Here is a 144,179-nt window from a genome sequence, read left to right as displayed (position 1 = left end):
TTTATAATAGCATAAAGACATATTGTCTTTATCCTACTTCTGACTAGACTACACATTTATTGATTATGATGTTATGCATTCTAATCACTTCCATAGAATTATATGTTTCAGGGCGGAATATTCTAATCATTCAATTAACCTGATAATTTTCACCTGACAATCCACCCTAAATTACTAAATAATACACACTGATACATCAATTGTATACAAGAATAATCCAGACCAATACATTGCTAATCATATCCTGCTATATGTTACCCCGTCTATTGCAAGCCCAGCGGTTTCTCCCCTCTCTGGGTGGGGAGACCTCCTTCCCTGCTATCAGATTCACAGTGGTCATAAGTTATCTGCCACAGTTCCTTGTCTGCTTTGATTCAAACACATTTCCATATGTTTTACAGTGACAGGGTGGAATCCTTTTAATTATTGCCTAAACATTTACTACATCTATTTTTATTAATATTGTCAATGTCACTCAAAATCAATCTCACAAAACCAATACATGTATTTTCATCAATGACAGTTATAGGCCTACATTAGGTATCCTAACACTTCCTGTTTAGGTTTTTATTACAATCTTCATAAAAAAACAGTCTTAACCCTCAAAAATAGTCTCATCCAACATTGGCTCCTTGTAGTTAAAAGAAACGGAGCCATCTCCTAGGCCTGTAGGCCCGTATTCGTCATCACACAGGCCGGAGCTCGAAATCGGTTCGTACCTCACCATCTGTTGCGTCATTGACCTCTCCAGAGTCCTGATAAGCAAAACTTTCACACAGGGGACCAAACAACACCCACACAGAACCAAAACATTCATACAGGTGAAAGGTTGCCCATAACACAGTGATTATTACATTTTCCATTTCCCAAACATACTATCAAACCAATTTGTTAGAGCATTATCTACCCCAGAGTTCTCTGCCAATTCGTGAGCTAATGTTGTTAAACCAGCCAGGGCCTTGCTCACTGATCCGTCTGGAGCTGTGTTATCGGGGATTAAAGTACAACATTCTACTTCCGAATATCACACACCCCACCACCCTTTTCAGCCAGTAACATATCCAATACTATCCTATGTAAATTCTATTGTCAAAAGATCCTGACGGAGCACTCTTTACTCTTCTACCTGGCCCTAGGTCTTTGTGTCGAATAAAGGTGAAGGGCATGCCTAACTGCACCAGTGTACATATACCGGTCCAATTTTTTGGCAGGTTAGGCCACAGCTTCATACCTCCACATAACCACCAGACATCCTCTCTGGGCCTTTTTACCTTACTAAAATCCTCGGAACTCCTTGTCTTGTCCGTTATAACATTCTCTGTCCTATGGCATGTTCTATGTTCTTACTTCCCCTACATCTTACGGATCCTGGATCCGCCCGTGCGCGGTTCTCAGCAGTTCCTTGGGACGACAGAGGCAGGTATTGAGATCCGGCTCGAAGGACCAATTGATAAGATAATTTTGTTCTCCATGTACGTAGCTCAATTTAATTATATTACTCAGTCTGCAAACCAGAATTTGTAAGATCCTGGTCGAATGAAACAGACGGCGGCCCAGCTACAATAGATAGTCAAAAAGGTTTATTCACGGGAACGTCCTAAAGTCAGGAATACAAAACAATTAATTTTATACTGACTTCTCACGCCCACACATTCCCACAGCCATACACACACACACATACACACACACACGCATACAAACAGACGCACACACATGTCCTGCTACCCAGCCGCCAGAGATTAGTGACCTTGTCCTTGAGACATACTCCCTGTTCTTCTCCCAAATCTCTTTTGTGAGAAGACCGATTTTCGGGATGTGTAGAAAGACGCACCTAGAATACTAAATCGACTCTACTGGGTTATTTAGTATTCTAGGGCAACAAGTAATTATAGAAAAGCAGCATGTCTCTTTAGACAAGTTGACTAACAGTCTACAAACATATAGGAAATTATAAGCAAAAATATAGGTCTACACTCTTAGAAAATGGTGCTATCTAGAACCTAAAAGTGTTCTTTGGCTGTCCCCAAAGGATAACCCTTTGTAGAACCCTTTTGGTTCCAGGTAGAACCCTTTTGGATTCCATGTAGAACCCTTTCCAGAGAGGGTTCTACTTGGAACATTAAAAGGGTGACTACCTGGAACCAAAAATAATTCTACCTGGAACCAAAAAGGGTTCTCCTATGCAGACAGCCGAAGAACCTTTTTGGAACCCTCTAAAAAAAAAAGCTCTGACATCTCTGATTGTACACCGCATTTTCTATATTTTGCAGGTTGATTAATGTTAAGATTGGAATTTCCGGTGGAGACAGTGAGGGAAGGTTTTGTTACGTAATGGTCACATTTAATGGTACCCAATTCTGCCTGTCCTCAATATGTACACCTAATGTGTTCAACCCCTCCTTTTTTATGGTCTAAAGCTAAAATTGTAGGATTTCTCAGACTATGTTCTCATCCTGGGAGATTATTTGAATTTACTAGTTGACCACTCTATTAATTCTACCCTGACATCTCTGCAGGAAGGGCTTCATTGAACATTTTTGATGTCTGACGTCTGAGAAACCCAACTACCAAGGACTACACCTTCTATTCCTCTCGCCAGCATTAATTTTCTCAAATGTATTATATATATGTTTTTAAATGGATTACCCATGCAACTATTATATTCTCTTGTCAGATCATGTGCCTGCCCTGATTTATTTTGAACACCCCTGGACCTTCTGGGATTAAGAGGTGGCATTTCAATGTTTCTCTCCCACAGAATATCGACTTCTTTAACCAAATTAAGAAAGGCGGTCAAGATTTTTTTGAGGGTCATTCTCAATCAGATGTCAATTCACACTTTCCTTATGGAGAGTAACAAAGTGTTTCATAAAGGGAGCTTGTACATAATTTTCTTCACATCGGAATAGAGAACCTAACTGTAAGTCATTTTCACTTGAGAATAAAATATCTCGCTTTGAATCTTTACAAAGATCCAACTATACAGATGACAGACAGAGGGAACTGTCTACTGTCAAATCTGAATGCAAGTCTCTGTCCTCCAAGGCAGAATTTCTCCATTTCTCCAACCTGTCAAAACAACTATGAAAATACAGGCTGAGCAGACTTTTGGCATTGAGACTGAGGCAATCAGACCAATTAGCATCCATTGATATAATAAAAAATGAATATGGTGACTTATGTACCTCTCTAATCAATCGAGCCTTCACTTCCTTCTACTCAAAACTGTATTCATTAGAGGCTTCAAAGGATAACAGCAATTATTTGGAGCTCCCTACACTCCCTACAATTATGCAATCAAATGACATTCTTCCATCACCTTGGGTGAATTGAAAGATTATTTAGACTCAAAGTATACACTGAGTATACAAAACATTAGGAACACCTTCCTAATATTGAGTTGCACCCTCCCCCTTTTACACTCGGAACAGCCTCAATTCCTCAGGGCATAAACTCTACAAGTTGTCGAAAAGCATTCCATAGGGATGCTGGCCAATGTTGACTCCAATGCTACACACAGTTGTTTAAAGTTGGCTGGATGTTCTTTGGGTGTTGGACAATTCTTGATACACACCGGAAACTGCTCAGCGTGAAAAACCCAGCAGCATTGCAGTTCTTGACACAAACTGATGCTCCTGGCACCTAGTACCACTTAAATCTTCACCCTCTGAATGGCACACATATACAATTCATGTCTCAAAGCTTAAAAATCCTGATTTAATCCATCTAGCAAAGGGTGGCTACTTTGAAGAATCTCAAATATAAAATATATTTTGACTTTTTTTGATTACTACATGATTCCAAATGTGTTATTTCATAGTTTTGATGTCTTCACTATTATTCTACAATGTAGAAAATAGTAAAAATAAAGAAAACCCCTTGAATGAGTAGGTGTGTCCAAACTTTTGACTGGTCCTGTATATTGGGGAGACAGCTCTGACATCTCTGAATTTTCCCCCAACTTGGCAAATAAATTTAATGGGAAAACACTGGAAAAGTGTAACCACTGTCAGGTTCATAGGCAGAGCTATGGATGTAAGGGACTGACCATCCATACAGTGTGTGTGTGTGCTTATACAGTGGCTTGCGAATGTATTCACCCCTCTTGGCATTTTTCCTATTTTGTTGCCTTACAACCTGGAATTAAAATATATTTTCTTTGGGGGGGGGGTGTATCATTTGATTTCTACAACATGCCTACCACTTTGAAGATGCTAAATATTTTTTATTGTGAAACAAACAAGAAATAAGACAAAAACTGAACATTTGAGCGTTCATAACTATTCACCCCCCCAAGTCAATACTTTGTAGAGCCACCTTTTTGCAGCAATTACAGCTGCAAGTCTCTTGGGGTATGTCTCTATAAGCTTGGCACATCTAGCCACTGGGATTTTTGTCCATTCTTCAAGGCAATACTGCTCCAGCTCCTTCAAGTTGGAAGGGTTCCGCTGGTGTACAGCAATCTTTAAGTCATACCACATATTCTCAGTTGGATTGAGGTCTGGGCTTTGACTAGTCATTCCAAGACATTTAAATGTTTCCCCTTAAACCACTCAAGTGTTGTTTTAGCAGTATGCTTAGCGTCATTTTCCTGCTGGAAGGTGAACCTCCGTCCCAGTCTCAAATCTCTGGAAGACTGAAACAGGTTTCCCTCAAGAACTTCTCTGTATTTAGCACCATCCATCGTTCCTTTCATTCTGACCAGTTTCCCAGTCCCTGCCGATGAAAAACATCCCCACAGCATGATGCTGCCACCACCATGCTTCACTGTGATGGTATTCTCGGGGTGATGGGAGGTGTTGGGTTTGCGCTCAATTTTAGTCTCAGCTGACCAGAGTACCTTCTTCCATATGTTTGGGTAGTCTCCCACATGCCTTTTGGTGAACACCAAACGTGTTTGCTTATTTTTTTCTTTAAGCAATTGTTCTGGCCGCTCTGCGTATAGCCCAGCTCTGTGGAGTATGCGGCTTAAAGGGATCCTATGGACAGATACTCCAATCTCCGCTGTAGAGCTTTGCAGCTCCCTCAGGGTTATCTTTGGTCTCTTTGTTGCCTCTGATTAATGCCCTCCTTGCCTGGTCCGTGAGTTTTGGTGGGCGGCCCTCTCTTTTTAATGGTGGATTTAATGGTGGGATGCTAAAAGTTTCTGATATTTGTTTTATAACCCAACCCTGATCTGTACTTCTCCATAATTTTGTCCCTGACCTGTTTGGAGAGCTCCTTGGTCTTCATAGTGTTGCTTGCTTGGTGAAGCCCCTGGCTTAGTGGTGTTGCAGACTCTGGGTTTCACGACTTCTACCGAAGGTAACTCCTCTCTCCTCTCCCTCTCCCTACTAGCCACTACCGATCCCTTTTTCTTTTTCTGGTTGTTTTGTCTGTGTTCCTTTTCACACCTGGTTTTCAATTGCTTTGATTTCTGTGGGTATATAGGGCACCTGTTAACTGCCGTAATTCGTGCAGGATTAGACTTGTGTGTATTGCGCTCGATTGTATTTGATGTTTGTTGTTTTTTCGCTATTACGCACGTGTATGCAAAGTGTCGGAACTGTGTTTGTTCCTCCGTGTGTTGAGTTTCTGATTATTCGAGAGCGTAGTTTTGGGATTTTTTCCTGTGCCGTTTTGTATTGGTGGACTATATTATTAAACACGCTTCTCAGACATCCCTGCTTTCCTGCGCCTGACTCCTACACCTCTCACCAAGACGCATGTTATCACAGAATCCTGCACCAATATAATTATGGAGTCAGCAGGAGCGGACGCACTCCCAGGGTCCGTGGAGGAGCGAGTTCAACACCACACGGCAGTGTTACACCGACTGGGGACCGCCATGGATCAGGTGATGGCGACGATGGAGAGGGGTGGCCTTCCCACACCGTTATCAGCTACACCCCAACCAGTACCACTACCCTCTCCTTCATTGCCTGAGCACAGTGGAATTCGACTCGCCCTCCCGAGGGAGTATGATGGGACGGCAGCCGGGTGCCAGGGCTTCTTACTCCAGATGGACCTATACCTGGCGACCGTTCGTCCGGCTCCTTCGGGGGGTGAGAGCGTGAACGCCCTCGTCTCCTGCCTCGCAGGTAAAGCCCTGGAGTGGGCCCACGCGGTATGGAACGATCCTGACTCGGCGAGGGACCACTACCCAGAGTTCACCCGCCACTTTCGGGCCGTGTTTGATCACCCACCTGAGGGTCGAGCAGCGGGTGAACGGCTGTTCCATCTGAGGCATGAGAGGAGGAGTGCTCAGGACTTTGCTCTAGAGTTCCGGACCTTGGCCACTGGCGCGGGATGGAACGACAGGGCCTTGATCGATTACTATAGGTGTAGTTTGCGTGAGGACGTCTGTAGGGAGCTGGCCTGTAGAGACACCACCCTGTCCTTGGACCAATTGATCGACATGTCCATTCGGTTGGACAACTTGCTGGCGACCCGCGGACGTCCAGATCGGGCTCTGTCAGTTCCAGCTCCACCACTCCAACACCCATGGAGCTAGGAGGTGCTTCAGCGAGGGCGACCGGAGGAGGGGGCCTTTCCTGTGCTAGCTGTGGTCGCAGAGGGCACACTGCTGACCGGTGCTGGGGGGGTCCCCCCGAGAGTCGAGACGCCAGGCCGAGCACTGCCCGGACACCTCAGGTGAGTCGGCACCAGGCTCACCTAGAGCCCCTGTTGGTCACATGTATGTATGGATTGTTTTTCCTGAATTTCCCCCTCTTTCCCGGCATAAGGCGCTAGTAGATTCAGGCGCGGCGGGGAATTTTATTGACCGCGGTTTAGCGAACAGGTTAGGGATTCCCCTTGTTCAGCTGGACAAACCCTTCCCAGTGCACGCCTTAGATAGCCGACCATTAGGGTCAGGGCTAGTCAGGGAGGCCACGGCTCCACTGGGTATGGTTACGCAGGAGGGTCATGAGGAGAGAATTAGTCTCTTCCTCATTGATTCTCCTGCGTTTCCGGTGGTGTTGGGGATCCCCTGGTTGGCCCGTCACAACCCCAGGATTTCGTGGCCACAGAGGGCTCTACAGGGGTGGTCGTAGGAGTGCTCAGGCAGGTGTGTAGGAGTTTCCATCGGTGCTACAGCGGTGGAGAGTCCAGACCAAGTCTTCACCGTGCACATTCCCTCAGAATATGCCGATTTGGCTATCGCCTTCTGTAAAAAGAAGGCGACCCAATTACCACCTCATCGAGGAGGGGATTGTGCGATAAATCTCCTGGTAGGCGCTGCACTTCCCAGGAGTCACGTGTATCCCCTGTCACAGGAGGAGACGGTGGCTATGGAGACATACATATCGGAATCTCTGGGGCAGGGGTTCATTCAGCCCTCCATCTCACCTGCCTCCTCGAGTTTCTTTTTTGTGAAGAAGAAGGAGGGTGGTCTGCGTCCGTGCATTGACTATAGAGGTCTAAATTCCATCACGGTGGGGTATAGTTACCCGCTACCTCTCATTGCCACGGCGATTGAGTCATTTCACGGAGCACGGTTTTTCACAAAACTGGATCTCAGGAGTGCATATAACTTGGTGCGTATCCGGAAGGGAGATGAGTGGAAGACTGCGTTTAGTACCACATCCGGCCATTATGAGTACCTCATCATGCCGTACGGGTTGAAGAATGCTCCAGCAGTCTTCCAATATTTTGTGGATGAGATTCTCAGGGATCTGCACGGTCAGGGTGTGGTGGTTTACATCGATGATATTCTGGTCTATTCCGCTACACGGGCCGCGCATGTGTCTCTGGTGCGCAGGGTACTTGGGCGACTGTTGGAGCATGACCTGTATGTCAAGGCTGAGAAATGCTCGTTCTTCCAACAGGCCGTCTCCTTCCTTGGATATCGCATTTCCACATCGGGGCTGGTGATGGAGGATGACCGCATTGCAGCCGTGAGTAATTGGCCGACTCCAACCACGGTAAAGGAGGTGCAGCGGTTCTTAGGGTTTGCCAACTACTACCGGAGGTTTATCCGGGGTTTTGGGCAGGTGGCTGCGCCCATTACGTCACTGCTGAAGGGGGGGCCGACGCGTCTGGGGTGGTCGGCTGAGGCGGACAGGGCTTTTGGTCGCCTGAAGGCTCTTTTTACCTCGGCTCCCGTGCTGGCGCATCCGGACCCCTCTTTGGCATTTATAGTGGAGGTGGACGCATCCGAGGCTGGGGTTGGAGCCGTGCTCTCCCAGCGCTCGGGTGCGCCACCGAAGGTTTGTGGGGCCATTCAAATAAAAATCCATTTAAATTACAGGTTGTAATGTAACAAAATAGGAAACACGCCAAGGGGGTGAATACTTTTGCAAGGCACTGTACATGTGAATTGTGTCTGTTTGTATTGTGTCTATGTATTTGTATGTATTCAATGAAAAATAAAATGATTTTTGGACTACAGTATGTTTATTGCCATGGTGCTTTTTTCCATGCAACCTCCCAAAATTTGCTGACTGACTGAAGTAAAGGTCAAACCCAAACATTTGCCTTTCATTCTGCTATGTCTCCCCTAGTCTCTTCCCACAGCCGATATATCTCTGACAACTCTATGGGTGGAATATCATTAAAACTATTCCCCCCCTACTAGGTGTGAGCTTCTAAAGACACACAGTTGCACACTGTGGTTTCCTTCGTTCTCAGGGTGTTTTCACACATGTAGTGGAAGACTGAGAGAAGGTGATACTCGCGACTTGCGACTGGCTGGTGTGGCAGCAGAGTGTGATGACTTAATCACGATTTATGACATTGTTTGAGTGAAAGACCAATCTGTGGGTTATCACGGGTCAAACACACCTGATCTGTGGCAATCTCGATGAAGATACATTCTCACGGAAGCCCTCGGGTCACTGACTAAATGAATGATATTCTGTGAGTTCAATTGTCATGTTTGGATTGTTTCAAGAGTTCATGAAGAGCAATGAATGTTGATATGTTTCACTGTACTGTAAGTGCTATGGATGTATTGTTACAGAGAAACTGTGTTATTCTGTACGGCACATAGTTCAAAGAGGAGCGACACTTATTATACAGTGTTGACGTGTGTGAATGCGTGTGAAGTTTCATGCCTTTGTTTCAATGTTTAAGGACAACCAAGTCAAGGTATTGGAGTGGCCATCACAAAGCCCTGACCTCAATCCTATAGAACATTTGTGGGCAGAACTGAAAAGGCATGTGCAAGCAAGGAGGCCTACAAACCTGATTCTGTTACACCAGCTCTGTCAGGAGGAATGGGCAAAAATTGACCCAACTTATTTTGGGAAGCTTGTGGAAGGCTACCTGAAACATTTGACCCAAGTTAAACATGTTAAAGGCAATGCTACCAAATACTAATTGAGTGTATGTAAACTTCTGACCCACTGGGAATGTGATGAAAGAAATAAAAGCTGAAATAAATAATTCTCTCTCCTATCATTCTGACATTTTACATTCTTAAAATAAAGTGGTGATCCTAACTGACCTAAGACAGGGAATTTTTATTAGGATTAAATGTCAGGAATTGTGAAAAACTGTGTTTAAATGTATTTGGTTAAGGTGTATGTAAACTTCCGACTACAACTGTGGCTTTATATAGCAATAGGAAGTGGCTCAGTAGGCTGCTTTGCAGGTGTTTCTGAAATACTGTACAGACAGTGCCTTTCAAAAGTATTCATCATGTCTCTTGGATTTCTTCAAATTTTATTGTGCTACAAAGTGTCAACAATCTACACAAAATGCTCTAATGTCAAAGTGGAAGAAAGATGATTATTATTATTTTCTGATTAAGCTAGAGATATCAGTATTTTTTTGCATGGGCTGCGTCTCAATCTACCGCATCCGCCAATGGCGACCTAACTCATTGACCATCTGTTTTTCCATGTATGATCCTATTATTCAATGCGTTTCTATGGGCTAATAGCAGTAAGGCCAAATTCAAGTTTCATCAAAAAAATGTTTTTATACTTAATGGGGACCTAAAATTCAAAATGAAATAACTAAATTATTTTTGGTATGACCATCTTAAAACAATTTCACATAGCTTAGTGGAATCTAATAGATTTTAAAGCAGATTTAAGTCAAAACTGTAACTTGGCCATTCAGGAACATTCAACGTCTTCTTGGTAAGCAACACACGTTTAGATTTGTCCCTGTGTTGTAGGTTATTGTCTTGCTGAAAGGGGAATTTCTCTCCCAGTGTCTGGTATAAAGCAGACTGAACCAGATTTTCTTCTAGGATTTTGCCTGTGCTTAGCTTCATCACATTTATTTATCCTGAAAAGCTCCACCAGTATTTGCCAATGTCAAGCCTACCTATACCATGATGCAGTCACCACCATGCTTGAAAATAAGGAGCCAGTTTCTCAGTGATGTGTTGTGTTGGATTTACCCATAAGGCTTTGCATTTAGGCCAGAAAGTGCATTTCTTTGCCATGTTTTTTTCTTCAGTATTACTTTAGTGCCTTGTTGAATACAATATGCATGTTTTGGAATATTTTTATTCTGTATATTTGTATTCTTCTTTTCACTCTATCATTTAAGTAATTATTGTGGAGTCACTACTATGTTGTTGGCCCATCCTGAGTTTCCTCCCATCACAGCCATTTTAAAGTCACCCCTGAGCAGTTTCATTCATGTCCAGCAGCTTAGTTCAGAAGGACGACCGTATCTTTGATGTGTCCGGGTGGTTTAATACATAATCCACAGCATAACTATTAACAGTGAATGTCTGATTTGTTATTGTTACCCATCTACCAATCGCTACCCTTCTTTGTGAGGCTTTTGAAAAGCTCCCTGGTCTTTGTAGTTGTATCTGTGCTTGAAATTCAATACTTCTCTGAGCGACCTTACAGATGTTGAATGTAAGTGGGACAGAAGAAGGGTTAGTCATTCAAAAATCATGTCAACCTCTACTTTTTCCACACAGAGTGAGTCAATGTAACTTATGTGATTTGTTAAGCCATTTTTTTTTTAAATGCCTGAACAAAGGGGCTAAACACTTTTGTAACGACTATATTTTAGTTGTCACATTTTGAGTAGATTGTTGAAAAAAAATAATCACAATGTAATCCCATTTTGTAGCACAATAAAATATGAAGAAATCCAAGGGGTATCTGTAATTGACAAATGAAAATGAAGATAAGACAGTGGAGATGAAAAAGAGATGAAAGGTCGTCGTGGGTGGGGGTTGTACAGGGGGGATGTGGGTAGACAGGCCTCGGTGTATAAAGGGGCTTGTCTGAATCATAAGTCACTTTACCAAAACCCCACCACAACTTTACTCTTCACATCTCTTACCACCACAAATCATGAAGACATCTCTGGTCCTCCTTACCCTCAGCCTACTGGCTTGTTCAGGTGAGCTTTCATTTGTTAACTCAAGTAGTAACTGCTGTAAATGGAGCAGATCCATTCGATTGGGTCACGGTGTACGATAATCTGTAAAGGGGGGGACCTAAAATCCACTCCAAGTTCACCTTTCGTTTCAGTACAATATAATGGAATGTTGTACCATTTTTACTTCACAGTTTGGGACGTCTGTGGACAATGCCAAGAGGTTAACCTTGATGACCAGGAAGTAGTAGAAGCACAGCCAGAAAAGCACATGGTAACAGTATACTATATGGTCAAAATTGTATGAACTAGCAGTAGACATTTCTGCAATGTTCTATTGCAATACTCAACTAACTTGCTACTGTGTAACAGCACCTAACCAAGACATTGATGAAACTCTTGTCCAACCTGACTTTCATTCTTACATCACGCATTCAAATGTACTTAAACCATAATACTGAATACATCACACCATGTACATTATTGTCTGTTTATGCTTTCCCAAGGTGCAACAGTTAAAGGGAACATGCTGGGCGTGTATGTGGGCACTGAACAAAGTGAAGAAACACATCTCCTCTTCCTCTAGCGAGGTAACTACCCAATAGGATTACAATTCATGTGTGTCCCTTCAAGACATTTGACTATTTACTATTTACTGAAATATTTCTCAGAAAATTTCAATTTCAACTGGTGTTGATGATTTCTCTTCAATAGGTGCAGATAAAGCAGAAGCTATTGTCTGTTTGCGATAAATTGGGCCTCCTTAAATCTCTGTGTAAAGGCATGGTGAAAAAGCACTTGTGGGTGTTGGTTGAGGAGCTTAGCACCAGCGATGACGTGAGGACCATCTGCGTTAACATTAAGGCCTGCAAGTGAGTCGAAGAAACTGCTCTGGATACTCTTTAGTGACTGTTCAGATGACCTAATAGTATAGAGATTATCACCTGAGCTTGTTAATTGAAACACTATTGAATAGAATGTATTCATTAATACATAATATGGGGTTATGTCTTTTGATCTTCCACTCATGTCATCTTTTTGTGTATCTTTTAGACCAAAATACATTTTGGATCTGAGCTACTGACCAAGCAGCCAGTATCCAGATTCCAAAGTGAGAAGATGGATGTTCAGGTGTCAAGACAATGCTATGCTATGCTGCCAGCCTCTTGCCTTTTCTCAAATTCGTCACGACACAAGAATGATATGTTATTGGAATGATTATATGTTCTCAAATAATGTTTTTGGAACATTATTATAATAGTGTATAGTCATTCTTAAATTGCAGAACATTTTTTATCATGTAATTTTGGTTCACTTTTTGCTATTTTAGTATAAAATGTTATTCTCTGAATTTTTTATGTTTGTGTGAATTTTTTGGCCAGCAAAAAATAAACTTAATTTAATATAGAGTACAACTGCTAACCTTCTTTAACACCAACTTCTTTATCCAAAAGAAAACCTTTGGCATCTGAACCCATTTTTACTCATCCGAAGTAAAAAAAATTCAATGATAACACAATGATAAAACATTTCATGACAATGTCTAAACTTATGTTGACATTTTTATTTAGAATCTCAGCTTTCTGTAAAGAATCTTGATCGCTTAGTAGGAAATTACATCCCGCAAGGGCTGTCGTCTGCAAAATGTATAGAAATATGAATTATTAAAAGATTGTGATTAAAAGCTATTTTCACACCTTTCAACTTTTTCACAAAGATTTGAGGAAGCAAATTTCACCACAGACTGCCACCAGCTTCTGTTTGATCTCTTCATGTAGAGTATAAACACATGACATACATTGCATTCGGAAAGGATTCAGACCCCTTCACTTTTTCCACATTTTGTTACGTTACATCCTTATTCTAAAATGGATTCAATTCTTTTTTCCCCTCATCAATCTACACACAATACCCGATATTGACAAAGCAAAAACAGTTTATAATTTTTTTTTTTTGCAAATGCATTGAAAATTAAAAAAAATGGGAAATATTACATTTCCATAAGTATTCAGATCCTTTACTCAGTACTTTGTTGGCAGCGATTACAGCCTAGAGTCTTCTTGGATATGATGCTACAAGCTTGGCACACCTATATTTTAGGGAGTTTATCCCTTTCTTCTCTGCAGATCCTCTCAAGCTCTGTCAGATTGGATGGGGAGCGTCGCTTCACAGCAATTTTCGGTCCCTCCAGAGACTTATCCCAAAGCTGCGTTGTCTTGGCTGTGTGCTTAGAGTCGTTGTCCTGTTGGAAGGTTAACCTTTGCCCCAGACTGAGCAGGTTTTCATCAAAGATCTTTCTGTACTTTGCTCAGTTCATCTTTCCCTCAATCCTGACTAGTCTTCCAGTCCCTGCCGCTGAAAAACATCCCCACAGCATGATGCTGCCACCACAATGCTTCACTGTAGGGATGGTGCCAGGTTTCCTCCAGACGTGACGCTTATGGCATTCAGGCCAAGGAGTTCAATCTTGGTTTCATCAGACTAGAGAATGTTGTTTCTCATGGTCCGAGAGTCCTTTAGGTGCCTTTTATTGAGGAGTGGCTTCCGTCTGGTCACTCTATCATAAAGGCCTGATTGGTGGAGTGCTGCAGAAATGATTGTCCTTCTGGAAGGTTCTCCATCTCCACATAGGAACTCTAGAGCTCTGTGAGAGTGACCATCGGGTTCTTGGTCACCTCCCTGACCAAGGCCCTTCTCCCCCGATTGCTCAGTTTGGCCGGGAGGCCAGCTCCAGGAAGAGTCTTGGTGGTTCCAAACTTCAATGCTCTAGACATTTTTTTGTACCCTTCCCCAGTTCGACACAATCCTATTTCTGCACTCTACGAACAATTCCTTCGACCTCATGGCTTGGTTTTTGCTCTGACATGCACTGTCAACTGTGGGACCTTATATAGACAGGTGTGTGCCTTTCCAAATCATGTCCAATCAATTGAATTTACCACAGGTGGACTCCAAGTTGTAGAAACATCTCAAGGATGATCAATGGAAACAGGAAGCACATGAGCTCAATTTTGAGTCTCATAGCAAAGGGTCTGAATATATCTGAACATAAGGTATGTTTTTTATTTGCAAAAATGTCTAAAAACCTGTTTTCGCTTTGTGTGTTGATTGTTTAAAAAAAAAGTATCATTTTAGAATAAGGCTGTAACATAACAAAATGTGGAAAATGTGAAGGGGTCTGAATACCTTCAGAATGCACAGTATTATAAGCCAAATAAGACATTATGAAGGCTCACACATTCTTATAACAAGCATTAAAGGGAAACTGCATTTCCTGATTTAGCCTTGTTTTTCATCAATGCTCATTAAGAAATGCTCGCCGCCATCGCTGAAGGCAAACTGTTACGATGAGCGAAGGGGGGGAACCCAAGAGCCGACTCAGCAGAAGAAACCGGGATGAATGTACAATATGTTTATTGAACACAGCCAATGGGGAGTGCAGAACAGCTGCAGGACAGCTCAGGACAGCTCAGATGAGTAGCAATAACCAGGAGTGTAGAGTGAGGTTGGAGTTGGCAGCATGGAACAGGGGGACAGATCCTGGGAGGAATCCAAGGTAATGGTGGTGAGTAATATCCAGAGCAAGGTGGTTGGTGGTGAGATGGGAAACAGGAGACAGAGCGGTACTGCAAGGAGAGGACAAAAATGATGTACGTGAAAGAGACAAGCACAGTAGTGCAAACAGGATCTAGAGCAAAGACAACAGGCTAGAAACATAACTGACTGGTAGAGATTACAATCTGGCACTGTGAAGATGGCAGGCTTGAGTATATGTAGAGGTCTTGATTATGGGACGATATGCAGCTGGTAGGGATTGCTCTGACTCCAGCACACCTGTCTCCAACCACACAATCACACCATGAGAGAGAGTATACCGGGAGAGAACTGAAGGTTAGGACAACACCAGATGGACACCAGAGTGTGTAGTGGGAGCAGATGTGACACAAACGAGAGTCATCTTGGGTTATAGATACATTTGATCTATAATTTCTATCGGAGCTCATCAGCTGTTGGACATAAACATTACACAACAAGTTGGAAATCACAAATTCAACAATGAGTTATTTGGAAGGAATAAGTGGCTAACTGCAAGCATTGCAATGCAATCCCTAGCCTGTAGTTCGGGGGAGTGGATGTGTGGTCCAACTCTGGGTTTAAGGGTCTCTTTTCCAAGCTTAAAAGGATAAACATTCAACATTGTCCATGCTGTCAATGCAATGCTCTGACTGGGAAAACATGTTTTGAATGGTCATCCAACACAGAATTCGAATATCACTCATGTCACGATTCAACCTTGCTTTTTTTCGGAGTTCCCAGTTGTTTTGAAAGACAATATTCCAGAGAATGGCAGACTTTGATGACAAAGTTAGAAAATTTGCCCACAAAGGACCGCTGTGCCACCTTCCTGTTCAAGTGAATAGCCTAAAGCCTGTTTTAGTGCAATGTCATAATCGAATACTGTAAGAGCTTTCATTGTCTGCTTATAAGCCCCCTTTATTTATCCTACGGTTCTGACTCGGTGTACAGGGAGAATAATGTAAGAATGGCCTATGTTCTGAATTCTGTCGCTGTACATTTCAAAAGTGCTGAACAAATAGTTATATTGACTACGTCCTGTCCTAGCTCGCTCATTAATGTCTTAATCGAAATTAAAGATTGCCTCTTCTCCGCTCGTCGTCCTCTTATGCCATAGTTTGTCAGTAGAAACCACATTTGTTCAGCAAGTTAGCCATATCAGCTATTTTTTTTAAAGGCAGTAAATGAGGCTCAATGAACTGTTTCACTGCCAGACAAGGCTCCACCATGTGTAGCGGCAGTAAGGTGTTGGGACTGCTGTAGGGACTCTGCTGTTGGGACAGCTTTAAATAGTCCAATTCATGTATTGTTTGGTGTTGTGTTGTGACTTTGCTTGCGTGCATCTACATATTTTTTTGTTTGTTTGCCTCACCAACATTTACATGCTAAAATCACCCACTGGTTAATACTATATATAGCAAATTGTTTCCTCAAGCTAATGTTAGCTCATCTAATGTTGTAACACCAGCTAGCTGGCTGTCTGACTTCGTTAGCCAGGACATTTTCACACCATAAACTCAATTTGATCAGCTAAGTTTCCCTGGCAAGCTAATGGAGAAGCTAGCAAGATACTTAACAATGCTAACAATTCTTGTTCCACCACACTAGTTCCCTCACCTCAAACTTTCCAAATGGCAGATATTTTTCAGTTACAGCTCATGAAGTACGCTTCATCACCTTCTCACACCCGGGGGAGAGAGAAAGCCTGCCTGCTGGGCTGTCGGGGGGAGCTTTAGCTGCGTGGACTAAGGCTGTGTTGGATACCAAGTTGTGAGGCTGGGAGAGAAGCCAGATCTGTAGCTGGTTTGGGGACCTCGGTCAAAGTCTTTTAGGCCTGATCTGAGGCTTGGCTGAATGAATATGCAGCAGTGGAGGCTGCAGGATGTCGTCATGTTGGCCCTCGAGTGCATGGTGTCATCATGCGGTAGGCAACATGGGTGGAGGTGGATATTGTTGTGGTCCCGGCAGAAGGGTTAGCCATAATCATCCGACTAAAGAGAGGGAGAAGTAGTTAGTGGAAGAAAAGGGGCACGAGGGAACGAGCAAAATAACAAAAAAAATAACAATGGATGGGATGGACGCCATGCAAAGACATGAAAATGGCATGCGTCTCTAGAGTGAGAAGGAAGATAGTATGAGAAGGATGATAGTATGTGGCCAATATGGTGAATTTGCAACAAATTGATGCAATCTGATACTATGTGTGGCCTGCCATCACATGGACCGTGGCACACTTGACCCTGGACAAGCTTTAATCGGGTCCACCGAAGAGCGGGGCATGCGGCTTTCATCTGGCCGGGAGATGCGCTGGTGTGTTTGGTGAAGCAAGGCCGTGGATAGTTGGGAAATTCGCTTGGGAGAGCACACTGTGAATGGGCTGTGGAGCTGGCCATCTTGGCGGAGAGGAAATGTTGTGAAAGCTGGTTTGGTCTGTGATATGAGAAGAATGAGGGATATAAAGAGCCTGAAGATGGCAATGAAAAAACTAAAGAAAACTCTATAGCATGAGGTTGAGAGATGAACGAAGTAGAGGTTAGTAGTGATGAGATGATTGCTACCGGAGCTCCGACGCAGTTTTTAAAGCACTATTGATCCGACAATGTACCAATGCTTGTTTCAAAGTAACATTATCATGTGATCAATGACATCCAAAGCTTTGTATGATCATGGGCTACACAATGGGCCTTGGGATCTCTTCACAATATTTCTGTGCATTCAAATTGCCATCGATATCCTTAGCTTATGCCTGTCCATACCATAACCCCACCCCCACCTTGGGGCACTCTGTTCACAACGTTGACATCAGCAAATTGCTTGCCCACACAACACCATACACGTGTTCTGCGGTTGTGAGGCCAGTTAGATGTACTAGCAAATTCTCTAAAACAATGGTGGAAGTGGCTTATGGTAGAGAAATTAACATTCAAATATCTGGCAACAGCTCTGGTGGACATTCTTGCAGTCAGTATGCCAATTGCCCACTCACTTAAAACTTGAGACCAATGTGCCATTGTGTTGTGTGACAAAACTGCACATTTTAGAGTGGACTTTTATTGTTCACAGCACAAGGTGCACCTGTGTCATGATCATGCTGTTTAATCTGCTTCTGTTATGATATGCCACACCTGTCAGATGGATTATCTTGGCAAAGGAGAAATGCTCATTAACAGTGATGTAAAGACATTTGTGCACAACATTTTAGAGAAATAAGCTTTTTGTGCATCTGGAAAATTTATGGGATCTTTTATTTCAGCTCATGAAACATGGGACCAACACTTTACATGTAGGAGAGGAGAGGGGCTGTAATACTCGGTTACTGCAGATGTGTCAGCGTATGCGCTACTGGTGTTGAAATCAGGTGCAGGAGAGTAGAGAGTTGTGATCAGGCGCACTCTTTATTTGGGCAGAAGCACAACAAATGGACGCACCTGCATCAAACCTCCAGCCAAAATGCAAAAGAGAAATGCGCAAAATACAGTCACAAAACTAACGTTAATTAAAAAACCTCCTATGGGTTCCACAAGAATACCCATGGGGGGAAACAACTAGCCTGGCGCATCACACTGAACATGAAACAAACAATTCCACACAAAGACATGGGGGAAACAGAGAAATATATATGCAGTGTGATTAGGGAATGTAAACCAGGTGTGCGGGGAACAAGACGAAACAAATAGAAAAATGAAAAATGGAGCGGCAATGGCTAGAAGGGAAGCCGACTTCGGCGGAAGTTGTGACATTTTGTTTCCCATTTCAAAAGTTCTGTGTTAATGCAGACAAGGATTTCACTGAAGCTGGGTATTCCATTGATAGTACCTATTTATTTATTTTTATTTTACTAGGCAAGTCAGTTAAGAACAAATTCTTATTTTCAATGACAGCCTAGGAACAGTGGGTTAACTGCCTGTTCAGGGGCAGAACGACAGATTTTGTACCTTGTCAGCTCGGGGATTTGAACTTGCAGCCTTTCGGCTGCAATGCTCTAACCACTAGGCTACCCTGCCGCCCCGCTGACAAGGTCGAATTGATGGAAGCTGAGTCTGGTGCTTGCCAGTTTTTTCAGACTGAAATTGTCCGCTCCGGCTCCAATGAGGACAAATGGACCCCACTTGACATCCCGCAGCAATTCTCTACGCCTCTCTCAGCTATGTTGCCTCCCGAGTGGTGCAGCGGTCTAAGGCACTGCATCACACAGCTGGGGTTTGATCCTAGGCTGTGTCACAGCCTGCTGTGACCTGGAGCCCCGTAGGGCGGTGCACAATTGGACCAGTGCAGTCTGGTTTAGGGAACGGTTTGGCCGGGGGTCATTCCTTGGCTCATTGCGCTCTAGTGACTCCTTGTGGCGGGCTGGGTGCCTACAAGCTGACTCAGTTGTTAGTCGAACTGTGTTTCCTCTGACACATTTGTGCGGCTGGCATCTGGGTAAAGTGAGCAATGTGTTAAGAAGCAGCGCAGCTTGGCGGCCTTGCCTGATCCCTTTGGGGAAAAATGGGGTTAAAAAATGTTGAATAATATTCATTTTCTTAAGTGTTGGAACTGAAATGATTTTACAATCGTTTCGTTCTGAACAGAACCATTATTTTAAGTCATTCTGTTCCACTGTTCTGACCAGCAAAATTAAGTTATGAACAGGTCAAAACACAAAAAATACAATTTTATATAGCTCCTTTCTCTTCCTTTTTAAACCTCTGAAATATTTGGGGTAGCAGGGTAGCCTAGTGGTTAGAGCGTTGGGCTAGTAACCAAATGGTTGCAAATTCAAATCCCTGAGCTGACAAGGTCGAATCCCTGAGCTGACATCTGTCGTTCTGCCCCTGAACAAGGCAGTTAACCCACTGTTCCTAAGCTGTCATTGAAAATAAGAATTTGTTCTTAACTGACTTGCCTAGTTAAATAATGGTAAACAATAATATTATATTTGTTCATTTAGGGCAACATTACATTACTTCACCAGCAGTAGTAGAAAAAGTACCCAAATCTCATACTTGAGTAAAAGTAAAAAATATACCTTAATGGAAAATGACTCAAGTAAAAGTGAGTCACCCAGTAAAAAGTCTAAAAGTATTTGGTTATAAATATACTTAAGTATCAAAAGTACTTGCTAAAATATACTTAAGTATCAAAAGTAAAAGTACAAATAATTTTGAATTCCTTATATTAAGCAAACTAGACGGCATATTTTTCTTGTTTTATTTATTTACAGATAGCCGGTGTCAGACACCAACACTCAGATATAATTTACAAACAAAGCATTTGTGTTTAGTGAGTCCGCCAGATCAGTGGCAGTAGGGATGACCGGGGATGTTCTCTTGATAAGTGTGCGAATTGGACAATTTTCTGTCCTGCTAAGCATTCAAAATGTAACGAGTTCCTTTGGGTATCAGGGAAAATGTATGGAGTAAAAAGTACATCATTTTCTTTAGGAATGTATTGAAGTAAAAGTTGTCAAAAATATAAATAGTAAAGTAAAGTACCCAAAAACACTACTTAAGTGGTACTTTAAAGTACTACTTAAAGCGGCTTCTATGGAGGAACTTTGAATGTCTTTGAACTTCGGAGTTGGTTTTAACATTTGACCAGAGAAAACGTTAGCTAGTTAGAACAAAATAATAGCCCTCGCCAGTTAGTAGGTGGAAAAGCCAGGCAAAATCAGTGAAGTTAGCACCAGCAACAACAGATAACATTAGCTAGCTATATAAGTTAGAAAGCTAGTTTTCTAGCTACACTGACAGTTGTCAGTGTTGTTGTTTCTCCATGTAGAATTCACCACATTTCATGTGTATGTATTAGTAGCCTACTTCATTCTTTGGAGGTGGAACCTAAACAAGCATTTCCTCTCTAGGACAGGATTATGTCGAAATAGGGGCGGCATTTAAAACCTGTTCAGCTAGCCCTGCAAACAAAAATGAGTCGTTAAGGGTGTCCCCGGAACTTCACAAAATTGTTGCCCAAAGTTGTAAAGACATTGTGTAATGGTCCTTTGGAGATTTTGTCTAGTTCGTTCCCGGGACGTCCCCCAAGGATGATTTTAGGATGTTCTTGGGATGTACCTTGACCCTGTGGAGGTTTTGTCTAGTAGTAGGGGAGAGTGGGTAAGCTAAGCCAAACGGTTAGTTTTGCCACCCCTTGTTTCTAGGAAACCATACACATAATTAATAATGTGACCAGATTTTTAGGAAGAGGACATCCTTTCATGGAGTCTGTGAAGGAAGAAACCAGATGGAAAAAGTGGTAAGCAAGTTGCGTCCCAAAAATAATATGTATTGTGTTATAGGTTTCATGATGCGTGTACCTTAACCGAAGTAAATAATTTTAAGATTGTTTTATACATCAGTTATACATAAGCTACAATATGAGGTCCTAAACCTAGCATGAATGTCACGCGGAGCGGAACAGGTGAACCCAAGAGCAGACTCAGACGAGAAGATTAGGATGAGGTAACCAAGGTATTTATTGAAACACAGGGGGAAGATAGGGTGCAGGCCAGGGGAAGCTCGGATGGGTTGCAGAAAGCCAGGTGCTGAGGCTGAGGCTGGAGCAAGGGGAGTTGGACTGGGTAAGCAGGTCCGGAGAGGAATCCAAGGATACCGTGGAGTGGGGGTCCAGGACAGAGTAGCAGGACTGACGAGATGTGGGACTGGAGAGGGCATAACTGTAGCGGAGAGGAAAACCGCATCAGGCAAGGGTAAACAGGCATAACATGAAAACAGGATCTAAGCAGGAACAAACGGCTAAAAAACACAGACTGATTGAGCAGAGGTTACGATCTGGCAGCGTGGAAGTGGCAGGGCTGAGTATTTGTAGAGGTCTTGATTATAGAACAGGTTGCAGCTGGTGAGGATCTGCTCTGCCTCCAGTACACCTGTCTTCGCCCACACAATCACACACACACACATAAAGAGGAAGAGAGAGAGAGAGCACTGGGGGAGTGGCAGCACGTTAGGGAGACACAGGATGAGAAGTAGATTGTGTGACAGGAGCAGATGTAACAATGAAAGTCCATCCTTGTAGCTATCTGGGATAATAAACTCATCAAAAAAAGAAGCGTCCTCTCACTGTCAACTGCGTTTATTTTCAGCAAACTTAAAATGTGTATATATTTGTATGAATATAACAAGATTCATCAACTGAGACATAAACTGAACAATTTCCACAGACATGTGACTAACAGAAATGGAATAATGTGTCCCTGAACAAAGGGGGATCAAAATCAAAAGTAACAGTCAGTATCTGGCGTGGCCACCAGCTGCATTAAGTACTGCGGTGCATCTCCTCCTCATGGACTGCACCAGATTTGCCAATTCTTGCTGTGAGATGTTACCCCACTCTGCCGCCAAGGCACCTGCACCATCCTGGACATTTCTGGGGGGAATGGCCCTAGTCCTCACCCTCCGATCCAAAAGGTCCACTTGCTCAATGGGATTGAGATCCGGCCTCTTCGCTGGCCATGGCAGAACACTGACATTCCTGTATTGCAGAAAATCAAGCACAGAATGAACAGTTTGGCTGGTGGCATTGTCATGCTGGAGGGTCATGTCAAGATGAGCTTGCAGGAAGGGTAACACATGAGGGAGGAGGATGTCTTCCCTGCAACGCACAGCGTTGAGATTGCCTGCAATGACAACAAACTCTGTCCGATGATGCTGTGACACACCGCCCCAGACCATGACGAACCCTCCACCTCCAAATCGATCCCGCTCCAGAGTACAGGCCTCAGTGTAACGCTCATTCCTTCGACGATAAACGCGAATCCGACCATCACCCCATGTGAGACAAAACCGCGGGCAGTTGTTGTTGCCATCCTGTACCTGTCCCGCAGGTGTGATGTTCAGATGTACCGATCCTGTGCAGGTGTTGTTACATGTGGTCTACCACTGCTAGGACGATCAGCTGTCAGTCCTGTCTCCCTGTTTACGCTGTCTTAGGCGTCTCACAGTACGGACATTGCAATTTATTGCCCTGGCCACATCTGCAGACCTCATGCCTCCTTGCAGCATGCCTAAGGCACGTTCACACAGTAGAGTCAGTAGAAAGGCCTCTTTATTAGGGTCCTAAGTTTTCATAACAGTGACCTTAATTGCCTACCGTCTGTAAGCTGTTAATGGCTTAACGACCGTGCATGTTCATGAATTGTTTATGGTTCATTGAACAGGCATGTGTTTAAACCCTTTACAATGAAGATCTGTGAAGTTATTTGGATTTTTACAAATTATCTTTGAAAGACAGGGTCCTGAAAAAGGGACGTTTCTTTTCTTGCTGAGTTTATTTAGTCAACATGTTTGACTTGGGGTAAGTTGATCCAATGGCCACCATACCCCATACAAATGAATTACAAATTATGATTTTATGCACAATATGCATAGTATCTTTGCAATTTGTCATGCATATTAACTCATTTGTATTTTTACAGAGCAGACATCATCAATGTTACATTACCAGAATAAATATTGTAATCAGAATACAGATACTTTTGAAAAATTAGATTACTTCTTGGATTGCTTTTAAATGCAATAACACACAACATGATACATTTCTGTTTTCCCAACGACATTCTCAACGGCATTGAAAAAATATGCAAGTTTAAGTTTGTTCCATGTGATCGAGTCTAACCACAAGTCAGAGATCACTATGATGACACAACAAATGCGTTTGATGGATCCTTTTTGTCTTCTTCTATTGACTCTTAAGTAGCAAAAAATTGTAACTTAAAGTCATCAGATTACATTACTGAATTTGGGTAACTGTAACAGATTACATTTAGAAAGTAACCTAATAAACCCTGCTGAAGAGGTACATTGACAAAAAAGAAAACAAACATATCTGTGCGAAAGAGAGGCTATGAAATAGTAGCAGAGGCACACAAGGTCTGATAACTGTCACATGGAGTCGGAGCTTGCGGACCAGTTTAATGGGCTTAGTTGCCTCAAATGCAGAGAACTTGCCTACGAATTGCTACATCAAAACAAAATCCCAGTCCCAGACAACTGGTCAAGAAATGGAAGGGTAAGTGATATTGAACAGAGAGCTCTATATCTGAATGTTGGCATACATTTAAGATATACAATATACCACACCCCATTCCATAAATTAAACTTTGACCTACCAGCACCATCACCCACTGTCACAGTACACCATTACCCACGTACCCCAAGGCGGCTCAACTTACGCTGCCCCTATATTCAACTTACCCCATGTCAAGAGACCGCTTTTTTTGGACAAGATATGTTTTCAAAACATATGTTTACATGAATTCTGATTACTACCAGGGATACACAACATCCAGAAATATATGTAGATATCTTTGTTAGAAATAATACCATATTTCCCTTGACGTAGTGATGCTGAATGTAAAAATTGCTGAACATACCCCACTCACCCCTACCCGGTTTGTTCTGGGGATGTCCCCAAGGATGTTTATAGGATGCACTTAGAACCTTCTGTCATGGTCACCTGAAGGTTTTTGTCTCGTTCCCGGCTTGTTCCGGAGATGTCAGCTGAACAAAACAAAAACTCTACCCACGGCACATGAACCCTAGTTTTATTACACGTGGTTAAATGATCCGCCCAGATACTAGAAGGTTGAGTCATAGACTCTTATATTATTGACCAAGTGGATAGAATGGACGAGGGCATTGTAAGACAAACAGGCATCATGTTGAGCTACAGGAGAGTTATGATTGTTTGAGGGGCCAGCTGTTGAAGGGTACCAGCCAGGAGGCCAATGCCAGTTTTCACAACGGGCACTGACACACAGCTCATTGGCATGACAACTGGGAGAGTGTGAGTTATTAACGTCAGCCTCATGTTCATTCAACAACTTAAACGACTCTATGGGGAACCTCAGTTAAGCTACAACCTGCAACTCTTAATATAATCCTCAACACACTTTTGAGGCAACTTCCACTACTCATTTCATAGGTCATTGATTTATTAATAGTTGTATATAAATCCGGGGGATGAATCAAATGATTGTTTTGACAAACTGTGGCACCTGGCATGCTATATACCTGTGAGGAGTCTTTTGTTGATTAAAGTATTTCTGTAACTTCGGTAGAAGGTCGTGTTGAGATGGCATACCTCAAGCATACCTGAAGCAGCCTCTTTTCTTCTTAATTTCACCGGCAATCTCACTGAGTATCTGGAGATAGTCCAGGCATTCCTAGCTGAGGCGAAGCAATGAAGCGGCCAAGTGGGTTTAGCTGTGTCACAGCTCATTTTTGCTACAGTTTCCCTTTTGTTTTTCTGTCAGTGGCTTCCTTTTTTCGTTTTAATTTTGCCTTCCAAAACGAGCCACGTGACAAACTACTACCACAGTCTATTATGGCTTTGAGCTAGACACATTTTTTTTTTTTAGCACCTCTTTCTTTCCCACGACACGCACGCACGTGCGCAAGCACACACACCCACCGACTCACACCCACCCACACCATTGTGCGACAAAGTGTACATTGTGTGATATATGTCAAATAAACACCCGTTGGATTCACCAAGCTGGGTAGCACTTTTGTTCATGCTGCAACACTCTAAATGCTAAATGTTGCCAGTGCAATACAGGCTAATGTCAGGCCAACACCAATGTAGGATGTCATGACAAAGACAGGGAACAGGGGAGCAAGACAAGGGCACATCTTTAGAAAGGTCTCTGCCTCCTGCCAAAATAATAATCCAGCAGTCACAGCCACCACACTTCTGAACAGCTGCCTAATGGGGCAACTGAACCTGAGAGCTGCAGTAAAACCATCTCCTAATAATGGACCTCGTGGTTTATCCTCTGCTGCAGTCAAGGTCGAGGGGACTGAACATGAGCAGAGTGGTTTCCTAACGTGTGCACCGGATTGCAAAGTGGACCGATCACGATAAGGTTCAGTCAGAAAAGAGTTAATACCACTTCACCCTGAAGTAACATTCTTCAGATTGACTGTCACAGTTATTTTTTGGAATTACTGCCACACAACTCGGACACCCATGCATACCCCACAAGACATGCCATCAGAGGTCTCTTCACAGTCCCCAAGTCCAAAACAGACTATGTGAGGCGCACAGTACTACATAGAGACATGACTACAGTACATGGAACTCTATTTCACATCAAGTAAATAATGGCAGCAGTAAAATTAGATTTAAAAAACAGATAACAATACACCTTATGGAACAGCGGGGACTGTGAAGCAACATAAACACATGCATTCAAATTCACGGTAACATACGCACTGTACACACATGTACACATGGATTTTGTGTTATAGATATGTGGTAGTAGAGTAGAGTCCTGAGGGCACACCCTTAATATGTTGTGAAATTTGTTATGAATGTATTGTAATGTTTTTAAAACGTATAACTGCCTTAATTTTGCTGTACCCCAGGAAGTGTCACAGATTCCCCCGGTAGTGCTGCTCATTCTGTTCACCAGCTCTGGAGGTCTACCTCACGTCACTGAACTTGATTCATTATCACCAACCCCAGACTGTCTTGTCTCATTACGCACACCTGGTTCCCATTCCCCCTGATTAGTAAGTGTGTATATGTGCCCTCTGTTCCCCATTGTCCTTGTTGATTATTGTTCCATGTCTGTTGGTCTTGTGAGCACCTGTGCTCTGTTGTATCGGCTTGCATGTTAGTGTGCACTTGTTATTAGAGGGGCCTCGTCCCTTGTATTTATTAGAGGTACACCTCGCTCTTTGTTTGGGTTATAGCCCTGTGTTATATATACACACACACACACACACACACACACACACACACACACACACACACACACACACACACACACACACACACACACACACACACACACACACACACACACACACACACACACACACACACACACACACGTGTTTGGTTTGGGTTTCGTCCCCGTCATGTTCATGACGTACACTATTTTGGGTAGAGAATTTTTTAAAACTATTTTTGCATTCTTGCGCCTGTCTCCTATTCATTGTACGTGACAGGAAGAGTAGCTGCTGCCTTGGCATCAGCTAATGGGGATCCATAATAAATACAATTTTGTTTTGTATTTTAACTAGGTTAGTCAAGAACAAATTCTTATTTACCATGACGGCCTACCCCTACCCCTGATAGACATCATGAAAATACTTATAGAATCCTGCTGCATTATGTGTGGGAGCCACAATACAGCGGTTTTCATTAGCATACAAATCATAACAGCTTGATGGGGCGAAGATCATTTAAGTGGTCCAGTTGAGCAAATGATGAGCCAATTAGCATAAGCTAATTCACGTGTGGGTGCAAAAATTGGAGGCCCGGCTATCTGTGTGGGACTTTTATGAATAATTTGTGACAGATGTATAAAGAGGAATGAAAAACTGTATGAGTCAGTGACTTGGTGAACATATTGCTTATTGATGCTATGTATAATCATGAGAACCCAATGTTCACTATGCTGTCTGTAGATGGTGCTCTTCTGCATAAAATATGTGATCAATTTCGATTGCCATATTGCATGTAGTTAACAGTTCCAATGTGTGAGCTAATGAAAATGTCAATTATTGCATTACCAGAGATTTCAAAGGGAAATAAAGGGATTCCAATTCCCTCATAAGAAACCAGAAGAATATGGGCATCACGTTGATCTTTTCTGGTAATATTCATGCTCTACCTTTTACATACCATTGGATATACTGTCTTGTTTCTCATGTGGAAAATCTGTATGGTGCACGAGAAGGAGATGAGGGGGATAGCAGCCTCTTTGTCACAGAGAATTTTTACCAAACATTAAGAACACCTTTCTAACACTGCGTTGAGTGTTCAAAGAGAAAGCTATCGAGACCGAGTCAAGGTCAATGTGCTTTATATATTATGTGAATACTTTCACAAAATGCTGATACTAAATTGATCAGAAATACATGTTTGATTCTATGCACACAATACAGTGGCCTTTGACATCCAATAAAGCCATGTTTCAGTACAGATTAGATTAGTTTAGAGACAGATTTACTAAAATACCTTTCCTTTAACAGTTCATTTATAACAATATTTTAAAACAGAAAACAAATATGCATGTGGATGAACAGGAAATCTTAAAAGAACATCTCAGCGAAGAGAAAGGAATAGCCCTTTCGTTGACATTAAAAGGGATACATAGATTTAAGTTACATCTCAACAAGCATGTCTTGATCTGACATAAAATGTTCTTCAGCATTTGCTAGAAAGTTTACATTGGAATAAGGCTATAGCCATATCTGAGTGACAATTTAATGCAATTGGAGTAAGCATACATGAATGTAAATCAAAACCAAAGGTCATGCTCTGAAGATACTGCATCATTTCTATACTCTAGATGTCCTATACTCCAATTAACTTGAGTTTCACTGAAAGGATTGTGATCAAATACCTTGAAATAACAGGTATGCAGATTTGATGACATACATTCAAATACAATGTATCTAACCACTTATGAAAGGTTGCCCACTTTACTATAGTAAATTCACATCCCATCCTCTCTTATCAAATCCATTATCCCTTACAAATAAAAACAAGAAACTATATATCATGACAAGCTACCTGAAGAGAACATTATCATCAGACTTCAACTAGCAAATTAGGTATTCGTTGTTTTCAAACATTCAAAGAATCTCTTTGACAGGTTTTTAGAAAGGTGTTTTCATGAGTCTGAATTTTTCATGCAAAGCTCTGTTTGTCTTTCGATGGGTAAGCAGATAGACTAGATGCATCACTAGCTAGATTTGTGCAAAAGACTACAGCATTTCTTTGAAAGAAAAAGGACTCCTTTGAATAACACTCCCCTCAGAATCGACACATTTCTACTTTGTCCAATTCTTTTTGTTGTTCCTCTCCAGTGACAAAACCATTGCATTCTTTGTGTCAAGAGGGTCTGATAAAATAACTCTGTCTCAGGAGAATGAGCTTTTAATTGTGAGCTAGAGCCTATCAAGGCTCAGTGGAGCCATTGTACAAGCATAGAAGAAAAAGGGATTTATGCTGTTTTGGTACCTCAACCGCTTTCATCAAAGTAATGTAAATTATTATCTAGGCCTATAGGCAACTATTTGATGAAGAGAACAAGTGTTTGAACATTTGGGCATATAGGATAAACAGGTCATTGAAACATACTGCAGCTGACGCTAAAAAAGCAAGCATGAATTCAGTAAATTCATGCATGATGTGTCAGCTGTATTCTCCAATGGGAAGTCACACAAAGAACAAACGATGTACGGCAGTTCTTTAAATCGAACAAAATCAAACCAAAAATCCAAATGAAAGCAAATTCAGTGATACAAGGAGGGAGAGTGGGGTCATTGTGACCAGAAATTCAGGTTATTTGATCCGTCTCAACATGTTCCCATTCAGACTTAAAGGAAATGGGGAAGGTTGGCTTTGACTTCTGACAAAGCCATTCCCTTAATGCCAACAGCAACATTTTGGAGTTTAGAGTCCTAGCTCAACAGAGGGCTTCCTCCATAGTCTCAGATGGCCATTTTGTAATTACAATCGTCCTCCTCGCGCTAGGGAGGTTGGCAGCTGATCAAAACTACTGTCAGAGCCATCCCTGTACACCAATGGAGTATGCGACTGTGCCTCTCCTCCCTCCACTCTCTCCTTCTCTTCCTCTCGTCATCTCTCTCCGGCTCTTTCTATTTCTCTCTCTCTCTCTCTCTCTCTCTCTCTCAGATGTTCTCCAGGACATCACAGGGCACGTAGCCTCTCTTCTTTCCACTGGCCACTCGGATGAAGCCGCTGTGTTCATCCTCACCGCTTACACAAATCTGGTGGAACAGAGACGAATACTCTAGTGATTTGGTTGCTCTCGTGTACAAGCAAAATACATATTAACACATTCAATAAACAATGCACATTGACCCTAAGGGGCAAAGTAGCTTTAGGACCACTGTAATAAATATATAATTTCCCCCACCATATATCAATGACACCTGACTGTAATTGGCCTGATAGTCTTCAATACAGCTGCAGAGAGGTAGTGTGAATGGCTATGTGACTGGAGAGAGCAGATGTTGCTACTCATTGGGGATCGAGGCAGAGCTAGGAGGTCACTGACTCATCTTCAAAGTGTTTGGAATGAATGCATCTCCATTTGGCGTTACTAGCCTGAACTCTCCTCTGAATCCCAAAATGCCCCTGCAAAGCATTGTGGGAAAAGGATTTGAGACAGCAAAGCCATTTGCCATGCCAAAATGGTAATGCCATGGAAACTGCTGAGAGACGGGTGACTCCCAATTGGCCAGCTCAGGTCAATCCTTTGAAGTGAATGTTCTGGGAGTGAATCTGTGGACTGAGTGCTCAGGATTCCCATTTGCCTATGAGAATTGGTGGGAGGAGGAACTATGTCCGATGCCCACTTTTAGCTGGGGCTTGATCATGAACTGCGCCAAATAAAGTAGTACATGGAAACAATTAAGGGACTAACAAACATTCTTTAACAATGGATAATAACAATCATGTTTGCTTGTGTATCATTTCAAATGGGCATAAGTGGGTCCTTTTTTATTTTTTTCTCTGTTATTTTACCAGGTAAATTGACTGAGAACACATTCTCATTTGCAGCAACGACCTGGGGAATAGTTACAGGGGAGAGATGAATGAGCCAATTGAAAACTGGGGATTATTAGGTGACCGTGATGGTTCGAGGGCCAGATTGGGAATTTAGCCAGGACACCGGGGTTACCACCCCTACTCTTACAATAAGTGCCATGGGATCTTTAATGACCTCAGAGAGTGAGGACACCTGTTTAACGTCCCATCTGAAAGACGGCACCCTACACAGGGCACTGCCCTGGGGTATTGGGATACTTTTTTTTTTTTTTTTTTTTTAGACCAGAGGAAAGAGTGCCTCCTACTGGCCCTCCAACACCACTTCCAGCAGCATCTGGTCTCCCATTCAGGGACTGACCAGGACCAACCCTGCTTAGCTTCAGAAGCAAACCAGCAGTGGTACGCAGGGTGGTATGCTGCTGGCACAAAGTCGTTTTGTTGCAAAGTAGTTTGCCATATTGTTTTTTATATAACAGTGGGATCACGTACCTGTCCCTCCTTCAGGGTGATCTGGCCTTGCTCCTTGCAGCCGATGAACGTCCGGTGACACCTGAACACTCTGTCCCCGGCCTTCACCTGGTGAGCAAAGGCTGCTGGGAAGAAACCAATCCTGTCCTCGATTACGCCCTGGAACCATCATCCAGATGAAATGTTATACACCATGACAGCTACTACTTATACTATCATGGCAGCAGACTTGTGCGGTGTAGTGGTTTAAGTGTAAGTACTAGGTTCACTGTAAAAATAGGACTCAAAACACCATGATTGTGTAATGAAAGTAGTGCACCTAACCTAAGATCTGGTGTTTGGAGGGGGTAAACCCGATGTAAGTGCTTTGATACACAGAACGTGTTTTAAAACATATACACTACCGTTCAAAAGTTTGGGGTCACATAGAAATGTCCTTGTTTTTGAAAGAAAAGCAATTTTTTTGCCCATTAAAATAACATCAAATTGATCAGAAATACAGTCCTGATTAAAGAAGCAATCAAATTCACCTTCTTTAGACTAGTTGAGTATCTGGAGCATCAGCATTTGTGGGTTGGATTACAGGCTCAAAAGGGCCAGAAACAAAGAACTTTCTTCTGAAACTCGTCAGTCTATCCTTGTTCTGAGAAATGAAGGCTATTCCATGCGAGAAATTGCCAATAAACTGAAGATCTCGTACAGCGCTGTTTTCTACTCCCTTCACAGAACAAACTGGCTCTAACCAGAAAAGAAAGAGGAGTGGGAGGCCCCGGTGCACAACTGAGCAATGGCAATGATTACAAGAGCAGCTGCTCACTGATTTGACGGGTCCAACGCAGCTCCACCTTCGACACCGCTATGCGGGTGTCTGCCATCGCCGGTTAACGCTTGATCTGATTGAATTTAACCCTTCATAAAAATCAATGCCAGTCATTTCTATGATTTGTTCATTTCATTTTACCAAAGAAATTCGGAATAAATCCCACTTTAATATGTTGCTCAAAATGTAAGTATATTTTATGAGGATTACCAAAGATATACAAAATTGCGTGATTGAACTCATTTGTAAGTCTGGATTTAATCTCCTTGCTCTTCCTATCTTGCCACATGGCTCTGTTTTTAGAGGATTGTGAGTCACTCCAAATGTTTTGACTTTATGATTCTTATACACAATGTTGTATGCATGTTTGAAGAAAGAAAAGTATACTTCTGTATTAGTATTAATCAGCTTGTTGTGCTGTGAGGTGTAATTGGTCATGATGAACAGATATTAAAACAGTCAGGAAAAATTACATTCAAAGATGAGACGACCCATTCCCACATTTACAACTTTTAATTGTAGAGACAAATACAGCATCCTGCAATGTCTGCTGTAAATCCTGTAGTTATTGCTGGTGGATTGAGCACTGTGCTCAACAATGCCTACCATAATGGGTTAAACTGGCAAATGATCAGATTCATAAATCAATGTTAAACATAAAAATACTGTAATAATACTGTCATTCTGCATTAGGCAGGATTTGAAACACCATTATAGTGTTTAGAAGCTATAGAGAGAGGGAACGACACCAAAGGAGAAGGCATCTAATTCTGCACTAAATTCAACAAAAAGTGTTTTAACCGTTCCTGTCAAGGTGTTGCACAATACTTGATTTAGGGGTGTTACAACACACCATGTAATGTTTCAAAACATCTCGGGATGATATGTTTCAATACTACAGCAAAGTTAAGGTTTTGTCTCCTTCGTGTTGGTGGCAGCTCAGTTGCCACTAGTGTTCTGGTGTTACAAAGCACTTAATTTAAACACTGTGTCTTCCAAAAGTGACACACTTTCATACATACCTTCCACCAATCATCATTGGAGTCGTCCGCCAGTACGATTCTGTCTCCGGGTCTAAATTGGAAATAAATTGCGTATTAAAAATCAATGTCACAGGAACAGCCACATACATACATTGAATGTACAAAACATTTAAGGACACCTGCTCTTTCCATGACATAGACTGACCAGGTGAAAGCTATGATCCCTTATTTATGTCACTTCTTAAATCCAATTCAATCAGTGTCGATGAAGGGGAGCAGACAGGTTAAAGAATGATTTTTAAGCCTTGAGACAATTGAGACATGGATTGTGTATGTGTGCCATTCAGAGAGTGTAAGTGCCTTTGAACAGGGTATGGTAGTAGGTGCCAGGAGCACCGGTTTGTGCCAAGAATTGCAACGCTGCTGGGTTTTTCATGCTCAACAGTTTTCCGTGTGTATGAAGAATGGTCCAGCACCCAAAGGATATCCAGCCAACTTGATACAACTGTGGGAAGCATTGGAGTTAAGATGGGCCAGCATCCCTGTGGAACGCTTTTGACACCTTGTAGAGTCCATGCCCTGATGAATTGAGGCTGTTCTGAGGGCAAAATGTAGGGGGAGGGTGCAACTCAATATTAGGAAGCTGTTCCTAATGTTTGGTATACTCAGTGTACAATCTAAAATATATTGCTGTTATGTCAGTATAAATATTGGAGGACAAAGGACTGTTGGATATTCTGGAGTACAGAATATGGTGATTCAGACACATGCTACTGCTGTTCCCTACAGGGTAGCTGAAGTCAGTGAAAACAGCCTCTGCTGCCTCCTCACACTGTTCAATGACACTCCATTATTGTCAGTTGTCAATGGCCATACGAACGATACCTCAGTTTTCACCTATTGTTTTTTCTTCCTTAGGTGTCCTCATTGTTATCCATTCAAAGCCTATGTAAAGCCTTGACAAATATTTTTCAACCAATGAGAAACAACAGACAGTTGTTTCCTGCTTGTCATTCATCTCTTGTGGTCTAATTAGAGGACTGGTACTGAAAATGCTCTCTGTTACTATGCTCTCTGTCAACTATACTTGGTGCTCTAAATGAGATCTCATCTGACAATAAGAAAGACAAACATGAAATAATGTTGTTTCAATTACCACTTGTTGCTTCCTGAAGTCATATGCCTCTTTTAAACATGCTGTCTATTGAATTATGACTAGGGTTGCTTTTCATATAAATTGTCCATATATCCTGGTTAAAAGATTCCTGGAATTATGAGGGAATAAGCAGGAAATCCGTGAATCCTCCTACCAGGATTTTGGGAAAACATCGGAATTATAGGAATTTTTGCTACCCTAAACAGGACTGTTTAGTTTGAACATGATACAAATTAATTAATTTTAGATGGTTTCCCTATTGAATTCTATCAATCCTTTTTACCCAAACTAATTGAGCCTCTGCAGTATGTTTAATTATGCCATAGAGACAGAAAAGCTCCCAGACACACTTGAACAGGCACTGATCACAGTTTTGTTAAAACCTGGCAAAGATCCTCTGCTTTGTGGGTCGAGATAGACCAATATCTCTATTGAACACTTCATATAAGATTCTTGCGAAACTCATAGCTCTTAGACTGGACAAGGTTCTTCTGGACTTGGTTGATATGGACCAATCAAGCTTTGTAAGAAACCGCTCATCTCCTGATAATATCAGAAGATTATTTAATGTTATGCATTATGTAGAGAATGACCAAGAATCTGTAGTGGCGGCTTCATTAGATGTGGAAAAAGCTTTTGACCGCATAGAATGGAACTACCTGTTTGAAGTTTTCCAGAGGATGAATATTGAACCTAAATATGTTGGTCTGATTAGAATACTGTACAAATGTCCGGTAGCTCAGATCCTGACTAATGGAAACATTTTCTCACAGTTCTCTCTATCACGTGGCACAAGACAGAGTTGTCCCGCTAGTCCTCTCCTTTTTTTCTTTGGCTATAGAGCCACTGGCAGAAGCTTTCAGATCTCATCCATCCATCCATGGTGTTCGTATAGGTGGGTGTGAACATCTGGTCTCGCTATATGCCGATGACATTTTGCCTTACCTCCCTAAACCAGAAATTTCACTCCGAGCATTAGTTGACATCCTGAAAGAACATGGGACCTTTTCAGGATATAAAATAAACCTATCGAAGAGTATAATTATGCCTTTTAACAGGGCAGCTATGCAGAACCCAATCTTAGACCAGCTGTTTCCTTGGAAACCACAGAAAATGACATAACTTGGATTGCAAATTCCTTCTGAAATTATTAAGACATATCAACTCAACTATACTCCACTTCTCAAAAAGGTTGGGGAAGAATTGGATAGATTTACCAATTTCTCTTATATGGGGCGGGTCAATTATGTAAAGATGTGATATTACCAAAATGTTTCTACCTTTTTCAAACCTTGCCCTTTCCTAATCCCAAAGCTTTTTTCAAACAACTTAATAGGAAGGTTTCTTCATTTCTGTGGAAAGGGAAACCCCCCAGAGTGAAACTCACAACTTTATGCAAACCATACTCAGAAGGGGGACTCACTCTACCTGACTTCCAGTTGTATTACTGGCCATCTCAGTTAAAGGCTGTGTGGGTATGACAAGATACAACAACAAGTTCACCCTCTTGGAGACAGATAGAGGAGGAGTGTCTGACCCCTGCTACATTGGCATCTATACCTTATATTAGCCCACCTAAAGCTTTGCTAGGTCTCATAAACAACACTTTAATTAAAAACACTTTAAATATATGGATAGAAGTCTGTAAACAAACAGAAGAGCTTAGATCTATATATGAACAAACACCTTTCTATAATAACCCCATCTTACCCAAAGTCCTGAGAGATGGTATTACATTTTCTTGGTTCAACAAAGGAATTAAAACATTTGGTAATCTCTATAGAGAAGGTGAACTACTATCCTTTCAACAACTGGCATCTCATTTTCAGTTACCTCAAACTAATTTCTTCAAGTACCTACAGGTTAGGCATTACATTGCCACTCAGCAGGGAGGTAGGATTCAGCTCATGAGTAAACCTAAAACTGATAAACTGTGGCTGGAGAGGAAAGGGGTAAAATGTTTCATTTCCTACATGTACTCTGGTCTTCAAGCTCTGCTGGGGAATGATGAACCTTGGAAAGCTTGCATGAAGTGGCATGATGACCTTGGTCTCATTGTTGAGGATGACACAAGGCACAAGTTGATGCAATTCAATATTTTACATAGGGTCTACTTTACACCAGAGATACTGTATAAGATGAATTCTGAATATTCAAAATTTTGCTCTAGGTGTAAAACAGGAGTGGGCACATTTATGTATATGTTTTTGTCCTGCCCTGAAGCTATTATTGGAAAGACATTATTCAGATCTTATCACAGGTCACTAATATGATGGTACCACTAGATCCTTCCCTTATACTTCTTGTAGATTATTCTGTTCTACCAGTTAATATTTGCATCAAAACCAGATTCATTACATTTGCAGTCATTGCAGCCAATAAATAAACAGCTATTATATGGAAGTGACACTCCGCCAAGCAAGCAGACGTGGCTAAAATATCTTCCTATATTCCATCTGAAAAAAAATAATAATACAATTAACGCAATAAACCCTTATTACTTTCTTCATGAATGTATTATTATTATTTGTTTTTGTGTTGAATTATTTATTTTCTAGCATGGAATGTGGAGGTAATTCTGTTTCTTTTTTTTGTTGATAATCAGTGAAGCTAATACCGGTAGAGTGGAGGGAGGGGGGTGTTCCTGTGTTGGGGGGGGGGGGGGGGGGGTTTGCACGATGTGCCCCCATGTAGCATGGTGTTTTGTGTAGGTGGAAGGGGCATTATCTGTGTCATATTTTGATGATTGTTAAATTGTAAAAAAAAATACAAATAAATGCCAATAAATATATTGTACAATTTAAAAAATATATATATATTTTTTAAAATACAGTTGATTTTGAACAATTAAGTATATAGCCAATCCGAATATGTTTGGAAACATGCTTTTAGTATTCATAATCACCATCATAATCATGTAGCAATAGGCTAATCAAAAAATGCCAAAGAAAGTTATCACAAGCCAGGTGTAAAAAGTTCACAACATGTAATGTAAAAGAGATTGAAATGTTCCCGCTTTTGATGAGGGTGCCTACATTGTGAACTTTTTGTGTCCGTCTGTTGTATTGATTAAGGTCTGTATTAGAATCCTGAGACCTTGATCATGTCTAGTTTGGCTTTCATTGGAAAACATTTAAAACAACACTTGGAGCAGCGGGCAACTGTACAGCAGCTAATTGTGGGCTAGGAGTCATGCTGTTCTGTGGGTATCAATTAGAGGTCGACCGATTATGATTTTTCAACGCCGATACCGATACCGATTATTGGAGGACCAAAAACCCCGATACCGATTAATCGGCCAATTTAAAACACTTTTAAAAATTTACAACAATACTGAGAACACTTATTTTAACTTAATATAATACATAAATAAAATCAATTTAGCTTCAAGTAAATAATGAAACATGTTCAATTTGGTTTAAATAATGCAAAAACAAAGTGTTGGAGAAGAAAGTAAAAGTGCAATATGTGCTATGTAAGAAGGCTAACGTTTCAGTTCCTTGCTCAGAACATGAGAACATATGAAAGCTGGTGGTTCCTTTTAACATGAGTCTTCAATATTCCAAGGTAAGAAGTTTTAGGTTGTAGTTATTATAGGAATTATAGGACTATTTCCCTCTATACCATTTGTATTTCATTAACCTTTGACTATTAGATGTTCTTATAGGCACTTTAGTATTGACAGTGTAACAGTATAGCTTCCGTCCCTCTCCTCGCTCCTCCCTGGGCTCGAACCAGCAACACAACGACAACAGCCACCATCGAAGCATCGTTACCCATGCAGAGCAAGGGGAACAACTACTAGAAGGCTCAGAGCGAGTGACGTTTGAAACGCTATTAGCGTGCGCTAACTAGCTAGCCATTTCACTTCGGTTACACCAGCCTCATCTCGGCAGTTGATAGGCTTGAAGTCATAAACAGCGCAATGCTTGACGCACAACGAAGAGCTGCTGGCAAAACGCAAGAAAGTGCTGTTTGAATTCATGTTTACGTGCCTGCTTCTGCCTACCACCGCTCAGTCAGATACTTAGATGCTTGTATGCTCAGTCAGATTATATGCAACGCAGGACATGCTAGATAAACTAGTAATATCATCAACCATGTGTAGTTAACTAGTGATTATGATTGATTGTTTTTTATAAGATAAATTTAATGCTAGCTAGCAACTTACCTTGGCTTACTGCATTCGCGTAACAGTCTCCTTGTGGAGTGCAAACAGAGAGATGCAGGTGGTTATAGCGTTGGACTAGTTAACTGTAAGGTTGCAAGATTGGATCCCCCGAGCTGACAAGGTAAAAATGTGTTGTTCTGCCCGTGAACGAGGCAGTTAACCCACCGTTCCTAGGCAGTCATTGAAAATAAGAATGTGTTCTTAACTGACTTGCCTAGTTAAATAAAGGTATGAAAACAACATTGGCAAATCGGTGCCCAAAAATACCGATTTCCGATTGTTATGAAAACATTAAATCGGCCCTAATTAATCGGCCATTCTGATTAATCGGTCAACCTTTAGTGTCAATACATTTCAAATTAAGTGTGGGATGATTGAAATCTTTCTGGGGATCTCATATTGGAGCGCCAAAGAGTAGACTATCAGGATTACTGAGGGAATGATGTAGTAAAATGGATACTAGGGCCAAGGGCTGTTGAGAGAGAAACCCTTATTTTGTAACAGCGAATCAAAAAGTACATAAAAAAAAGGTTTACGTTATGGTAGTCTAGACAATTGTCAGTTTACAAAAGGTTTTAGAAAATCTCAGAGACACAGAGACGTTGTCTCATAACCATCATATTGTCATCGGGTAAAATTATATCTTTATAATCTTTTTTCAGTTAATGTTTGGTTTACACTCCGTGAAAAAAAGGGTACAGTTAGGGAACAGTATTGTTCCCTGGGGTACAAAAATATAAATACACATAATGTACCTTCAGAGTAATCTCACATCAAAAGTGTCTTTTCCCAAGAACACTAAGGTAACCTAGCTAAATGACTACCAATCCGTAGCACTCACGTCTGTAGCCATGAAGTGCTTTGAAAGGCTGGTCATGGCTCACATCAACACCATCATCCCGGAATCTCTAGACCCACTCCAATTTGCATACCGCTCCAATAGATCCACAGACGACGCAATCTGAATCACACTCCACACTGCCCTTTCCTGCCTGGACAAAAGGAACAACTATGTGAGAATGCTGTTCATTGACTACAGCTCAGCGTTCAACATCATAGTGCCCACAAAGCTCGTCACTAAGCTAGGGGCCCTGGGACAAAACACCTCCCTCTGAAACTGGATCCTGGACTTCCTGACGAGCCACCCCCAGGTGGTAAGGGTAGGCAACAACACATCTGCCACGCTGATCCTCAACACTGGGGCCCCTCAGGGGTGAGTGCTTAGTCCCCTCCTGTACTCCCGGTTCACCCACGACTGCATGGCCAAACACCATCATTAAGTTTGCTGACGACACAACAGTGGTAGGCCTGATCACCGACAACGATGAGACGGCCTATAGGGAGGAGGTCAGAGACCTGGCAGTGTGGTGCGATGACAATGTAAGCAAGACAAAGGAGCTGATCGTGGACTACAGGAAAAAGCGGTCCGTACAGACCCCCATTAACATCGACGGGGCTGTAGTGGAGCGGGTCGAGAGTTTCAAGTTCCTTGGTGTCCACATCACCAACAAACTATCATGGTCCAAACACACCAAGACAGTAGTGAAGAGGGCACAACAACACCTTTTCCCCCTCAAGAGACTGAAAATATTTGGCTGGGGTCCCCAGATCCTCAAAAAATTATACAGCTGCACCATCGAGAGCATCCTGACCGGTTGCATCACCGCCTGGTATGGCAACTGCTTGGCATCTGACCTTAAGGAGCTACATAGGGTGGTGCATTCAGCACAGTACATCATTAGGACCAAGTTTCCTGACATCCAGGACGTACAGTTGAAGTCGGAAGTTTACATACACTTAGGTTGGAGTCATTAAAACTCCTTTTTCAACCACTCCACAAATTTCTTGTTAATAAACTATAGTTTTTGCTTGTCGGTTAGGGCCTCTACTTTGCGCACGACACAAGTCATTTTTCCAACAATTGTTTGCAGACAGATTATTACACTTATAATTCACTGTATCACAATTCCAGTGGGTCAGAAGTTTACATACACTAAGTTGACTGTGCCTTTAAACAGCTTGGCATATTCCAAAAAATGGTGTCATGGCTTCAGAAGCTTTTGATAGGCTAATTGACATAACTTGAGTCAATTGGAAGTGTACCTGTGGATGTATTTCAAGGCCTACCTTCAAACTCAGTGCCTATTTGCTTGAGATTATGGGAAAATCAAAAAAATCAGCCAGGACCTCAGAAAAAAATGTGTAGACCTCCACAAGTCTTGTTAATTCTTGGGAGCAATTTCAAAATGCCTGACGGTACCACGTTCATCTGTACAAACAATAGTACAATAGTACGCAAGTATAAACACCATGGGACCACGCAGCCATCATACCGCCCAGGAAGGAGACGCGTTCTGTCTCCTAGAGATGAACATACTTTGGTGCGAAAAGTGCAAATCTATCCCAGAACAACAGCAAAGGACCTTGTGAAGATGCTGGAGGAAACAGGTACAAAAGTATCTACAGTGGGGCAAAAAAGTATTTAGTCAGCCACCAATTGTGCAAGTTCTCCCACTTAAAAAGATGAGAGGCCTGTAATTTTCATCATAGGTACACTTCAACTATGACAGACAAAATGAGAAAAAAATCCAGAAAAACACATTGTAGGATTTTTAATGAATTTATTTGCAAATTATGGTGGAAAATAAGTAAGTAAAATAAGTCAATAACAAAAGTTTATCTCAATACTTTGTTATATACCCTTTTTTGGCAATGACAGGGGTCAAATGTTTTCTGTAAGTCTTCACAAGGTTTTCACACACTGTTGCTGGTATTTTGGCCCATTCCTCCATGCAGATCTCCTCTAGAGCAGTGATGTTTTGGGGCTGTTGCTGGGCAACACGGACTTTCAACTCCCTCCAAAGATTTTCTATGGGGTTGAGTTCTTTGGATGCAACTCAGCATTCTTTGTCCTCCAAACACGACGAGTTGAGTTTTTACCAAAAAGTTATATTTTGGTTTCATCTGACCATATGACATTCTCCCAATCTTATTCTGGATCATTCAAATGCTCTCTAGCAAACTTCAGACGGGCCTGGACTTGTACTGGCTTAGGCAGGGGGACACGTCTGGCACTGCAGGATTTGAGTCCCTGGCGGCGTAGTGTGTTATTGATGGTAGGCTTTGTTACTTTGGTCCCAGCTCTCTGCAGGTCATTCACTAGGTCCCCCCGTGTGGTTCTGGGATTTTTGTTCACCGTTCTTGTGATCAATTTGACCCCACGGGGTGAGATCTTGCGTGGAGCCCCAGATCGAGGGAGATTATCAGTGGTCTTGTATGTCTTCCATTTCCTAATAATTGCTCCCACAGTTGATTTCTTCAAACCAAGCTGCTTACCTATTGCAGATTCAGTCTTCCCAGCCTGGTGCAGGTCTACAATTTTGTTTCTGGTGTCCTTTGACAGCTTTGGTCTTGGCCATAGTGGAGTTTGGAGTGTGACTGTTTGAGGTTGTGGACAGGTGTCTTTTATACTGATAAGTTCAAACAGGTGCCATTAATACAGGTAATGAGTGGAGGACAGAGGAGCCTCTTAAAGACGAAGTTACAGGTCTGTGAGAGCCAGAAATCTTGCTTGTTTGTAGGTGACCAACTTACTTATTTTCCACCAAATAAATTCATTAAAAAATCCTACAATGTGATTTTCTGGATTTTTTTCTCATTTTGTGTGTCATAGTTGAAGTGTACCTATGATGAAAATGACAGGCCTCTCTCATCTTTTTAAGTGGGAGAACTTGCACAATTGGTGGCTGACTAAATACGTTTTTGCCCCACTGTATGCATTAAATACACCTTTAGAATGTTGCATTCAGAGTAACTGTTCATTAGCTCGAAGGGGGGTCCCTCAAGGCCCAGGGTTTTAAGTGTTAATGCTGAAACTGCCAAGTCTGTTTGTGATATTATAACAACAAAGAAGTTACTGCAAACAACAAACACTGTTTTTTGCACGCTTGATTGAACAGAAGAATATGTACTTCAACACTGCTCACCTCCGTTTGGACGCACCTCACCTCCATTTAGTCAACAAAAACAATAACAAATGTGCCTGGGGAGACCAGTGGCGCTGTTTCAACTTTCGCCGATCTCAGCTTTACAGTTTTTCTTATTTGCGTACAAGCAATTTTTGGATCTGTGTTAAAATGAATCTATAGCAGAATAGCAATGATCAAATGTTTAAATACATTTACAAAACTTCTGATACTTTTCCTGGCTTTGTACCTGACTTGCATATCTTAGACCCCCTTTTGCTAAAATTTAAATTCAAATGTCACCAAAATGCACTGGTAAAGGGGCAATCTTCACTTGCTACATCCATTTTGTTTTACTTAGAAATTAATCATATGTACCCACTGATTCTTGCAGAATATACAGTGCCTTGCGAAAGTATTCGGCCCCCTCGAACTTTGCGACCTTTTGCTACATTTCAGGCTTCAAACATAAAGATATAAAACTGTATTTTTTTGTGAAGAATCAACAACAAGTGGGACACAATCATGAAGTGGAAAGACATTTATTGGATATTTCAAACTTTTTTAACAAACAAAAACTGAAAAATTGGGCGTGCAAAATTTATTTTTACAATATTGCGGACATGCAGGAGATGCAGAGAATGAAGTTGGGTTACTTCTAAGTAAGTTTGGGTTACTCCTAAGTCATTGTCTCTTAACATTGTGACCTTTCATTTTAGAGCTTTGCTTTGGTGTGGATTGAGGCCTATACATTCATACCAGTTGTGTTCCTCCATTGTATTCACCCTTCCTTATTTCTATTGTAGATTGTGTTCCTGTGTACCAATGGAAAGTCTACAAAACTATGAGCAAACCAGTCTATTGAATACATGGATTTGGATTGTGATGATACCGAAGAATGAATCCTTTACAAATTGTGCTTTTTGCTTCTTCTTTAAAAAAAAAAATCTGTAATAATATTTGATGTGTATGAAATAGTTTGGTGAAATATCCATAAAAGGAGTGTAATTGCCCATAATTCTGCACCTTTGGATAGTTGTACTTCCAATTTTGATCCTCATGATTTAGTGACCTCCACGAAAATGTATCTACTTGTATTTTTAACAATCTTTTTGTTTTGTCTGCTTGGACTCAAGAGATAAGTACGGTTGCGTTAATCTTTTTGATTGATCTTTTTGCAATTTTGACGGTGTAATATTGTTTTGATGGATGTATTTATGTTTTGAGAAGGCAACTACATTTTGAAAACACATGTACTGTTTCGCAAAAGGCCACAGAGTTCTGTGTCAACAACATTGTTCCAAAAAATGCTTGTACACGATTGAGAAAAAGTACAAGTACAATTCTATACCTTTTTTTTCCCTGAGAGTGTATGATTAGGAGACGGTTTAATGGTCGTTTAACTGAGCAGGTATAAACGGAAAATCACACACATATCAGAGACAATTCAATTATAATGTGTAACAAAAAATACAATGTTTGTACATGTTGTATTAGAGAAGAACTCTGACAAATATCTATTGAGCAGTGATTAGAACATGCATTCAGTGACGCCTGCCTGCTTATCTAGGTAAACACAGTATATGTTAGTCATTCAAAAGGAGCATAGGTAATTGTTAACACAATGGGATTACAAAGAGAATGCAGGAAAGGTTCAGGCAAAGCCAAGTGTCACGCCTTGGTCTTAGTATTTTGTGTTTTCTTTAATTATTTGTTCAGGCCAGGGTGTGACATGGGTTTATTGTGTTGTCGTATTGGGGTTTTTGTAGGCATTGGGGATTGTGGCTGAGTAGGGGTGTATAGCATAGGCTTGGCTGCCTGAGGCGGTTCTCAATCAGAGTCAGGTGATTCTCGTTGTCTCTGATTGGGAACCATATTTAGGTAGCCTGGGTTTCACTGTGTGTTTTGTGGGTGATTGTTCCTGTCTCTGTGTTTGTTTTCACAAGATAGGCTGTATAGGTTTTCGCGTTCCGTTTGTTGTTTTGTATATTTATTTAGTTATTTCATGTATCGTTCTATTTCATTAAAGAACATGAGTAACCACCACGCTGCATTTTGGTCCGACTCTCTTTCAACAGACGAATGCCGTTACAGAATCACCCACCACACCCGGACCGAGTGGCGTGGTAACAGGCAACAGCGAAAGGAGGAACGGACATGGGAGGATGAATTGTTCGGAGAAGGACCCTGGGATCAGCCTGGAGAATATCGCCGCCCCAAAGAAGAACTGGAGGCGGCGAGAGATGAGAGGCGCTGGTATGAGGAGAAGCAACAGCGGCAGCAGGATCAACAATATCGGGACTACACTACTTGGGAGGATATAGACAGGTGGGCGGTCGACCCAGAGAGAGTGCCGGAACCCGCCTGGGATTCGCTGGAGCAGTGCGAAGAGGGCTATAGGAGAATAGAGTCGAAGAGAAAAACACGGCGGCGCAGAAGAAAGCCCGAGAGTCAGCCCCAAAAATGTATTGGGGGGGGGCTCAGGGAGAGTGTGGCAGAGTCAGGAGTCAGACCTGAGCCAACTCTCCCTGTTTATCGTGAGGAGCCAAGGAGGAGACCAGAACCAGAGCCGGTGTTAGAGGGGAGCGAAGCAGAGACTGTGAAGGAGTTAATGGGGAAAGTAGAGGAGAGAGTAATGAGGGAGTTGCTAGTTTGGTGCTTTAGGTACGATATTCGTCCGACGGAGCGTGTCGGGGATTTGATGGCACCTGGGTCAGCGCTCCATACTCGTCCTGAGGTGCGTGTTAGTCGGCTGGTGAAAATTGTGCCAGCCTCACGCACTAGGCCTCCTGTGTACCTACCTAGCCTTGCACGTCCTGTGCCAGCCCTGCTCTCAGGCTCTCCAGTACACCATCACGGTCCGGTCCATCCTGTGCCACCTTCACACACCAGTCCTCCGGTGGCAGCTTCCCGCACCAGGCTTCCTGTGCGTGTCCTCGGTTCAGTACCACCAGTTCCAGCACCACGCCTTCAGTGCGCCTCGCCTGTTCAGCGCAGCCAGCGCTTTCCTCCTCTCCTGCGCTGCCGGAGTCTCCCGCCTGTTCAGCGCTGCCAGAGCCTTCCTCCTCTACAGTGCTGCTGGAGTCTCCCGCCTGTTCAGCGCAGCCAGGGCTTTCCTCCTCTCCTGCGCTGCCGGAGTCTCCCGCCTGTTCAGTGCTGCCAGAGCCTTCCTCCTCTACAGTGCTGCTGGAGTCTCCCGCCTGTTTAGCGCAGCCAGAGCCTTTCTCCTCTCCTGCGCTGCCGGAGCCTCCCGCCTGTTCAGCGCTGCCAGAGCCTCCCTCCTCTACAGCGCTGCCGGAGCCTCCCGCCTGTTCAGCGCAGCCAGAGCCTTTCTCCTCTCCTGCGCTGCCGGAGCCTCCCGCCTGTTCAGCGCTGCCAGAGCCTCCCTCCTCTCCTGCGCTGCCGGAGCCTCCTGCCTGTTCAGCGCAGCCAGAGCCTTCCTCCTCTACAGCGCTGCTGGAGTCTTCCTCCTCTACAGCGCTGCCGGAGCCTCCCGCCTGTTCAGCGCAGCCAGAGCCTTCCTCCTCTACAGCGCTGCCGGAGTCTCCCGCCTGTTCAGCGCAGCCAGAGCCTGTCTCCTCTCCTGCGCTGCCGGAGCCTCCTGCCTGTTCAGCGCAGCCAGAGCTGTCAGCCTGCATGGAGCAGCCAGAGCTGTCAGCCTGCATGGAGCAGCCAGAGCTGTCAGCCTGCATGGAGCAGCCAGAGCTGTCAGCCTGCATGGAGCAGCCAGAGCTGTCAGCCTGCATGGAGCAGCCAGAGCTGTCAGTTTGCATGGAGCAGCCAGAGCTGCCAGTCTGCATGGAGCAGCCAGAGCTGCCAGTCTGCATAGAGCTGCCAGTCTGCATGGAGCTGCCAGTCTGCATGGAGCAGCCAGAGCTGCCAGTCTGCATGGAGCAGCCAGAGCTGTCAGCCTGCATGGAGCAGCCAGAGCTGTCAGTTTGCATGGAGCAGCCAGAGCTGCCAGTCTGCATAGAGCTGCCAGTCTGCATGGAGCAGCCAGAGCTGCCAGTCTGCATAGAGCTGCCAGTCTGCATAGAGCTGCCAGTCTGCATGGAGCTGCCAGTCTGCATGGAGCAGCCAGAGCAGCTAGATCCGCCAGTCAGCCAGACTCTTCCAGATCTGCCAGTCAACCAGAATCTTCTAGATCTGCCAGTCAACCAGACTCTTCCAGATCTGCCAGTCAACCAGACTCTTCCAGATCTGCCAGTCAACCAGACTCTTCCAGATCTGCCAGTCAACCAGACTCTTCCAGATCCGCCAGCCAGCCAGGATCTGCCGGAGCCAACTACCTGCCTGAGCTTCCTCTCAGTGCTGAGCTTCCTCTCAGTGCTGAGCTTCCTCTCAGTGCTGGGCTTCCCCTTAGAGTTGAGCTTCCCCTCAGTGCTGAGCTGCCCCTCAGTCCCGAGCTGCCCCTCAGTCCCGAGCTTCCCCTCAGTCCCGAGCTTCCCCTCAGTCCCGAGCTTCCCCTCAGTCCCGAGCTTCCCCTCAGTCCCGAGCTGTCCCTCAGTCCCGAGCTGTTCCTCAGTCCCGAGCTGCCCCTCAGTCCAGTGGGGTTCTGGGTGAGGACTACTAGGACATGGTCGGCGGCGAGAGTGGATTATCCTAGGACGCGAGGGGGAGGAACTATGACATTAATGGAGTGGGGTCCACGTCCCGAGCCGCCACCATGGACAGACGCCCACCCGGACCCTCCCTATGGTTTTGAGGTGCGTCCGGGAGTCCGCACCTTAGGGGGGGTTCTGTCACGCCTTGGTCTTATTATTTTGTGTTTTCTTTAATTATTTGTTCAGGCCAGGGTGTGACATGGGTTTATTGTGTTGTCGTATTGGGGTTTTTGTAGGCATTGGGGATTGTGGCTGAGTAGGGGTGTATAGCATAGGCTTGGCTGCCTGACGCGGTTCTCAATCAGAGTCAGGTGATTCTCGTTGTCTCTGATTGGGAACCATATTTAGGTAGCCTGGGTTTCACTGTGTGTTTTGTGGGTGATTGTTCCTGTCTCTGTGTTTGTTTTCACAAGATAGGCTGTATAGGTTTTCGCGTTCCGTTTGTTGTTTTGTAATCTTTATTTAGTTATTTCATGTATCGTTCTATTTCATTAAAGAACATGAGTAACCACCACACTGCATTTTGGTCCGACTCTCTTTCAACAGACGAATGCCGTTACACCAAGGCCCTTTAGAAACCAATCAAACATCCATCCAGTTCTGACAGTGAGCTGCTAGGAGCTTTTGGCCTCTGCAGATAAGAGACTTTTAACTAAGCAATCCCACGAATTAGTCTGACCATTGATTAGTCTGTTTTTTTGTTAGTGTGTGTGTGTGTGTGTGTGGATCCCACTGACCTCATCTCCAGGTCTTCACTTTCCTGGGGTGTGAATGTGAACAAAGCCACATAGGTGTTGAGCTGCAGTATGTCCTTCTGCAGCAGTCTCCTCTCCTACAAAACACACACACACACACACACACACAGACATGCGCACACACACAGAAGCTGTCAGCACAATCCACCAAACAGGTTGTCTGAGCATAGACATGCAAAAAACGACAACAGATTTTTGTTATTCATTAATCGAATCAAAGAGGAAATACATTATTTATTTATTAGGGGTTCACAGCGACATGGTCAAATAACTAAAGCATACATTCGTACCTTTTTTTGTAATTTGGCACACAGAAACTTTGGACACATGGTGTAAAAAATAAAACCATCACTATCTATCACTGGTATTTTAGATACTAATGCTCGGTCATAAGTGACTATCCTTTTTTCTCTCTTTCCTTTATTGTATGCTAAGCTATTTTGGAACACAAATCAGTAAACTATTTATGTTGAAATTGTACATTGTTTATACAGTACCGGTGAAAAGTTTGGACACACCTACTCATTCAAGGGTTTTTCTTTATTTTTACTATTTTCTAAATTGTAGAATAATAGTGAAGACATCAACACTATGAAATAACACACATGGAATCATGTAGTAACCAAAAAAGTGTTCAACAAATGTAAATATATTTGATATTTGAGATTCTTCAAAGTAGCCTCCCTTTCCCTTGATGACAGCTTTGCACACTCTTGGCATTCTCTCAACCAGCTTCACCTGGAATGCTTTTCCAACAGTCTTGAATGAGTTCCCACATATGCTGAGCACTAGTTGACTGCTTTTCCTTCCCTCTGCGGTGCAACTCCTCCCTTCTGATCTGAGGGCCTGACTACACCAGACCAGTAGGCAGCACTATAGATGTCATTGGCACCAGTGGCACCATAGGATAGTGGACTTTGTCTCATGGAAATTCATGTTAGATTTCAATTATGCAGATGAACAATGTGAAATATCGTGATTAGTATATCATGATTAGTATAATCAAATATTGTTGCCATATTATGTGGTCTGAACATAGTGAAAAGTGGATATGTATACTGTAAAATGAGAATGAGTCCTGCCGCTAGCGCAGTCAGCATATTACTGCTATGAGAGTCCATTTGGGAATGCTAATGTTGAGAGTACCAACTGTGATTTAAATCAACATAGTAATGTTTTCAATGATTGCACATAAAGTAAGATAGTTCCTACATGATAGAGTGCTTGCTTTGTTATCTAACTAATCTTGTGTCCTTTCTGCCATCCTGTGAACCCCAATCATTGCTGTTCGGAGCTATGTTTCCTTTTGATTATTCCAAGATTATAATGAGCTGTTGTTCCAATCGAAGGAAGGAGAATTGCTCAAGTCGTTCTGCCACCTGCTACTGTAAAGTTTCCACAACATTATATCATCAATATGAGTGGGAGGAAGCATTCCCTTGTTTAGTTGTTCTGTTTTCATAAGCGCCCAGGAAATTAAAAGACAACAAAAGCGGGGGCGGGGCAGAGAGGATGTTGTTAGAGAAGAGCTAACCCAATTATTGCAGACACATTTTGTTAATGTAATTGCACACACCCACACCGAAAGGCATTTTTCTACTTTTGTCACAATTAGTCGCGAGTTCACAATGACCTAAAATATTGCTGCAACCAGTCAACAAACTTGTTCTCATTGTAGTTCTCATACAGGAGAAAATACTTTGGCTATATGAATTGAGGGAGAATCATAGCAAAGTAGAGACCGCAATGTACTGTACATTTGCTAAACGGTCTTATTCCATTCCAACAGAAATAACAACATCTCAAGGTCCCTCTCCTCCCAGACTACAGTTATGGTACTGCATAGCTATGATGTGTCGTGTCTTGGGATGACGTGTTCCAAAATGGTCAGCATGGGCAACTGATATTAGTGATGGATGAGCTGAGTTACTCTCTAGCAATGCTCTGTTGGCTCTGGGTTAAAATGCAGTAAGGCACAGAATAGGCGATCCATTATGGCAAACCAACAGCTCTCTGGGGGCCTTTCGACTCTGATGGCTAGCGCTAGGTGATAATATATGTACTGTATGTGTCTGTATGGTGGTCATTACATTGGGAAAGCGGAGATCACGGAAGAAAGACCAATAAGAAATAGTGAAGCATTAGAGGTTATATGAGGAGCAGCAAATAAAATCTACAAGCTCACATTTTAGTGTGAGAAGTACAAGCCATTTGATTAGTTCTCAATCGTTCAATACATGGGGACATTACATTTCCAGGGAACAGGTGTGTTCAGAATATGGGAAAATAAATAGGCTGCAAATTTGAAAAGGCCAGCCGGTTGTTTGAGGCTCTTATTTCAGATAGGACAGGAGGCACCATGGGGCAATCTGCTCCTGCAGTGTGTGGTTAATTCAAAGTCAGAGCCTGTGTCTCTGTGCCAGGCTTTTATAGACCTGCCTTCAGACAGACAAATGACCTCCACCCAGCTGTGCTAAGCTCAGCCAGATAAGAGTGGAAAATACCACTTTACATGTTTCAGCGAGCTGGCCAGGAGAGATTGCATAGTGTATGCGTGTGCAGCGTGTGTGTTTCAAGTTTTATTTCAAGATTCAAGTTTTATTAGTCATTTTTAGAGGATACACATGGTAAACACCGTCCAATAAAATGCTTACTTGCAGGTTCCTTCTCAACAACGCAACAACAATAAGAAATAATAAAAGATAAGAATACGAACATAAAGTTATAGGAGTATTGTGAGAGGGTAAAGAAAATTATTTTTATTTGGGTTCCAGGCAGGTATTAACTCTGCCTAAAGGAAAATAGTAGGATAGATAGAGACCCACTACCAGATGCACGCATATCAGAAGAGACTGCCTAGAGGGTAGCCTGTTTTCCAGATAGCCAATGGAGAGAAAGGATAAGACACACCATATAAAACACGTCACAGCACGGCATGAACCCAAAACAATAATACCTCATAAATGAATAATGCCAACAATTGACAAGAATAAACCCAGTCATAACCCTTAGAGAATTTGCAATATTCTGTATTACCTCCCAGTGGAGGAGTGATGGGGGAATTAATGGGTGTGTAGGGATGTGTTCATAGACAAAAAAAGGCCTTAAAATGTCCAAAATCGTCTCGGCCAAATGTTAATAGTACCACACCAAATCAATACAGTTCAAAGAACAATAAACAAACTTGCATGCAACCTCCCTTTAACTAAAATGTCAACCCAAATGTCAAATACATTTAAATTGTATTTGTCACATCCCCCGAATACAACAGTTGTAGACCTTACCGTGAAATGCTTACTTACAAGCCCTTAACCAACAAGCAAAAAAAGTTACACAATGAAATAACAATAATGAGGCTATATACTGCCTCTGCAATTGTTCTAATTCTGTGAAGGGAGGTCTTTACCAGATACAGGACTCCAGACCAAATTCTCTCTGACCAAGGTCCGCAGTTCATCTCAGAATTTACAAAGAGCTCTGTACCTATTTGGGTGTAGTTGCCAAGCTGACCACGGCCTACCTGACCGAGAGGGTACACCTGAAGGGGATGATTGCTTCATTTGTGGGGGATAAGCACACAAGGTGGGATCAGCATCTTCCTTAATTTCGCTTTACACTGAACTCTGCGGTCCAGGAGTCTTCTGGGGTCACTCCCTCCGAACTCTACCTGGGAAGGCCACTAAAAGGTCCGATGGACAGAGTCTTGCAAAGTTCCAACGTTTCACCTGACTGCTCAGCGTTTGATGCAGTCCAACACCACCATACCTTGCTAGCCAGAGCGGAGGCCAGCAGAATCATAGCCAACACAACGACAACTCAGAAACTATGACAAACATGGACGAGACATGTGTTTCCCAAACCAGTCTTGTGTCTGGATCCGTTCTAATCATCTGTCAAAGGCGCCCAAGCAGTTCACTGCCAAGCTAGCTTCGAGATTGAAAAGGTCCCTGCTGTGTGATGCAGCAGTTGGGGTCGTTGAACTACCTGGTCTGTTTGGAAGACACTGGGAAGATGTCAGGACGGTGCATGTTGTTGACCTAAAGCCTTGCTACCCTATGGCAGAAGAGCTGGATCGCAGGCAAAAGCAACATCTGCAGGAACTCTTCTTGGAGGACTCCGATGATGAGAACGTCCCTGATATTGTGTAGTGGGAACATGAACATGAACCTGCCAAAGCCTGAATCCTCTCTGTTTCTGGGGGGAGGAGAGTGTGACGAAATCCTGCACGGCGCCTTCACTGTGCGCTGCCACTTTAAGAGCGCATCAGCAGTCAGGAAGGAGAAAATAAAGATAGCTCTTCCGGCTCTGTGTGGGAGCTCTCGGTTGGCGCGGCAGTTTGATACTGTGTGCAAATCTGCAGAAGTCTATTTTGAGCGTGCTTAGTTTGTAAAGTGTTTAAGTCGATCGGCGGTGTTACCGCTCTAGGTCGTAGTTGTAATCTTTCGGGACCGCTCCTGTTATTGATCACATGGATTAGTAGCAACATTGTTGTAAAACTTTAACATACAAACCAAAAAACCATCAGATGGACAGACCCCCCTCTCTCGCTTAGTTTAATTTTCTTTCTATCATTCCAGTGCTTTATACTGCAGCAGACTTTCTTTTTTTCAATATGCTCCCTTCGATGTTCAGTGTCGCTGGAGTATTATTGCCATTCCAGATGTATTTGGGTTGACATTTTAGTTAAAGGGAGCTTGTGTGTGAGTTGATTGTTTATTGTTGTTTGAACTGTATTGATTTGGTGTGTTACTACTGACATTTTCCCGAGAAGATTTTGGACATTTTAAGGCCTTTCATTCCCCCCTCACTCCTCTACTGGGAGGTAATAGAGAATATTAAAAATTCTCTAAGGGTTATGAGTGGGTTCATTCTTGTCAATTGTTGGCATTATTTTTTTATGAGGTATTATTGGTTTGGGTTACCGCTGGGAGGTAATACAGAATATTGCATATACTGGTACCGAGTCAATGTCAATGTATGGGGGTACAGGTTAGTCAAGGTAATTTGTACATGTAGGTAGGGGTAAAGTGTCTATGCATAGATAATAAACAGTAAGTAGCAGCAGTGTAAAGACAAATGGGGGGTGTCATTGCAAATAGACCAGGTTGCCATTTGATTAATTGTGGCTTGGAGGCAGAAGCTGCTAAGGAGCCTTTTGGACCTAGACGTGGCGCTCTGGTCCGCTTGCCTTGTGGTAGCAGAGAGAAGAGTCTATGACTTGGGTGACTGGAGTCTTTGACAATTTTTTGGGCCTTCCTCTGACACCGCCTAGCATATAGTTCCTGGATGGCAGGAAGCTTGGCCCCAGTGATGTACTAGGCCGTACGCACTACTCTCTGTAGTGCCTTACGGTTGGATGCTGAGCAGTTGCCATACCAGGCGGTGATGCTCTCGATGGTGCAGCCATATAACTTTTTGAGGATCTGGGGACCCATAACAAATATTTTCAGTCTCCTGAGGGGGGAAAGGTATTGTCGTGCCCTCTTCACGGCTGTCTTGGTGTGTTTGGACCATGATGTGGACGCAAAGGAACTTGAAAGTCCACTACAGCCCTGTCGATGCTCCACTACAGCCCCGTCGATGCGAATGGGGGCGTGTTCGGCCCTACTTTTCCTGTAGTCCACGATCATCTCCTTTGTCTTGCTCACGTCGAGGGAGAGGTTGTTGACCTGGTACCACACAGCCAGGTCTCTGACCTCCCTATAGGCTGTCTCATCGTTGTCGGTAATCAGGCCTACTACAACTGAGTCGTCAGCAAACTTAATGATGGTGTTGGAATCGTGCTTGGCCACGCAGTTGTGGGTGAACAGGGAGTATAGGAGGGGACTCAACACACACCTCTGAGGAACCCCCGTGTTGAGTATCAGCGTGGCAGATGAGTTGTTGCCTACCCTTACCACCTTGGGCGGCCCGTCAGGAAGTCCAGGATCCAGGTCCTTAGTGATGAGCTTTGTGGACACTATGGTGTTGAATGCTGAACTTTAGTCAATGAACAGCATTCTCACATAGGTCTTCCTTTTGTCCAGGTGGGAAAGGGCAGTGTGAAGTGTGATTGAGATTGCGTCACCTGTGGATCTGTTGGGGCGGTATGCAAATTGGAGTGGGTCTAGGGTTTCTGGGATGATGGTGTTGATGTGCACCATGACCAGCATTTCAAAGCACTACATGGCTACCAATGTGAGTGCTACAGGGCGGTAGTCATTTAGGCAGGATAACTTCGCTATCTTGAGCACTTTTCTTTCTTTTCTTGAAACATGTAGGTATTACAGACTCGGTTAGGGAGAGGTTGAAAATGTCAGTAAACTTGCCAATCGGTCCGTGTATGCTCTGAGTACACGTCCTGGTAATCCATCTGGTCCCGTGGCCTTGTGAATTTGGACCTTTTTAAAGGTCTTGCTCACATCGGTTATGGAGAGTGTGATCACACAGTCATCCGGAACAGCTGGTGCTCTTATGCATGCTTCAGTGTTACTTGTCTAGAAGCAAGCATAAAAGGCATCTAGCCATCTGGTAGGCTTGCGTCACTGGGCAGCTCGCGGCTGGGCTTTCCTTTGTAGTCCGTATAGTTTGCAAGCCCTCCCACATCCGACAAGCATCAGAGCCAGTGTAGTAGGATGCCATTTTAGTCCTGTATTGACGCTTTGCCTGTTTGATGGTGGGCATCTGAGGGCATAGCGGGATTTCTTATAAGCATCCGGATTTCTGTCCCGCTCCTTGAAAGCTGCAGCTCTAGCCTTTAGCTCCTGGGCTCCCAAGTGGCACAGTGGTCTAAGACACTGCATCTCAGTGCAAGAGGTGTCACTGCAGTACCAGGTTGGTATCAAGGCTGAATCACATCCGGCCGTGATTTGGAGTCCCATAGGGCGGCGTACAATTGGCCCAGCGTCGTCCGGGTTTGGCCGGGGAAGGCCATCATTGTAAATAAGAATTTGTTCTTAACTGACTTGCCTAGTTAAATAAAGGTTATATAATAAAAAAATAAATGGTAATCGATGGCTTCTGGTTGGGATATGTACATATGGTCACTGTGGGGACGACGTTGTCGATGCACTTATTCATGAAGTCGGTGACTGAGGTGGTATACTCTCAATGCCATTGGAATAATTCCGGAACATTTTCCAGTCTGTGCTAGCAAAACAGTCCTGTAGCGTAGCATCCGCGTCATCTGACCACCTCCGTATTGAGCGAGTCACTGGTACTTCCTGCTTTAGTTTTTGCTTGTAAGCATGAATCAGGAGGATAAAATTATGGTCAGATTTTCCAAATAGAGGGAGAGCTTTGTACGCATCTCTGTGTGTGGAGCAAAGGTGGTCTAGAGTTATTTTTCCTCTGGTTGCACATGTGACATGCTGGTAGAAATGAGGTAAAACGGATTTAAGTTTGCCTGCAATAAAGTCCCCGGCCACTAGGAGCGCCGCTTTTGAATGAGCACTTTCTTGTTTGCTTATGGCCTTATACAGCTCGTTGAGTGCGGTCTTAGTACCAGCGTCGGTTTGTGGTGGTAAATAGATGGCTACGAAAATATAGATGAAAACTCTCTTGGTAGATAGTGTGGTCTACAGCTTATCATGAGGTAATCTACCTCAGGCGAGCAATACCTCGAGACTACCTTAATATTAGACACCGCGCACCAGCTGTTATTGACAAATAGATACACACCCCCAATCCTCGTCTTACCGGACATACCTGTTCTGTCATGCCGAATCATGGAAAACCCAGCAAACTGTATATTATCCGTGTCATCGTTCAGCCACGACTCTGTGAAACATAAGAATATTAGAAGGTTTTAATGTCCCAAACGGAGTTCATCCAGTTTATTCTCCAGTGATTGCATGTTGGCTAATAGAACGGATGGTACAGGCGGTTTACCCGACAAATTCTCACAAGGCACCCTGATACCTGCCCCTAGTATTTCCTTATTTTCTTCATGCGAATGACAGGGATTTGGGCCTTGTCTGGGAGCAACATTATATCCGTTGTGTCTGACTCATTAAAGAAAAAATCTTCATCCAGTTCGAGGTGAGTATTCGCTGTTCTGATATCCAGAAGCTCTTTTCTGTCATAAAAGACGGTAGCATCAACATTGTGTACAAAATAAGTCACAAACGATGCGGAAAAAACACACAAAATAGCACAATTGGTTAGATGCCCGTAAAACGGCAGCCACCCCCTCCGGCACCATTCTTCATTCAAATGCATCTGGCAGGGCAATAATAGTTCAGTGGCACTGAACATCAAAGAGAGCACATTGAAAAAAGGAAAGTCTGCTGCAGTGTAAAGCACTGGAACGATAGAGGGAAAATGAGAGTAAGAGAGAGAGGGGGTCTTAGCTGTTGACTTCAGGCTTGCAGTAGCATTGTCTGTCCATCTGATGGTTTGTATGCTTCGCAATAATGTTGCTACTAATCCATGCGATCAGTAACAGGAGCGGTCCTGAAGGATTACAACCACGACCTAGAGTAGTAACACCGCCGATCGACTTAAACACTTTACAAACTAAGCACGCTGAAAATAGACTTCTGCAGAGATGCACACACTATCAAACTGCCGCGACAACTGAGAGCTCCCACACAGAGCCGGAAGAGCTATCTTTATTTTCTCATTCCTGACTGCTGATGCGCTTTTAAAGTGTCAGCGCCCGGTAAAGGCTTCGTGCAGGATTTCGCCACAATGTAAATGACTCAGTAGAATAGAATAAACACTTGCTGTGTTGCAGTGTGTGTGTGTGTGTGTGTGTGTGTGTGTGTGTGTGTGTGTGTGTGTGTGTGTGTGTGTGTGTGTGTGTGTGTGTGTGAAAAAAAGCTGTGTGTTTGTAGTGCATGTTTGATTGTATATCTTTGTGTTTATCTGATCTTTTCCAAAGTTGACATAAAGGATAAACATGTCAAATATTTATAAATAGAGACTGGATAGAAATATTACAAATATGAACGTTCTGATACTACAACTTTGTCATTCTACCATCGTAGAAGCCAGAGAGGGTAAAATAAATATGTCTAAGATTTGCCCATAACATTTTTTATATTATAGTGGGCAATATGGAGTTTGCACAGGTTTGCCAACTTTCACTGAGACAAAACTATGAATTCTGTAACATGTCAGCTGCACGCAGAAAATAAATATTGCACAGACCAGAGCTGGAGATATAAACATTAGGGTCAGAGCCTATTCACATCTGTGTGTGCCAGTGGCCAAGGCAGGAATACCATTTGTCTGTAAGGGAGATAGGCTTTTCTCCCAACTCCTGGGAAATTCAGAAGTAATGGGAGTCTGGCCAAGAGTAGCACACTGATGGACACACACACAGCAAGAACTGGCTCAGGATCAGTTCTCAGGCTAAAGAGTAGAGTACAGACCGCCAGCAAGCACAGTACAGACACATTTCTCAGAGGCTTTCAATAGCATACTGTTCTTAGCTCCAGAGCAGTTGGTGCTATACTTAGAATTCTATGATGTCAATGTGTTAGTCCGAAGGAGAAATGGGCATTGGACTAAGGATAGCTGTGGGCAAAAAATCCTGCAGCATGCACAAACAATAGAGTCTGAGAAAAAAATCTGTCACAAGGCTCCATTTTCTATTTCCAGACCAGAAGTTATTATGATTTGTCATGATCATCTCTCGCAGAATTTATTTATACCTGTGTTCAATGTGCCAGCAATTTTTTTCAATGCGTTTGTGCTTGGTCATGAAATAGCGCAGCACCCAAGACAAAAGGGCTGTCGATGAGGCAGGCGTCTCGCGAGAGACGTTATTTGTGACCTCATAAAACAGTATGAAAATCAAAAGAATCCTTATTTCTGTTTGTGTGTTCTACTCTGTTCCACTAGAATAAGACAGACAGGCCGCTTCACACACCCACATGTGCCACACCGTACCATTTCCTCAACCATTTTCTAGCGTTACATCCATTTTCTCTTTCTACTGGCCCTGATTAAAGTATCTGGGTGTTAAGTGGCCTCCTGGATGAGTAAAAAGCACAATCAAACAATTTTTAAAAAACTATAGCATTCCAAAGATATACAGTGGATTCGGAAAGTATTCAGACCCCTTGACTTTTTCCACATTTTGATACGTTACAGCCTTATTCTAAAATGGATTTAAAAAATATATATCCTCATCAATGTACAGACAATACCCCATTATGACAAAGCGAAAACAGGCTTTTAGAAACTTTTGCAAATGAATGAAAAGTAAAAAACAGAAATACCTTATTTACGTAACTATTCAGGTGCTTCCTGTTTCCATTGATCATCCTTGAGATGTTTCTACAACTTGATTCTACTCCACCTGTGGTAAATGCAATTGATAGGACAGGATTTGGAAAGGCACACACCTGTCTATATAAGATCCCACAGTTGACAGTGCATGTCAGAGCAAAAACCAACACATGAGGTCAAAGGAATTGTCCGTAGAGTTCCGAGACAGGATTGTGTCGAGGCACTGATCTGGGTAAGGGTTTGGCCTCCATCATTCTTAAACAGAGAAGTTTGGAACCACCAAGACTCTTCCTAGAGCTGGCCGTCCGGCCAAACTGAGCAATCGGGGGAGAGGGGCCTTGGTCAGGGAGGTGACCAAGAACCCGATGGTCACTCTGACAGAGCTCCAGAGTTCCTCTGTGGAGATGGGAGAACCTTCCAGAAAGACAACCATCTCTGCAGCATTCCACCAATCAGGCCTTTTTGGTAGAGTGGCAAGACGGAAGCCACTCCTCAGTAAAAGGCCCATGACAGCCTGCTTGGAGTTTGCCAAAAGGCACCTAAAGGACTCTCAGACTGTTAAAAAACAAGATTCTCTGGTCTGATGAAACCAAGATGGAACTCTTTGGCCTGAATACCAAGCGTCACGTCTGCAGGAAACCTGGCACCATCCCTACGGTGAAGCATGGTCATTGCAGCATCATTCTGTGGGGATGTTTTTCAGCGCCAGGACTGGGAGACTAGTCAGGATTGAGGGAAAGATGAACGGAGCAAAGTACAGAGAGATCCTTGAGCTCCAGAACACTCAGGACCTCAGATTGGGGTGAAAGTTCACCTTCCAACAGGACAACAACCCTAAGCACACTACCAAGTCAATGCAGGAGTGGCTTAGGGACAAGTCTCTGAATGTCCTTGAGTGGGCCAACCAGAGCCCAGACTTGAACCCGATCAAACATCTCTGGAGAGACCTGAAAATAGCTGTGCAGTGACATTCCCCATCCAACCTGATAGAGCTTTAGAAGATCTGCAGAGAAGAATGGGAGAAACTCCCCAAATACAGGTGTGCCAAGCTTGTAGCGTCTTATGTAAATGTGATATTTCATTTCAAATTTTTTATACATTTGCAAAAAATTCTAAAAACCTGTTTTTGCTTTGTCATTAATGGGGATAGGCGTCCCGCTAGTCGACAACATCCTGTGAAATTGCAGGGTGCGCAATTCAAATAAATAATCGTAATATTAAACATTCATGAGCATACATGAGCATACAAGTATCTTATATCATTTAAAAGCTTTACATTCTTGTTAATCTAACTGCGTTGTCCGATTTACAAGAGGCTTTACAGCGAAAGCAGACCATGCGATCGTCTCAGGCGCCCCACATCAACATATTTTTCAACCAGCACAGGCTACACAAAATCATAAATGGCGACTAAATAAATCACTTACTTTTGAAAATCGTCCTCTGTTTGCAATCCCAAGGGTTCCAGCTACACTATGAATGGTTGTTTTGTTAGATAAAATCCTTGTTTATATTTCAAAAGGTCTGTTTAGTTGGCGCCATTGATTTTAGTAATCCACTCGTTCAACATGCAAACAAAGGAATCCAAAAAGCTACTGCTAAACTTCGTACATACAAGTCAAAAACGTTTCTATTTAATCCTCAGGTACCCCAAAATGTAAATAAACTATAATATTTCAATAGGAAAGTAAACTTTGTAAGCACGTGCCCTCTTCCTCGCACGCAGAAAGACTGATATTGTTCCGGTGGTCTCGTCACAAAAACTCGAAAAAACTTGTTTTTGAAGAAACAAGCCTGAAATCTTGAATAAAGACTTTTGACATCTAGTGGAATCCATAGGAATTGCAATCTGGGAGCTGGAATTACATAGGAACAATAGCTTTCCATTATAAGAGCCTGGGACCTCAACAAAAAATGATTCTGGTTGGTCTTTCTTCGGATTTTCGCCTGCCATATCAATTCTGTTATAGTCCCAGACATTATTGTAACATTTCTAGAAACTTCAATGTGTTTTATATCCAATGCTACCAATTATATGCATATCCTGGCTTCTGGGCCTGAGTAACAGGCAGTTTACTTTGGGCACATCAGTCAGGCAGAAATTCAGGAAAATAGACCCTAGCTCTAATTAAGGGGTATTGTGTCCAGACTGATGAGGGGAAAACATTTTTTACACATTTTTATAATAAGTCTGTAAAGTAACAACATGAGGGAAAGGTCAAGGGGTCTGAATACTATCCGAATGCATTGTACTTTGGCAGGAATTAAAGGGCAATTCCGCCAATTTTCAACATCATATTCATCATCTCCAGCATCCTACATACTGTGAAAAAGTATTTGCCCCCTTTCCAATTCTCTCTACTTTTGCATATTTATGATACTGAATGTTATCAGATCTTCAACCAAAACTTAATAGTAGATAAAGGGAACCTGAGTGAACAAGTAACACAACAATTGCATACTTATTTATTTTATTTCATAAACAAAATTATGCCACACCCACTGCCCCTGTGTGAAAAAGTAATTGCCCCTGTGTGAAAAAGTAATTGCCCCCTTACACTCAATAACTGGTTGTGCCACCTTTAGCTTAAATGACTCCAACCAAATACTTCCTGTAGTTGTTGTTCAGTCACTCATGTCGCTGTGGAGGAATTTTGGACCACTCTTCCATGCATTACTGCCTTAACTCAGCGGCATTTGTTGGTTTTCAAGCATGAACTGCTCATTTCAAGTCCTGCCATCTCAATTGGGATTAGGTCTGGACTTCGACTAGGTCATTCCAAAACTTCAAATTTGTAGCTTTTTAGCCATTTCCATATAGACTTGATGGATGGCCTGACATTCTCCTGTAGAATTCTCTGATACAGAGCAGAATTCATGGTTCATTCTATTAAGGTAAGTCGTCCAGGTCCTGAGGCAGCAAAGCATCCCCAAACCATCAGACAACCAGCACCATGCTTGATCGGTTGTATAAGGTTCTAATTGTGGAATGCAGTGTTTGGGTTTTTACCAGGCATAATTGGACCCATACCGTACAAAAAGTTATACTTTTGACTCATCTGTCCATAGAACATTCTTTCAAAAGTCTTGATGATCATCCAGGTTCTTTTTGGCAAACTTGAGTCAACTTTTTGGACAAGATGGGTCCCATTGGGTGTTGCATAACTTTGGAATTGGGTGTTGCATAATTTTGTTAATTAAATAAATGAAATAAGCTTCCATTTTTTTTGTTATTTGTAAACTCAGATTCCCGTTATCTAATATTAGGTTTTGGTTGAAGCTCTGATAACATACTGTCACGTATTTTGGTTAGGTCAGGGTGTGACGAGGGTGGTTTGTGTAGTTTTTATATTGTCTAGGGGTTTTTGTATGTCTAGGGGTTGTTGTATATCTAGGTGGATATATGTCTATGGTTGCCTGGATTGGTTCCCAATCAGAGGCAGCTGTTAATCGTTGTCTCTGATTGGGGACCATATTTAGGTAGCCATATTCCTTGGGTATTTCGTGGGTCATTGTCTATGTGTAGTTGCCTGTCAGCACTCGGTTTATATAGCTTCACGTTCGTTTTGTTATTTTTGTTAGTTTGTTTAGTGTTCTTCGTTTAATAAAGAAGAATGTATTCATATCACGCTGCACCTTGGTCTCCTCGTTATGACGAACGTGACAGAATAACCCACCAAAGGACCAAGCAGCGTGAAAAGGAGGAAGAGAGCTTAATGGGGAGATGGACCTGGGAGGAAATATTAGATGGCGCAGGACCCTGGACACAGCTGGGGGAGTATTGCCGTCCTAAGGAGGAGTTAGAGGCAGCGAAAGCGGAACGGTGATACTACGAGGAAAAATACAGGAGAATAGAGGAACGGCGACGATATGAAGGTACGCGGCTAGCACGGAAGCCCGAGAGGCAGGGGGGGCACACGAGGGGCACACGAGGAGATTGGCTGAGTCAGGTAGGAGACCTGAGCCAACTCCTCATGCTTACTGTGGGGAGCGTGTTACTGGTCAGATACCGTGTTATGCGGTAGAGCGTGTTATGCTCCTCGCAATTGTCGGGCTAGAATGGGCATTCAGCCAGGACGTATTGAGCCAGCTCTATGTTCTGGATCTCCAATGCGTCTCCACGGTCCAGTGTATCCTGTATCTGCCTCCTCCCCGCACTCGTCCTGAGGTGCGTGTCACCAGCCCAGTACCACCAGTGCCAACACCACGCACCAGGCTTCCTGTGCGCCTCCAGAGCCCAGTACGCCCTGTTCCTGCTCCCCGCACTCGCCCTGAGGTGCGTGTCACCAGCCCGGTACCACTAGTTCCCGCACCACGCACCAGGCCTCCAATGCGCCTCGGCAGTCCAGAGTGTCCGGCGACAGTACCCAGTCCAGAGCGTCCGGTGACGGTACCCAGTCCAGAGCGTCCGGCGACGGTAGCCAGTCCAGAGCGTCCGGCGACGGTACCCAGTCCAGAGCGTCCGGCGACGGTAGCCAGTCCAGAGCGTCCGGCGACGGTACCCAGTCCAGAGCGTCCGGCGACGGTAGCCAGTCCAGAGCCTCCGGCGACGGTAGCCAGTCCAGAGCGTCCGGCGACGGTAGCCAGTCCAGAGCGTCCGGCGACGGTATCCAGTCCAGAGCGTCCGGCGACGGTAGCCAGTCCAGAGTGTCCGGCGACGGTACCCAGTCCAGAGTGTCCGGCGACGGTACCCAGTCCAGAGTGTCCGGCGACGGTACCCAGTCCAGAGCGTCCGGCGACGGTACCCAGTCCAGAGCGTCCGGCGACAGTACCCAGGCAAGAGCGTCCGGTGACAGTACCCAGTACATTGTGTCCGACGCCAGTTCACAGACCGGAACCTCCAACGACAGGCCACAGTCTGGAACTTTCAAAGACGGGCCACAGTCCGGAACCTCCAAAGACGGTCCCCAACCTGGGGTCTCCAGCGACGGACCCCAGCCCGGGGTCTCCAGCGACGGTCCCCAGCCCGGGGTCTCCAGCGATGGTCCCCAGCCCGCGGTCTCCAGCGACGGTCCCCAGCCCGGGGTGTACGGCGAGAACTCCGAAGTCAGATACCCACCCAGACCCTCCCATATAGGTTTAGATTTGCAGCCGGGAGTCCGCACCTTTGGGGGGATGGGGTGTACTGTCACACCCTGACCTTAGTTATCTTTGTTTTCTTTGTTATTTTGGTTAGGTCAGGGTGTGACGAGGGTGGTTTGTGTAGTTTTTGTATTGTCTAGGGGTTGGTGTATATCTAGGTGTTTATATGTCTATGGTTGCCTGGATTGGTTCCCAATCAGAGGCAGCTGTTTATCGTCGTCTCTGATTGGGGACCATATTTAGGTAGCCATATTCCTTGGGTATTTCGTGGGTTATTGTCTATGTGTAGTTGCCTGTCAGCACTCGGTTTATATAGCTTCACGTTCATTTTGTTATTTTGTTTAGTGTTCTTTGTTTAATAAAGAAGAATGTATTCATATCACACTGCGCCTTGGTATCCTCGTTATGATGAACGTGACACATTCAGTATCAAAAATGGCCCAAAATAGAGAAAATCAGAAAGGGGGCAAATACTTTTTCACGGCACTGTATGTGAAAATGGCAAGTTTATATCTTTATTCTTTGGTGCCCCCGCACAGCAGAGAACTGGAACGAAAGGCAGCCAAATGAGGTGTTGGATTTAGGGATGATCAGTGAGATACACCTGCTGGAGCGCGTGCTACGGGTGGGTGTTGCCATCGTGACCAGTGAACTGAGATAAGGCGGAGCTTTACCTAGAATGGACTTGTAGATGACCTGGAGCCAGTGGGTCTGGCGACGAATATGTAGCGAGGGCCAGCCGACTAGAGCATACAGGTCGCAGTGGTGGGTGGTATAAGGTGCTTTAGTAACAAAACGGATGGCACTGTGATAAACTGCATCCAGTTTGCTGAGTAGAGTGTTGGAAGCTATTTTGTAGATGACATCGCCGAAGTCGAGGATCGGTAGGATAGTCAGTTTTACTAGGGTAAGTTTGGTAGCGTGAGTGTAGGAGGCTTTGTTGCGGAATAGAAAGCCGACTCTAGATTTGATTTTAGATTGGAGATGTTGAGTCTGGAAGGAGAGTTTACAGTCTAGCCAGACACCTAGGTACTTATAGATGTCCACATATTCTAGGTCGGAACCATCCAGGGTGGTGATGCTAGTCGGGCGTGCGGGTGCAGGCAGCGAACGGTTGAAAAGCATGCATTTGTTTTACTAGCATTTAAGAGCAGTTGGAGGCCACGGAAGGAGTGTTGTATGGCGTTGAAGCTTGTTTGGAGGTTAGATAGCACAGTGTCCAAGGACGGGCCGGAAGTATACAGAATGGTGTCGTCTGCGTAGAGGTGGATCAGGGAATTGCCCGCAGCAAGAGCAACATCATTGATATATACAGAGAAAAGAGTCGGCCCGAGAATTGAACCCTGTGGCACCCCCATAGAGACTGCCAGAGGACCGGACAGCATGCCCTCCGATTTGACACACTGCACTCTGTCTGCAAAGTAGTAAGGCAGTCATCAGAAAAACCGAGACTACTGAGTCTGCCGATAAGAATATGGTGATTGACAGAGTCGAAAGCCTTGGCAAGGTCGATGAAGACGGCTGCACAGTACTGTCTTTTATCGATGGCGGTTATGATATCGTTTAGTACCTTGAGCGTGGCTGAGGTGCACCCGTGACCGGCTCAGAAACCAGATTGCACAGCGGAGAAGGTACGGTGGGATTCGAGATGGTCAGTGATCTGTTTGTTGACTTGGCTTTCGAAGACCTTAGATAGGCAGGGCAGGATGGATATAGGTCTGTAACAGTTTGGGTCCAGGGTGTCTCCCCCTTTGAAGAGGGGGATGACTATGGCAGCTTTCCAATCCTTGGGGATCTCAGAGGATATGAAAGAGAGGTTGAACAGGCTGGTAATAGGGGTTGCGACAATGGCGGCGGATAGTTTCAGAAATTGAGGGTCCAGATTGTCAAGCCCAGCTGATTTGTACGGGTCCAGGTTTTGCAGCTCTTTCAGAACATCTGCTATCTGGATTTGGGTAAAGGAGAACCTGGAGAGGCTTGGGCGAGTAGCTGCGGGGGGGGGGGGGGGGTGGAGCTGTTGGCCGAGGTTGGAGTAGCCAGGAGGAAGGCATGGCCAGCCGTTGAGAAATGCTTGTTGAAGTTTTCAATAATCATGGATTTATCGGTGGTGACCGTGTTACCTAGCCTCAGTGCAGTGGGCAGCTGGGAGGAGGTGCTCTTATTCTCCATGGACTTCACAGTGTCCCAGAACTTTTTGGAGTTAGAGCTACAGGATGCAAATTTCTGCCTGAAGAAGCTGGCCTTTGCTTTCCTGACTGACTGCGTGTATTTGTTCCTGACTTCCCTGAACAGTTGCATATCGCGGGGACTATTCGATGCTATTGCAGTCCGCCACAGGATGTTTTTGTGCTGGTCGAGGGCAGTCAGGTCTGAAGTGAACCAAGGGCTATATCTGTTCTTAGTTCTGCATTTTTGAACGGAGCATGCTTATCTGAAATGGTGAGGAAGTTACTTTTAAAGAATGACCAGGCATCCTCAACTGACGGGATGAGGTCAATATCCTTCCAGGATACCCGGGCCAGGTCGATTAGAAAGGCCTGCTCACAGAAGTGTTTTAGGGAGCGTTTGACCGTGATGAGGGGTGGTTGTTTGACTGCGGATCCGTAGCGGATACAGGCAATGAGGCAGTGATCGCTGAGATCCTGGTTGAAGACAGCGGAGGTGTATTTGGAGGGCCAGTTGGTCAGGATGACATCTATGAGGGTGCACTTGTTTACAGATTTGGGGTTGTACCTGGTGGGTTCCTTGATGATTTGTGTGAGATTGAGGGCATCTATCTTAGATTGTAGGACTGCCGGGGTGTTAAGCATATCCCAGTTTAGGTCACCTAACAGAACAAACTCTGAAGCTAGATGGGGGGCGATCAATTCACAAATGGTGTCCAGGGCACAGCTGGGTGCTGATGGGGGTTGGTAGCAGACGGCAACAGTGAGAGACTTATTTCTGGAGAGAGTCATTTTTTAAATTAGTAGTTCGAACTGTTTGGGTATGGACCTGGAAAGTATGACATTACTTTGCAGGCTATCTCTGCAGTAGACTGCAACTCCATGTTATAGTTGGGTATGGAAATCTCAGAATTTTTGGTGGCCTTCCTGAGCCAGGATTCAGACAGGGCAAGGACATCAGGGTTAGCAGAGTGTGCTAAAGCAGTGAGTAAAACAAACTTAGGGAGGAGGCTTCTGATGTTGACATGCATGAAACCAAGGCTTTTTCGATTACAGAAGTCAACAAATGAGGGTGCCTGGGGAAATGCAGGGCCTGGATTTACCTCCACATCACCCGCGGAACAGAGGAGGAGTAGTATGAGGGTGCGGCTAAAGGCTATCAAAACTGGTCGCCTAGAGCGTTGGGGACAAAGAATAAAAGGAGCAGATTTCTGGGCATGGTAGAATATATTCAGGGCATAATGCGCAGACAGGGGTATGGTGGGGTGCGGGTACAGCGGAGGTAAGCCCAGGCACTGGGTGATGATAAGAGAGGTTGTATCTCTGGACATGCTGGTTGTAATGGGTGAGGTCACCGCATGTGTGGGAGGTGGGACACAGGAAGTATCAGGGGTATGAAGAGTGGAACTAGGGGCTCCATTGTAAACTAAAACAATGATAACTAAACTGAACAACAGTATACAAGGCATATTGACATTTGAGAGAGACATACAGCGAGGCATACAGTAATCACAGGTGTTAATTGGGAGAGCTAGCTAAAACAGTAGGTGAGACAACAGCTAATCAGCTAGCACAACAACAGCAGGTAAAATGGCGTTGACTAGGCAGAGAGGGTCGAATTAACTACACACAGAGCCTGAGTGCGGCTGGGGCCGACAGATAAACATAAACAAACAGAATGGAGTACCGTGATTAATGGACAGTCCAGCGGGCATCAGCTATGTAGCCAAGTGATCACAGTGTCCAGGGGGCAGCGGTGGATGGGACAGGGAAGCTAGACTGGCGAGTATTATCCAGGCTAAAACAAACTGGCTGGCTGTGCAGAAGGTAAAAGCCGCTAGCAGTGGCTAACAATGACTAAATAGCTTGTAGCTAGTTAGCTTCTGGAGGTTCTTGAATGTGTTCTAAAAATTAAAAATAATAGCGATTCCGTATCACATTGGGTGAGGCAGGTTACCGGAAGGTATAATCAAATTAAAAATCGAAAAGAGATTGAAAGTAAATATGGGTCCAGTGAGTGGTTGGGCTGGCTGGGGACGCGGCGATTCAGACAGTTAGCAGGCCTGTGCTAACAAGCTAACAGTTAGTAGGCCGGGGCTAAACAAGCTAGCAGTTAGCAGACCGGGGCTAAACAAGCTAGCAGTTAGCAGGCCGAATTAGCAAGCAAGCAGATAGCAAGGGCTAGAAAGTTAGCCTTTGGGGGACGTCGCGATGGGGTTAAGTCTGTTTATGCCTCTTCATGCGGTGACATCGATAGACAGGTCGTGGGTCCGGATATTGTAGCCCAGGAGTATGCTTCGGTGGTAGCACAGGAGCTCTGGCCGGGCTAGCTTCAAGCTAAGTGGATGGAAACGCTAGCCAGGAGTAGTCACCCGGGGTTGCGGTTAGCTAGTTAGCTAATTGTGAAGATCCAGATGAAAATGTTCCGTTTACGGTGGGAATCCGGGGATAAAAATAATAGGTCCGTTATGCTCTGGTTAGAGTCGCGTTGTTCGAACTGGCAAGAGCTTTCCGAGCTAAAGGTTAGCTGATGACCGCTAGCAATGGTTTGCTGACTGGTAGCTGGTAGTTAGCTGACTAACTTCAGTTGAGGGGTTCCGGATCCGAAGTAAATATAAATACTTTAGAAAAAAAGCAGATCCACGCTACATTGGGTGAGGCGGGTTGCAGGAGAGTATTTAGATGTTGAGGTTTAGCAAAATGTTTTAAAAGATATGCGAAGAAAAATATGTTAAAAAAACGATATATACAAGGGACACGACACGACAAGACGTCTGACTGCTACGCCATCTTGGATACAAGTGGCTGTAATGCCCCCTAAAAAAATCCATGCCTTTTGCATCCAGTGGCCGTTCTGCCCTTGAGTTGTGTGCCTCTCACTCACATGGCTCTCAGTCACGTGATCGGGTCTATCTCAAAGGCTACAATTGAAGACAGACACATCGGGGACACAACTTCACGCGTCCGAATCCAATTCCGAGGCACATATTGAATATATTGGAAGAACTGTCCACATTTACTTTTCATCAGCCAACAAGATTAGTAGGCCTAACGAACAGCAAAAGCACTAGCATATGTCAATCTACTATCCCCCATAGTACAAAAGTTGACCTATTCTGTGTGAGAAATAAATATTCAAAACATTGTCCAGGACAGTTGTGGGATGCGATAGATCCCAAATTAATACAACCACTAGCATCAAAAAAACATGTTTTAAGCAATGAGCCTAATGAAACAGATGAGAATGTTTAGCTTAAAATTTTGATAAACTATTAGGCTATTTCTTCACATTATAAGCGCAGCAATGCGCACACGGCAGCAGACTATAAGCATGAATGTTCCATAAGTTGGAAAACACCATGTTATGGTGAAAATTATCTTTCCCCAAATTTGAAACTCACACGCAGCTTATGTATGCCAGTTAGGCTCTATATCCCTTGTAAAGTGGATGAATGATTACTTTTAAGAAGTTATTTGCCAACTTTAGTTGTGATCAAAACATATAGGCCTATGGGCTAGGCTACAGGTGTGTGACTATGATTTGAAAAGGTCGCAAAAAAAAGCTGGGCATCATTCACAAGTGATAATATATAATTCACAAGTGATAGGCTAATATTGTCACCCATCACACTATTATTGATTCAATCTTGTCTTTACATATACAAATTAATAAATGGGTGAATTTGTAAGTCGCTCTGGATAAGAGCGTCTGCTAAATGACTTAAATGTAAATGTAAATGTAAATTAGTTTTGATTTAGAATGGACCATTATCACGCACCTATCTCGAAACAGGTGCAGTGGAAAAAAATACATCTATGCACTTAAATAGCGAATGGAGAGCGCTTTTCCCGTGGTTCATTTTCATACCAGTGAGGTAGGCTATACTCCTGTTTTAAAGAGAAGGAATGTGCTTAATATTAGGAAAGTTGAGAAATAAATATAGTAGGCCTAGCCTATAGAAAGGTAATGGGATCCTCCTCTTTTTAATAGAGGCCATCACTCTGTTTTTTCACGCAATTGCAAAGCCTATAGAAATGTTGCATAACATGAGCTCATAGTTCTGCTATGAAGTGTTTGATTTACATTTGCATTGATGTCAGAGTGATTAAAGGGAGTACCAGGCAGTTAGCATGTTTGGTAGGCTACTAATGACCATCAGCAGCATCAGAACTGGGAGAATCCTAATTACCGTGACTAAACGGTCACATGGAATTTGAATGCCGTCATGACTCATGACCGCTGGTGTGGCAGTAATACTGTCACTGTAACAGCCCTACCCCACACTCTTGTCATTGTAATGTTGAAAATTGGGTCGGAATTACCGAATGGGCACCGGGCAGATTAGTTGAAGTCAAAGCCGATATTGAGGTAATTAACTGCCAATCTGATGTTCAAAAGTTCCTATCGGTTGTAAGAAATGATAGTGGATACATTTCATGAAAATAAACTAAAAATCACAAAATAGCAAAGTTGCGTCGAAAGCTTGCAAAACGGCAGCCATCCAGTACGGCGCCATCGCCATCTTCATACTATACTGTATATCAAGTCCTTGGGCTCCTTACCGGTGAATCATCAGGTTTCCTCTCAGCCACATGGCAATAGGGAATGGGCTCCGTCCCGTTCTCAAGTGATGTGAACACTGGAACACAAAACATTCAATAAATCACCACATATCAATGACAAATACTTAAATTATCAAAGCTATAGAAGACAGAGAAGCTTGGTTGAATATCTACAGCAGTGGGATTTTATCTACTGAATGTCCTGGAATAAACCTAAGCATTAATTTTACAAGCTTTGGTAGAGAAGCTATTTCATGAATAAATACATATTTCAGAAAGCCACAGGGTATTCGGATGGGACTACGAACGGGGCAGATTCTCATACTTTAAGTTTGGGTCATTTTTTCCCTACTGAGCCCTGTCCAGATATTCAAATATGGTTGAGTAGAAATTCCAGTCTCTACATGTGGCAAGCAGAGAGGAATACAGCACAATGTTTCTATTTCTCTATCCTTATGGGACAGATGATATTCTTTGTGTGGAGCTTCAAATGGCATTTTGAATAGTGTGCTTTTTTTGACTTCATTGTTCTGGGTGAATGCTACTGTAAGCAAAAGGTCAGGCTCATTGGCTTATTTCTCCTATAATTAAATGTGTCTTTGAGATCTTACTCTGAATACTGTACCCATACATAGAACTGAGATGCAAGTAGGGGAGAGTGGGGTAAGTTGAGCAGTTCTTTAATTCCACATCACTCTGTCAAGGGAAATAGTATTATTTCTAACAAATATATTTACATATACTGTATTTCAGGATGTTTTGTATCCCTGGAAAGAATCAGAATTCATGTAAACATTACAGTTTTGAAAACATAGCTTGTCCAGAAAAAGGGGTCTCTTGGCTCAACTCCCCCTGGGTATGGGGTAAGGAGAGCGGCAGGACAGGGTAAGTGAAGCAACATACACATTTCTGTACTGAATTCATTTGTACCACTACCTTTTAAAGACCATGTCTATCTTTATTTCCGAAACACAATTCAATACAATCGCTCTTTTATCTTTTAATAATTTAAAGCATATTTTAACTCAGGCTCAACACCTAACAAACACTTTGTACTTATAATTGTATTAAACCTCTTAAGGATCAGACCCTTTTTGAAATTTATAGGCCCTGTTGTTACCTCATATCCCAGCAATAATGTCTTGCAATTTGCTCAACTTGCCATTGGCTCAACCACTGGCTCAACTTACCCCAAGGCAAACATTTTACCTATATTAGCCGACACAGCTACATGGATGCACTTTCATGCTAGGTTTAGGACCTCATACTTAAGCTTATAGAGAATCCAACTGATATATAGATTAGACCCAACCAAATCATGAGAAAACAAAAAGATAATTACTTAACACATTGGAAAGAATTAACAAAAAAACAGAGCAAACTAGAATGCTATTTGGCCCTACACAGAGAGTACACAGCGGCAGAATACCTGACCACTGTGACTGACCCAAAATTAAGGAAAGCTTTGACTATGTACAGACTCAGTGAGCATAGCCTTGCTATTGAGAAAGGCCGCCGTAGGCAGACATGGCTCTCAAGAGAAGACAGGCTATGTGCTCACTGCCCACAAAATGAGGTGGAAACTGAGCTGCACTTCCTAACCTCCTGCCCAATGTATGACCATATTAGAGATACATATTTCACCCAGATCACACAGATCCACAAAGAATTCGAAAACAAATCCAATTTTGAAAAACTCCCATATCTACTGGGTGAAATTCCACAGTGTGCCATCACAGCAGCAAGATTTGTGACCTGTTGCCACGATAAAAGGGCAACCAGTGAAGAACAAACACCATTGTAAATACAACCCATATTTATGCTTATTTATTTTATCTTGTGTCCTTTAACTATTTGTACATTGTATATATATATATATATATATATATATATATATATATATATATATATATATATATATAATATGACATTTGTAATGTCTTTACTGTTTTGAAACTTCTGTATGTGTAATGTTTACTGTTCATTTTTGTTGTTTTTCACCTTATATATTCACTTTGTATGTTGTCTACCTCACTTGCTTTGGCAATGTTAACACATGTTTCCCATGCCAATAAAGCCCTTGAATTGAATTGAATTGAATATAGAACAATCTTAAAATGATCTACTTTGGTTTAGATACAAGCATCCTGAAACTTCTAATAAGGAAGAAACCATGTGGTTTATTCCTTCACAGACTCCATGAAATGATTACCTCTTTTTTTGACCAAAAATATAGGACACATTGGATTTATTTTTATTTTTTTTGCATTGTAATTTCAGAAAATGTATGTAATACACTGAGTATACCAAACATTAGGAACACCTTTCTGATATGTAGTTGCCTTCAGAACAGCCTCAATTTGTCAGGGCATGGACTCTACAATGTGTTGAAAGCATTCCACAGGGATGCTGGCCCATGTTGACTCCAATGCTTCCCACAATTGTGTCAAGTTGGATGGATGTCCTTTGGGTGGTGGACCATTCTTGATACACATGGGAAACTGGTGAGCGTGAAAAACCCAGCAGCATTGCAGTTCTTCAGACAAACCGGTGCGCCTGGCACCTACTACCATACCTCGTTCAAAGGCACTGAAATATTTTGTCTTGCCCTTTCATCCTCTGAATGGCACACATACACAATCCATATCTCAATTGATTCATGGCTTAAAAATCCTTCTTTAACTCCCGTTCATCTACACTGATTGAGGTGGATTTAACAAGTGACATAAATAAGGGATCATAGCTTTCACCTGAATTCACCTGGCCAGTCTATGTAATGGAAAGAGCAGGTGTTCTTAATCTTTGTACACTCAATGTATGTAACATACATGTTTGGTGTATTGGTCAATTGTTTTGCAAGGCCCTCTACGGATTCTACAGAAAAGCTCAGTCAATGTCACCTCCCGTAAGATTCATTCATACATTGATATAATTGATTTTCTGAAATACTGTATGTTATACAATCATGATAAACTTTTCACTACAGTCCAATTCCTATTCTGGCAATACTTTCACCTTGAAGTTCTATAATTTTCTTAATGTTTTGTATACTCAGTGTATATCTGCAGTAATAGCGGAATGATAGTGTTTCACAGTATTACTTACTCGCCAGTGTTGTAATTGGCTGTGATATTCGGCTAATGATTTTTCCGGCCGGAGCGGCATCTGTTGTTAAAATGGGAAAGCTGTTTGTGGCTATGTTATCTAGTGGAAATCGGGTCAAGTGGCCAATGTAGAAATCGCACTGTTATTTCCTGGATGCTAAAATCGCTCAATTTCCGTTTACATGAGAAAACAAGCACTGAAAAGTGTAGAGAATCATTATACCATCTAAATTGCTATGAAATATATTTTCAATAACAAAAAATATTATTTTTTACAGCCCTTTGAAGCTGGTGGACTAAAGCCTAAAGTAAAAGGTTCATGTGCGACCCTCCGCCATGTTAGAAGAAATAGGATGCATGGGATGGGGGAGATTTGTTTTGAATGCAGCCTAGTACTGTTGCAATTCACCTATCTTCCACTTTAGGGGTGACGTTCTGAGAAATTCTAGGTATAGCATTTTTAAGATTATGGAGATATCATTAAGTAGTCAGTAATGTTTCATTCATAATGTCTATGCATAACAGCAGTGCATTTCCCAGTGTCACTAATGGCTGCCTCTTGGTACACCCAGTGGTGGAAGTCACCAAGTGAAAGTCACCCAGTAAAATACTACTTGAGTAAAAGTCTAAAAGTATTTTGTTTTAAATATACAGTACTTAAATATCAAAAGTAAATGTAATTTCTAAAATATACTTCAGGATCAAAAGTAAAAGTATGAATAATTTAAAATGTCTTACATTAAGCAAACCAGATGGCACCATTTCTTTTCTTTTTTACAGATAGCCAGGAGCACACTCCAACACTCAGACATAATTTACAAACAAAGCATTTGTGTTTAGTGAATCCGCCATCAGAGGCAATAGGAATGACCATGGATGTTCTCGTGATAAGTGCGTGAATTGGACTATTTTCCTGTCAAATCAAATCAGATTTTATTGGTCACATACACATGGTTAGCAGATGTTAATGCGAGTGTAGCGAAATGCTTGTGCTTTTAGTTCTGAGCCTGGTAAGCATTCAAAATGTAACGAGTACTTTTGGATGCCAGGGAAAATGTATGGAGTAAAAGGTACATTATTTTCTTTAGGAATGTAGTGAAGTAAAAGTTAAAAAAAATATAAATAGTAAAGTAAAGTACAAATAACCCCAAAAACTTAAGTAGTACTTTACAGTATTTTTACTTAGGTACTTTACTCCACTGAGTACACTGTGTACAGTACTCACCATTGTCACTGTGCTTCCTGGTGAGTTCATGTTGACTGCTGTTAGCGACGGCCTCTTCTGGAACCTGGGCCAAGTCACTGGTCTGTGGGAGCAGATAGAAGCTATTACATCTAACTGACATATTGATACCAGTCATTCAGATCACCCGTCATACAGTAGATAGGTACCCAGAACATGCACACACTGAGAAACACTGCTTTCTACAACATCCTAATGTTTGCCACACTTCTGAGAATCGTAGAGGGTGGTCTAGATGTTGGACCACTTTCAGGACCACCATAAAAGCTTTGATGTTATCTTGGAATTTACAAAAACTGCTCAATGGAGCTCCAAAACATTGACTAATATTATGACTGGGCTACAGTTGAAGGAATCATAACAACACTGATGATCCAATCAACTGAATGTGGAAGTAAAGTAATATGGGCTCAAAATCTGCAGTTGGTCATTATTATTGTATGTAGTGGTAAGCAAAAGGGGTGGGTGAGCTGAGTTTACTTGAGTTTGCCCTCTGCTATCATTGATGGTAACCCTTGCTGTGATCACATTGTCCCAGTGTCTAAACACATAGTATTTTAGACCCATTCATAGCAGTTGCCGTTGACAGGACTGCCCTGGTTGCTTTGAGACATCCTTGTAGAAAGGGCTGATTCAAGTCGCAGTACAGTTAATGTGAGATTTACACAGATAAACTGCAGGAGATGAAAGGTGTAATTTTTATGCTTTGAGTCTTCGAGTCCTCCTCTCTGTCTAAAAGCTCTGTAATCTGAGCGTTTTTCATGAGCAGATATCTCTCCTGGAGTCGTCATTCCAATCCCCCCTAGATTTCCTTTATTGGTCATATTTACTCCTTATTGGCTGTAATTGATTACACGATCAACTGTGGTGTAAAGTACTTAAGTAAAAATACTTTAAAGTACTACTGTACTTAAGTTGTTTTTTTGGGTATTTGTACTTTACTTTACTATTTCTATTTTTGACAACTTTTACTTTTACTCCACTACATTCCTAAAGAAAATAATGTACTTTTTACTCCATACATTTTCTCTGACACCCAAAAGTACTCGTTACATTTTGAATGCTTAACAGGACAGGAAAATGGTCCAATTCACGCACTAATCAAGAGAACATCCATGCTCATCCCCACTGCCTCTGATTTGATGGACTCACTAAACACAAATGCTTCATTTGTAAATTATGTCTGATTGTTGGAGTGTGCCCCTGACTATCCGTAAATTTAAAAAAACAAGACAATCGTGCCGTCTGGTTTGCCATATTTAAGGAATTTGAAATGACTTATACTTTTACTTTTGATACTGAAGTATATTTTGAAATATTTACTTTTCATACTTAAGTATATTTAAAATCAAATCATTTTAGACTTTTACTCAAGTAGAATTTTACTGGGTGACTTTCACTTTTACTTGAGCCATTTTCTGTTAAGGTATCTTTACTTTTACTCAAGTATGACAATTAGGTACTTTTTCAACCACTGACGATCAGGTATTAAAGAGCTGGAGTAAACATACAACAAGGACACCTGTATTGAAGCTGCTGTACTGTAGATATTCATACTGTTCTTTGTTTCAATTGTACAATCATTGCATTCCAATCATTGCTGTAAGAAACAGAGCACGCTAGTTTTGGCACGTACTTCATTGTGTGTCTCTCATCTGTACCATTAGTCCAGCTGAATATAACAGAATATATAAAGTACATAATGTATTAACTTGACCCGTCAACCATGCTGCCAGGCTAAAATGAGTGATCGAACTCTAATCAATTAAGCCAGTGTAGCAGCAGCCACGCAACTGTGCCGGAGCACAGATACACCACCATGTTTCCTAGGTGCCAGTATCTGTCCTAATGTACTGAGTCCCTACACTTATTCTCTGACTCAGAGGAGTTAAATGCGGAAGCCACATTTCGGTTGAATGCATTCAGTTGTGCAAATGACTAGGTATCCCCTCTCCCTTTCCTTATTCACTCACAGGAGGTAAAGATTAATGCTGAGCGATTATTCCAAAATGTCCAGTTATTTTTTGTTTTTTAAACAACTAATTGCTTAAATTATTTGAATACCATTTCGTTATGTTTGATTTTTCTTCTGTGAGCTGTTTCTGTAGAGATAAATCAGATCAAGCCTGAACTGTGCAATGTAGCAGGGAGTTGTAGTTACAAACCATCCAATATTCGACATAGTTTAGCGCAGAAAATGTGGTAGTTAACTACAATGACCATAATCCATTGTGTGCCCGCTTAACACTAGAACCGCATGGCCTTTCAGCATATAACTAGGCCTATAGCCTATTTTAATTTCCCTTGCAATTAAAACATTAAAGTTTAATCCATTTGATCAACTTTATTTGTATATTTGATTAGTAATAGAGTTATAGTAATTAATCATGTCCAGTTACAGCTTGTTTAGACAAAGAAGAAACTCAAATTATAATAATTGTCCAGGTGTCGCCTATCTTCCCCATTATCCCCAGTGTATTTATACCTGTGTTTTCTGTTTGTCTGTTGCCAGTTTGTTTTGTTCATCAAGCCTACCAGCGGTTTCCCCTTGCAGCTGTCTTTTTTCTAGTTCCTGTTTTCTAGTTTTCCTGGTTTTTACCATTTCTGCCTGCCTGCTGTTCTGTACCTTGTCACACCACCCTGGATTATTGACCTCTGCCTGCTCTGACCCCGAGACTGCCTGCCATTCTGTACCTTATGGACTCGGATCAGGCCTGTGGTTTTGCCTGCCCCCTGTTCTAGTAATAAACGTTGTCACTTCGACACTGTCTGCATCTGGGTCTTCTCCTGAAACGTGATAAATAATAATAATACAAACAGCCAGCTGCGCAGGTGAAATAATTTTCTGTATTCCTAAACAAAACCACCAGTGCATGAACAATTGCAAAGGATTAATTGCATGAATAAATATTTGTGGAAATATATTCATGACAAGATATAAAAACAGTCATTTGTTGATCGTATCAGACACTGTATTATGCCCTTCTACCCGTGCCTTTACACATGAATCAATCGCGTCTTCTCTTTATGCTTCGGGTCCACAATCAGCACACAGCTTCGGGGCTTTGTGTGAACAAATGTGTCTCATTCCGCGTGCACCTACTTGACATTGTCTTATTTTTCCAGAGTGGGAACTGTGGTGCTTGGGGAAGAGGGAGAGCAGGACCTGCTGCCTTGGCAGCCTGCTTGACGGCTGTAGCTTCTTTCTTGGCGTTCATGTGGTTCTCACAATGCTCACATGCCAGATCCATGATGAAATCTCTCCTGCTGACTGTCTTATCAAGGCATTGCTTGTACAACACGTACGCGTTGATGGCACCCATGTCGAGCACGTTGTAAAACACCACAACAGGAGAGCTGCGAGTACCTCCTTTTACAGAGCACAGTCTTGCCATCTGGTCGAGTGCACCCACACTAAACTATTACATAAAATAGAATAGGTTAGAATGATATAGAATAATAATACTAATAGTAATAATATGAATGTAATATAATAAAAGGGGACCATATTTGGTGTTTGGCAGGTGGAAAGGCTATCTGTATATGGCAGAGATATATACCATTGTGCGATTGCAGTCTGTCACCGTCTCCGGTTTCTTCTTCTGGTCACTGCCGATGGCAACAATGGGATGCATGGTGCTGAGGATGCAAACACTTATTTATTTTACATCTGTACACCATGAGTGTTGCTTTACCACAGCTCCACTGGTATGTTGTTTTGCGCAGAGGGGGGCAGCTCCCGCCTTTGTTTGTTCACTGTTCCAAGCAGGCTAGTCTTATTTGCAATCAACTTGTCTACCAGGGAAATTGATGTGAATAAGTTGTCCATGGTCACATTTCTGTCTTTGCCCATGGAAGGCTCCACGAGTCTCAAACCCACAGTCTCAGAAAATTGCTCACCCGCTGGCCTGGTTTCATCTTTCTCCAGATATGGAAAGCCATTGAGCAAGTACATGGCTTTGACATCTAACCAAAACTGAACTAAAGTGACATGCACCATTATCAGTTTCTACATCGCCCATTCATCCACTGACTTCAGGAAACAGTAAAGGGAGCACCCCCTATCCCCTATCCACATCGACATCTGCATCTAACAAAAACTGAACTAATGTGACATGCACCATTATCAATTTCTATCTGGTTTCTATCGCCCATTCATCCATTGACTTCAGGAAACAAAAGAGGGAGCAGTGGGAGCACCCCCCTATCCACATCGACGGGACAACAGTGGAGAAGGTGGAACGCTTCAAGTTCCTCGGCGTGCACCTTTTCAATCTCAGGAGGCTAAAGAAATTTGACTTGGCACCAAAACCCTCACAAACTTTTACAGATGTACAATTGAGACCATCCTGTCGGGCTGTATCACTGCCCGGTACGCCAATTGCACCGCCCACAACAGCAGGGCTCTCCAGAGGGTTGTGCTGTCTGCCCAATGCATCAACCTACCTGCCCTCCAGGACACCTACAGCACTTGAAGGCCAAAACAGGAAGGCCAAAAAGATAATCAAGGACAAAACCACCCAAGCCACTGCCTGTTCACCCTGCTATCATCCAGAAGACGAGGTCAGTACAGGTGCATCAAAGCTGGGAGCGAGAGACTGAAAAACAGCTTCTATCTCAAGGCCATCAGTATGTTAAATAGCCATCACTAGCACATTAGACGCTGCTGCCCTATACACACAGACTTTAAACCACTGGCCACTTTAATAATGGAACACCTAGTCACTTTAATAGTGTTTACATATTTTGCCTTACTCATCTCATATGTACACTACCATTCAAATTTGGGGTCACTTAGAAATGTCCTTGTTTTTGAAAGAAATGCACATTTCTTGTCCATTAAAATAACATCAAATTTATCTGAAATACAGTGTAGACATAGTTAATGTTGGAAATGGCTATTGTAGCTGGAAACAGCAGATTTGTTTTTATGGAACATCTACATACAGTAGGCGTACAGAGGCCCATTATCAGCAACCATCACTCCTGTGTTCCAATGGAACGTTGTGTTAGCTAATCCAAGTTCATCATTTTAAAAGGCTAATTGATCATTAGAAAACCCTTTTGCAATTATGTTAGCACAGCTGAAAACTGTTAAGATCTCGTACAATGCTGTGTCCTACTCCCTTCACAGAACAGCGCAAATTGGCTCTAACCAGAATAGAAAGAGGAGTGGGAGGTCCCTGTGCACAACTGAGCAAGAGGACAAGCACATTAGAGTGTCTAGTTTGAGAAACAGACTCCTCACAAGTCCTCAACTGGCAGCTTCATTAAATAGTACCAGCAAAACACCAGTCTCAACATTAACAGTGAAGAGGTGACTCCAGGATGCTGGTCTTCTAGCCAGTGTTCCTCTGTCCAGTGTCTGTGTTCTTTTGCCCATCTTAAATTTGTATTTTTATTGGCCAGTCTGAGATATGAAGCTGCCAGTTGAGGACTTGTGGGGTGTTCTGTGAAGGAAGTAGTACACAGCGTTGTACGGGATCTGCCTTAATCGACAGCCATATCTTTGGCACCCCGGGAACAGTGGGTTAACTGCCTTGCTCAAGGGCAGAATGACAGATTTTTTACCTTGTCAGCTCAGGGTTTCGATCCAGCAACCTTTCGTTTACTGGCCCAACAGTCTAATCACTAGGGGCCTGCTGCACAGCCAGAGCACGGACATTCTTGGAAAAGATTCGATTTGGAAACAGAGCTGCACCTCTTGAATTTTGAGAGTTATTTGAAAAGGGTAAGTGTCATAAAAATATTTTATCTGCACGTGACCCTGAAGGTGGATTTGATAAAGCGATGCTCCTTTTCCTGCATCTGTCAATTACAAAATGCGCCCATCTCTTCATGTACAATTTGACAATTTATAGGCTTAATATTGTCACTCATCAGATTATTGTAAATTTAATCTTGTCTATTGGCTAACTCTTATTATGTGTGAAATTAGTTTTGGTATAGTTTAGGTGTAGTTTCGATGGGCCTGCTGTGCCGGCTGACTGGCATCGTTTGTTTCCCGCTCATCAACTTGGATAGAGTCAAGGATATGTTTTGCATTATTCTAAAGACCTACCGCAACATATAGCATGTTTTCATTTACCTTACAATACATTTTATTAGTAATAGAGTTACAGTATATAAAACAGTCCTTCAATAGCTTATTTTTACAAAGTAAAACGTAAAAGAGAATGGTATCAACCTGCAAGGTGCGTGGTCAAATCATTAACTGAGCGCCAACGCTGATAAATAGGCATAACACAAACTCATCATTACACTATTGTCTTTCTAAATTAAATCTACCTCGTCACCTTCCTAATCATGCACCCTCCTTATCATTCAGTTAGGCCTAATTTAAATTCAATTGTGAAGGTGCATAATTATTGCCCATTCATCCATTTGTCGTTCATTCAGTGAGGAAAAGAGAGTCGCATTAGCGCCTGGCTGGGTACCAACGACCTACAGCACATTGTCTTGGGGGATTAAGTTGGGAATAGGTGTGAAAAAAATGGGTAAGAAGGCTCTAAATACTTTTCTGTTTTGATTTCAAAATTCTGACAAATGAGCAGTGTAAAATAAAAACATTTAGGGAAAGTCAGGAAAGGGACAGGACATAGTTTTTTGGTGGGGAGCAGATTTTTTTATTTACAAAATCAAACGCCAGTGGCCGTTCGGCTATGGCGGTTCTAGTGTTAAACTTGTCCGGTCTGTGAGGAGCAGACATGGAGACTGAGAGAAGAGAGAACCCACGATCTAGAGGGATGGAAAGCAGTTGCTTCGCGAGCCTGAAAATACATGATCTAAGTGATTGATAGTTGGTATTCAGCAGCCATAAAAGTATGCCTTAATTACTTTGAAAAACTCCTAAAACAGTGATTTTGTCAGACAGCATAGGCTCATAGTCATAAAATAAAACAAATATTTGATTTAAAGTAAAGGAAATGTAATATATGATGGTTAATAAGTGATGAGCAGTAATGGGCAGTCACTAACATATTTTATTCAGTGTTACAGCATTCAACCCACATAATGCATCGAAACCCGTGATCATTTTTTTAATAATCAATCCGAACCGACCTCAAAAAGCACTAATCGCTCGCATTAAAGATGAAAGAGAAGCACCAAAGCACAGACATAAACACATTAAAATCACCTGCTTAATGATTGTTATGTTAGTAGCCTAACCACTGGTTTGACATACTGTAGCTATTAGTTAACTAGTTATTGTAACGGTTTTCTAGGTGTGAAGGAGAGTCGGACCAAAATGCAGCGTGTAGATTGCGATCCATGTTTAATCAACAAACGCAAAACACAAATCAATACAAACACTACAAAACAATAAACGTAACGAAAACCGAAACAGCCTATACTTGTGTCAACTAACACAGCGACAGGAACAAAGACACTAAGGACAATCACCCACGACAAACTCAAAGAATATGGCTGCCTAAATATGGTTCCCAATCAGAGACAACGATAAACACCTGCCTCTGATTGAGAACCACTCCAGACAGCCATAGACTTTGCTAGATACCCCACTAAGCTATAATCCCAATACCAACACCAAAACCCCAAGACAAAACACACCACAATACAAAAACCCCATGCCACACCCTGGCCTGACCAAATACATGAAGATAAACACAACATACTTCGACCAGGGCGTGACAGAACCCCCCCCCCTAAGGTGCGGACTCCCGAACGCACCTCAAAACAATAGGGAGGGTCCGGGTGGGCGTCTGTCCATGGTGGCGGCTCCGGCGCGGGACGTGGACCCCACTCAGTCAATGTCTTAGTCCCCTCTCCTCGCGTCCCTGGATAGCCCACCCTCGCCGCCGACCATGGCCTAGTAGTCCTCACCCAGAACCCCACTGGACTGAGGAGCAGATCGGGACTGAAGGACAGCTCGGGACTGAGGGGAAGCTCGGGAGTGAGAGAAAGCTCGGGAGTGAGAGGAAACTCGGGAGTGAGAGGAAACTCGGGAGTGAGAGGAAGCTCAGGAGTGAGAGGAAGCTCAGGAGTGAGAGGAAGCTCAGGCAGGTAGATAGATCTACCAGATCCTGGCTGGCTGGTGGTCTCAGCAGATCCTGGCTGACTGGCAGATCCTGGCCGACTGGCAGTTCTGGCAGATCCGGAAGAGTCTGGTTGACTGGCAGATCCGGAAGAGTCTGGTTGACTGGCAGATCCGGAAGAGTCTGGTTGACTGGCAGATCCGGAAGAGTCTGCTTGACTGGCAGATCCGGAAGAGTCTGGCTGACTGGCGGATCTGGAAGAGTCTGGCTGACTGGCGGATCCTGGCAGACTGAAAGATCTGGCTGCTCCATGCTGACTGGCGGCTCTGGCTGCTTCACGCTGACTGGCGGCTCTGGCTGCTCCATGTAGGCTGACAGGTCTGGCGGCTTCTTACAGACTGGCAGCTCCTTGCAGACTGGCAGCTCCTTGCAGACTGACAGCTCCTTGCAGACTGGCAGCTCCTTGCAGACTGGCAGCTCCTTGCAGACTGGCAGCTCCTTGCAGACTGGCAGCTCCTTGCAGACTGGCAGCTCTGGCTGCTTCATGCAGACTGACAGCTCTGGCTGCTCCATGCAGACTGACATATCTGGCTGCTCCATGCAGACTGACAGCTCTGGCTGCTCAATGCAGACTGACGGCTCTGGCTGCTCCATGCAGACTGACGGCTCTGGCTGCTCCATGCAGACTGGCATCTCTGGCTGCTCCATGCAGACTGGCATCTCTGGCTGCTCCATGCAGACTGGCATCTCTGGCTGCTCCATGCAGACTGGCATCTCTGGCTGCTCCATGCAGACTGGCATCTCTGGCTGCTCCATGCAGACTGGCAGCTCTGACTGCTCCATGCAGGCTGGCAGCTCTGGCTGCACTGAACAGGCGGGAGACTCCGGCAGCGCTGGAGAGGCGGGAGACTCCGGCAGCGCTGGAGAGGCGAAAGGCTCCGACAGCGCTGGAGAGGCGGGAGACTCCGACAGCGCAGGAGAGGCGAGGCGCACTGTAGGCCTGATGCGTGGTGCTGGCACTGGTGGTACTGAACCGAGGACACGCACAGGAAGCCTGGTGCGGGGAGCTGCTACCGGAGGGCTGGGGTGTGGAGGTGGTACTGGATAGACCGGACCGTGCAGGCGCACTGGAGCTCTTGAGCACCGAGCCTGCCCAACCTTACCTGGTTGAATACTCTCGGTCGCCCTGCCAGTGCGGCGAGGTGGAATAGCCCGCACTGGGCTATGCAGGCGAACCGGAGACACCGAGCGCAAGGCTGGTGCCATGTAAGCCGGCCCAAGGAGACGCACTGGGGACCAGATGCGTAGAGCCGGCTTCATGGCATTTGGCTCGACGCTCAATCTAGCCCAGCCGATACGCGGAGGTGGAATATACCGCACCGGGCTATGCACCCGCACTGGGGACACCGTGCGCACCACTGCATAACATGGTGCCTGCCCGGTCTCTCTAGCCCCCCGGTAACCACAGGAAGTTAGCGTAGGTCTCCTACCTAGCATAGCCCTACTCCCTGTGAGTCCCCCCCCAAGAAATTTTTGGGGCTGACTCTCGGGCTTCCATCCGTTACGCCGTGCTGCCTCCTCATACCTGCGCCTCTCAGCTTTCGCCGCCTCCAGTTCTTCCTTGGGGTGGCGATATTCTCCAGGCTGAGCCCAGGGTCCTTTACCGTCCAGTTCGTCCTCCCATGTCCATTTCTCCAGGTAGTGCAGCCTCTCCCACTGCAGCGGCTGCTGCTCCTGCTGCTGCTGCTGCCTCTGTTGCCTCTCCTGTGGCTCCTGCCTGTTGACACGCTGCTTGGTCCGTTTGTGGTGGGTGATTCTGTAACGGTTTTCTAGGTGTGAAGGAGAGTCGGACCAAAATGCAGCGTGTAGATTGCGATCCATGTTTAATCTACAAACGTAAAACACGAATCAATACAAACACTACAAAACAATAAACGTAACGAAAACCGAAACAGCCTATACTTGTGTCAACTAACACAGCGGAGGAACAAAGACACTAAGGACAATCACCCACGACAAACTCAAAGAATATGGCTGCCTAAATATGGTTCCCAATCAGAGACAACGATAAACACCTGCCTCTGATTGAGAACCACTCCAGACAACCATAGACTTTGCTAGATACCCCACTAAGCTATAATCCCAATACCAACACCAAAACCCCAAGACAAAACACACCACAATACAAAAACCCCATGCCACACCCTGGCCTGACCCAATACATGAAGATAAACACAACATACTTCGACCAGGGCGTGACAGTTATGAATCACTATGTGTTGCTGATGGGCAGTGGATTCAAAGGGAAGCCAGGCGTCCCCAAATAATTAACCTATAAAAATTCTAAAATAATTTATCTTTCGTCTCTCTGTGTTTTCATACATTTCCATGAATTAGCAAGTGGCTGAATCTCAGTATGTGTAGCCCATGTATCTGATGCTGTCTGGACCAAAAGAGTATAACATGTTGCCGCAGTAGCATTTGATTGATTGAGACCTGTAAGCATTTGGCCATTTGGTATTTGGCCTAAAATAATTAGCCAATCATCGTTGAGCTGAGCTGAACTGTGGGTTGTCTTGGTGCAGCAAAATGCCCGACCAAGGGAAGCCAGTTTGGATTTGGCTTCAGAGCAATCAAAACACTTCCTAAGCAAAACATCATTTTCAAACTTGTCTGTTTCTGATCTGCTGTGTTGATGTCCTGCAGTAGCTAGCTTGCTAAATCGGGCCTTTCCTAAGCCATGGATGGAGATGGGGATTTGGACTTGTGTTTTTGACTTAATTCTCTGTACAGGCCAATGATTATGATGGCAATTCTGATCTAACAATAAATTCATATTTTGTGCAACTGGCCTGAGATGATTGAAGTTCAATATGTAGCCTAGATGTATCCTAGTAGGCTCACGTTAGCTAGCTAGCTAACTTAGCTGGTTCATTGTTGCCCATACGAGGAACTGAAGCTAGCAAACATTTTAGCTAGGTAGCCTATGACAACAAAAATAAAAGTGTACTGTATGACTGAGCCATAAACCATTTTGCCAACATGAAAGAGAGGAGAATGGCATTGGCGTTCAACTAGTCTACAAGTAGGGCGAGTCAAAAAAAAATGTTTTACTTGCATGAGCACGGACGCACACACGCACGCACACACACACAGATAAATCAGTACCATGGACAGCCACATGATATTTAGCCACATTGATTGGACTAAATTGTTTTTGGTATCTTTACATTTGTTTTCAGTGTATTAAACTAAGCATATATAGCCTTGTTGATTTGATGATGTTTAAACGTTTACGTTGAAATAGTGCTTGAATTAGCGGAGGCAGTGCTCCTGTTGTCTTTGTGGTGACTTGCGGTAACTCCGTGGTTCAAAATCAGTAGTTGTCTAGTAAACTGTCGAAAGGATGAACTTATTGACTATGCTACAGGTGAACGTATAACGTATAACAGGTATAACGTATTACATGCAATATTTGCTTTGTGAACTTCACCGGTTTTGTGATGAAACAAACGTATGTGTAGTTGAATATATTCCGCCACTGTGAGACTGTTGTCTTTATGGTCACGGCCTTATTATTGTATATCTCGGTGGCGTATGAACGAATGGGTTATAGAGCAAACAACGCAATTATCACAACAGGTTGTAACATGGCTTTTTAACTGGCTTGGCTTGGCTTCCTCAGTGATTTTACCCTCACACTGCTACTGTTGATGGAGTAGTTTCCTAAATGACTGTCAGCTGTTGAGTTGCTGATGAGGTTGTTTCATTAATACATTGTGTTGTTGTTGTTGTTGTTCTTACAGAGTTTCTGTGGGGGGACTCAAAGCCACTGGCCCTCTTGTTCTTCTGTGCCAGAGACGTCCCGAACCGGAGAGCTTCATACACAGGGTCCACTTTACTGCCACAAGCTGGGAGGAGACATTGAGAAAACCTATTTTCAGTCAAAGCAATCACACAACAAGAACCCCTACATGACAGTCTAGCTGTGTATCAATGTAACCTACTGTTCATGTTGTCCTTTTGAAAGGAATATAAAGTCCTTTATCTTGTCTCAGTAAATATGATGAAGGCATTTGCCGAAACGTGTTGGTTTCAACAACAAAATATACTTTTCTTAATAATTAAGGAAACTTACCAATAATAGCTGAGTATCTTCTGTTCATGCACATTGGTTTGTAGTGACATCTCTAGAGTATTGTCAAGGCAAAGGGAAAGAGAGTGCGCTTACCAATGGGCATGACTTCTTTGATGTAGCCAAACTGCTCCGTTATCAGCAGTGGGGAGCTGTAGTACCGTCGAAAGCCCTTTGGCTGTGGAGGGGGGAGGGAGAGGTTAAGAGAGGGCAGGAACATCATAGTGAGTGATGGATCGATACGTCAACAGACAGCACAGCACACCACCAGCAAAATACATTAGAGCCACTGCATAACCTAATTTCTCTGTTAAGTTTCCACATGCACTGTATTAATCAAATCAAATTGTATTTGTCTATACTGTACTTTAGTCTGGGTTTCAGAGTGTTTCTGCATTCAACCACGCAACATCATTGTTTGTCTTGACAATGACTTGGCCAAAGCAGAGGAGCCATTTTAGACATATCCTAGGCGAGAAAAACTGGTTAAAACCTACCACTTCAGACCACTGTGACATGTCCTTCCTATTTCCCCCCCTAAACCACCTGCTGATCACTCTCCCTACATCAGCCATGCTAAACAATATTACCTAATGTTTAGTTTAAATTTCTTAATGAGGGTTGATTGAAGAAGTGCATCTGGACCCGAAGCAGATTAGTCCAGCATCAATTCTGTTATTTAAGTAGCTTGTGTACGGTTTGAACAACTAAGCTGGCCATATAGCAGATTACATAGCCCGTATTCACAGAGTTTCAGAGTAGCAATGCTGATCACGGATCAGTTTAGAGCATAATCAATAAGATTCTTTGGACAGGAGGGGGACCTGATCCTAAATCAGCACTCTTACTCTGAAACCCTTTTTGAATACAGCCCCAAAGTCATTAAGAAGATGTATACCAGTCTCTTTGCTGTTAAGTCCCGTCCCATTCCCCACATACCAAGTTCTTACAAGGACACTCCCCCAGACTATCATTTATCTAACCATGACATTTCTGTGTTTACTGCTTCCCCTACAATCAATATTTCCCATCAGAGATGTGTCCCTCGTATATCCAGAAAAATGACAGTAGACAGCCTCAATTTTCTGAATCAGTATCTCACCCAAGAAAGAGTAATCTGAGGTAAGGATGGTAATGTCAGGGAAATACATGCTTGTATAAGACAAGTAGGTGGAATAACTAACCTTTTACTGCAGTTGGCTAAATCAGGCTCACAGTGTTTCTTGTTTAGTCTTTTTCTAAATATATATATATTTTTTTACCCATTTTCTCCCCAATTTTGTGGTATCCAATTTGTAGTTACAGTCTTGTCCCCATCGCTGCAACTCCCGTACAGACTCGGGAGAGGCGAAGGTCGAGAGCCGCGCGCCTTCCAAAACACCCCGCCAAGTCGTACTGCTTCTTGACACAGTGCCTGCTTAACCCAGAAGACAGGCGCACCAATGTGTTGGAGGAAACACCGTACACCTTGTCAGCATGCATGTGCCCAGCCCGCCACAGGAGTCGCCAGATCACGATGGGACAAGGACATCCCGACCGGCCAAACCCTTCCCTAACACAGATGACGCTGGGCCAATTGAGCACCGCCTCAAGGGTCTCCCAGTTGCAGCTGGCTGCGACACAGCCTGGAATCGAACCAGGATCTGTAGTGACACAGCTAGCACTGCGGTGCCTTAGACTGCTGCACCACTCGGGAGGCCTTGTTTCTTGGTAGTCTTAAACAAATCTACTTTGAAACAAAAGTATACACCTCACACATGGTTATGGGCTTAAAATAAGAAGACACCTGTACCATGTCAGATATAGAGTTGAAATGTATTACGTTTTGAGTTTGCATCCCAATATTACACTTTATATACATCACAGACGACTGAAATATAACAAAACCGCTTTACATAGAAGCACAGGATTTTCAGCAGGTTTTTAAAATAATGTTTATCATGGAATTATGAAAATATAAATATCATTCCATCTATGAGGCCACTAGGTCATTTGACTGCAGGAAAGGGCTACATCAGGTGTTTATCAATAACTACATTTATCAAAACAAGGAGATTCAACTCAGCATAATATACAGTGAAAGGTAATTTCCTTACTGGGATAATGATCTGACAATGAAATCTACTTGTATTGTGTTTCGGGTTTTTGGCAGCTACACAGACGATGCATTAGTCCTACAATTAGCACAATCCTTCTGCCTCCACTGCACAAAGGAGGAGAGGCCTCCTTTTGTTTGTTTACATTTTGCATGATCAACCGTGTGTTCAAGCAATCTGCATAAGTAATCTGCCTTGATTGATTCTCAATGTGCCGCGGCTGATAACGAGAAGCTGAAATAAGCAACTCTCGAACTCTATAAGCACCTCTCAAGTGCAGCCCAGTAGTCAGTTTCACTGTTATATTTTTATCTTCAACTCAAACATCGCATCATGATATATATTTGGTTTCAAGATAGCCCCAAGCAGCAATGTATTCTCTTTTTACTCCGACCAAATGTTGTTGCCAAGAGAAATAAGCAGGGTTGTAGAAATACAACCTGCCAAGTTTAGAGAAACCTTAATTTAGAGGCGAGCCGCACTGGGAGTATATTCTCTTTTTATGCTTGACCCTTCAACCTCATTTTCCACTCCTGAAAGCTGATCCCTATCTCCACAAGGCTCATCCTCAAGGCATTGGGCAGCTCATGGAAGAAGAAAAAAGGAGGGAAAAGGGAACACGTGTCTCCCTGTATCCAATATATTCTCATGGTTCACAAGGTTCACTGAACCTCAGTTCAATCCTGATCATTTTCATTTAATCCTACCCAGTACTCCATTTAAACTCAGTAATGTCCAGTTATTCCCAATAATTCCCTGTCAATTCCAGTAAACTCCCTCCCATGCAGGCCAGGGACAACCTGGACTCTGGAGGAGTTAGTCACTGGAGAGCCAAGGCAATCACACATGACAGAACCTAACAAGCTGTATATTTTCTGCGTGGGACGTGTGATTCGATATGAATGACTTAAAAGCCCCTGTGTAGTCGTGACTGCCAGTTCCCTTGAGTACAGTGGACGACGGCGAAATGACGGATGGGTGTTCGTATTCTCTGCAACTACCCCCCCCCCTCCTTCTCACAAACTGTATCCTTGATCATCCTGTTGCTGAATTCTTTTTACGAGCTGCCTATTGATGCAATATGGCAGCTGCAGTGGACTTTGAGGTCCACCATGATTATTCAATACTGTATTTGCAGTGCCACATTACTAATCTATCTTTTCTGTCTTTGTGATGAGTACATTAACCTCTGTGGAGTTGTGCCTCGCTGCACAATATGTTCCACACCATCTTTAATCTGGTATTCTGTTGGGACTTTTGAGACGAATATATGAACATGTGAATAATACTAAGCAATAGGCTTCGATCCCGATGGTGTACTTCTAACAGAATGGCATGTACTGTAGGGCGTCAATAAATTACATGTAATGAAAAGATGCCTCGAGGGTAGACCTATTGACTTTGGATTAATGCTTTATGCAGGGAGACATACTGTACTGTAGGCATGAAGAGAGGTTGATGGTGCTGATGATGACGTTAATACAATATTTTCAATATGTTCTTTGGCTAGCTTGGAGAGAACGCTGATGATTACTCTGATGATGTGTGATAGAACATAGTGTATGTATCTCTATGGATGATGACAGTGGTGTAATTGATGATGACATTGATGACGACAATAATGACGACACTGGTGATGATGCCCATAGAGATACAGTATATACCATAGAGATACAGTACATACAGTATTATACTAGTATAGTACTACATTTAGTTCGGTACTGAACAAAAATATAAATGCAACATGCAACAATTTAAACCGTGGAAAAAGTAAAGGGTTTTGAATACTTTCTGAAGACACTTAATAGAAACAAATACACTGAACAAAAATATAAATGTAACTTGCAACAATTTCGAAAATTTACTGAATTACAGTTCATATAAGGAAATCAGTCTATTGAAATTAATTCATTAGGCCCTAATCTATGGATTTCACCTGACTGGGAATACAGATATGCATCTGTTAGTCACAGACACCTTAAAAAAAGGTAGGAGCGTGGATCAGAAAACTAGTCAGTATCTGGTATTTGCCTCATGCAAGCGCGACACATCTCCTTCGCAAAGAGCTGATCAGGCTGTTGATTGTGGCTTGTGGAATGTTGTACCACTCCTCTGTGCGAATTTGCTGGATATTGGTGGGAACTGGAACACGCTGTCGTACACGTCAATTCAGAGCATTCCCAACATGCTCAATGGGTGACATGTCTGCTGAGTATGCAGGCCATGGAAGAACTGGGACATTTTCAGCTTACAGGAATTATGTAAAGATACTTGCGACATGGGGCTGTACATTATCATGCTGAAACACAAGGTGATGCGGGTGGCAGATGAATGGCACGACAATGGGCCTCAGGATCTCGTCATGGTACGTATGTGCATTAAAATTGCCAGCGATAAAATGCAATTGTGTTTATAGTCCGTAGCTTATGCCTGCCCATACCATAACCCCACCGCCACCATGGGGCACTCTGTTCACAACGTTGACATCAGCAAACCGCTCGCCCACACTGTGCCATACAGGTGGTTTGTGGTTGTCAGGCTGATTGGACGTACTGACAAATTCTCTAAAACGACCTTCGAGGCGGCTTATGGTAGAGAAATTAACAGTCTGGCAACAGCTCTGGTGGACATTGCTGCAGTCAGCATGCCAATTGCACGCTCCCTCAAAACACGAGACATCTGTGGCATTGTGTTGTGTGACAACTGCACATTTTAGAGTGGCCTTATTGTCCCCAGCACAAGATGCACCTGTGTAATGATCATGCTGTTTAATCAGCTTCTTGATATGCCACGCCTGTCAGGTAAATGGATTATTTTGGCAAAGGAGAAATGCTCACTAAAAGGGATGTAAACAATGTGTGCACATAATTTGAGAGAAATAAGCTTGGGATATATTATATCAGCTCATGAAACATGGGACCAACATTTATTTACATGTTGCGTTTATATTTTTGTTCAGTGTATATTTAATTTTGTGACGATGTTAAGGCTCTTACCAGCTTGCCTTGGCAGCGTTGCGATCCCACTCCTTTCTCACACTTGTGGTGGATGCTCATCTTGCAGGCTTTGCAGCGAAGGCCATGCTTGGCTGTGTTGCCTGCCAGCATCACCACATGCTTGGAGGTGGTGCCTGTTGAAAACATTCATCTTTAATCTTTATGTGATGTATTCAGAAATTATTTGGCTGAATTATCTACATTTTCCATTACACAGTTCATTCGGCAATTCCCATGGCAGAATAAAATTCCAAAACACAATTCATTCCGCATTTCCCATGACACAGTACAATTTCATGACTCAATTCACTCAGCATTTTTTATGACAGAAGAAAGGGGATTCAATCACAAATACAGTACCATGCCATGTCAAATCAAACTTTATTTATCACATGCGCTGAATACAACAAATGTAGACCTTACCGTGAAATACTTACTTACAAACTCTTAACCAACAGTGCAGTTCAAGAGGACTTAAGAAAATATTTACCAAATAAACTAAAGTATTTAAAAAATAATAATATAAAGTAACACAATAACATAACTATAACGAGGCTATATACAGGGGGTACTGGTTCCGAGTCAGTGTGCGGGGAAACAGGTTAATTTGTACATGTAGGAACGGGTCAAGTGACTGCATAGATAATAAACAGCAAGTAGCAGCACAAAACAAAAGGAGGGGGGCGGGGCGTCAATGTAAATAGTCCGGTGGCCATATGATTAATTGTTCAGCAGTCTTATGGCTTGGGGGTAGAAGCTGTTAAGGAGCCTTTTGGTCCTAGACTTAGCTCTCCGGTACCGCTTGTCATGCAGTAGCAGAGAAAACAGTCTATGACTTGGGTCACTGGAGTCTCTGACAATTTTATGGTCATGATTGCTTTTACCAGCCTACATGCAGAGGAATTCAGGACAGGTTAGTTAACTATCATTCTGTTGTAATCAGTCATTGCTACTAAGTACTACTAAGACATTGCCCATTTGCAGTGCTGTCAATCTCAGCCACAGCAGCGTTCACCTTGAGAGTGCAGTGGACCAGACTTATCTAGACTTGTCCGTCTTGCTAAGGTAAATAAATCAAGTCTTCAATAAACAAAGGGAACAAATATGACCTCCCCCAAGCCCAAAACATTTACCCCAAACTTCCTTTCTTAAACTTTGATTAAATTGGACCCAACTTAATCTAATACTATTCTCCTCAGTGTCTAGATGCGCTTCCATTCACATTCAAAATCGTTCCCCTAATCTGGCTACAACAAAATAAATCCCCATGTGGAATTATACCTCCTGCCTCTGTGTCTAAACTGCAGCATTTCATTGATGTTTGAGTCACAGACGTTGGCATAAATGAAGATTAATTAGGCTTAGTTGCGTTCGGGAGTTATGAAACAGACAGTGTGACTTTCTGTAAGCGAGAGAGAGAGAATTGTTTGGGTGAAGGAGCCCTGGTGATGATAGCAGATGCTTGGCACCATCTTTCTGACTCGCTTCCAAATTTTTATGAATGGTATTTTTTGGGTCGGGAATCAGCAGCACGCTTTGGCTGTCTGTAAATAAAGTTTTCTCCTAAAGACATTTGCCACTGAGAACCTTATCACAGGGCTCTCATTTTCAACCTTTGACCCTTGGAATGTCAGAGCAGATGTCATGCCCTGACCTTAGAGAGCCTTTCTATGTCTCTATTTGGTTTGGTCAGGGTGTGATCTGGGTGGGCATTCTATGTTATGTTTTCTATGTTTTTGTATTTCTATGTTTTGGCCGGGTATGGTTCTCAATCAGGGACAACTGTCTATCGTTGTCTCTGATTGGGAATCATACTTAGGCAGCCTTTTCACCTTTTGTCATTGTGGGAAGTTATCTTTGTGAGGGGCACTATAGCCCTTGTAAGCGTTACTGTCACGGTTTTCATATGGTGAAGGAGAGTCGGACCAAACTGCAGCGTGTAGATTTCGATCCATGTTTAATAAAACAACGTAACACGAATCAAAACACAAACTCAACAAAACAATAAACGTAATGAAAACCGAAACAGCCTAAACTGGTGCAAACTAACACAGACTCAGGACATCAAGACACTAAGGACAATCACCCACAATAAAACCAAAGAATATGGCTGCCTAAATATGGTTCCCAATCAGAGACAACGATAACCACCTGCCTCTGATTGAGAACCACTCCAGACAGCCATAGACTTTCCTAGAACACCCTACTAAGCTACAATCCCACTAACATACACACCAAAACCCCCAGACAAAACACACCACAATACAAAAACTCCATGCCACACCCTGGCCTGACCCAATACATAAAGATAAACACAAAATACTTAGACCAGGGCGTGACAGAACCCCCCCCCCTAAGGTGCGGACTCCCGAACGCACCTCAACACAATAGGGAGGGTCCGGGTGGGCGTCTGTCCATGGTGGCGGTTCCGGCGCGGGACGTGGACCCCACTCAGTTAATGTCTTAGTCCCTCTTCTTCGCGTCCCTGGATAGTCCACCCTCGCCGCCGACCATGGCCTAGTAGTCCTCACCCAGAACCCCACTGGACTGAGGAGCAGATCGGGACTGAAGGACAGCTCGGGACTGAGGGGAAGCTCGGGAGTGAGAGAAAGCTCGGGAGTGAGAGAAAGCTCGGGAGTGAGAGAAAGCTCGGGAGTGAGAGAAAGCTCAGGAGTGAGAGGAAGCTCAGGCAGGTAGATAGATCTACCAGATCCTGGCTGGCTGGTGGTCTCAGCAGATCCTGGCCGACTGGCAGATCCTGGCCGACTGGCAGATCCTGGCCGACTGGCGGATCATCCTGGCCGACTGGCGGATCATCCTGGCCGACTGGCGGATCCTCGCCGACTGGAGGATCCTGGCCGACTGGCAGATCTGGCAGATCTGGAAGAACCTGGTTGACTGGCAGATCTGGAAGAACCTGGTTGACTGGCAGATCTGGAAGAGTCTGGTTGACTGGCAGATCTGGAAGAGTCTGGTTGACTGGCAGATCTGGAAGAGTCTGGTTGACTGGCAGATCTGGAAGAGTCTGGTTGACTGGCAGATCTGGAAGAGTCTGGTTGACTGGCAGATCTGGAAGAGTCTGGTTGACTGGCAGATCTGGAAGAGTCTGGTTGACTGGTAGATCTGGAAGAGTCTGGTTGACTGGCAGATCTGGAAGAGTCTGGCTGACTGGCAGATCTGGAAGAGTCTGGCTGACTGGCAGATCTGGAAGAGTCTGGCTGACTGGTGCTACTGGCAGATCCTGGCCGACTGGCACTTCTGGCGGATCCTGGCAGACTGGTGGATCCTGGCTGACTGGTGCTACTGGCAGATCCTGGCCGACTGGCACTTCTGGCGGATCCTGGCAGACTGGTGGCGCTGGGCAGACTGGAGACTCCGGCAGCGCAGGAGAAGAGAAAGGCTCCGACAGCGCTAAACAGGCGGGAGACTCCGGCAGCGCAGGAGAGGAGACAGGCTCTGGCTGCGCTAAACAGGCGGGAGGCTCCGGCAGCGCAGGAGAGGAGTCAGGCTCTGGCTGCGCTAAACAGGCGGGAGACTCCGGCAGCGCAGGAGAGGAGACAGGCTCTGGCTGCGCTAAACAGGCGGGAGACTCCGGCAGCGCAGGACAGGCGAGGCGCACTGAAGGCCTGGTGCGTGGTGCTGGAACTGGTGGTACTGGATCGAGGACACGCACAGGAAGCCTGGTGCGGGGAGCTGCTACCGGAGGACTAGAGTGTGGAGGTGGCACAGGATGGGCTAGACCGTGAAGGCGTACTGGAGATCTTGAGAGCAGTGTTGGCACAGGATGTGCAAGGCTAGGGATGTGCACAGGAGGCCTGGTGCGTGAGGCTGGCACCAACTTCACCAGCCAACTAACACGCACCTCAGGACGAGTATGGAGCGCTAACCCAGGTGCCATCAAATCCCCGACACGTTCCGTCGGTCGAATTCCATGCAAAAAGCACCAACACAGCAACTCCCTCATTTCTCTCTCCTCCAATTTCCCCATTAACTCCTTCACAGTCTCTGTTTCGCTCACCTCCAACACCGGCTCTGGTTCTGGTCTCCTCCTTGGCTTCTCACGATAAACAGGGAGAGTTGGCTCAGGTCTGACTCCTGACCCTGCCACTCACTCCCTGAGCCTCCCCCCCCAAGAAATTTTTGGGGCTGATTCTCAGGCTTACGTCCGCGTCGCCGTGCTGCCTCCTCATATCTGCGCCTCTCAGCTTTCGCCGCCTCCAGTTCTTCCTTGGGGCGGCGATATTCTCCAGGCTGAGCCCAGGGTCCTTCTCCGTTTAGGATTTCCTCCCATGTCCAGAAATCCTTATAGCGCTTCTCCTCTTTGGGCTGCTCCTGCCTGTTGACACGCTGCTTGGTCCGTTGGTGGTGGGTGATTCTGTCACAGTTTTCATATGGTGAAGGAGAGTCGGACCAAACTGCAGCGTGTAGATTTCGATCCATGTTTAATAAAACAACGTAACACGAATCAAAACACAAACTCAACAAAACAATAAACGTAATGAAAACCGAAACAGCCTAAACTGGTGCAAACTAACACATACTCAGGACATCAAGACACTAAGGACAATCACCCACAATACAACCAAAGAATATGGCTGCCTAAATATGGTTCCCAATCAGAGACAACGATAACCACCTGCCTCTGATTGAGAACCACTCCAGACAGCCATAGACTTTCCTAGAACACCCTACTAAGCTACAATCCCACTAACATACACACCAAAACCCCCAGACAAAACACACCACAATACAAAAACTCCATGCCACACCCTGGCCTGACCCAATACATAAAGATAAACACAAAATACTTAGACCAGGGCGTGACAGTTACGGTCGTTTCCTTGTTTTGTTGGTGACATTTTACAAAATAAAATAAAATGTACGCTCACCACCCTGCACCTTGGTCTCATTCCGACGATGGCCGTGACAGCAGAGGGTTGTTTCAGCCTCACTGGGGTCAGTTAAACGTTCACGCTTTAGCTTTAGATTTAACATAGAGGGTTAGTACTTTTGAATGAAGATTAAATCCTTGCCACATATACCATTCCAATGACATGTGGCATGTGGCTGGCCTGAAAAACTGCAGTTAACTACCACTGATTAAACTAAATGTCCTCAATATTTATTTATTTTATTTTTTCATTTCACCTTTATTTAACGAGGTAGGCTAGTTGAGAACAAGTTCCCATTTGCAACTGCGACCTGGACAAGATAAAGCATAGCAATTCGACAAATACAACAACACAGTTACGCATGGAATAAGCAAAACATAGTCAATATCAAATAAAATTTTATTTGTCACATACACATGGTTAGCAGATGTTAATGTGAGTGTAGCGAAATGCTTGTGCTTCTAGTTCTGACTGTAACGGTTCTCTTGTGGTGAAGGAGAGTCGGACCAAAATGCAGTGTGTAGATTGCGATCCATGTTTATTCAACAAACGTAACACAAATCTATATTAAACACTACAAAACAATAAACGTAACAAAAACAGAAACAGCCTAATACTGGTGCACATACACACAGAACAAGGACATCAAGACACTAAGGACAATCACCCACAAACCCAACACAAAACAGGCTACCTAAATATGGTTCCCAATCAGAGACAATGACTAACACCTGCCTCTGATTGAGAACCATATCAGGCCAAACATAGAAATAGACAAACCAGACACACAACATAGAATGCCCACCCAGCTCACGTCCTGACCAACACTAAAACAAGGAAAACACATACGAACAATGGTCAGACCGTGACAGACCCCCCCCCCAAGGTGCGGACTCCGAACGCACAACCTAAACCTATAGGGGAGGGTCTGGGTGGGCATCTGTCCGCGGTGGCGGCTCTGGCGCTGGACGTGGACCCCACTCCATAATTGTCTTAGTCCACCTCCTTAGCGTCCCTTGAGTGGCGACCCTCGCCGCTAACCTTGGCCTACGAAACCTAACAACGGGCCCCACTGGACTGAGGGGCAGCTCCGGACTGAGGTAGCTCAGGACTGAGGGGTAGCTCGGGACTGAGGGGAAGCTCAGGAGTGAGAGGAAGCTCAGGAGTGAGAGGAAGCTCAGGAGTGAGAGGAAGCTCAGGCAGGTTGATGGATCTACCAGATCCTGGCTGGCTGGTGGTTTCGGCAGATCCTGGCTAACTGGCAGATCCTGGCTGACTGGCGGATCCGGAAGATCCTGGCTGACTGGCGGATCCTGGCTGACTGGCGGATCCTGGCCGACTGGCAGTTCTGGCAGATCCCGGCTGACTGGCGGATCTGGAAGAGTCTGGTTGACTGGCGGATCTGGAAGAGTCTGGTTGACTGGCAGATCTGGAAGAGTCTTGTTGACTAGCAGATCTGGAAGAGTCTGGTTGACTGGCGGATCTGGAAGAGTCTGGTTGACTGGCAGATCTGGAAGAGTCTGGCTGACTGGCGGATCTGGAAGAGTCTGGCTGACTGGCGGATCTGGAAGAGTCTGGCAGACCTAGAAGAGTCTGGCTGACTGGCGGATCCTGGCTGACTGGCAGATCTGGAAGAGTCTGGCTGACTGGCGGATCCTGGCAGACTGAAAGTTCTGGCTGCTCCATGCTGACTTGGCGGCTCTGGCTGCTCCACGCTGACTGGCGGCTCTGGCTGCTCCATGTAGGCTGACAGCTCTGGCGGCTTCTTACAGACTGGCAGCTCTGGCGGCTCCGTGCAGACTGGCAGCTCCTTGCAGACTGACAGCTCCTTGCAGACTGACAGCTCCTTGCAGACTGGCGGTTCCTTGCAGACTGGCAGCTCCTTGCAGACTGGCAGCTCCTTGCAGACTGACAGCTCTGGCTGCTCCATGCAGACTGACAGCTCCTTGCAGACTGACAGCTCCTTGCAGACTGGCAGCTCCGTGCAGACTGGCAGCTCCTTGCAGACTGACAGCTCCGTGCAGACTGGCAGCTCCTTGCAGACTGGCAGCTCCTTGCAGACTGACAGCTCTGGCTGCTCCATGTAGACTGACAGCTCCTTGCAGACTGACAGCTCCTTGCAGACTGACAGCTCTGGCTGCTCCATGCAGACTGACATCTCTGGCTGCTTCATGCAGACTGACAGCTCTGGCTGCTTCATGCAGACTGGCAGCTCTGGCCGCTTCATGCAGACTGACAGCTCTGGCTGCTCCATGCAGACTGACAGCTCTGGCTGCTCCATGCAGGCTGGCAGCTCTGGCTGCTCCATGCAGGCTGGCAGCTCTGGCTGCGCTGAACAGGCAGGAGACTCCAGCAGCGCTGTAGAGGAAGAAGGCTCTAGCTGCGCTGAACAGGCGGGAGACTCCGGCAGCGCTGTAGAGGAGGAAGGCTCTGGCTGCGCTGAACAGGCGGGAGACTCCGGCAGCGCAGGAGAGGAAAAAGGCTCCGACAGCGCTGGAGAGGCGAGGCGCACTGTAGGCCTGATGCGTGGTGCTGGTCCTGGTGGTACTGGACCGAGGACACGCACAGGAATCCTGGTGCGGGGAGCTGCCACCGGAGGGCTGGGGTGTGGAGGTGGTACTGAATAGACCGGACCGTACAGGCGCACTGGAGCTCTTGAGCACCGAGCCTGCCCAACCTTACCTGGCTCGATGCCCACTCTAGCCCGGCCGATACGAGGAGCTGGAATATACCGCACCGGGCTATGCACCCGCACTGGGGACACCGTGCGCACCACTGCATAACACGGTGCCTGCCCGGTCTCTCTAGCCCCCCGGTAAGCACAGGGAGTTTGCGCAGGTCTCCTACCTGGCGTAGCCCTACTCCCTGTGAGTCCCCCCCCAAGACATTTTTGGGGCTGACTCTCGGCTTCCGTCCGCGCCGCCGTGCTTGCTTCGCCAACCTCATTCTCCTGTAACCTTCCGCGCACTGCTCCATCGAATCCCAGGCGGGCTCCGGCACTCTCCCTGGGTCGACCACCCACCTGTCTATCTCCTCCCAAGAAGTATAGTCCATACTGTACTCCTCTTTGGGCTGCTCCTGTTGCCTCTTCTCCTGCTGCACCTTTGGGAGGCTACACTCCCCTGGTTTAGCCCAGGGTCCTCTCCCGTCGAGGATTTCCTCCCATGTCCAGAAATCCTTCTTACGCATCTCCTCTTTGGGCTGCTCCTGCCTGTTGACACGCTGCTTGGTCCGTTTGTGGTGGGTGATTCTGTAACGGTTCTCTTGTGGTGAAGGAGAGTCGGACCAAAATGCAGCGTGTAGATTGCGATCCATGTTTATTCAACAAACGTAACACAAATCTATATTAAAAACTACAAAACAATAAACGTAACGAAAACCGAAACAGCCTAATACTGGTGCACATACACACAGAACAAGGACATCAAGACACTAAGGACAATCACCCACAAAACCCAACACAAAACAGGCTACCTAAATATGGTTCCCAATCAGAGACAATGACTAACACCTGCCTCTGATTGAGAACCATATCAGGCCAAACATAGAAATAGACAAACCAGACACACAACATAGAATTCCCACCCAGCTCACGTCCTGACCAACACTAAAACAAGGAAAACACATACGAACGATGGTCAGACCGTGACACCGACAATGCAGTAATAACCAACGAGTAATCTAACTAACAATTCCAAAACTACTACCTTATACACACAAGTGTAAAGGGATAAAGAATATGTACATAAAGATATGAATGAGTGATGGTACAGAGCGGCATAGGCAAGATGCAGTAGATGGTATCGAGTACAGTATATACATATGAGATGAGTATGTAAACAAAGTGGCATAGTTCAAAGTGGTTAGTGATACATGTATTACATAAAGATGCAGTAGATGATATAGAGTACGGTATATACGTAGACATATGAGATGAATAATGTAGGGTATGTAAACATTATATTAAGTAGCATTGTTTAATGTGGCTAGTGATATATTTTACATCAATTCCCATTATTAAAGTGGCTGGAGTTGAGTCAGTGTGTTGGCAGCAGCCACTCAATGTTAGTGGTGGCTGTTTAACAGTCTGATGGCCTTGAGATAGAAGCTGTTTTTTAGTCTCTCGGTCCCAGCTTTGATGCACCTATACTGACCTCGCCTTCTGGATGATAGCGGGGTGAACAGGCAGTGGCTCGGGTGGTTGTTGTCCTTGATGATCTTTATGGCCTTCCTGTGATGTAGGTGTCCTGGAGGGCAGGTAGTTTGCCCCCGGTGATGCGTTGTGCAGACCTCACTACCCTCTGGAGAGCCTTACGGTTGTGGGCGGAGCAGTTGCCGTACGAGGCGGTGATACAGCCCGACAGGATGCTCTCGATTGTGCATCTGTAGAAGTTTGTGAGTGCTTTTGGTGACAAGCCGAATTTCTTCAGCCTCCTGAGGTTGAAGAGGCGCTGCTGCGCCTTCTTCACGATGCTGTCTTTGTGGGTGGACCAATTCAGTTTGTCTGTGATGTGTACGCCGAGGAACTTAAAACTTACTACCCTCTCCACTACTGTCCCTGTCGATGTGGATAGGGGGGTGCTCCCTCTGCTGTTTCCTGAAGTCCACAATCATCTCCTTAGTTTCGTTGACATTGAGTGTGGGGTTATTTTCCTGACACCACACTCCGAGGGCCCTCACCTCCTCCCTGTAGGCCGTCTCGTCGTTGTTGGTAATCAAGCCTACAATTGTTGTGTCGTCCGCAAACTTTATGATTGAGTTGGAGGCGTGCGTGGCCACCCAGTCGTGGGTGAACAGGGAGTACAGGAGAGGGCTCAGAACGCACCCTTGTGGGGCCCCAGTGTTGAGGATCAGCGGGGTGGAGATGTTGTTACCTACCCTCACCACCTGGGGGCGGCCCGTCAGGAAGTCCAGTACCCAGTTGCACAGGGCGGGGTCGAGACCCAGGGTCTCGAGCTTGATGACGGGTTTGGAGGGTACTATGGTGTTAAATGCTGAGCTGTAGTCGATGAACAGCATTCTCACATAGGTATTCCTCTTGTCCAGATGGGTTAGGGCAGTGTGAAGTGTGGTTGAGATTGCATCGTCTGTGAACCTATTTGGGCGGTAAGCAAATTGGAGTGGGTCTAGGGTGTCAGGTAGGGTGGAGGTGATATGGTCCTTGACTAGTCTCTCAAAGCATTTCATGATGACGGAAGTGAGTAGTCGTTTAGCTCAGTTACCTTAGCTTTCTTGGGAACAGGAACAATGGTGGCCCTCTTGAAGAATGTGGGAACAGCAGACTGGGATAGGGATTGATTGAATATGTCCGTAAACACACCAGCCAGCTGGTCTGCGCATGCTCTGAGGGCGCGGCTGGGGATGCCGTCTGGGCCTGCAGCCTTGCGAGGGTTAACACGTTTAAATGTTTTACTCACCTCGGCTGCAGTGAAGGAGAGTCCGCATGTTTTGGTTGCGGGCCGTATCAGTGGCACTGTATTGTCCTCAAAGCAGGCAAAAAAGTTATTTAGTCTGCCTGGGAGCAAGACATCCTGGTCCGTGACTGGGCTGGTTTTCTTTTTGTAATCCGTGATTGACTGTAGACCCTGCCACATACCTCGTGTGTCTGAGTCGTTGAATTGCGATTCTACTTTGTCTCTATATTGACGCTTAGCTTGTTTGATTGCCTTGTGGAGGGAATAGCTACACTGTTTGTATTCGGTCATGTTTCCGGTCACCTTGCCCTGATTAAAAGCAGTGGTTCGCGCTTTCAGTTTCACGCGAATGCTGCCATCAATCCACGGTTTCTGGTTTGGGAATGTTTTAATCGTTGCTATGGGAACGACATCTTCAACGCACGTTCTAATGAACTCGCTCACCGAATCAGCGTATTCGTCAATGTTGTTGTTTGACGCAATACGAAACATATCCCAGTCCATGTGATGGAAGCAGTCTTGGAGTGTGGAATCAGATTGAACAGCGTTGAACAGACCTCAGCGCGGGAGCTTCTTGTTTTAGTTTCTGTCTGTAGGCAGGGAGCAACAAAATGGAGTCGTGGTCAGATTTTCCGAAAGGAGAGCGGGGGAGGGCCTTAATAATACAGTCAATAATACAGTAGAACAAAAGAAAACAAAAAGTCTATATACAGTGAGTGCAAATGAGGTATGATAAGGGAGTTAAGGCAATAAATAGGCCATGGTGGTGAAGTAATTACAATATAGCAATTAAACACTGGAATGGTAGATGTGCAGAAGATGAATGTGCACGTAGAGATACTGTGGTGCAAAGGAGCAAGATAAATAAATAAATAAATAAATAAATACAGTATGGGGATGAGGTAGGTAGATAGATGGGCTGTTCACAGATGGGCTATGTACAGGTGCAGTGATCTGTGAGCTGCTCTGACAGCTGGTGCTTAAAGCTAGTGAGGGAGATATGAGTCTCCAGCTTCAGAGATTTTTGCAGTTCGTTCCAGTCATTGGCAGCAGAGAACTGGAAGGAAAGATGACTAAAGGAGGAATTGGCTTTGGAGGTGACCAATGAGATATACCTGCTGGAGCGCATGCTACGAGTGGGTGCTGCTATGGTGACCAGTGAGCAGAGATAAGGCGGGGCTTTACCTAGCAGAGACTTGTAGATAACCTGTAGCCAGTGGGTTTGGCGACGAGTATGAAGCGAGGGCCAACCAACGAGAGCGTACAGGTCGCAATGGTGGGTAGTGTATGGGGCTTTGGTGACAAAACGGATGGCACTGTGATAGACTGCATCCAGTTTGTTGAGTAGAGTGTTGGAGGCTATTTTATAGATGACTGCACCGATATCGAGGATCGGTAGGATGGTCAGTTTTACGAGGGTATGTTTGGCAGCATGAGTGAAGGATGCTTTGTTGCGATATAGGAAGGGGTCTGGATATTGTAGCCCAGGAGTGGGCTTCGGTGGTAGCACAGGAGCACTGTCCAGGCTAGCTTCAGGCTAATTCGTGCTTGCTTTGGGATGGAAACGCTAGCCAGGAGTGGTCACGCGGGATTGCGGTTAGCTAGTTGCGAAGATCCAGATGAAAATGTTCAGAGTTAGCGGTAGGAATCCGGGGATATGGATAGAAATAGGTCCGTTATGCTCTGGTTTGAGTCACGTTGTTCGAACTGGCGAGAGCTTTCCGAGCTGAAGGTTAGCTGATGACCGCTAGCAATGGTTTGCTAACTGATAGCTGGTAGGTAGTTAGCTGGCTAGCTTCAGTTGAGGGATTCCAGATCCGAAGTAAATAGAAATACTTTAGAAAAAAGCAGATCCACGCCACATTGGGTGAGGCGGTTTGCAGGAGAGTATTTAGAAGCTGAGTTTTAGGAAAATATTTTTAAAAGATATGCAAAGAATAAAATAAAAAAAGATATATACAAGGGACACGACAGGACAAAAGACAAAGACGTCTGAATGCTACACCATCTTGGAATACTGGATTTGATTATCTGTTATCTGTGTCTATATTTCCGTATCAACCCCTTTTCCTCCATTTTCTGCCCATGTTATTGATTGGCTTTGTAGAGTAGACTTCACAATAGCGTGTTCCTATGAAACCTAACTGAGCATTAATTCCATCGACAATGGTGATCACGTAATAATATGCAACATATGAGTCTGTGATAGAAAAATTATGTAAATACCTGGGTTATTTGATATTAATGGTTAACAATTAATATTGAACTAATAGAAAGACATTTCTGTCCTGTTAGTGTCTCCACTCTAGTTCCCTGGAGCTTATCTGGGCGTATGGTCACCAGAGATGGCTTGAGCTGACAAATTAGTTAAAGACTGCATTACATAAACAAGATGTGGTGGGTGTAACCGAGATAGAGATAGCCAGGAGGAGTTTAGAACAATTCCTAATTTTCTCTAAATCGTCCTTGCATCTGGGAAACTAAGCCAGGGTGGGGTTAAGACAACAACCGACGTGCAGATAACGACAGGATGAATCCAGTGGCTTATGATGCTCCTTGGTCTGCATGAGGGGGGTTGAACCAACCATGAATGAGCATCGTTAGTGTCAGCTATACATAGTATTGTGCATTTGTGTAAATGTTTGGTTACTCGGTCCAACACTCAAGGGTGGGGGGTCGACCAGCCTCATTATTGCAATAAATAATCAATATTAAATAAAGATGATTGTTTGAAGAAATGACCAAATCTCTTTCAGTACTTTCCACGACAAGCCCCACTGCCATTTGCCATTTGTCTGGCAAAACTATTTGCTTCCAGTAATTGATTAATCAATGAGCCCGTGCCCAGCCCAGACACTGTGTGTGTGTGAATATGTGAACACACAAAAGCCTGATCGATTCCTTCACATCGCACCGAGGCAGAGTGAGCCCTGGTTTGTTTGAGTTCTGTTAGTGTCCATGTTGACTTACTGCACAGCCATCATTCATAATTTACAGTGGAATCTGGATTAGCGGTGAGATGTCATACAGGCCCAAATTACAGCAGTAAAACCTGATCCATAGGATGAGAGCTGAATATACAGCTGATGTTTGGAGAGGCCCTGTCCAGGCTAGACTGATGAGACTGTCTATGTCTCTGCCCCCTGTCAAACTGAAATGATCCTTAATTAATGACTTGTTGACGTGACTCTCAACGCATCAGTGCTTGAATTGAGCTGGTGCACACCGGTATGGACAACATTGGCGTACCAGCACCTAAAATGTAGAACTCCAAGAGCAGGAATGAACAAAACTGCAAAGAGCAACAGCCATAATTTCCATTAAAAAATTGTCATATAGGTACACAGTAAAAGCAGGAATTTCATACAAAGTTGTAAAGTACTGTCTATGAGCACCGACCTATAAAAAAGGTTAATGATGACGCAATTATCATCATAAATTACTTTTTTTCTTAACAGGTCATGAATGACTGAGCACACCTTCATATCCCCCATCCGTCCAAAACGACTTTAACCAGAGGGAAAAGATAGGTTCTTATCCTGCAGTCTGTCCTGTGTTGTTTGACTAAGCCTCATTAATAGACAACAACAGGAGTTGTTAGTGATACTGAGATGGAAACCAGAGGAATAGGATCCTTGTCAGATCACAATCAACAACAAGGCAACAAACAAACCAACAGCAACTGTAAACCAGAGGGGAACATAAGCCCTATAAACCTACACCTGTAGAGATTTTTTTCAAGCAAAGTCAGGTTATTGATAGTCTTGTACACTACAGTAGACTTCGTAGGCCTGGTGACAAGGTTAGGTTACTGCTAATGTCAAATGTCAAGGTTACAACAAAGTGAACTCATACTAGTATGACTTGGAAGGCATGGATTACTGTTTCTACTGCAATTACTGTGTACCCTTTATGACTGTTTTTAATAGGAACTATGACTGGCCTATATTGTGATCACTGCAATATCTATCTGGATAGCTAAGAGTGCCTGATTGACAGCATAGCAAACCTGTGTAGCCACTTGGAGACAATGAAACAGTAATCATTCACGTCTCTTCCTGTTGAGCACGGAACGAGGGAGAGCTTGTTTTGTTGTTTTTGAAAGTTTGTTGTTTTAAAAGTGTATTGAAAAGTTTCTTAGTAGCTAGCTATCTTTTGAGTTTGGATCCCGCAACCCGGTTGGCATTAGTTGCTGGGACTGCTACTCTCTGTCCAGCACATGAGGTTAGTGGCACCTTAATTGGGGAGAACGGGCTCCATTCGTTCCATTCCAGCCATTATTATGAGCCGACCTCCCCTCAGCAGCCTCCACTGCTGTCCAGTGATCTTGCCGAACAAGGCCGGATCTGAGGAGCTGTTTGGTGTAGCTGCTAGCTAGCTGTTAGCTAGCTGCCTATCAAGCTAGCAGGGTTTTCATGAGGGGTTGAACGCAGCCCACGACGCGGTTAGCCATTGTGGCTGGGACCACGGATTGTCCCGGGTTTGTGGCTATGTAGATCCCTGTTGTTTATTGTTTTCAATCTTCCCTGCGACCTGACCTGTCTGGAACTGCGAGGAGTAACAGCGCAACCTACTTTGCTACCATGACAAAGACCAAAGCCGGCAGGAGTACCATTGAGGACAGTGGTGTCTCTCTATCACAGGTGAAGGATCTTTTAAACAATCAAAAATAGTTATACAAGCAGTTGTTACAACAACAAGAAAATAGCTTCAAGTGTTTTGTCCAAATACTGGTGGAGTCAACTAATAAAATAATGCACAACCTGACCAGAGAGGTCCAGGACCTGAATAAATGTTTGCAGTTCTCCTAAGATGACAGCAATCTGTAAGTCATTGAGAGAGGACATCAGTTCTGTATGTGAATCCATGATAACAATGACAGAGAAATCAGATTATCTCGAGGTACAATCAAGGCGACACAACATGGTTGTGGACGGAATTGCAGAATCTCCACACGAGACCTGGATGGAGTCTGAGGACAAAGTGAGGGAAATTATCTCAGAGAAACTGAAGATGGACCACAGGAAGATTGAGGTAGAGCGCACCCACAGAACTGGAAAACCCACCACCGGCCCAGGTGACAGGTCCAGGCCGATAAGTGGTCAAGTTCCTGAGGTTCAAGGACAAGGTAGCTATTCTGGAAAGAGCCAAGAACATGAGAGGAACATACATCTTCTTCAATGAGGACTATCCTAAAGCTGTGCACCAGAAGAGAAAATAACTTATCCCAGCCATGAAAGCTGCCATAGTGTGTGGGGTCTTTACTTGAATCCGCTATGACAGGCTCATTGCACACCCTCCCTCCCAAAAGACTGGAAGGGATGATAGAGCCAAGCTTATGGGTTCATAGCTTCAACCCGCAGCACACACACACCAACTGATTAATGGAATGTATATTTTGTTTTCTTGCTTTGTTTTCTCTTTTCCATGTTATTTCTTTCTCTGATAAGCTACACAGGAAAGGGCTGAAAATAGCCCATATTAATTAGCCCCTTAGAAATAAGGCCACATGTATAGCATTCATATAATAGCCATTTCTGAGACTCACTTAGATAATTCATTTGATGATACAGAAGTAGCAATACAAGAATATAACATCTATAGAAGAGACGGACATGCTTATGGGGGAGGTGTTGCTGTATATATTCACAGCCATATCCCTGCAATGCTTAGAGAATATCTTAGTCAAGGGTGTTGTGGTTACAGGTGGTCACTTTGCACATCTAAAGCCTTTTCTTTTGGGATATTGCTTTAAGCCACCAAGTGCTTACAGTCAGTATCTAAATAATGTGTGTGAAATGCTTGATAGTGTGTATGTGATGTAAACAGAGAGGTCTACTTTCTTGGGAACTGAATATTGACTGGTTTTCATCAAGCTGTCTGCTCAAGAGGAAGCTTCTCAATGAAGCCAGTGCCTATAATCTGGTTAATCAACTACCAAGGTGTTTACAAACACTACAGGAACAAGATCATTCACATGTATCAATCGCAGTTTTACTAATACTGTAGAACTTTGTTCTAAAGCTGTATCCATACTCATTGGATGCAGTGGCTATATCCAGGAAAGCCAAAGTTCCAATAGGTGGGCCTAAAATAGTGCTGTGACTCTTATGTGGATGATGTTAAAGATATTTGCTGGTCTGATGTGATTAATAAGGAGCATCCAGGTGCTGCACTTGATGAATTTATGACATTTCCTCTTCCAATTATTGATAAACATGCACCTGTTAAGAAACTGACTGTTAGAACTGTTCAGGCGCCATGGATTGATGAGGAGTTGAACAACTGTACGGTTGCAAGAGATGGGGCAAAAGGAGTGGCTAATAGGTCTAGCTGTACAAATAACTGGCTGATTTACTGCAAATTGAAAAATGATATGAGTAAACTCAACAAAAAGAAGAGGAAACTGTATTATGAAGCCAAGATCAATGATATAAAGAATGATGGAAAAAACGTTGGAGTAGTTTAAATGAAATTATGGGCAGAAAGACAGCTAATGAAGCCACTGAAACCCTTAACAAAGAGCTGCAGTCTGTTTTGGAATGGGTGGCCAGTAAAATAAATGGTCCTGAACATCTGTAAAATTAAGAGCATTGTATTTGGAACAAATCATTCCCTAAATTAGACCTCAGCTCAATCAGGTAATGACTGGTGTCGCTGTTGAACAAGTTGATTATCTTGATTATTGTCCAGTCGTGTGGTCGAGTGCTGCAAGGAAAGACCTAGTTAAGTTGCAGCTGGCCCAGAACAAAGAAGCATGTATTGCTCTTCATTGAAATCAGAGGGCTAATATAAATACTATGCATGCCAGTCTCTCTTGGCTAAGAGTTGAGGAGAGACTGACCCGCATCATTTCTTCTTTTTATGAGAAACATTAATGTGTTGAAAATACCAATTTGTTTGCATATTCAACTTACCCACAGCTCTGACACACACACTTATCCCATCAGACATGACACCATGGGGTCTTTTCACAGTCCCCAAATCCAGAGAAATTGGAAGAAAGCGTACAGTATTTTATAGAGCCATTATTGCATGGAACTCTGTTCCATCTCATATTGCACAAATGAACAGCACACCTGGTTTCAAAAGACAGATAAAGCGACACCTCACGGCACAACGCCTATCCCCTATTTAACCTAGATATTTTATGTGTATGTATTGATATGTTGTCTACGTGCGTCTTTTTTAAATTGATGTAGTGCTTTCCTTGAGCTGTTCTTGTCTATTAATGTTCTGTATTATGTAATGTTTCATGTGGACCCCAGCAAGAGTAGCTGCTGCTTTTGCAACAGCTAATGGGGATCCTTAAAAAATACCAAATAATACCAAAGGTCAAATTAAACCCTTGTCACACAGTTGTTGAATGGGGGTGCTTTCACTGACTCATGTGATAACATGGAAGAATGATGAGAACCCCTCACGCTGAATGAGATGAGTGCAGCTATAGAATGAGCTATGGTGCCCAAGTGCCTAGACACTTCCATCTGACAAAAGCCATCCCCACTGCCCTTTCAGCTGGGTAATGACATACGGTGGTGAATAGTGGCTGGTGGAGTGAGTTGGCAAGAAGCTTCTGATTATAACAGGAGAAGTGATGGCACCATGGCAACCGCAGTAATAGTTTGGACATGTGACAGACCTGAACCCTTTATTGTCACTTTCTGAACTTTTTTCGCATTTTGTTCAGTTACAAAGTGGAATTGAAATAGATTTGAGCCCTAGGACCATGCCTCAGGACTTCCTGGCATGTGGACTCTTTGCTGTCCCCAGTCCACCTGGCCGTGCTGCTGCTCCAGTTTCAACTGTTTTGCCTGCGGCTATGGAACACTGACCTGTTCACCGGACGTACTACCTGTCCCAGACCCGCTGTTTTCAACTCTCTAGAGACAGCAGGAGCGGTAGAGATACTCTTAATGATCGGCTATGAAAAGCCAACTGACATTTACTCCTGAGGTGCTGACCTGTTGCACCCTCGACAACTACTGTGATTATTATTATTTGACCATGCTGGTCATTTATGAACATTTGAACATCTTGGCCATGTTCTGTTATAATCTCCACCCGGCACAACCAGAAGAGGACTAGCCACCCCTCATAGCCTGGTTCCTCTCTAGGTTTCTACCTAGATTTTGGCCTTTCTAGTGAGTTTTTCCTAGGCACTATGCTTCTACACCTGCATTGCTTGCTGTTTGTGGTTTTAGGCTGGGTTTCTGTACAGCACTTTGAGATATCAGCTGATGTAAGGAGGGCTATATAAATACATTTGATTTGATTTAATTGTACTTTCTTGTCATTGACCTACATACAAATAATATATCATGTCAAAGTGAAAAGAACATTCTATTAAAAATAATAATATATATACAGTGCCTTGCGAAAGTATTCGGCCCCCTTGAACTTTGCGACCTTTTGCCACATTTCGGGCTTCAAACATAAAGATATAAAACTGTATTTTTTTGTGAAGAATCAACAACAAATGGGACACAATCATGAAGTGGAACGACATTTATTGGATATTTCAAACTTTTTTAACAAATCAAAAACTGAAAAATTCGGCGTGCAAAATTATTCAGCCCCCTTAAGTTAATACTTTGTAGTGCCACCTTTTGCTGCGATTACAGCTGTAAGTCGCTTGGGGTATGTCTCTATCAGTTTTGCACATCGAGAGACTGAAATTTTTTCCCATTCCTCCTTGCAAAACAGCTCGAGCTCAGTGAGGTTGGATGGAGAGCATTTGTGAACAGCAGTTTTCAGTTCTTTCCACAGATTCTCGATTGGATTCAGGTCTGGACTTTGACTTGGCCATTCTAACACCTGGATATGTTTATTTTTGAACCATTCCATTGTAGATTTTGCTTTATGTTTTGGATCATTGTCTTGTTGGAAGACAAATCTCCGTCCCAGTCTCAGGTCTTTTGCAGACTCCATCAGGTTTTCTTCCAGAATGGTCCTGTATTTGGCTTCATCCATCTTCCCATCAATTTTAACCATCTTCCCTGTCCCTGCTGAAGAAAAGCAGGCCCAAACCATGATGCTGCCACCACCATGTTTGACAGTGGGGATGGCGTGTTCAGGGTGATGAGCTGTGTTGCTTTTACGCCAAACATAATGTTTTGCATTGTTGCCAAAAAGTTCAATTTTGGTTTCATCTGACCAGAGCACCTTCTTCCACATGTTTGGTGTGTCTCCCAGGTGGCTTGTGGCAAACTTTAAACGACACTTTTTATGGATATCTTTAAGAAATGGCTTTCTTCTTGCCAGTCTTCCATAAAGGCCAGATTTGTGCAATATACGACTGATTGTTGTCCTATGGACAGAGTCTCCCACCTCAGCTGTAGATCTCTGCAGTTCATCCAGAGTGATCATGGGCCTCTTGGCTGCATCTCTGATCAGTCTTCTCCTTGTATGAGCTGAATGTTTAGAGGGACGGCCAGGTCTTGGTAGATTTGCAGTGGTCTGCTACTCCTTCCATTTCAATATTATCGCTTGCACAGTGCTCCTTGGGATGTATATATATATATTTTTTTTAATAGAATGTTCTTTTCACTTTGACATTATATATTATTTTGTATATATATATATATACCAGTCAAAAGTTTGGACACACCTACTCATTCAAGGGGTTTTCTTAATTTACTATTTTCTACATTGTAGAATAATAGTGAAGACATCAAAACTATGAAATAACACATATGGAATCATGTAGTAACCAAATCTAAATATATTTTATATTCTTCAAGGTAGCCTTTGCGTTGATGACAGCTTTGCACAGACCTGGCATAGAACATTCGGGAGAAGCTTAGTAAATGTTATTTATTCGAGCTCCGGGATAGGACAGTGTTTTTGCACCAGGAACAGTGCCATTTCTTACCATGGAGCTGCCCAAAATCAAGGCTGGCGAGAAGGACGAGGAAATCTGCCCACTTCCATGCTTCACAGGATTCGGAGAACCCTTTAAGGACGGGTGAGAGGCAGGATAACTTGAGCCCATAGCTCCCAACGCTATTTGGACTCCAGGCCAAAGGACAGATTTCCACAGGTCTAATGTCCATTGCTCGTGTTTCTGGGCCCAAGCAAGTCTCTTCTTATTATTGGTGTCCTTTAGTAGTGGTTTCTTTGTAGAAATTAGACCATGGAGGTCTGATTCACGCAGTCTCCTCTGAACAGTTGATGTTGAGATGTGTGTTACTTGAACTCTGTGAAGCATTTATTTGGGTAGCAATTTCTGAGGCTGGTAACTCTAATGAACTTATCCTCTGCAGCAGAGGTAACTCTAAGTCTTAATTTCCTGTGGCGGTCCTCATTACAGCCAGTTTGATCATAGCGCTTGATGGTTTTTGCGACTGCACTTGAAGAAACTTTCAAAGTTCTTGAAATGTTCCAGATTGACTGACATAATTTTTTAAAAGTAATGATGGACTGTTGTTTCTCTTTTCTTATTTGAGCTGTTCTTGCCATAATATGGACTTGGTTTTTACCAAAAAATATATATACCACCCCTACCTGAACTGATTGGCTCAAACGCATTAAGAAGGAAAGAAATTCCACAAATTAACTTTTAACAAGGCACGCCTGTTAATTGAAATGCATTTCAGGTGACTACCTCATTTAGCTGGTTGAGAGAATGCCAAGAGTGTGCAAAGCTGTCATCAAGGCAAAGGGTGGCTACTTTGAAGAATATCAAATATCAAATATATTTAGATTTGTTGAACACTTTTTTTGTGTTATTTCATAGTTTTGATGTCTTCAGAAAATAGTAAAAATAAAGAAAAAGCTTTCAATGAGTAGGTGTGTCCAAAGTTTTGACTGGTACTGTATTTATCACCCCAGAATGGCCATTATTCCAGAAGCTCAATATTGTTTTCATGATGCATTTGGTGATGATCAATGAATTCGCACAAAACGTATAAACAAAAGCATCCACTGTGAAAGTTGATACATGTAGGCCCTTCATATGCGCAGCACATTAAATGTATTGAATTCTATAAAACAAGACTTGTGACTGTCGAAGTTGTATAGAGCCTCACAATCATCACACACGACATAACACTGCTATCATCCTCTTTTACCACTTCACCAAATCTTTTCCAAATATTATTTTCACCTCTCCTTTTGCAGCTTTTGTTTGATTGAATTATTAAACTTCGATAATGTCCTTTTTTGCTTCCGTGGATTGACGTTAACTTTTTCTGCCCTTCCCAAAAGCATTATTTGGCAATTGGCTGTGTAGGCAATTTGGCGGAAATACAGTTAAACCCTGAAGTTTAGGCTTATGCAGTCATACCAGATAGCCTAAAATAATGAAAGAAAAACCTCAATGTAGCCTATGTAAATTGCACAATAATGATACTTTTTAAAATACGTTTTTAAGGTATTGTTTCTCTTTATTCAACCCGTCTGCCACCCACCCGCCCTTTAGCCCCACAATATTTATTGACCCTAAACCCGTCTGCCCAGCGACTGCAGGTTATGAGGCAACCCGTGCATAATTGGCCTCCATACATGCCTTATAAGCTGTATAAAGTCTATTTGTTCAATACTCATAAACACACGCATACACACATAGCTTACAGCTAGAAAATTATTCATATCGAGGCATTCAGTAAAAGCTGGACGATTATTTATCACCTCTTTTCAACTGTAAATTACTTTCCACCCTCTGTCACCCCCCTATAACTCTCCTATTCACTCCCCAGTAACAAGGTAGACTTTATTTAATAGGTCATTTGCAGCAAGGCCCTTTAATCAATAACCGAGTAATGTGCGGTGCTCAATCAGAGGCAACTAATCTGCTGTGGAGTTCCCATCACGTTCAATAAGAGAGACTTTTATGGCCAAGGCCTACATCCGCGGAACGCAAGGAGCCTTCTAGTCAATTAAATGGCTTTTTGAAAAGCCGACTGAAGCTTATTTCCACCAAAATTTGAGGGAGCAACGCACAAGACATCTTTCAAGTGCTTGGGGACAGTCAGAAAAATAATAGAGAGAGAGGTGGAGTGAGAGGGCTAGATAGTATAGCATGGACTTTTCTGAAATATTTTATGCGACAAAAGTAAAAAGTGCAAACAGGGTGTTGTTGACTCCTGGCAGAGAATTCTCAACAGGTTTTCTAATATGGCTTACTTCCAACCATCTACAGTCTAGATAGGATTTAGAGATGCATTGATCGCTGAGGAATGTTCATCAGGCCCCTTAATTTATGCATAGCATCAACAGTGAAGGGGTGACTCCAGGATGCTGGACTTCTAGGCAGAGTTCCTCTGTCCAGTGTCTGTGTTCTTTTGCCCATCTTAATCTTTTCTTTTTATTGGCCAGTCTGAGAGATGGCTTTTTCTTTGCAACTCTGCCTAGAAGGCCAGCATCCCAGAGTCGCCTCTTTACTGTTGATGTTGAGACTGGTATTTTGCGGGTACTATTTAATGAAGCTTCCAGTTGAGGACTTGTGAGGTGTCCGTTTCTCAAACTAGAAACTCTAATGTACTTGTCCTCTTGCTCAGTTGTGCACCAGGGCCTCCCACTCTTCTTTCTATTCTGGTTAGTGCCCGTTTGTGCTGTTCTGTGAAGGGAGTAGTACACAGTGTTGTACGAGATCTTCAGTTTCATGGCAATTTATCGCATGGAATAGCCTTCATTTCTCAGAACAAGAATAGACTGACGAGTTTCAGAAGAAAGTCTTTGTTTCTGGCCATTTTGAGCCTGTAATCGAACCCACAAATGCTGATGCTCCAGATAATCAACTAGTCTAAAGAAGGCCAGTTTTAGTGCTGTTTTAATCAGTACAACAGTTTCAGTTATGCTAACATAATTGCAAAAGGGTTTTCTAATGATCAATAAGCCTTTAAAAATGATAAACTTGGATTAGTTAACACAACATGCCATTGGAACACAGGAGTGATGGTTGCTGATAATGGGCCTCTGTACGCCTATGTAGATATTCTATTACAATCTTCCGTTTCCAGCTACAATAGTCATTTACAACATTAACAATGTCTACACTGTATTTCTGATCAATTTTATGTTATTTTAATGGACAAAAAATGTGCTTTTCTTTCAAAAACAAGGACATTTATAAATGACCCAAAAATGTTGAACGGCAGTGTACGTAATAACAAAGCACTTTTTACATAATAATAAAGCACTATTGTTCCTCAAACTCAGAGAGGAAACAAATGATCCATTCTCCTGGTACTCCCATCTCCCCAACACATCAAACAACACCAAAAGCACGTGGTCCCTACCTACCGTCTGTTTTGTTTTATTGGCTGTCAAACACTGGCTTAGCAGATGGTCTGAAGCGACCCTCATTACTACCTTGTTACATAAGCTCCCGGTGGTCCCTGCCTGCATGGTGCCTAACAAGGGGGCAAGGAAGGTGGAGCATCTGTTTGGGGACCGCCATATGGAACTGTGCTGCCTGTCAGACACTGAGAGACCGACTGACCTCTTTCACTAAGCACCCAGTTCATACTGCAGCTCCTGGACAACACTGACACATTTCCGCTGTCGGGCTGTTCCTACGGGAATGAAGCTAGTGGTTAAGTATGACTCTATGACACTTGTGACCGCCTGACACATTTTGATGGATAGAACTACATCTCACCGAGAAAGGGGTGGTTTCATAACAATGCTTTCTCTTAAATCATTGAAATACCATATGCAGTAATTACAGAGAACATTTCAAAACATCAACGAGAGTCACTGGATAAGTGACACCTTCCAGATCATCTGCATTGAGTTTTTTTCTGCAATACAATGCGGTGCAAATGTTTATTTGGGTTGGAAGGGTGACCATTACCTACGATCATGTGGTTGCAGACGTCACAGAAGGTGGGCTTCTTAAAGATGTGCTCCATGAAGCCGTGTCCGGTGGGGTCGATGGCGAGGGGGTGGCGCCCCGGGGAGTAGACCAAGGAAGGGGGGGCACATGGGATGGCCGGGGGCGCATTAGAGATCACCAGGTTGGAGGTTGAGCGAGGGGGGGCATGGTGGACAGGGTGGACGGGATTGGCCACCGTAACCCCGATGATGCTCATTTGGCCTGTGATGCTGCTGTTGTCCGAGAGCAGCTCTGTCGACAGCTTGGCGTCACTGTTGTTGCGCTGGAAGAAATTGTCTGCGCTCTTGCTGCGCATTCTCTTGGTTTTGAAGGAAAATGAGCGCTTCAGCTTCTGCATCTGGAGAGAGAGAGAGAGAGAGAGAGAGAAGCTTGAGAAGAAATTGACTATAGTCCCATCATAATATATTAAAGCATGTTTATTACATACTGTACAGTATGTATCAAGTTCAGTCAATCTTGCTCATGACTGTAGTATGTATGGGTATCTTTGCTCCTGAAATTTCCATCACTATACGCATTACATCTGTACAAGGTTCCGTAAAGTCCTGTTCTGCACTATTACTCCATATGACTTCTCATTGGGCTGTTCCAAGAAAACTCACATTTAGTCTTGCCTCAACTGAAAGAGACAACCATTCATAAATGTTCATTTATTTGTAGCTTTCTGATGCTCAATATTGCCCACTTACATTGCCAGGGCAACCTGATTTTGTTGTTGTTGTGAAAACTCTGTATACAGTAGGTCCGGTCCCCCATCTCGAAAAGAAATGCAATTTCCTGGGTTAGGCAATGCATCATGGAGGTAGCTTATCATTTCTACCATGCTGGGCGGCAATTCCGTGCCACAGCCTGAATCAATTTCATTACTGCTTCTCTTTTTTAAACTATAATTTATAGAGCAACCCTGGAGACAGGAAACAGCTCCTCTACAACCTCTAGAAAATGTATTTCCTCATCTTGAAGGACTTATCGTTTACTACGCTCCCACTTGGGTAGTGACAAAGTCTCAACCGAATGATTCTCCAACAAACGATCATTTCATTGCTTCCGTATCTGTCCAGTCAGTGCCTGCAGCGTCACATTGTAAATAATCATTTGTTCTTTAACTGACTTGCCTATTTCAATAAAGGTTAAATCAAATGTAAAAAATAAACATTGACGAACACTTCTTTATAAATGGTGGTGAATGACGGTCATAGAATGGTCTCATAAAAACATGATGTTCAATTACACAGGACAGGGCTGGCTCTGTAATGGGGACCCAACACCAGGGTGAATTGAGTGCCTATTTTCTGCTTGCTATTTAGGTGCATTTGTCCCTGCTGTTCAATCGAGTACAGGCTTAACTGAACGAACAACAAAGACGGAATGCAATATGACATTTTATTAAATAGTTTGGGGAATGACCTCGTTTCTGATGATGTGATGGCAGGTAGCCCTATGCAGGGCTGCTGGCATTGAAGCCCCCCGCCCGCTGGGGTAAAGGAGTTCCAGTGACGGGCCCTAAGATTATTATAGCTGCTTGTGGTGGGGAAGTGGATGGTTGTTGAAAATTGTTGCCAAAAAACAGCAAGTGAGAGAACATGGGTCATTTGACATACAGTATAAATACATCCCAATAATTACACCCATTGGTTGAGAAAGAGGAAGGTGATAATTGCAAGGTTAAACAGCAGGTGTGAGGAATGTGCATTATTGTGCTGTGTTATAGGCTATAAGGTAAGTAGGTGAATGACATTCCGCACATGGCTAATAGGAAAGAGGAGAAGAAAGAAGACGCTCTTTTGATGATGGTACATTTGTATTCATTCCCAATATGCCCGTGGAATAGGAAACAAAAGTGAATTATGTTATGCTTCAGACCAGCCTTCATGATTGAACTTTCGTAAATTACATTTGATCTGGTTTTATTAGATTGGCCTCAACAATGATTTCTAGGTTACATGACTGGAAAGTGTTGAGGTTAACACACATAAGCCTATACAGTCAGAGGATCATTAATGTTTGGTTAAGTTGAAATCACCTGGGGTGATCAATGATTGTATAACAGTTCAAATCAACTGAGTGGAGTTGTGGCAGCAAGTGTATGATCAGGACCTATTGATTACTCAGGTCAATCTGGAAACAATCAATCCAGCCCTCTACCACCTACACATCACGGTACTCTGGGAATTCACTGAAGCTTTGATGTAGCCTAGCCTTCACTCTAGGAGATTAGGAAAGAAAATACCTATCAATAATGTTCAGAAACACACAACGTTCTCACTGAGAAACGCTACCTTTTCTGTTTGTTTACCTTCTTAGTAATGAGATGGAAATGAAACTACGGTCGAGATAAAAAATGTTGCCATACATTGTGGCATCTTGAAAGTCAAATTGTAACGTTATCTCTCTTTCCATTTCGATTCAAGTCTAATTGAATTAAACAGGTAAGGTGGGGTAAGACATGAGCTGATAACTTATCTAAGGAATACCTGTTCTCCATTTCAATAGGGCCTGGCTGAGAAGTAGAATTATAAAAGCAATGTCTAACATTGTCTAGCTACAGGAGCATTATCATTGAATTTTGCACTTTTTTCTCTACTAAGACCAGAGGGCGACATAATACACTAGACATCAGTACTTTATGAGCATACAGTGCATGTGTGTTACCCAAGAAAAGCACATGTTTTGTCCATTACAATAACATCAAATTGATCGGAAATACAGTGGAGACATTGTTAATGTTGTAAATGACTACTGTAGTTGGAAACGGCTGATTTTATATGGAATTGTCACGTTCTGACCTTTATTTCCTTTGTTTTGTATTTATTTAGTATGGTCAGGGCGTGAGTTGGGTGGGCAGTCTGTTTGTTTTTCTAGGTTTTGGGTATTTCTATGTTTCGGCCTAGTATGGTGCTCAATCAGAGGCAGGTGTCATTAGTTGTCTCTGATTGAGAATCATACTTAGGTAGCCTGGGTTTCACTGTGTGTTTGTGGGTGATTGTTCCTGTCTCTGTGTTTGCACCAGATAGGACTGTTTAGGTTTTTGCACATTTATTGTTTCGTTAGTTATTTCATGTCTAGTTCCTTTATTAAAGAACATGAATAACCACCACGCTGCATTTTGGTCCGCTTCTCCTTCACCACAGGAAAACCCTTACAGGAATATATACATAGGCGTACAGAGGCCCATTATCAGAAACCAGCATCCCGGAGTCGCCTCTTCACTGTTGACGTTGAGACTGGTGTTTTGCGGGTACTATTTAATGAAGCTGCTGGTGGAGAACTTGTGAGGTGTCCGTTTCTCAAACTAGACACTCTAATGTACTTGTCCTCTTGCTCAGTTGTGCACCGGGGCATCCCACTCCTCTTTCTATTCTGATTAGATCCAGTTTCCTCTCACACGGAATAGCCTTCATTTCTCAGAACAAGAATAGACTGACGAGTTTCAGAAGAAAGTTCTTTGTTTCTATCCATTTTGAGCCTGTAATCGAACCCACAAATGCTGATGCTTCAGATACTGAACTAGTCTAAAGAAGGCCAGTTTTATTGCTTCTTTAATCAGATCAACAGTTTTCAGTTGTGCTAACATAATTGCAAAAGGGTTTTCTAATGATCAATTAGCCTTTTAAAATGATAAACTTGGATTAGTTAACACAACATGCCATTGGAACACAGGAGTGATGGTTGCTGATAATGGGCCTCTGTACGCCTATGTAGATATTCCATAAAAAATGTCCCGTTTCCAGCTACAATAGTCATTTTGTCACACCCTGACCTTAGTATTCTTTGTTTTCCTTGTTATTTTGTGACAGAATCACCCACTAACCAAGGACCAAGCGGCGTGGTAACAGGCAGCAGCAGGAGAGGCAGCAGCAGCAGCAACAGCAGCAGGAGAGGCAGCACTATGTAGAGACATGGACTTGGGAGGAGATCCTAGATGGGAAAGGACCCTGGGCACAGCCAGGAGAATATCGACTCCCCAAAGAAGAGCTGGAGGCAGCGAAGGCGGAGAGGCGCTGGTATGAGGAGGCAGCACGGCGGTGCGGATGGAAGCCCGAGAGTCAGCCCCAAAAATGTATTGGGGGGTGGCACACAGGGAGTGTGGCACACAGGGAGTGTGGCGAAGCCAGGTAGGAGACCTGTGCCAACTTCCTGTGCTTACCGGTGGGTGAGAGAGACCGGGCAGGCACCGTGTTATGCTGTGGAGCGCACGGTGTCCCCAGTGCGGGTGAAACCTGCTTTACGCATCTGGTCTCCAGTGCGTCTCCTTGGGCCGGCGTACATGGCACCAGCCTTATGCATGGTGTCGCCGGTTCGCCTGCACAGCCCAGTGCGGGCTATTCCACCTCGCCACACTGGCAGTGCGACCGGGAGCATTCCACCAGGTAAGGTTGGGCAGGCTCGGTGCTCAAGAGCTCCAGTGTGCCTGCACGGTCCGGTCTATCCAGTGCCACCTCCACGCACCAGCCCTCCGGTGGCAGCCCCCCGCACCAGGCTGTCTCTCCGTCTCAGCCCTACAGGTGCTCCAGCCTGTCCAGAGCTGCTAGAGTCTCCAGCCTGTCCAGAGCTGCTAGAGTCTCCTGCCTGTCCAGCGCTGCTAGAGTCTCCCGCCTGTCCAGCGCTGCTAGAGTCTCCCGCCTGTCCAGCGCTGCTAGAGTCTCCTGCCTGTCCAGAGCTGCTAGAATCTCCCGCCAGTCAGCCAGGAGCCGCCAGTCAGCCGCCAGAGCCGCCAGTCAGCCAGGATCCGCCAGAGCCGCCATTCATCCAGGATCTGCCAGAGCCGCCATTCAGCGAGGATCCGCCAGAGCTACCAGTCTGCCAGGATCCGCCAGAGCCACCAGTCTGCCAGGATCCGCCAGTCTGCCAGGATCCGCCACAGCCGCCTGTCTGCCAGGATCCGCCAGAGCCGCCTGTCTGCCAGGATCCGCCAGAGCCGCCAGTCTGCCAGGATCCGCCAGAGCCGCCAGTCTGCCAGGATCCGCCAGAGCCGCCTGTCTGCCAGGATCCGCCAGAGCCGCCAGGATCCGCCAGAGCCGCCAGTTAGCCAGGATCCACCAGAGTCGTCAGCCAGTCCCAAGCTGCCCCTCAGTCCCGAGCTGCCCCTCAGTCCGGAGTTGCCCCTCAGTCCAGTGGGGCCATTTAGTAGGGTGCCAATTCTAGGTTGACGGCGAGGGTCGCTAGGAGGAGACTAAAGCGGACAAAGACTATGGTGTGGTGGGGTCCACGTCCAGCGCCACCACCATGGACAGACGCCCCACCCAGACCCTCCCCTATAGGTTTAGGTGTGCGGCCGGGAGTCCGCACCTTTGGGGGGGGGGGTACTGTCACACCCTGACCTTAGTATTCTTTGTTTTCCTTGTTATTTTGGTTAGGTCAGAGTGTGACATGGGTGATGTATGTGTTTTTCCCTTGTCTAGGGGTTTTGTATGTTTATGGGGCTGTTTCCTTTCTAGGTATATTGTATGTCTATGGTTGCCTAGATTGGTTCTCAATTAGAGGCAGCTGTCTATCGTTGTCTCTGATTGGGAACCATATTTAGGCAGCCATATTCTTTGGGTACTTTGTGGGTGATTGTTTCCGTGTCTGTGTTTGTTTCAACACACGGTAGTGTTTCGGTTATTCAAGTTTCGTTTATTGTTTTGTAGTGTTTCGGTTTATTCATTAAAAACAACTATGGAGACCACGCTGCATTTTGGTCCGATCCCTGCTACACCTCCTCTTCAGACGAAGAGGAGGAAATCAGCCGTGACACATTTACAACATTAACAATGTCTACACTGTATTTCTGATCCATTTGATGTTATTTTAATGGACAAAACTGTGCTTTTCTTTCAAAAACAAGGACATTTCTAAGTGACCCCAAACTTTTGAACGGTAGTGTATAAAAAATATATTGTCCACTCTCTCCCTCCCTCAGTAAGGGGATGATCTGTCTGTGTTATCTTTAAGTTACAGAGCTACTATGGAATTAAACAGAACATTTACTGTACCTCAATTCTAAAATGATTTGACATGCATTATATTGTATAGAAAACATTTGCACCTACATATTGCTTTCCAACGATGAAAAATAAAACAAACTACTTTCTGGATGAAGAGCTTTCAGCTATTTCTAATTCTAAACAATGAAGGCTCAAGGAGGCAATGTTCTCTTTCTCAAGACTGGAAACGAACATAAAGGTTGTCAGCATAATAAGAAAATAAATGCATCAGGCAACACCAGACTGTGGGTGCACCATTGGGAAATAGCTGGCTGTTGATACGGGATCTATCACAAGAGCAATAGCCACATGGACAAGCTTAAAAGGAGCCATGAGAAGGGGGGGGGTGGGGGTTCAAGCTAAAACCTAATTTACCAAAAACACCTCAGGGAATATGATGAATTATGATTTTCCCAAGGAAGCTTAAATAGTGTTTGTCATTAAGACTATACAAAATTAGAGTTTTAGCAAAGATTCTGATGCAAGTTTTGATAGGGCACTTAACTTTTCTTACTTTATGAAACCCAACTTTTCCTTAAAAGGAAAAACCATAAAAGTCACATTCAAATGATTGAAAGAGTCCCTATATGGTGTCTTCAAAGAAGTAGCCTAGCTTCTTTCTCTGCGACTTCATGAACATGTATTACAAATGGTTTATTATGCATTTTGAGTGAAATCAACAGTCTGTGCCATGTGCATTGTTGAATCACCCATGTGAGGTATAGTTCCATGCACTACTCTGACCTTCTAGAATGCCCTAGAACCCTCAAACTCAACTCTGGCTGTCAAAGCTAGTTCCACAGTGTTTATATTATTGTTCCGCTCTAATCAGGGACTGATTTAGACCTGGGACACCAGGTGGGTACAATTAATTATCAAGTAGAAAAGAAAACCAGCAGGCTCCGGACCTCGTAGGGTAAGAGTTGAATACCCCTGCCCTAGAGTATCAAGGGAATTTTGGGAGCAGGCCAGTAACCGAAAGGTTGCTGTATCGAATCTCTGAGCTGACAAGGTAAAAATCTGTTGTTCTGAGCCAGGCAGTTAATCCACTGTTCCCCAGGCGCCAATGTCGATTATGGCAGCCCTCTCTGATTCAGAGGGTTTGGGTTAAATGCTTCTCCCTTTCTAAGATATTATTTCTGATTATCAAAGAGTATAATGACACCTAGCTAAATAGCTCATTATCCATTTAGAAAGCAATCAACATTCTCAAAGTCATGCACCTCTCTCCAAGGAACCCAACCATAGCATCCCAACTGAGACACCTGGAAGCAAGTAGTACAGTTGATTGCCCATAGCTGCTAACTATGCCAGGATACCTGCCACGAATCCCTTCTAATCGCACAGTCTACTGACCACATTTACTGATGTGTAGGGATAGGGAGTGCTACAGTAATGTAACAATGAAAGGGAAAGAGTTCTCATTTTGCCATCGCCGGAGCAACTGGCTGCCATGGAGAGGAAATGGAAAAACTGAAATGAAAACAGGTCAGTGATGAAAGAAACTCAGAAGCGTGTCTAAAGTGTCCTGCTTAAGCCCGAGAGCTTTGGGACAGGAAGGGAGCGTAACTGGTTTAAAATCTACAACTGTAGTGATAGTGATTGGTCCAGTATTTGACATCTAATTGAAGTACTTACACAGGGTTACAGGTGACCCAGATAAATGGGTGTGGACTACAAAACTACAGATATGGGATATTAATTTGATCACTCTATTGTTGCTGAGAATATTCCTGCGGAGCAGGAAATGCAAACGTATAGTTATGAGTATAGTGTAAAAGGCTTCTAAAGTTTGTAAATTCCACTTTGAAATTTCAGACTTGATTTGCCCTAATGAAAAATGTATCAACCCTTATAAAAATGTCCTGCAACCGCAGTTTCGTGTTTTTGTTGAAAGACGTGGAACTCTGTAAGGTTGTCGGCTGCCATACCCCCTTCATATCAAGGTATTGATGAGCTGTGCATTCTTTTATGGGTCATTTCCTGTTGCTGTAGGGTTATTTCTCTTCTGTTCATGATTATTTTTCTGCTGTAGCAAACTGGCTCAAATTAAGAGTTTACATCTGTAGAAAAAATGGCAATAGCAGAGCTGGAACAATCCTATAGTTCCCACATGTTGCAACCCCCAAAACTTTTAGGGTCCATCTGTCTGTCCTATTCATACATATTAAGCTGTTTATGATACTGTACTTTCATTGGCAAGGTTGAATGTCATACATTAATATTATTGGCTGAAAACAATAAGTGCAAAAACTAAATTCAGACTAAATGAACTAAGGAACAAACAATGTTGTTATGAAAGGATATTAAGCTATAACCAAAATAGTTGCCTAGAATAGAATTTCAGAGTACAGGCTTGATTTTTCAATCATATAACTCTACTTCAATAATGCCTATTATGGGACAGATACGTTTTAATTAACATTTTTGGAATACATAACTGAATACATGAAATATGTATGAAAAGATGGAATATACCGTGTGAATATCTTTTTGTTTCCACCATAGTGCATAAGTGAAGTATGACCGTGTCCAATATATGAGCCATCAAAAATATACAACATATGTCAAATACATGTCAAAGCTTTGGCTGTTCCAGACTGAGAGGCTGCATATTTAAAATATATAATTAATTGAACAGGCTAAATTTGTAAAACACATGTCTAAGCTTTGGCTGTTCTAGATTGAGAAGGGAGTCATGCAGCCTCTTTATCTATTTCATACCCTTTCACGATCTATTGATTAATGGAATGGTCGCATCACCTAAAAACGACCTTCTTGGGTACACTACCTTTGTCTCCTGTTGACTAGCACTGGGCGCTGGTGACTGAGGTGTCTCGTGCTGATCGCGCTCGTTCTTGCCCAAACTCTCGTCCTGCATGATGTTAGCCGGTGGAATCATTTTCTCTCCTCTTGAACAACAAAAAAACTGAAAGAGCAGCTTCGTGTTGCGTTGAGGAAGTTTTCACACTCTTAAATATCCCTGTTTGCTACACATTTCAGTGTTTTCCTGTCTTCGTCGTGACTTCTTCAACTGTCGTTTGTAAAGAGAAGTCTTTCTGATGCCGGCGGTTCTGGAATACCGTAGATGATGCCTGGAATTCCGTCGAAAGGGAAAGGTAGGCTACATAATCGACTCTGATGAAAATAAAACAATTTGGTGTGTAGAATAAGGGTTTAAAATGACATTTAGGTATGTGGACACACACTTGTAAGCCAAATGTGTTATAATTCGCCCACTATCGACTCTATCGAGTACTTTCCACCACTCTTGTGCTGCGTAATGTTGCCAACAACACATCCGTGTCCATGCGCGCTGCCTCTGGTCTGGAGCTGTTCTTGCCCTTGCTGTCCTGTCAGTGATCAGATGGATTCTGCTGTCGTCTTGTTCATCCGTGGATAGCTGAGCTAGAGATCTGTATATAATGACGAGATGATAATGCCTCCGCCCTAACAATGGGAGTCCTTGTCCCGAGGACGGGAAGGCAGGCAACAAGTTGAGGTGCAAAATAAATGGAAACGCATTAGGCTTATTTTGGACAGATTTTGGCTAAACTAAAACCTCTCGCTTACTCTCTGTTTGAGCGCTTGCCTCATGGTGGATGTGGAGGGATTGGGGTCTTTCTTGTCAATGTAGTTTGGTAAGGCAGTCCCAGACATCCTTCTATTTTTGTCATCATAAATGTCAGAAAGAATATTACATGAATTTGGTTATTATTCTTGGGTCAGATTGAAGCAAGCAGCAGGCAGGCTATCATATTTAATATACAGTGAGTTTACAAAACATTAAGAACACCTTGCTAAATTTGAGTTGCATCCCCTTTTGCCATCACAACAGCTTCAATTTGGTGTTGAAAGTGTTCCACGGAGATGCTGGCCCATGTTCACTTCAATGCTTCCCACAATTGTCAAGTTGGCTGGATGTCCTTTGGATGGTGGACCATTCTTGATGTTTTTCCAAATCTCTATTCAGTGTTTTCATTCCTTAGCCCACTGCAACCGCAGTTTTGTGTTTTTGTTGAAAGAAGTGGAACTCTGTAAGGTCGTCAGCTGCCATATTCCCTTCGTGTCAAGGTATGATGAGTTGTGCATTCTTTTATGGGTATTTGGGCAACAATGCTGTACTGGACTATCAGTTGACTAACTGTAGCCCGTCTGTTGCTCTGTACAATTCGTGTCAGCCTCCTCTTTCATCAATGCCTGTAGTTGGCTGGATGTCCTTTGGGTGGTGGACCATTCTTGATACACACAGGAAACTATTGAGAATTTTTTTTAAACAGCAGCATTACAGTTGTTGACACACTCAAACCGGTGCACCTGGCACCTACTATACTACCATACCGTGTTCAAAGGCACTGAAATATTTTGTCTTTCCCCCATTCACCCTCTAAATGGCACACATACACAATCCATGTCTCAATTGTCTCAAGGCTTAAAAATCATTCTTTAATCATTAATCTACACGGATTGAAGTGGATTTAACAGGTGACATCAATAAGGGATCATAGCTTTCACCTGGTCAGTCTATGTCATGGAAAGAGCAGGTGTTCCTAATGTTTTGTACACTCAATGTATACTGTATATTATAAACTGGGTGGTTCAAGCCCTGAATGCTGATTGGCTGAAAGCCGTGGTATATCAGACCACGTACCACGGGTATGAAAAAACAGTGTATAATAGCAATAAGACACCTCGAGAGTTTGTGGTACATTGGCCATATACCACACCCCCTCTGGCCTTATTGCTTAAATATACGTGTTTGGTATGTTGGGCAATTTGTTTGCAGGGCCTTTGGATTCTATGGAAAGTCTCAGTCAATGTCACCTCCCGGGTTCTGTAAGATTCATTCATACATTTATATAATTTATTTTCTGAAATACTGTATGTTATTCAATCATGATAAACTTTTCACTACAGTCTAATTCATATTCTGGCAATACTTTCAGTTTGAAGTTCTATAATTTTCCTGTCATTCTCCAGATCTAGCATATCTAGTATAAATTAGAAGACTTGATGAAACTCTTTCAAGCATAATTAATTTGTGTTTCTCCATACCTTCAACATTACTTCTTCAGTAGAGCAGAAACAGAATTCTGCGCGAGACAGTCAATACAATTAGACAGACATGCGTCTTTATTGCCAATCAGTTTGGGATTATTCCCCAATATGTTGTAGCCACAAACAAATTATGCATATATTTGAGATTTTTTCTCGTGTGTTGTCATTATGTTTAAAATTTACTTGGTTTGTAGTGCATGCCTATAATGAAAAGCAAATTTACTCACAAATTAATCCCTGTCTTGTGATCCTAGTAGTGACAGATCACTCTGCCTCCCCCAAGGCTCCTCTGTGAGGTGATGTCCTTGAAATAATAGCAGAGCGAGCTAGACTGCAGCCTCTCTGTGACTTGAATACAAACACCACAACAGAGCAGGGTATGAAATACAGATATTATGCTACTGATCTGATGCATTAATCCAAAAATAGTAATGGTCAGAAATAACAATAATCTTAACATCATAGCATTGTCTATATTTTTTTATTTGTTATTTTTATTTAACTAGGCAAGTCAGTTAAGAACAAATTCTTATTTACAATGAGGGCCTACCCCGGCCAAACCGGATGACACTCGGCCAATTGTGCGCCGCCCTATGAGATTCCCAATCACGGCCGGATGTGATACAGCCTGGATCCGAACAAGGGACTGTAGTGACGCCTCTTGCACTGAGATGCAGTGCCTTAGACTGCTGCGCACTCGGGAGCCCATATGTCTGAAATCAATTCTGATATGTAGTTTACTCTACAATTCTTGGTATTGTCTCCTGCAGGCCTAGTGCTGCTTGAAATTAATGAAGACAGCAAGCCCTAAATAACATGGCAGTTGTGTATATTCAAGGATGCCAAGGGAAGGCTGAATTTATCTCACAGGAGAATGCATCCGAGAGAGCAAAACAGCGCCCCTCTGTCTCTCTATGTGTAGGCCATCTATCTGATGCTGTCTGGTCCAAACGAGTATGACATTGCTGCCGCCCGTTGCATTGAAGGCAAGGGAAGCCAGCGAGCCTCTGTCCTCCCTTGACAAAAAAAGTATACAAAATTTGCCAATCAGCATTGAGCTAAACTGAGCAAGCTCAACTGTGAATGGTCCTGGCGCAGCAAAAAAAAGTGTCAAGGGAAGCCATCTTGGATTTGCCGTGACTTCTATGAAATCCAATTGAAAGCATAAGTAATTTACAGAAAAACTTGAATTGTTGAATCTCGTTGTGTTGTTGTCCTCCAGTGCCTAGTTAGCCAGCTAGCTAAAATTGTCCCTTTCCTAAATTAGCCATGGATGGAGATAGGGATTTGGACTTGTGGTTTTACTTAATTCTCCGTACTGGCCAATGATAATGCCGGCGATTCTGATCCAACCACAAATTCACACATTGTTGTGCCCCTGGCCTGTGAGGATGGAAGTTCATTTTGGCCACAAAGTCTTTCTTTCATCAGCATAATGACTCAACTGTGTCAGATCAACAGGTTCATGACACTTCATTATCCCTAATGAAATCAGTCACAAGTGAGTGAGAAGAACTCACACAAGTGAGTGAGCGTGACTCAACCAAGATGGTGGGTTACCGAGAACCAACTCATCAGCGATTAAGACGAAAATGCATCACCACTTGCAGACAGGAAGTGGGAAAGTGAAGGAGAAGAAACACTATAATTTCTACTCTCAGCTGCTGGTCATGACTAAGAGCCAAAGGGCTAGGAGAGATGCAGGGTTAATTATATCAAATTAAGGGTCTAGGCTGAGGCACTGTGACGAGCTGACTTGTGTAATTTCATGGCTGACAGACTGATTATCACAGATTATTTCTTTTCTATCAGTTCTTTCTTTTCTTTTTTTCTTTCTTTCCTTAAACACCAAGACTCTGCTTAAAGAAAACAAAGGCTACAGCTTCACCTCTGCCATTGGGAAATTCTTTAGTCCAATTTACCCCATTGTTCTCTCAGGCAAGAGTTCAGATATGACAGTTTGAAGACTTCCATGGTTGGAAACTGGATTTATTTCGCATTATAACTCCAAAATGCAGTTGTGGTTTTAATCCAGGGGGTTTACAGTTTTTGCCAGTCTCTGGACGATATCCAGTGAGATTGTTTGCGTGTTATGGAACTTCACAGTATAATGTACATCCTATCAGGACAGGATCTACAAAGACATTTTGTAACACTTCTACTTGATTTAGCAAACAGCACTATTGAAGTGCTAATCTTCAATGACCTTGTCAGTGAATGTTCACACTCTATTCTTGGTACCAGAATCATAGTGCCAGGCAGCCACTTTATGGAATTATATTTGCTAGGTGGAATGAGGGATGATAAATACATGAATTAACTTGAAATGACCTTTTAAGCATTGCATGACTGAAAGTCTTGAATAATGAGAGGTCGTGATCATTAACTTCTCAACTGGATATAAATGGGTGCCAGCTTTATTTTTCACATTGGGGGAATTCCAAAGCACAGAAGAAACACTTAAAAATGACAAATATCCACTTGAAATAGTGTTGACATCCACAAGTTGACTGTTTGAGAGCCCAGTGCATGTGGTTCCCCTGGCAACATTTCAGCAACTTGCAATTTCCCCCAAATTCAGGAACTATTTCCCCAAATTCAATCACATTCCCCACTGCCCTTTCCCACCTGGACAAAAGGAACAGCTATGTGAGAATGCTGTTCATTGACTACAGCTCAGCGTTCAGCACCATAGAGCCCACAAAGCTCATCACTAAGCTAAGGACCCTGGGACTAAACACCTCCCTCTGCAACTGGATCCTGGACATCCTGGAAGTAAGGGCAGGCAACAACACATCTGCCACGCTGATCCTCAACACGGGGGCCCCTCAGGGGTGCGTGCTTAGTCCCCTCCTGTGCTCCCTGTTCACCCACGACTGTGTGGCCAAGCACGACTCCAACACCATCATTAAGTTTGCTGATGACACAACATTGTTAGGCCTGATCACCGACAACGATGAGACAACCTATAGACAACCTAATATTTGATTTGATTTGAGTTAATGCAGAGTTAAAGATAAAAAATGAAATAGAAATAGTGACACGAGAAATAAACACACATTGAATAACGAATAACAATAGCAAGTAAAAATAGCATAGCGCTATACAGGTAGTACCAGTACGAAGTCGATGTGCATGGGTACGCTGTAATTAAGGTAGCTTGTACATATAGGTACTGTAGGGGTAAAGTGACTAAGCAACAGGATAGATAATAGACAGTAGCAGCAGCGTATGTGGTGAGTGTGAAAGTGTGTGTGTGTGTGTGTGGCGTCATTATGCATGTGTGCACATGTTATGTGTGTGTGGGCGTATGTTGTGTGTGTGTGTGTGTGTGTGTGTGTGTGTGTGTGTGTGTGTGTGTGTGTGTGTGTGTGTGTGTGTGTGTGTGTGTGTGTGTGTGTAATGCCCGGGGTGTAGTGGAGGAAGAAGTCAGGCGCAGTAAACAGAGAGTTCAGGGTAGCGATACTTTTAATTCACCACACCGGTGAAAACGACGCCAACGCAAACAAATCCCCCAAAACACAGGGAACTAAACAATCGGTGACGACGACCGCCGAGCGCCACCCAAACAGGAAGGGGAGCCACCTTCGGTAGGAGTCGTGACCTCGCCGTCCTGCAGGGGACCAGCTACCACCGGCCTGAGGAGAGACACGTGAAACAAGGGGTTAATACGATAATAGGAAGGGAGTTGTAATCGATAACACACATCGTTTATCCTCCTCAGGACTTGGAAGGGCCCCACACACTGCGACCCCAGCTTCCGGCAGGGCAAGCGGAGGGGTAGGTTTCGGGTTGAGAGCCAGACCCTGTCCCCCGGTACAAACACGGGAGCCTCACTGCGGTGGTGGTCAGCACTCCTCTTCTGCCGTCCACTGGCTTGTTTGAGGGATTCCTGGATGGCCATCCAGGTCTCCTTGGAGCGCTGCACCCACTCCTCCACCGCAGGAGCCTCGGTCTGACTCGGATGCCAAGGTGCCAGGGCCGGCTGGTAGCCCAACACACACTGGAACGGAGATAGGTTTGTCGAGGAGTGACGGAGTGAGTTTTGGGCCAACTACGCCCATGGGACGTACCTAGACCACTCGCTGGGCCGGTCCTGGCAATAAGACCGCAGAAACCTACCCACCTCCTGGTTAACTCTCTCCACCTGCCCATTACTCTCGGGGTGATAACCGGAGGTCAGGCTGACCAAGACCCCAGACATTCCATGAACGCCCTCCATACCCAGGACGTGAACTGGAGACCCCGATCAGAGACAATGTCCTCCGGCACCCCGTAGTGCTGGAAGACGTGGGTGAATTACGCCTCCGCAGTCTGTAGGGCTGTAAGGAGACCGGGAAACGGGAGGAGACGGCAGGACTTAGAAAACCGATCCACAACCACCAAAACCGTAGTGTTCCCCTGAGACGGGGGGAGATCGGTCACTGATAAGTGAGACCATGGCCATTGTGGAACGGGGAGGGGGTGTAACTTCCCTCTAGGAAGGTGCCTAGGAGCCTTACTCTGGGCGCACACAGAACAGGAAGAGACATAAACTCTAACGTCCCTAGCCAAGGTGGGCCACCAATACTTCCCCCGGAGGCCCCGCACTGTCCTCGCCACCCCAGGATGACCCGAAGAGGGTAGGGTGTGAGCCCACCATCAGTTGGTCCCGAACACCAAGCGGCACGTACTTACGCCCAGCCGGACACTGAGGAGGCGCAGGCTCTGCCCGTAATGCCCGCTCGATGTCCAAGTCCACCTCCCATACCACTGGTGCCATTAGCCTCGAGGCTGGAAGGATGGGAGTAGGCTCGGTGGACTGATCCGTGTCATAAAGACGGGACAGCGCGTCAGCCTTTACGTTCAGGGAGCCTGGTCTATACGACAGAGTAAACCTGAATCGGGTGAAGAACATGGCCCACCTTGCCTGACGTGGATTCAGTCTCCTAGCTGCCCGAATATACTCCAGATTCTGGTGGTCGGTCCAGATGAAAAAGGGTTGCTTAGCCCCCTCAAGCCAGTGTCTCCACACCCTCAGGGCCTAGACCACCGCTAACAACTCCCGGTCCCCCACATCATAGTTACGCTCCGCCGGACTGAGCTTCCTCGAAAAGAAAGCACAGGGGCAGAGTTTTGGTGGCGTACCCGAGCGCTGTGATAGCACGGCACCCGCCTCTGCCGACCACCGCAAACGCACCGGACCCCCCTTCAGCAGTGAGGTAATGGGGGCCGCTAACCCCGGATAAGCCTCCGGTAGTAATTGGCAAACCCCAAAAACCGCTGCACTTCCTTCACCGTGGTAGGAGTCGGCCAATTACACACAGCCTTAATGCGGTCACACTCCATCACCACCCCCGAGGTGGAAATGCAATAACCCAGGAAGGAGACGGCTCGTTTGGAGAACACATACTTCTCAGCCTTGACATATAGGTCATGCTCCAGCAGTCTACCAAGCACCTTGAGTACCAGAGACACATGCGTGGTGCGGGTGGCGGAATAGATCAGAATATCATTGATATAAACAACCACACCCTGCCCGTGCAGGTCCCTGAGAATCTCGTCTACAAAGGATTGAAAGACGGCTGGAGCATTCTTTAACCCATACGGCATGACGAGGTACTCATAGTGGCCTGATGTGGTACTAAACACGGTTTTCCACTCGTCTCCATCCCGAATACGCACCATACACTATACATGCTCCTGAGATCCAGCTCCGTGAAATGATTCCACCACCATAGCGATGAGATGTAGTGGGTAACTAAACCCCACTGTGATGGCATTTGGACCTCTATAATCAATGCACGGACGCAGACCTCCCTCCTTTTTCTTCACAAAAAAAGAAACTCGAGGAGACGGGTGAGATGGAGGGCCGAATGTACCCCTGTCCCAGAGATTCCGTGACCTCGGGACACCTTCCAGAGCACTCCTCTGACCACCCCTGGAGAACCCCCTGTCTCCACGAAATCTTAGGATTGTGACTAGCCAGCCAGGGAATCCCCAGCACCACTGGAAACACAGGCGAATCGATAATGAAGAGACTAATTCGCTCCCTATGATTCCCCTGCGTCACCATGTCCAGTGGAACCATGGCCTCCCTGACCAACCCTGACCCTAATGGCCGGCTATCTAGGGAGTGCATGGGGAAGGGAGAATCTATCAGCACGAGCGGAACACCCAGCTTGATGGCGAGTCCGCGATCCATAAAGTTCCCAGCTGCACAAGAATCGACTAGCGCCTTATGCTGGGAAGAGGGGGAAAAAATCAAGAAAATCAAGACAAACATGTGACCAACAGGTGGTTCTGGGTGGGTTTGGTGCTGACTCACCTGGGGTGACCGAGAAGTGTTCCGCCTGCCATCTCGACTCCCAGACGGGCCCCCACCAGCACCGATCGGCCGTGTGTCCTCTCCGACCACAGCTGGTGCAGGGGGGGAGCCTCCTCCTCCGGTACCCCTCGCCGGTCTGGGAGTCGAGATGGCAGGTGGAACGGTGGCCATTCAAAGGATTGTATTTACTATATGAATGTTGTGTGATACACAGAGAATAGAGAAACAATAGAGAAACAATCGGTTTGTCTGTGATGGATGCGCCTTTTGCGATAACGGCCAATGCCTTGGGAGTACCTTTCATGATTTAGTCCTTGTACGTTGCAGTCATATCTACAGAATCAGTGCTGTGCTGTCAGACCCACTGCCTCCAGAGAACACACACACACACCACACACACATAACATCCATTAGAGCCCACAGATGCTACTCATTAAGGGGAGGTCATTTCAAGTCTCTCAGCGGTCTCATCACCTACTGTGTGTGGCTACAGTCTAATATAAAACACGCTCAATATTCTCGAATGCATTCAAAAGCCTGCTTTTTACCATTATGACATTACATTTATAGTCATCACAAAGGAACAAGAGAGCTGGTGTGTTAATAATAATAATAATAATAATAATACAAGTAATAATCATATGTGTTCAATTGAGAGCGCTTTTCTCAGCGTTTTCTCAGCTCTCAATATACGAACATCTACACAGTCTGGTCCAAGAGCACAGCCTTTCCACCAGTCCCTATGATCCCAGAACCATTCTGTGGCTCACACCATTCTGTAGGCCTATGAAAAGCCTGAGCACCTCCCATTAGATATGACTAATCTCTTAAAGGCTGTGGTCCTGATGGGAGCCTCTTTCCTGGGTTAAGCCACCCAGTCCTGAATGCTGTCCTCTACTGCGTCCATTATGCATGCATTAGCCTCTGGGAAAGGGGCTAGCTACCAAGAGACCTGTTTTTATTTATTTAGAGTGTTTTTTTGTCAGTATTGTTCTTCCACAAGCATTTGGCATTTAGCAGCTTATTGGTAATGTTGACTCTCCCAAACCACATGTTACACGTTACATATGTACACATTGTAATGATGTCATTGTCGCTGCCAAGCCACACCCAATTCAAACACGGTATGATAATTATGGAGGCAAATGGAGATGTTGGCTACAGAATCAAGGTTTTGTCTATGAGCCATCTGCATCTGTGATTACCATGCTAATCCTTATATAGTAGATGATGATATAGGCTACTAGGTTTTAGAAGCACTAAATATACAGAAGCCTCAACATTCTCAGTACCTTCACCAGGTTGTCAGATCTTCTGGGTTTATTTAGGGACCTGTCAAGTTAAGCATGTGTGAATAATGTACTGGGGTGCTCACTAGCTGTTTGCAGGTTGCCATCAAGGAGCTGAGAATACTACACTGAGCAAAAATATAAAGGCAACATGTAAAGTGTTGGTACGATGTTTCATGAGCTGAAATAAAAGATCCCAGAAATGTTCCATCCATAACATTTGGCCACAAATTTGTTTAAATGCCTGTTAGTGAGCATTTCTTCTTTGCCAAGATAATCCATCCACCTGACAGGTGTGACATATAAATAATATGGTTAAACAGCATGATCTTTACACAGGTGCACCTTGTGCTGGGGACAATAAAAGGCCACTCTAAAATGTGCAGTTTTGTCACACAACACAATGCCACAGATGTCTCAAGTGTTGAGGGAGCGTGCAATTGGGATGCTGACTTCAGGAATGTCCACCAGAGCTGTTGCCAGAACATTTAATGTTAATTTCTCTACCATAAGCCGCCTCCAACTTTGTTTTAGATCATTTGGCAGTATGTCCAACCGGACCACGTGTATGGCATTGTGTTGGCGAGCGATTTTCTGATGTCAACGTTGTGAACAGAGTGCCCCATGGTGGCGGTGGGGTTATGGTATGGGCATGCATAAGCTAAGGACAACGAACATAATTGCATTTTATCAATGGCAATTTGAATGCATAAAACACTGTGACGAGATCCCGAGGCCCATTGTGAGGCCCATTTCTTTTTAAGGTATCTGCTACCAACAGATGCATATCTGTATTCCCAGTCATGTGAAATCCATAGATTAGGGGTAATTAATTTATTTCAATAGACTGATTTCGTCATATGAACTGTAACTCAGTAAAATCAATGAAATTGTTGCATGTTGCATTTATATTTTTGTTCAGTATAGATATATACAGTTCCAATTCCACACTGAATATTTAAGGATTTCACACAAAAATGTGCTATATTGAAATAATATGATACAGCTGCTTGGTTCCCTCCCTATAATGCTCTACAATTGACCTAGAGTTTGCCACTAGTACTGACATAGCATATGCAGAAAGGCTTTTTATGGCTATTTGTTTGACTTTTGTTCGAGATTATTTTGCGTTACAGTAGAACACATCTCCCTATGCCGGCTGCTAAATTCTCATTCCACACCAAAAACAGTGCCAGAATGAGGTAAGATGATGAATATAACTGTAGATTGGAAAGGGACTCTCTGTCTCTCTCTGCTTCATGAATTGCATTTGCCTTGGTGCTGATTAGAATGTCAGGGTACCATTTCTTTCTTAATGCATCAGAAGCTTTGTCACCCTTGTCTGCCAAAATCTCAACGTCCCTCTTTTTGGTTCTCAGCTCCCCTGAGAGACTAAACATGTCAGCCAGTTATTCTTAGAATGTAGTTTCCTTCATCCACACATGGTGTTAACTGTTTTGATGCCAACAGAAAAATGATAAAGGTAGCACTTTACATTACAGGCCTAATTATCACTGTTTATCAGGTGAGAATGTACTGTACTGTACTTAAAAATATTTATGTCGTAATACTTCTATTTTTAAATAACCACTATATCAACAAGTTCTTACGTAAGATGTTCTTTGGATGTTACCCTGATGTGATACCACGGTAATGTAATGTAACAGGCCATCGGCAAAAATGTAACAACAAATCATTGTTTTGAGTGAGGAGGAAAATGATTTAACAATGTCTAAATCATGCTGACACCACCCTGTAAAAAACTTCCTCGTAAAAATCCAGCAAAATTGACCTTTAAAGGTGAAGCGCTGCAAATGTATCTGTATTTTAGTGAAATTTCGAAGTTATGGATGAAAGATGGCTAATTCTTTGGCATAATCGCCTTTCTTTGGCATGAATTCTCGCTGATGGCCACATGAACTATTACAGGCTGTGGGAATGTCAGCACTGGAGTTATTCTAATGGGATTTTGATCAGGACGCAAACAAGCTTTGACTCTCACATTGATAGAGAAGACCTCAACCTAAGGATGTTGAAAACAAAAATGTGACCTGAAATATACTGTGACCCCACCCCACATGACCTGACACACACCTCCCATACTGATTGTACTGACTGGAGTATGGCGGAAAGAGGCACAGCGTGTGTTTGAAGTAATGGATAAATGGATTCCCTAAGAAGCTGTGCACTGGCACCGGGCTAATTAACCCAACTCATAATGAGGAATCCAAGGAATGGTCTCAGCAGGGAGGTAGACTGATAAGAGGTAAAAGACAGAAACTATTATTGTAAGTGAATGTTGCTTTTAAGATAAAAAATGATAATCGATGGCGGTGCACAGTATCACTTTTCTAAACAGAATAATATTGATACCATGGTCAGGGTGTTGTAGTGCATGTGGAGCACCAAATTGCACTTCCATATCACCATTTGATATCAATTATGATTATGTCTGATGTGAGAGCGGATGTGTGTTATATCACAAAAACTCAATAGGTGTTACTCAATATCACAAAAACTCAATAGGTGTTACTCAATATCACAAAAACTCAATTTATTGAAAATGTAAAATGCACTGCCTAAATTCTTAGAATGGAGAAAATATAGTTTTCCCTTTTCATTGTCTTGGCCAAGTGTCACGTTTTTAACTTTTCGTCCTGTGTATTGCATCCGGTGACGCAAACAACTGAACCCCTAAGACCACGATGCTGGTCTCCAGCTGGTCACTCTGTCTCTGTGTTCACCAGCCAGCGTTAATGAGGCTGCAGACTTGGGCTGAAAACAGCACGCAACAGTAACAGCAGCCCCCTGCCTCACTGAAAGCATCTCTCTCCTAGAGTGGCACTGTGGTAAAGGCTGCCTAACCCCAGGGAGAGATGCAACACACATTGAGGGCTCACACAGTGAAGATGGTCTGGTTGTATTTTACCCCTCTACAAATGCTCTAGCGCGTATTCCTCTCATTCCCTCAATACACACATGTCTCATTCCTAGCTGAGTTGATACCTCTATATGAGTAATAGTTGTCAGAAGGTATTATGAGTGTAGCAAAATAACACCTGTCACCTGTCAGTAGGCACATACAAAGATGATGCGGTTTCTTCAACATATGCCGCTGTGCTGAACAACGTTTTCACCTAAAAGCAACACACTCACCTAACATACCTAAGAGAAAATGCCACAACACGTTAGAGGAAGCTGTCCGTTGTTTCACTTTCATGAAAGGTTTTTCTTACTGTACTGTACCAGGAGGTCTACAATTGAGTGGCTCAGACGTGTATGTCTGAACCTGACATGTTGGAATATGGCTTTAAATAGCACAATGTGTGGCCCCAGGTTTTTGGCGAACTCTAGGGCTGTGTGCTTTAAACTGAATGCCAGGGGGAACGCGCTCATATCTCTCCCATAACATCTACCTAGCTAATGTGGTTATTAGTTAGCATAGTGTTGCTGTCACGCCTTGGTCATTGTATTTTGTGTTTTTTTTTCATATGTTTGGGTAGGCCAGGGTGTGACATGGGTTTATATGTTATGTTTCGTATTGGGGTTTGTATTATTTGGGATTGCGGCTGATTAGGGGTGTGGTATAGGCTTGGCTGCCTGAGGCGATTCTCAATTAGAGTCAGGTGCTTATCGTTGTCTCTGATTGGGAACCGTATTTAGGCAGCCTCAGTTTCGCTTTGTATTTCGTGGGTGTTTGTTCCTGTCTCTGTTTTGTAGTCACCAGATAGGCTGTACTTAGTTTCACGTTCTGTTTGTTGTTTTTGTATTCTGAGTTATTTCATGTACCGCATTTCATTCATTAAAGTCATGAGTAACCAACACGCTGCATTTCGGTCCGACTCTCTTCATTCAACAGAAGAACGCCGTTACAGAAACACCCACCACTCACGGACCGAGCAGCGTGTAAACTGGCAGGAGCTAAAGGACGACGTTATGGACAGCAGAAGCATGGAGTATACGACGTGGGAAGAAATCGACAGGTGGGCGGCCGACCCGGAGAGAGTGCAGGAGCCCGCCTGGGATTCGCTTCAGCAGTGCGAGGAGGGCTACAGGCTAATGGAGTCAAAGAGGAAAACACGGCGACGCAGAGCGAAAACCGAAAGTAACGGGGGAGAGCGCAGAGAGAGAGTGGCTGAGGTAGGAGTCAGACCTGAGCCTACTCTCCCTGTTAATTGTGAGGAGCAGCAATATAAGGACTTCTGGTCTTGGGAGAGGATATTAGACGGTAAAGGACCCTGGGCGCAGCCTGGAGAATATCGCCGTCCCAAGGAAGAAATAGAAGCGGCTAAAGCGGAGAGGCGCAGGTATGAGGAGGCAGCACGGCGACGCGGTTGGAAGCCGGAAAAGCAGCTCGAAAAAATTATTGGGGGGGAGGCTAGAAGGGAGAATAGTTATGCCAGGTAGGAAACCTGCGCATACTCCCTGTGCTCACCGTTGGGCTAGAGAGACCGGGCAGGCACCGTGTTATGCTATGGAGCGCACGGGTGCAGAGCCAGGTGCGGCACATACCAGCCCTTTCTATTGGCCGGGCTAGAGTGGGCATCGAGCCAGGTAAGCTTGGGCAGGCTCGGTGCTCAAGAGCTCCAGTGCGCCTGCACGGTCCGGTCTATCCAGAGCCACCTCCACACACCAGTCCTCCGGTAGCAGCACCACGCACCAGGCCTTCAGTGCGCCTCGCCTGTTCAACACAGCCAGAGCCTTCCTTCCCTCCTACGCTGTCGGAGTCTCCCGCCTGTTCAGCACGGCCAGAGCCTTCCTTCCCTTCTACGCTGTCGGAGTCTCCCGCCTGTTCAGCGCAGCCAGAGCCTGTATCCTCTCCTGCGCTGCCGGAGCCTCCTGCCTGGTCGGAGCAGCCTGAGCTGCCAGTCTGCAGAGAGCTGTCAGTCTGCCAAGTGCTGTCAGTCTGCACGAAGCAGCCAGAGCTGTCAGTCTGCCCAGCGCCGCCAGAGCTGTCAGTCTGCCCAGCGCCGCCAGTGCTCCCCGTCTGCCCAGCGCCGCCAGTGCTCCCAGTCTGCCCAGTGCCGACAGTGCTCCCAGTCTGCCCAGCGCCGCCAGTGCTCCCAGTCTGCCCAGCGCCGCCAGTGCTCCCAGTCTGCCCAGCGCCGCCAGTGCTCCCCGTCTGCCCAGCGCCGCCAGTGCTCCCCGTCTGCCCAGCGCCGCCAGTGCTCCCAGTCTGCCCAGCATCACCAGTCTGCCCAGCGCCGCCAGTCTGCCCAGCACCGCCAGTCTGCCAGGATCCGCCAGAAGTGCCAGACAACCAGTCTCTTCCAGATCTGCCAGACAACCAGTCTCTTCCAGATCTGCCAGACAACCAGTCTCTTCCAGATCTGCCAGACAACCAGTCTCTTCCAGATCTGCCAGACAACCACAGATCTGCCAGACAACCAGTCTCTTCCAGATCTGCCAGACAACCAGTCTCTTCCAGATCTGCAGACAACCAGTCTCTTCCAGACCAGAATCTTCCAGTTCCGCCAGCCAGCCAGGATTTACCGGAGCCTACTACCTGTCTGAGCTTCATCTCAGTACTGAGCTTCCTCTCAGTACTGGGATTCCTCTCAGTCCCGGGCTTCCCCTCGGTCCCGGGCTTCCCCTCGGTCCCGGGCTTCCCCTCGGTCCCGGGCTTCCCCTCGGTCCCGGGCTTCCCCTCTGTCCCGAGATGCCCCTCTGTCCCGAGCTGCCCCTCTGTCCCGAGCTGCCCCTCTGTCCCGAGCTGCCCCTCTGTCCCGAGCTGCCCCTCTGTTACGAGCGGCTCCTCAGTTATGTGGGGATCTGGGTGAGGACTATTAGGCCATGGTCGGCGGAGAGGGTGGATTATCCCAGGACGCGAAGGGGAGGAACAAGGACATTAATGGAGTGGGGTCCACGTCCCGAGCCAGAACCGCCACCATGGACAGACGCCCACCCGGACCCTCCCTATGCTCTTGAGGTGCGTCCGGGAGTCCGCACCTTAGGGGGGGGTTCTGTCACGCCTTGGTCATTGTATTTTGTGTTTTTTTCATATGTTTGGGTAGGCCAGGGTGTGACATGGGTTTATATGTTATGTTTCGTATTGGGGTTTGTATTATTTGGGATTGCGGCTGATTAGGGGTGTGGTATAGGCTTGGCTGCCTGAGGCGATTCTCAATTAGAGTCAGGTGCTTATCGTTGTCTCTGATTGGGAACCGTATTTAGGCAGCCTCAGTTTCGCTTTGTATTTCGTGGGTGTTTGTTCCTGTCTCTGTGTTGTAGTCACCAGATAGGCTGTACTTAGTTTCACGTTCTGTTTGTTGTTTTTGTATTCTGAGTTATTTCATGTACCGCATTTCATTCATTAAAGTCATGAGTAACCAACACGCTGCATTTCGGTCCGACTCTCTTCATTCAACAGAAGAACGCCGTTACAGTTGCGCACAAGGTCTTATCGCCAGCGCTCAAGACGTATGTCATACATGCTGAATGTAATATGAAAAGGCTGAAAAGGGTTGCTATATTATGCTACTATCTGTCATACCTTTCCTCAGTTGTTTACTGTGATGGTAAACCATTCTCTTTTTGATATTCTCATAAATGTTAAGATATTGTGTTATGGCAGCCGATAACTCAGTTTCAACTCAGTTCTGTTTGCTTCATATATCTTTCAAGAAAGCCATCACATGCAAAAAGCATTGCTTTTATATTTGAACAATTTGAATTTCCCTTTGATCTATATGGGGAGAGCTTAGATAAGATGTTTCATATATAAACAGAGATGTATCATTTGACATGAAAAAGGGCAGTAACACTTTATGATAATGTTGTTTATAAATATGTGAATAACTAGCTTACTAACATTTACAATATGTGGGACTAATTATTAATAAATGGTAAGCAAACTTTTTGCAAATGACTTATAAATGGTTTATTACTGAACATTATTATAAAGTGTAACCAAAAGGGCGTTGGCATACAGCATCAGTATTAAGAGGATGTTTTATGAAACCATGTTATATCACATGTACATTTTCATTCATTTTTAACATTATTTACAGTACTGTATATTCTGATTGTGTCATTTTCGTGATGATCACTTTCAGTGTGAGACACCCCGTATTTATTTGTGGATAAGTAGGTTAGCCACCATTGCTAAATCAAGCACATTGTTTTTGTGAAGGCAGGCACAAATACTAATGGAGTGGGCAACATCACAAAAGCATGAATCATTTCTGACTGAAAATGAATTATTTGTGTTCTGATGCAAGACATTTCCAATTGCTCACCAGTAGTTATTACACTATATATACAAAAGTAAGTGGACATGTAATGGATTTGGCTATTTCAGCCACACCCGTTGCTGACAGGTGTATAAAATTGAGAACACAGTCATGCAATCTCCATAGACAAACATTGTCAGTAGAATGGCATGTACAGAAGAGCTTAGTGACTTTCAATGTGGCATCATCATAGGATGCCACCTTTCCAACAAGTCAACTGTAGGTGCTGTTATTGTGAAGTGGAAACGTCTAGGAGCAACAACGGCTCAGCCATGAAGTGGTAGGCCGCACAAGCCCACAGAACGGGATCGACGAGTGCTGAAGCGCATAGCACTCACTGCCGAGTTCCAAACTACCTCTGGAAGCAACGTCAACACAATACAGTAACTGTTCGTCTGGAGCTTCAATGAAATAGCTTTCCATGGCCGAGCAGCCGCGTACAAGCCTTAGATCACTGTGCACAATGCCAAGCAACAGCTGGAGTGGTGTAAAGCTCGCCACTATTGGACTAGAGCATTGGAAACGCATTCTCTGGAGTGATGAATCACTCCACTAATCTGGGTTTGGCGGATGCCGGGAGAACACTACCTTCCCGAATGTATAGTGCCAACTGTAAAGTTTGGTGGAGGGGGAACAATGGTCTGTGGCTATTTTTCATGGTTCGGGCTAGGCCCCTTAGTTCCAGTGAAAGGAAATCTTAACGCTACAGCATACAATGACATTCTAGATGATTCTGTGCTCCATCTTTGTGGCAACAGTTTGGGGAAGGCCCTTTCCTGTTTCAGCTTGACAATGTCCTCGTCTACAAAGCGAGGTCCATACAGAAATGGTTTGTCGAGATCGGTGTGGAAGAACTTGACTGGCTTGCACAGAGCCCTGACCTCAACCTCATCAAACACCTTTGGGATGAATTGGAACGTCGATTGTGAGCCAGGCCTAATAGCCCAACATTAGTGCCCGTCCTCACCAATGCTCCTGTGGCTGAATGGAAGCAAGTCCCCGCAGCAATGTTCCAACATCTAGTGGAAAGCCTTCCCAGAAGAGTGGAGGCTGTTATAGAGGCAAATGGGGGACCAACTCCATATTAATGCCCATGATTTTGGAATGAGATGTTCGACGAGCAGGTGTCCACATACTTTCGGTCATTTAGTGCATTTATATTAGACTAAATGGGTTTATTTGTTCGTATGACTCCAGAAGCTATGACGGAATCAACAGGCACTCTGCTACATGTACTGAATTATCAACATTTGTTAGGTTGCTGAAGAAAGCAGCACAAATAATTAACATTTTCTCCTGTAATTGTTATTTCATTAGCTCACTTTACTTTCATTTCTTGTTTCTAGGCAGCATCAATTCTCCTTCCAAGTCATCTTCTTACCATATGAATCTCGTTATTGTTTTGAAAAAACGGGTTAATCCTATCTAACAAAAAATAAACTCAGTAACATGAAACACATTATTTTGGTTATGAACCCCAATAACACTTCAATTATACCCTATAAAGTAAATATTTAATAGAGACAGAGAGACACTTCAAGAATATATGATAATTCTCATATTCCCCCCATAAATGTGATTTGGCCTTTAGTGTTACAGCAACATAACATGTCTCCGCTAACACAGAAGCCTTGTTACCAGAGTGCCATCTGTGGAAGACAACTGCCTCGCCTCAGTTTCTAATCAAAACGTGACCCTGAGCTGAGGATGAGGGGAAAAAGACTGCACAATTACTCCCCTCCCCCTCCCCCTCTCTCTCTCTCCTTCGCTCTGATTCTCTCTCTTTCTCCATCTCTTCTCCCTTTTATCAGCTATTGGAGGCAGCTGGCAGTGGAGGCAGGCTGGGAGTAGGCCAGCCAGGATGAAAGAACTGTGCCCCAAATCATACCCTTTGTTACAAAGGTGTCATATTAACTCCAAACCCCCCACACAAGAAGACGGCTGCCTCGAACAGAACCATGGTGATGGCTTTCTCCAATTAACGGTTAACTGATGATTTTGAGCATCCCAAAAACATCTGGGTTTGTATTGTTTTCAAACAGGACTGATCTTCAGCTTCTCTCACTCTGTTCGACAATCCCTAATCCATACAAAAACCAAATTAAGGGTCATGAACACATTTGTGAATCTAACTTTATGCCGTTGGGGTCAATTTCGTCTCAATCTAATTCATTTTAGGAATGTAATCACACTCCAATATGATGGGATGCCATGTCCAGAATAACTTGGAATGATTTCTCACCTGTACAGAAAAGACAATAAATATGGAATACATGTTCAAAATACGTTCAAATGAGCAAAGCCATAAATCTATGTAGTAAAGAAAACACTGTTCATTTCTGATAATTCAGCACAATTAACATGTCATGAGATTAGTGGAGCTCTTAAGAAAAAACAGTGAGTTAGCGAGGCAGCTTTCAGCCAAGACTGATTCACAATAGGTAGTTTGAAGGTCAACAACATTAGTGTTAAACTACAAAGCTATATTGCGTGATAGTTCCCTAGTGTGAGTCCTCCTTCATTTCCCGAGTGCTATCTGAGTACCATTAAGGACACACTTTATTTTCCATTACAAAGCATCAAGAGGAGAGGCCAAACATATTTTCAAAAGCAGGAGAAATCAGAATGCTGAAAATAGATCCAAATGAATATACAGTACATCCGATAAGGAGACCCTCTTTGTTGTTGAGACTTTCTTGTCTTGGCTGTGAATCATAAGCATTTGGTGTATTTGAGGCGACTGAGGTGGGTGGTGGGGGTGTTCCCCAAGACTCTTGTCCTCCATTTAGTTTAACAACACCTAATTGGCTGTTGCTACGATACCTCCCGATGCGTGATGTCAGGAGGCAAGAAATGACTCCCCAAGTACACGCAAAAAGGATTTCCAACTTCTTATACTCATCCTGGGAAACATTTATTGCACTGCAACAGACCTTAATCACGCCCAGCTTTGACTAAGTCATACACTCTTAGAAATAAGGTTTCCAAATCTTCGGCTGTCCCCGTGGGAGAACCCTTTGAAGAACCATTTTTTGTTCCAGGTAGAATCATTTCAGATTCCAGGCAGAACCCTCTGTGGAAAGGATTCTGCATTGAATCCAAAAGGGTTCTACATGGAACCAAAAAGGGTTCTCCTATGGGGACAGCCGAATAACCCTTTTTTCTAAGAGTGTATTAGTTTTGAAGTAAATGCGAGAGTGATCAAGATTCAACAGTGTCCATAGTGTATATTCTTGTCATTATAACAATCTAAAAGTTGTCAGAACCCCTTTGAAA

General features: G+C 44.0%; 2 protein-coding genes across 4 annotated transcripts; one reads left to right on the top strand and one right to left on the bottom strand.

Annotated features, from left to right (window-relative positions):
* The first annotated feature begins 11,159 nt into the window (after positions 1–11,159).
* On the top strand, positions 11,160–12,628 carry LOC115138306 (antimicrobial peptide NK-lysin-like). 2 transcript variants are annotated; one of them, XM_029675013.2, is made up of 5 exons: positions 11,160–11,301; positions 11,472–11,551; positions 11,784–11,867; positions 11,992–12,149; positions 12,331–12,628. In XM_029675013.2, the coding sequence occupies exons 1-5, from the start codon at positions 11,253–11,255 to the stop codon at positions 12,359–12,361; spliced, it is 402 nt and encodes a 133-aa protein (XP_029530873.1). In that variant the 5' UTR covers positions 11,160–11,252; the 3' UTR covers positions 12,362–12,628. The 2 variants fall into 2 exon arrangements, with proteins under 2 accessions (XP_029530873.1, XP_029530872.1); XM_029675012.2 differs by having other exon boundaries at positions 11,249–11,551.
* Positions 12,629–27,649: 15,021 nt separating this feature from the next.
* On the bottom strand, positions 27,650–124,417 carry LOC115138305 (SH3 and cysteine-rich domain-containing protein-like). 2 transcript variants are annotated; one of them, XM_029675010.2, is made up of 11 exons: positions 123,809–124,417; positions 115,010–115,388; positions 90,906–91,039; positions 85,910–85,991; positions 85,483–85,589; positions 73,664–73,745; positions 69,335–69,411; positions 47,289–47,383; positions 32,695–32,746; positions 30,874–31,011; positions 27,650–29,600 (listed from the first exon to the last, which is right to left on the bottom strand). In XM_029675010.2, the coding sequence occupies exons 1-11, from the start codon at positions 123,917–123,919 to the stop codon at positions 29,502–29,504; spliced, it is 1,356 nt and encodes a 451-aa protein (XP_029530870.1). In that variant the 5' UTR covers positions 123,920–124,417; the 3' UTR covers positions 27,650–29,501. The 2 variants fall into 2 exon arrangements, with proteins under 2 accessions (XP_029530870.1, XP_029530871.1); XM_029675011.2 differs by lacking the exon at positions 123,809–124,417 and adding an exon at positions 115,741–116,049.
* Positions 124,418–144,179: the final 19,762 nt, after the last annotated feature.

Source organism: Oncorhynchus nerka, linkage group LG12, assembly GCF_034236695.1.
Source record: "Oncorhynchus nerka isolate Pitt River linkage group LG12, Oner_Uvic_2.0, whole genome shotgun sequence".
In the NCBI taxonomy this organism is placed as follows: domain Eukaryota; kingdom Metazoa; phylum Chordata; class Actinopteri; order Salmoniformes; family Salmonidae; genus Oncorhynchus; species Oncorhynchus nerka.
Note: the sequence above shows the minus strand (reverse complement) of the source record. Positions and strands in the feature narration are given on the sequence as shown.

Bases quoted from the DNA above. Each gene is read 5' to 3' on its own strand.
- LOC115138305 (XM_029675010.2), bottom strand. From the start codon at position 123,919: ATGATTCCACCGGCTAACATCATGCAGGACGAGAGTTTGGGCAAGAAC. The intron at 69,412-73,663 runs GTGAGTACTGTA...TTTGTGTTCCAG, and splicing joins CAGGAAGCACAGTGACAATG to TGTTCACATCACTTGAGAAC. The intron at 32,747-47,288 runs GTCAGTGGGATC...TTTCCAATTTAG, and splicing joins AGTGAAGACCTGGAGATGAG to ACCCGGAGACAGAATCGTAC.
- LOC115138306 (XM_029675012.2), top strand. From the start codon at position 11,342: ATGGAGCAGATCCATTCGATTGGGTCACGGTGTACGATAATCTGTAAA. The intron at 11,552-11,783 runs GTAACAGTATAC...TGCTTTCCCAAG, and splicing joins CACAGCCAGAAAAGCACATG to GTGCAACAGTTAAAGGGAAC. The intron at 11,868-11,991 runs GTAACTACCCAA...TCTCTTCAATAG, and splicing joins TCTCCTCTTCCTCTAGCGAG to GTGCAGATAAAGCAGAAGCT.